The 136,769-nt window shown below is 35.2% G+C and overlaps 22 protein-coding genes and 1 long non-coding RNA gene across 27 annotated transcripts in view; 17 read left to right on the forward strand and 6 right to left on the reverse strand.

Annotated features, from left to right (window-relative positions):
* Window positions 1-2,221: 2,221 nt before the first annotated feature.
* LOC135138827 (chymotrypsin BI-like) lies at window positions 2,222-3,266 on the reverse strand. Its single transcript, XM_064068848.1, has 5 exons — window positions 3,181-3,266; window positions 2,926-3,131; window positions 2,627-2,874; window positions 2,438-2,574; window positions 2,222-2,384 (listed from the first exon to the last, which is right to left on the reverse strand). The coding sequence occupies exons 1-4, from the start codon at window positions 3,259-3,261 to the stop codon at window positions 2,486-2,488; spliced, it is 624 nt and encodes a 207-aa protein (XP_063924918.1). The 5' UTR covers window positions 3,262-3,266; the 3' UTR covers window positions 2,222-2,384; window positions 2,438-2,485.
* Window positions 3,267-7,168: 3,902 nt separating this feature from the next.
* Window positions 7,169-8,280, reverse strand: LOC135138048 (brachyurin-like). Its single transcript, XM_064067885.1, has 5 exons — window positions 8,142-8,280; window positions 7,887-8,092; window positions 7,588-7,835; window positions 7,399-7,535; window positions 7,169-7,345 (listed from the first exon to the last, which is right to left on the reverse strand). The coding sequence occupies exons 1-5, from the start codon at window positions 8,220-8,222 to the stop codon at window positions 7,184-7,186; spliced, it is 834 nt and encodes a 277-aa protein (XP_063923955.1). The 5' UTR covers window positions 8,223-8,280; the 3' UTR covers window positions 7,169-7,183.
* Window positions 8,281-24,118: 15,838 nt separating this feature from the next.
* Window positions 24,119-25,182, forward strand: LOC135138049 (brachyurin-like). Its single transcript, XM_064067886.1, has 5 exons — window positions 24,119-24,208; window positions 24,258-24,463; window positions 24,515-24,762; window positions 24,815-24,951; window positions 25,005-25,182. Exons 1-5 carry the CDS (start codon window positions 24,128-24,130, stop codon window positions 25,164-25,166), a joined length of 834 nt encoding a protein of 277 aa, XP_063923956.1. The 5' UTR covers window positions 24,119-24,127; the 3' UTR covers window positions 25,167-25,182.
* Window positions 25,183-27,384: 2,202 nt separating this feature from the next.
* On the reverse strand, window positions 27,385-29,151 carry LOC135138464 (chymotrypsin BI-like). The gene is made up of 3 exons (XM_064068438.1): window positions 29,037-29,151; window positions 27,704-27,821; window positions 27,385-27,652 (listed from the first exon to the last, which is right to left on the reverse strand). The coding sequence occupies exons 1-3, from the start codon at window positions 29,149-29,151 to the stop codon at window positions 27,385-27,387; spliced, it is 501 nt and encodes a 166-aa protein (XP_063924508.1).
* A 1,769-nt stretch (window positions 29,152-30,920) lies between these two features.
* LOC135138050 (brachyurin-like) lies at window positions 30,921-31,981 on the forward strand. Its single transcript, XM_064067887.1, has 5 exons — window positions 30,921-31,007; window positions 31,057-31,262; window positions 31,314-31,561; window positions 31,614-31,750; window positions 31,804-31,981. Exons 1-5 carry the CDS (start codon window positions 30,927-30,929, stop codon window positions 31,963-31,965), a joined length of 834 nt encoding a protein of 277 aa, XP_063923957.1. The 5' UTR covers window positions 30,921-30,926; the 3' UTR covers window positions 31,966-31,981.
* A 4,000-nt stretch (window positions 31,982-35,981) lies between these two features.
* LOC135138040 (brachyurin-like) lies at window positions 35,982-37,063 on the forward strand. The gene is made up of 5 exons (XM_064067871.1): window positions 35,982-36,067; window positions 36,117-36,322; window positions 36,374-36,621; window positions 36,674-36,810; window positions 36,864-37,063. The coding sequence occupies exons 1-5, from the start codon at window positions 35,987-35,989 to the stop codon at window positions 37,023-37,025; spliced, it is 834 nt and encodes a 277-aa protein (XP_063923941.1). The 5' UTR covers window positions 35,982-35,986; the 3' UTR covers window positions 37,026-37,063.
* Window positions 37,064-45,118: 8,055 nt separating this feature from the next.
* On the forward strand, window positions 45,119-46,288 carry LOC135138039 (brachyurin-like). Its single transcript, XM_064067869.1, has 5 exons — window positions 45,119-45,229; window positions 45,279-45,484; window positions 45,536-45,783; window positions 45,837-45,976; window positions 46,030-46,288. Exons 1-5 carry the CDS (start codon window positions 45,149-45,151, stop codon window positions 46,189-46,191), a joined length of 837 nt encoding a protein of 278 aa, XP_063923939.1. The 5' UTR covers window positions 45,119-45,148; the 3' UTR covers window positions 46,192-46,288.
* A 6,478-nt stretch (window positions 46,289-52,766) lies between these two features.
* On the reverse strand, window positions 52,767-53,930 carry LOC135138038 (brachyurin-like). Its single transcript, XM_064067868.1, has 5 exons — window positions 53,819-53,930; window positions 53,564-53,769; window positions 53,265-53,512; window positions 53,072-53,211; window positions 52,767-53,018 (listed from the first exon to the last, which is right to left on the reverse strand). The coding sequence occupies exons 1-5, from the start codon at window positions 53,897-53,899 to the stop codon at window positions 52,857-52,859; spliced, it is 837 nt and encodes a 278-aa protein (XP_063923938.1). The 5' UTR covers window positions 53,900-53,930; the 3' UTR covers window positions 52,767-52,856.
* Window positions 53,931-59,142: 5,212 nt separating this feature from the next.
* Window positions 59,143-60,294, forward strand: LOC135138041 (chymotrypsin BI-like). The gene is made up of 6 exons (XM_064067872.1): window positions 59,143-59,251; window positions 59,304-59,476; window positions 59,528-59,691; window positions 59,744-59,830; window positions 59,890-60,023; window positions 60,078-60,294. Exons 1-6 carry the CDS (start codon window positions 59,189-59,191, stop codon window positions 60,237-60,239), a joined length of 783 nt encoding a protein of 260 aa, XP_063923942.1. The 5' UTR covers window positions 59,143-59,188; the 3' UTR covers window positions 60,240-60,294.
* Window positions 60,295-65,506: 5,212 nt separating this feature from the next.
* On the reverse strand, window positions 65,507-66,585 carry LOC135137985 (chymotrypsin BI-like). Of its 2 annotated transcripts, none has more exons than XM_064067788.1 (5): window positions 66,309-66,585; window positions 66,094-66,260; window positions 65,964-66,044; window positions 65,765-65,910; window positions 65,507-65,716 (listed from the first exon to the last, which is right to left on the reverse strand). In XM_064067788.1, the coding sequence occupies exons 1-5, from the start codon at window positions 66,542-66,544 to the stop codon at window positions 65,555-65,557; spliced, it is 792 nt and encodes a 263-aa protein (XP_063923858.1). In that variant the 5' UTR covers window positions 66,545-66,585; the 3' UTR covers window positions 65,507-65,554. The 2 variants fall into 2 exon arrangements, with proteins under 2 accessions (XP_063923858.1, XP_063923857.1); XM_064067787.1 differs by having other exon boundaries at window positions 65,958-66,044; window positions 66,309-66,584.
* Window positions 66,586-72,066: 5,481 nt separating this feature from the next.
* On the reverse strand, window positions 72,067-73,325 carry LOC135137987 (chymotrypsin BI-like). Its single transcript, XM_064067789.1, has 7 exons — window positions 73,230-73,325; window positions 73,043-73,164; window positions 72,840-72,994; window positions 72,629-72,798; window positions 72,494-72,577; window positions 72,317-72,435; window positions 72,067-72,265 (listed from the first exon to the last, which is right to left on the reverse strand). The coding sequence occupies exons 2-7, from the start codon at window positions 73,103-73,105 to the stop codon at window positions 72,107-72,109; spliced, it is 750 nt and encodes a 249-aa protein (XP_063923859.1). The 5' UTR covers window positions 73,106-73,164; window positions 73,230-73,325; the 3' UTR covers window positions 72,067-72,106.
* Window positions 73,326-73,683: 358 nt separating this feature from the next.
* LOC135138891 (chymotrypsin-1-like) lies at window positions 73,684-74,740 on the forward strand. The gene is made up of 2 exons (XM_064068916.1): window positions 73,684-73,826; window positions 73,883-74,740. Exons 1-2 carry the CDS (start codon window positions 73,778-73,780, stop codon window positions 74,602-74,604), a joined length of 771 nt encoding a protein of 256 aa, XP_063924986.1. The 5' UTR covers window positions 73,684-73,777; the 3' UTR covers window positions 74,605-74,740.
* Window positions 74,741-75,211: 471 nt separating this feature from the next.
* On the forward strand, window positions 75,212-76,073 carry LOC135138352 (chymotrypsin-1-like). Its single transcript, XM_064068313.1, has 2 exons — window positions 75,212-75,284; window positions 75,334-76,073. The coding sequence occupies exons 1-2, from the start codon at window positions 75,233-75,235 to the stop codon at window positions 76,008-76,010; spliced, it is 729 nt and encodes a 242-aa protein (XP_063924383.1). The 5' UTR covers window positions 75,212-75,232; the 3' UTR covers window positions 76,011-76,073.
* Window positions 76,074-76,187: 114 nt separating this feature from the next.
* LOC135138362 (chymotrypsin-1-like) lies at window positions 76,188-77,067 on the forward strand. Its single transcript, XM_064068326.1, has 2 exons — window positions 76,188-76,278; window positions 76,332-77,067. Exons 1-2 carry the CDS (start codon window positions 76,227-76,229, stop codon window positions 77,018-77,020), a joined length of 741 nt encoding a protein of 246 aa, XP_063924396.1. The 5' UTR covers window positions 76,188-76,226; the 3' UTR covers window positions 77,021-77,067.
* A 10,307-nt stretch (window positions 77,068-87,374) lies between these two features.
* LOC135139043 (retinol-binding protein pinta-like) lies at window positions 87,375-88,813 on the forward strand. Of its 2 annotated transcripts, none has more exons than XM_064069122.1 (7): window positions 87,375-87,458; window positions 87,513-87,647; window positions 87,697-87,856; window positions 87,903-88,155; window positions 88,212-88,322; window positions 88,369-88,471; window positions 88,520-88,813. In XM_064069122.1, the coding sequence occupies exons 2-7, from the start codon at window positions 87,515-87,517 to the stop codon at window positions 88,666-88,668; spliced, it is 909 nt and encodes a 302-aa protein (XP_063925192.1). In that variant the 5' UTR covers window positions 87,375-87,458; window positions 87,513-87,514; the 3' UTR covers window positions 88,669-88,813. The 2 variants fall into 2 exon arrangements, with proteins under 2 accessions (XP_063925192.1, XP_063925194.1); XM_064069124.1 differs by having other exon boundaries at window positions 87,376-87,439; window positions 87,499-87,647.
* Window positions 88,814-90,895: 2,082 nt separating this feature from the next.
* On the forward strand, window positions 90,896-91,555 carry LOC135138465 (uncharacterized). Its single transcript, XM_064068439.1, has 4 exons — window positions 90,896-91,028; window positions 91,075-91,237; window positions 91,292-91,467; window positions 91,545-91,555. Exons 1-4 carry the CDS (start codon window positions 90,896-90,898, stop codon window positions 91,553-91,555), a joined length of 483 nt encoding a protein of 160 aa, XP_063924509.1.
* Window positions 91,556-96,075: 4,520 nt separating this feature from the next.
* Window positions 96,076-97,419, forward strand: LOC135138825 (uncharacterized). The gene is made up of 6 exons (XM_064068846.1): window positions 96,076-96,238; window positions 96,285-96,447; window positions 96,499-96,751; window positions 96,799-96,909; window positions 96,957-97,059; window positions 97,106-97,419. Exons 1-6 carry the CDS (start codon window positions 96,106-96,108, stop codon window positions 97,252-97,254), a joined length of 912 nt encoding a protein of 303 aa, XP_063924916.1. The 5' UTR covers window positions 96,076-96,105; the 3' UTR covers window positions 97,255-97,419.
* A 5,545-nt stretch (window positions 97,420-102,964) lies between these two features.
* Window positions 102,965-103,488, forward strand: LOC135137822 (uncharacterized). The gene is made up of 3 exons (XR_010281945.1): window positions 102,965-103,146; window positions 103,193-103,295; window positions 103,343-103,488. It is a non-coding gene; the product is annotated as an uncharacterized LOC135137822 (long non-coding RNA).
* Window positions 103,489-107,526: 4,038 nt separating this feature from the next.
* Window positions 107,527-108,303, forward strand: LOC135138466 (uncharacterized). Its single transcript, XM_064068440.1, has one exon. The coding sequence runs from the start codon at window positions 107,527-107,529 to the stop codon at window positions 108,301-108,303; it is 777 nt and encodes a 258-aa protein (XP_063924510.1).
* Window positions 108,304-109,758: 1,455 nt separating this feature from the next.
* On the forward strand, window positions 109,759-111,117 carry LOC135138759 (uncharacterized). Of its 3 annotated transcripts, none has more exons than XM_064068760.1 (6): window positions 109,759-109,896; window positions 109,943-110,105; window positions 110,157-110,392; window positions 110,440-110,550; window positions 110,597-110,699; window positions 110,746-111,117. In XM_064068760.1, exons 3-6 carry the CDS (start codon window positions 110,267-110,269, stop codon window positions 110,892-110,894), a joined length of 489 nt encoding a protein of 162 aa, XP_063924830.1. In that variant the 5' UTR covers window positions 109,759-109,896; window positions 109,943-110,105; window positions 110,157-110,266; the 3' UTR covers window positions 110,895-111,117. The 3 variants fall into 3 exon arrangements, with proteins under 3 accessions (XP_063924830.1, XP_063924832.1, XP_063924831.1); XM_064068762.1 differs by having other exon boundaries at window positions 109,970-110,105; XM_064068761.1 differs by having other exon boundaries at window positions 109,759-110,105.
* A 356-nt stretch (window positions 111,118-111,473) lies between these two features.
* LOC135138919 (retinaldehyde-binding protein 1-like) lies at window positions 111,474-112,765 on the forward strand. Its single transcript, XM_064068952.1, has 6 exons — window positions 111,474-111,660; window positions 111,707-111,869; window positions 111,926-112,178; window positions 112,226-112,336; window positions 112,383-112,485; window positions 112,538-112,765. The coding sequence occupies exons 1-6, from the start codon at window positions 111,474-111,476 to the stop codon at window positions 112,690-112,692; spliced, it is 972 nt and encodes a 323-aa protein (XP_063925022.1). The 3' UTR covers window positions 112,693-112,765.
* Window positions 112,766-120,492: 7,727 nt separating this feature from the next.
* On the forward strand, window positions 120,493-121,774 carry LOC135138921 (retinaldehyde-binding protein 1-like). The gene is made up of 6 exons (XM_064068954.1): window positions 120,493-120,667; window positions 120,714-120,876; window positions 120,930-121,182; window positions 121,230-121,340; window positions 121,387-121,489; window positions 121,537-121,774. The coding sequence occupies exons 1-6, from the start codon at window positions 120,535-120,537 to the stop codon at window positions 121,683-121,685; spliced, it is 912 nt and encodes a 303-aa protein (XP_063925024.1). The 5' UTR covers window positions 120,493-120,534; the 3' UTR covers window positions 121,686-121,774.
* A 13,680-nt stretch (window positions 121,775-135,454) lies between these two features.
* Window positions 135,455-136,769, forward strand: part of LOC135138688 (retinaldehyde-binding protein 1-like) — a 2,208-nt gene continuing 893 nt past the window's right edge. The window contains exons 1-5 of the mRNA XM_064068668.1: window positions 135,455-135,492; window positions 135,791-136,144; window positions 136,191-136,353; window positions 136,407-136,659; window positions 136,707-136,769. The exon at window positions 136,707-136,769 is cut by the window's right edge and continues 48 nt beyond it. Coding sequence (XP_063924738.1) covers window positions 135,958-136,144; window positions 136,191-136,353; window positions 136,407-136,659; window positions 136,707-136,769 — 666 coding nt within the window. The 5' untranslated portion in view covers window positions 135,455-135,492; window positions 135,791-135,957. The remainder of the gene's footprint in view (window positions 135,493-135,790; window positions 136,145-136,190; window positions 136,354-136,406; window positions 136,660-136,706) is intronic.

Below are 136,769 nucleotides of genomic sequence, written 5' to 3' on the forward strand. Positions count from 1 at the left end.
TAATTTTTATTAATATTTTGTAATGTATTGTGGTGTTGTTTTCATAAACTGAATTTGCGAGCTTACAGTAAATAGGTTCTTTTTTATTAATTTTGTCGTTTATTGTAACAAGTTTTTTTTCCTATTTTCACTTTTGTGATATTAGTTTTCAGCTAAGCATGGGTAATCTTTTTACTAAAACTCAAACATATGTGTAAAATTTTATTTTGTGGATAGGATTTTATGTGTTTTTGTTGGTAGGGTGACAGCGGCGGTCCATTGGTCACCGGTTCTGGTAGTAGCGCTGTCCATGTAGGTATCGACAGTTTTGGTCACATTGCCGGGTGCGCTAAAGGGTACCCATCGGCTTACACTAGGACCGCTGCCTACAGAAGCTGGATCAGCTCGAATGCTGGAGTTTAAGAACAAGAGAGTCAAACATTTTATTGGAGCAAAATGACAAGGCAACAAGGCTTATAGGTTATATTGGGTTAGTTAAAGTATTAAATAAAAATTTAATTATAGTTTGAATTTTACTAAAAAAAAAACCCAGACGTTTCACTTACACTTTGTTTTTGGTTTCTGAAAACGACACCAAAATACCTTACACAATATTACCTAATAAAAACTAAGGGTAACAATAATTAGAGATTTATTTGTAGAATCTTTTTATTACATCAAAGATTAATCTTCAGTTGTTTCGTCACTCTTTTTACACAATTTTGTCATATTTTCCCAACGGTGAAGAAAAACTTCAAATGGTTGCACGTAGGGAGAATTTCATATTTATGTCTGTGAAATGACATCATGGGCCTACAACCCAAAGGTTGAAAAAAATGTACTGGTCATGCAATCACGGTTTAATTTTAACAGTTTTAAATAATGTTCTTTATATCTGGCTGTTCTTCATTTATACTTTTAAACAAATATAACAACTGCATCTGGTTAAAAAATAAACATACAAAATAGTTATTTATAATATTATAACGAAGCCCAAGGTTTGGCACCGAGGTACGCCACCCCCACGCGCTATCGACGAAATTTCGGAGCTATCTTCGATTTGTCCCATACCAAAATTTTACTTTTAATGCCAGTGTTACAAGTAGCTTCACTTCTAACACCAGTGGCATGAAGTGACACAATTTTAAGGTTTCATGACAGACGTCAAAAAGTCTTCTTTTTGTAGTGTTTGTATAAAGATTTTTTCCAAGATTACCATGCGAAACGTAGTTTTTTGTCATTAATGAGAATAAGAAGTTGCTGCTAATAATCCGAATGTATTTGGGCTACTTTCAAAGAACTACGCACGATGGAAGCTACGAAGGCAATATTTTTAGCTGCGTACCTGTTTATTCGTTTGAGTTTCTACTACTGCGGATCTGACATTCGCGTATCATGACAGAATTCGCAAGCTCAGTACTAATAGTGATTAATTTTTGAGCAGTAAAAATTTTGACATAATCAGTACATTTGATTTGCTTAGTTTTTCAAGGTCGTTTTTTTTGTTATTTGTAACTAATTTTTTATTAAATATACCTAAAATAATCGGTCGTCTGATTGTTTCTAAGCAAATTATTAACTGGCTTTAGTTCGGTTGTGTATTTGTCGTCTAGAGTAATAAAAATCTGTGGAAAAAGACGTTGTACTAAAATTTTTTGTGGGTAACACTAACAAAGAAAGATTGGTCGAAAGCTATTTCGACACAACTTCCCTCGCTCTTTAAGTATAAGCGAACAAATCTAGCTCTTTAAAAAAATTATAAAATTTGATTTTACGATTTTTGTTTTATGATAACCTCTGTAAAGTAAAAATCAGCGGCATAAATAACGCCCCCTCAACTCCGGCACCGTCCGTACAATGTAAAATATATTTAAAGCACTTAACTAACGAGATAAAATGTTCTTCAGCACTAGGTAATAGAAATCTGAACCTCAAGTGTTTATTTATGTCTCTAATTCTTACCCTTAATTTTTATTAATATTTTGTAATGTATTGTGGTGTTGTTTTCATAAACTGAATTTGCGAGCTTACAGTAAAATAGGTTCTTGTTTATTAATTTTGTCGTTTATCCTAACAAGTTTTTTTTCCTATTTTCACTTTTGTGATATTAGTTTTCAGCTAAGCATGGGTAATCTTTTTAGTAAAACTCAAACATATATTTAAATTTTTATTTAATACATTAACTAATACAATACATTAAGCCTTGTCATTTTGCTCCAATGAAATGTTTGACTCTCCTGCCCTTAAACTCCAGCGTTCGAGCTGATCCAGCTCCTGTAGGCAGCGGTCCTGGTGTAAGCCGATGGGTATCCTTTAGCGCACCCGGCAATGTGACCAAAACTGACGATACCTACATGGACAGCGCTACTACCAGAACCAGTGATCAATGGGCCGCCGCTATCACCCTACCAACAAAAATACATAAAACCCTATCCACAAAAAGCTCTGTCAAACTCACATTGCAAGTACTTTGGATGGTGGTACCTGTGCAGCAGACAATTCCAGATTAAATATTACTGTAAGTTTGACCGCAGGCGGTGTTCGAAATCGTGGTCAATCCGACGTAGTTGAGGGTTTGACTGATGGACGAGGAACCTAGAAGAAGACGTTAGTACCACAAAGAAAAACTAAAGTACCGACGACTTACTGTCGCTGGTTCTTCCCCAACCGCTCACGGTGACAGAAACGCCGGTTCCAAGAGTACTGGTGGCCAGAGAGATCGTCGAGATGTACGAAGACGAAGACACAGACGTGGAGAGTTGCAGGAGAGCGATGTCGTTAGCCAGTGTGGTCGAAGAGTAGCTGGGATGTACCACGGCTCTGCTGGCTTGGGCGGTAACACGGGAGGTGTCGCTCAAAGAGGTCACGCCCAAATAGGCGGTGACTGCGGTAACACTGCAACACAATTGTAAGAGGAGGCGCTATGCAATAGTAACACCAACCAACCCTTGGACGCAATGGGCTGCTGTCAAAATCCAGGTGGAGCTGATCAAAGCACCACCACAGAAGGAGGTACCACCAGTTGTAAGTGTCAAGTAAAGGCCGGCTTGCCATGGGAATTGTCCTCTGGAAGCAGGAGATCCGCTGATAATACGTCCGTTGCTGATTTCTCTGAATGGAAGGTACTTAGAAGTGGAAGCGGCTGGCACGGCCTGAGAAAAAATGTTAAATGCAACTGGAACGGAAAGTGGAGGTACTTACTCCTGGAAGTAGAGGGAGCTCGGCTGGCATAGCCAAGGCAGCTGCAGCCACACAAAGGATAAGAAGAGCAAAACGAAGCATGTTGTTTGTTGGTTCTGGTCGAAGTGATGATTGGAGCAAAGCGAGCTCTTTTATATTCGTCTTGCAGACGATTTTATCAATATTAGGTGAGAATTGTTCTGTGACAGTTTAAGTGTGTAATATGTTAAGAGATTAATGTGTAATCAAAGAGGATTTTTATGGGTTATGATAGGGGGTTAGATTGTGAGCTACATTTCCGGAATAAGTTTTGAGAAAGTGAGTCGTAAATGTCTTAAAACTGGTTTTGAAACAATCGACAAATATGTATCTCTCCAATTCAAATGGTGTACATTTAAATGTGTTGTCTCAATAAAAACTATATTTAGTTTTGTAGAAACAATTTTTGCTTTGATGACATTTAGTTTCAAATGGTACACGTTAATATGATTTGTTAAATTACAGTTCATTTTAGTTTTATATGGGCATTTTTTAAATTCATATCATTTAATCAAATGCACATCTGCGAGTTTTCTTAAATTAGAAGCATGTTTACTTGTACCTATATATTTGGAGACTTTGTGCACTCATTTCATTTAGTATCATTCTCATCTAAATAGTACGCATGTAAGTACGTGTTCTATTAAAAAATGATGTCTTCAATGAGATTTTTACTTATGATTATTATTATTTTTACTTAACATGCAATGAAACCAATATTTTTACTGTTTCAAATTTCACTTATACTGGAAAACTTTGATACTTCATCTACTCCTCTTCTGAAACGACGTCTTCATTTTCCTTTTTAATGCGATCGAGTTGGCTGTGACATCGTGTAGAGTTTCTCACGAACCGCAAACTGCGTGGAGGCGGAGCTAAAAATGGCGCGAAATTAAAAAAAAAACATTTCATTGTGGGTTTCGAAAATATTTGCTCGCAAGACAAGCAAGTGCAGGATTTCTAAAACAATGTGTAAAAATTATGCCCAACATTAATCACGCAGAGCCTAGTTTTTTATTTGCGGACATAAGAAAGTTCACAAGATCTCGACAATTATATTACAGTGATTAATTTTTGAGGAAGATTTATGATTAAATAAATAAAATAACTAGAGGATTAAAACAGTAAAAGTATAGACAGAATCGGTACACGTGATTTGCAAATTAGCTTTTCAAGGTTGTTTCTTATTTTTGTAGTTAATATTTTTTTATATAGGTACATTAATCAGTCGCCGGATTGTTTCTGTGCAATTTATTGCTTAAATAACTAAGTCACTTTTACAACGAATTAAATTTGATTGGACAATTCTGAGAAAACTTGGCTTTACAAAAGTTGTGTATTTTTCTTTTAGAGTCATAAAAATCTGTAGAAAAAATCAAATAGTTATATAATTAAAATTTTGATCATTTAGGAAATTTTATTTTAGGTATTTTTTGCATGTACGTCTCGTTGCTGGAAACTCATTTCTGATGTTGCAACTTTGTTATTGCCCAAAAATGAATCTTTAATGTTCCGCAGTTATTACCACTCATATAATTACAAAACAACATAAAAATGATAAAACTAAAACTAAAAAAAAAAATAAAACGCTATTTTAATCTGTATAATTTACTGCACAATAACTTAAATTGATAATTCATCGACAGAGAATCAATGGGAATACCTCTTGAGTACTTACCTATTTTAATATAAGTGTCAATTACTGGTATTATTCCGGAAATGTCTCGTCATTTCATCTCTGTTATCTCTACAAGTGATACGGATTTAATACACTGGTTTAAGATATTACAAAAAAATTCCCTCGCTCTGAAGCAATTATAAATTACATGTTATATTACATTTTATAAAGTTTGATTTTGCTAACTTTATAAAATTTTAAGCATCATATGCCTAGGTATATGTTTCATTCAGAAGATTCATTCTTACTTTAGAGAATATTCTATGGATTTATCTTTGCAACTGAATATTGGGGATCCTTTGAAATACTCAACTGTGCCGAAATTTATCTATACGACAATCCACTTTGACGAAGGATGACAATTTTGGCTTTATTAAAATGCGATACTTTTATAATGGTTAACAAAATAAATTCAAAATGCCAATATTTCAAATTTATTTTCAAACATCGGTCAGAATGACAATAGCGGTGATTTACAATGATGGTTTTCAAAATGACACAAGCTTGTCGTTTGAGATTTTTTAAAATAGAGACGGATTCATAAAGCAACAATTTTTTAAACAAGCTTCTTCTAAATGAAATTCAAATAACATTTAGCTCGAATGCTGGAGTTTAAGGGCAGGAGAGTCAAACATTTGATTGGAGCAAAATGACAAGGCTTAATGTATTGTATTGTATAAGTTAATGTATTAAATAAAAATTTAAAAAAACTTGTTAGGATAAAGGACAAAATTAATAAAAAAGAACCTATCTTACTGTAAGCTCGCAAAATTCAGTTGATGAAAACAACACCACAATACATTACAAAATATTAATAAAAATTAAGGGTAAGAATTAGAGACATAAATTAACACTTAAGGTTCAGATTTCTATTACCCAGTGCTGAAGGAAGTTTTATCTCGTTAGTTAAGTGCTTTAAATATATTTGACATTGTCGCTGATTTTTATTTTACAGAGGTTATCATAAAACAAAAATCGTAAAATCAAATTTTATATATTTTTTAAAGACCTAGATTTGTTCGCTTATACTTCAAGAGCGAGGGAAGTTGTGTCGAAATAGCTTTCGACTAATCTTTCTTTGTTAGTGTTACCCACAAAAAAATTTAGCACAACGTCTTTTCCAAGGATTTTTATTACTCTAAATGACAAATACACAACCGAACTAAAGCCAGTTTTCTTCAAAATTATCCAGAAAACTCAACTTGCAACAATAATAAATTGCTTAGAAACAATCAATTGGTATATAAAAAATTAGTTACAAATAACATAAAAAACGACCTTGAAAAACTAAGCAAATCAAATGTACTGATTATGTCAATACTTTTACTGCTTTAAACCTCCAGTTATTTTATTTATTTAATCATAAATCTTTCTCAAAAATTAATCATTATTAGTACTGAGCTTGCGAATTTTGTCATGATCCGCGAATGTCAGATGCGCAGTAGTTCTAACTCAAACGAATAAATAGGTACGCAACTAAAAACATTGCCCTCGTAGCTTCCATCGTGCGTAGTTCTTTGAAAGTAGCCCAAATACATTCGGATTATTAGCAGCAACTTATTATTTTCATTAATGATAAAAAACTACGTTTCACATGGTAATCTTAGAAAAAATCGTTATACAAACACTACAAAAAGAAGACTTTTTGACGTCTGTCATGAAACCTTAAAATTGTGTCACTTCATGCCACTGGTGTTAAAAGTGAAGCTACTTGTAACACTGGCAATAAAAGTAAAATTTTGTTCTGGAGCAAATCGAAGGTAGCTCCGGAATTTCGTCGATAGCGCGTGGGGGTGGCGTGCCTCGGTGCCAAGCCTTGAGCTTCGTAATAATAATATAAGTAACTATTTTGTATGTTTATTTTTTAATTAGATACAGTTGCTATATTTGTTTAAAAGTATAAATGAAGAACAGCCAGATACAAAGAACATTATTTAAAACTGTTAAAATTGAACCGTGACTGTATGACCAGTACATTTTTTTCAACCATTGGGTTGTAGGCCCATTGATGTCATTTCACAGACATAAATATGAAATTCTCCCTACGTGCAACCACTTGAAGTTTTCCTTCTTCGTCTGGAAAATATGACAAAATTGTGTAAAAAGAGTGACGAAACAACTGTATATTAATCTTTGATGTAATAAAAAGATTCTACAAATAAATGTGTAAGTGAAACGTCTGGGGTGTTTTTTTTAGTAAAATTCAAACGTATAATTAAATTTTTGTTTAATACTTTAACTAATCCAATATAACAAGCCTTGTTGCCTTGTCATTTTGCTCCAATAAAATGTTTGACTCTCTTGTTCCTAAACTCCAGCATTCGAGCTGATCCAGCTTCTGTAGGCAGCGGTCCTAGTGTAAGCCGATGGGTATCCTTTAGCGCACCCGGCAATGTGACCAAAACTGACGATACCTACATGGACAGCGCTACTACCAGAACCAGTGATCAATGGGCCGCCGCTATCACCCTACCAACAAAAATACATAAAATCCTATCCACAAAAAGCTCTGTCAAACTCACATTGCAAGTACTTTGGATGGTGGTACCTGTGCAGCAGACAATTCCAGATTGAATATTACTGTAAGTTTGACCGCAGGCGGTGTTCGAAATGGTGGTCAATCCGACGTAGTTGAGGGTTTGACTGATGGACGAGGAACCTAGAAGAATACGTTAGTACCACAAAGAAAATCTAAAGTACCGAAGACTTACTGTCGCTGGTTCTTCCCCAACCGCTCACGGTGACAGAAACGCCGGTTCCAAGAGTACTGGTGGCCAGAGAGATTGTCGAGATGTACGAAGACGAAGACACAGACGTGGAGAGTTGCAAGAGAGCGATGTCGTTAGCCAAAGTGGTCGAAGAGTAGCTGGGATGTACCACGGCTCTGCTGGCTTGGGCGGTAACACGGGAGGTGTCGCTCAAAGAGGTCACGCCCAAATAGGCGGTGACTGCGGTAACTCTGCAACACAATTGTAAGAGGAGGCGCTATGCAATAGCAACACCAACCAACCCTTGGACGCAATGGGCTGCTGTCAAAATCCAGGTGGAGCTGATCAGAGCACCACCACAGAAGGAGGTACCACCAGTTGTAAGGGTCAAGTAAAGGCCGGCTTGCCATGGGAATTGTCCTCTGGAAGCAGGAGATCCGCTGATAATACGTCCGTTGCTGATTTCTCTGAATGGAAGGTACTTGGAAGTGGAAGCGGCTGGCACGGCCTAAGAAAAAATGTTAAATGCAAGTGGAACGGAAAGTCGAGGTACTTACTCCTGGAAGTAGAGGGAGCTCGGCTGGCATAGCCAAGGCAGCTGCAGCCACACAAAGGATAAGAAGAGCAAAACGAAGCATGTTGTTTGTTGGTTCTGGTCGAAGTGACGATTGGAGCGAAACGAGCTCTTTTATATTCGTCTTGAAGACGATTTTGTCAATATTAGAGAATTCTTCTGTGACAACTTAAGTGCGTAATATGTTAAAAGATTAAAGTGTAATCAAAGGGGATTTGTATGTTTTGATAGGGAGGTTAGATTAAGAGCTAGATTTTCGGAATGGGTTTTGGGGAAGAAAGTCGTAAATGTCTCAAAGTTGATTTTAAGCGACTAGACATATATACTGCTTTATTATTCTGATAACAGATAGCACAGGTTTTCAATGTTGTATAATTGGGTAACTTTGCTGCTAGATTTTTGATTTTTTGCAAGTCCTTTGCGTATTTTTCCTTTATTTGTTAATTAAATTTTGACTTTAAATCGTGAGTTCATTTTTTAATTTTTCTCGATGTTTTCCGTTTCCGTCTGTCTGTCGTCTGTGTCGATTTTTATTAGACAAATAATAATCTACGAATCTACCAAACTGATTGTTGTGAAATTTTATATGTATTTTAGGAATATCATGTAGATTGTAGTGGTAAAATAAATGTTATTTAAATTTCATAAAACAAGAAACTTCTTTAAAAAATTGTGCTTTATGAATCCGTCTCTATTTTATCCAACCAGATTTTGATAATCTTATGTTGTCAGTGTGGACAAACGCTGCACGTTATAAACGACGTAATTTTAATTTTATTATACATAAAAAGATTGTACTATATAAGACAAAAAATTTCAAACGACAAGCTTGTGCCTTTTTGAAAACCATTATTGTAAATCATTGATGTTGTCATTCTGACTGATGTTTGAAAATAGATTTGAAATATTGGTATTTTGAATTTATTTTGTCAACAATTCCAAAAGTATCGCATTTTAATAAAGTCAAAATTGTCATCCTTCGTCAAAGTGGCAAGGATCGCCCGCCAATATTCAGTTGCAGAGATAAGTCCATAGAGTATCCTCTAGAGTAAGAATGAATCTTCTGAATGAAACATATACCATCTAGGCACTAACTTTAACTCTACATACATATCTTTATTTTGGCTTATAGAGCTTACAAGAAAAAATAAAGTTGGCAAAATTAAACTTTATAAAATGTAATATACTTAACTTGTAATTTATGATTGGTTCAGGAGCGAGGGATTTTTTTTTTTGAATATCTTAAACCAATGTATTAACTCCGTATCACTTGTAGAGATAACATAGATGAAATGACGAGACATTTCCGGAATAATACCAGTAATTGCCTGTGGGTTGAGCTACCTATCAGGCGCGTCCCCAGGGTTGCGGATAGGGGGAGACCGGCATTGTCTGGGGAGGGGGGTCTGGGGAGGGCGGATATGCCCCTCGGAACTAAACACTCCTGGGGGTGGTGGAAGTCCGACCTGGATTTTTTCCCTTCTCCAGATATGTAGGTTAGGGCTGAGGCTCGTCTTGCCTGGACATGCCTTGGTGGTTGTCGGCTTAGACGGCCGCGAAGGCGGTTCAGTAGAGGAGGGCTGGAAATAAACGTGCCCCCCCGGGATTAAACCCCTGGTGTGGGGTCGTCAAAACAGCCCCGCGGACAAGCTCCCGCGTGTTTGTGCCGTGCGTGGAGACCCGTAAGGTGGGATGAAGGAATCCTGGAGGTTGAGCCCCCCTTGGTGCAGTGTGTCACCAAGGCTGGGCAACACGCCTCTTTGGCCTGGATTTCCACCAAAACGGGAGGTCGAGACTAACCCATCTCAGATCAATCGGCTGTGTCGTCGGGTCAGACCGCCGACAGGGTGAGTCCTTGGGGGAAGTGTAGTCTGAGCAGGAGTAACCTCACTAGTTGAGGCTGCGTACTGCAGGATGAGCTTCCCTGGGGGCTATATCCTTCTGCTAGCCCTGACGTCGAAGTTCGGCGTCCCCTTGTTGGACTCCGTGGTGGGTGGGGACGCAGGAGGACGAAATCAAAATCCAGATTATGGAAATCGAAAACAATAAAAAAACCACTGAGGAAGTGCCTTCGGGTGCACCTCAAACAGGAAACCCAGCCAATGTGGGGTCGCAGCCTCCTAGGAGGAAGCGAATCTGCGGGGCTGAGGTAAAAAGGCGGAGGAAGGCTCGTTTGCAGGCGGAGGCGGCGAATACCGACCCGCCGAAACCGGGTCCATCCTCCTCCGGGATAAACCCCAAGGGTAAATGGCAGGCTACGATAGCCAACCCTAAACAACCCGTGGGGAAAAAGACCTCAGGGTCAAAGAAAAGAGTGAGGTCTTCAACCTCCACACCTCCGGCAGCTGAAAAGCAAAAGAGGATGAGGAGGCAGGAGACTACCTCTAGAGAACAGAGCTACAGGGAGGCGGCTGCAAGTCATCTCCGTGTAGCTGTGATTGATGTGCAGCATCCACTTGGTAAGCTGACTGCTGACCAGGTGGAGATAGTACAAAAGGGCCTGATGGGAGCGCTGGACAGGCAACTTGACCAGTGCTTGGCATCGGGTAGACAAGCAGCCACTTTCAGGGGCATGAAGTACACAGGGGAAATCCTAAGGATAACCTGTGAAGACGAGTTGTCCCTGAAATGGCTACAACAAACAGTGCGCTCCCTAACACCCTTGTGGGAGGGCGCACAACTTAGCGTGGTCCCCTTGGCTGAGCTACCAAGGCTGGTGAGGGCGACCCTGTGGATACCGGGACCACCGGTGGATGCAGGAGTCGTACTTCGCCGCCTGGAGGGTCAGAACCAATGGGCCCACGTCAAAAAATGGCTTCTTTTCCATCGCGAGGCCAAACCCGAGGCTGCCTCTCCGGGCAACCTCTTTGTGTTTGGTCTTGGGATGGAAGAGGCCAAGATAATCAGGGAGAGGGAGGGCAGAATTAACTATATGCTGTCCTCTTTCAACCTGAAACTCAAGGAGAACGAGGCGTCGGCTCAGGAAGGGCGGACCCCTATGGAAGAGGTAGAAACCCCAGGGGGTGAAGCCTCTACCAGTGGGGGCGGGCCCGCCTGAGACATATGCCTCGTGTCTCCTAGGACAATTATGGGATTTTTTGGTTGCAGAGATGGCGCTGCAGCAGATAAATTTCATTCAGATTAACCTGCAGCATTGTCGCATGGCGACGACTGTTTTGTGTCGTCGTCTAGACAAGATGCAGAACACTATAGCAATAATCCAAGAACCATGGATTGTAAAATCCAGGATCGCAGGGTTGAGCAATTTAAATGGCACTGTTGTTTCAGGTACCACAATAGAATCTCCAAGGACATGCGTCTACATTCCGAGGAAAATTAAAGCCGTCCTCCTACCTCAGGTCAGCTCCAGGGATGTGACTGCGGTAAATGTTAAGTGTAACATAGGAAGAGGCGAAGAGCAACTGGTAATAGCATCCGTGTACTTACCACAGGGAGCACAGGAACCATGTCCAACATGGGAAATGGCGAACTTGGTGGAACACTGTGATACCGGAAATATAAACCTCATCATCGGTGCCGATGCGAATGCCCACTGTCTGTTGTGGGGGAGCAAAGACACTAATGATAGAGGAAGAACACTAGCTGAATATCTTTTATCAACAAATCTAGAGATTCTCAACCGAGGCTGCGAACTAACTTTCGTAACATCACGTAGTCAGTCAGTAATAGATATTACACTGGCTACATGGGATATCTCACAATATATAAGGGGATGGCACGTCTCTAAAGAGGCGTCAGTGTCAGACCATAGATGGATCATGTATACATCAAAATGTATAGACATGGAGATAAAGACGTACAGGAACCCTAGGCTGACGAACTGGGCTTCATACAACGAAGAACTGGACGACAGACTGGGGACCTCCGTGCAGTCTATACCAACAGAATACAGTTCGACAGAAGACATAGAGAAAACCTTGACCATTATCAACGACTCTCTAATGTCAGCGTATGAGAAAAGTTGCCCCCTAAAGAAGGAAGGTCTGGGCAAAGGTACACCATGGCGGAACCGAAGGCTCAGCCTACTTCAATCGGGGCTAAGAAAACTTTTCAATAGAGCAAAAAACACTAAGAAAACTGAAGACTGGGAAGCCTATAAAGAGCACCGGAAAGAGTTTAAGAAAGAATTAAGAAAGAGGAAACGGGAAACGTGGAGATCCTTCTGCAGCGACATAACGTCGACTGCTTCGGCCGCAAGGCTGAAGAGAGTTCTCTCGAAGGACCACACACATCAACTAGGTTTCCTAAAGAAAGAAGATGGCACCTTTACAGCCACCTTAGAAGAGTCCGCAGAACTTTTGCTGCAGACCATGTTTCCAGGCAGCACACGGACTACCTCCCATTCCAAAAGGGATGTAGTCGGTACTCAACCTTCCCCGAAGGACTGGGCGCTGGCTGCAAAGGTAGTCACGGAGGCAAGACTGGAGTGGGCAGTGGACAGCTTTTCCCCATACAAATCTCCAGGAGTTGACGGTATTTATCCCGCCCTCCTGCAGAGGGGAATGAGCAGACTACGCCCTATTTTGTTGCCAATGCTTCGGGCGTGTCTGGCTTTCAGCTACATACCGAATGCATGGCGAAAAGTAAAGGTTATCTTTATACCTAAGCCAGGACGACAAGATTACACTTTGGCTAAATCCTACAGACCAATTAGCTTAACATCATTCTTGCTGAAAACGCTAGAAAGACTAAGCGAAAAAGAGATTCGGGAGACTGCTTTGAGCAAGCAACCTCTACATCCGAACCAACATGCCTACATCCAAGGAAGATCCACCGATACGGCCCTACACACAGTTGTAAACCGTATAGAGTGGGCGATGGAGAACAAACTCTTCACCTTAGGAATGTTTTTGGATATTGAAGGAGCGTTTGATAAAACGACTTTCAAAAGCATAGAGCTAGCCCTACGAGAGCACGACGTGGACCCCACCCTGAGTAGGTGGGTGGCCGGTATGCTGAGGAACAGGGAAGTAATGATTAATGTAGGTGGCACTGAGATCGAGGCTGTTGTAGACAGGGGATGTCCTCAGGGAGGAGTTCTCTCTCCTGTACTGTGGGATACTGTCGTTGACAGCCTGATACGACGCCGCAATGATCTTGGCTACCACACAATTGGATACGCGGACGATCTAGTCATTCTGCTAACAGGAAAAAACGCAGATACATTATGTGAGATAATGCAAGCTGCAGTAAAAATAGTCGAGGAATGGTGCAGCAGACATACCCTCTCCGTTAATGGAGAAAAGACGAAACTAATCCTGTTCACCAGGAAAAGGAAAATTGGCACACTACAGATGCCAAAAATATTTAACACAACGCTTCAACTTTCGGACGAAGTCAAATACCTGGGAGTTGTATTGGACTGGCGACTGAATTGGAAGAAGCATGTAGATGATAAAGTAGAAAAGGCACGCTCGGCTCTTTGGCAATGTCGTAGGGTGGTGGGAAGGTCGTGGGGTTTAAATCCCAAGATCGCCCTCTGGATCTACACGGCAATAGTCAGACCGATGCTGTGCTATGGAGCTTTAGTTTGGTGGCCCAGAGCCAGACAAAAAACAACAGCCCTGCAACTTGAACACGTTCAGAGAATGGCGTGTCTCAGTGTTACAGGAGCAATGAGGACCACTCCCACAGCGGCTCTGGAGACTCTTCTTTGCTTAGCACCTCTTAACCTTTACATAGAGGAAGCGGCAATGACGACGTCTCTAAGACTTCACTCTCTGGGAGTATGGAACAAACAAGGCCGCACAACGAAGCACACTCGGATCTTAACGGAGGCGTTCAACAGAATACCCTTGTTAAGGATGGGCTGTGACCGAATGGGCACAAAATTAATATATGAGAAGACATATAGAATATCAATGAATGATAATTCAGAAGGACGAGCCGACATAGATATCTATGTCGATGGTGCCAAAACAGATAGTGGTTCAGGAGCCGGCATCTACTCCGAACAACTGAACGCACAAATTAGTGTACCTCTCGGCACCCACACGTCTGTCTTACAAACAGAACTGATGGGAATAATGCTGGGAGCTAGAATCATTGCTGAACGTGAAATCGGCAACAAATCAATACGCATACTTACTGACAGCAAGTCTGCACTACTAGCCCTGGACAGCTGTATGGTTCGATCCGGGCTGGTTTGGGAGTGCAGACAAACGCTAAAGTATGTAACGCAGAGGAATAGTGTGGAACTTTGTTGGATCAAAGGACACAGTGGCAACGAAGGAAACGAGAGGGTAGATGAGATGGCGAAGCGAGCCGCGCGCATGCCCTTCTGGGGACCCGAACCGGCAATCACGCCTTCGGTCGCCCTCTCGAACGAACTCGTAAAGCAATATACCCAGAGACGCCATGAGCAGATATGGGTGAAGTTGAGCAGCTGTCGGCATAGTAGAGCTTGTATGGCGACACCAGACCGTAAGTTGACGAAATTTTATCTCTCACTTTCAAGGGACAAACTGCGTAAACTGGTAGGATTCCTTACGGGACATTACCAGTTTAACAAACATCTATATACGATAGGGGTGGTAACAGACCCAATCTGTCGTGGATGCAATGAAGAAGAGGAAACAGCTGAGCACATTCTTCGTGAGTGTCCAGCCCTAGCCTCCTACAGGGAATCCATACTAGGGGACATCTGGCCTAGTATGGCAAATATCAGGGAGTTTCCACCCTCTGCATTACTCAAGTACATTCAAGCAGTTGGGTGGCTTGACGAGTAGAGGAGCGGAAAACACCCTGATATGGACTTGGGGAAGGTACAATGGGCCCAAAGGCGAGGCCTAAGTGCCGGCTGGCCACGGTCAGCCCCCATAAATTAAGAATCCAGAATCCAGAATACCAGTAATTGACACTTATATTAAAATAGGTATGTACTCAAGAGGTATTCCCATTGATTCTCTGTCGATGAATTACCAATTTAAGTTATTATGCAGTAAATTATACAGATTAAAATCGCGTTAATTTTTTTTTTCTAGTTTTATCATCATCAGAAATGAGTTTCCATCAACGATACGTACATACATACAAAAAATACCGAAAATAAAATTTCCTAAATGATCAAATTTTTAATTACATAAATATAACTATTTCAAAGTAATTTAATAACGAAGTTGAATCAGTTTAGTGTCACTTAAAAGAAATTTTTTAGGCGACTGCTACAAATTTAGTCGTTCCCACTTACATCCATGAATTGTCACTATTGGTACCAAAACATCAAAATTATTTTTTGGATTCACTTGTCACTTTTTTGTACTCCGATGTCGAAAACTTACTTTTACGTCCTTGGTACACAAATAACTATTAGGACAATGTTTTTTTCTGCAGATTTTTATGACTCTAAATGAAAAATACACAACTTTTGTAAAGCCAAGTTTTCTCAGAATTATCCAATCAGATTTAATTCGTTGCAAAAGTGACTCAGTTATTTAACGAATAAATAGTAATCCGGTAAACAAAAATAAGAAACGACCTTGAAAAACTAATTTGCAAATCACGTGTACCGATTGTGTCTATACTTTTACTGTTTTAATCCCCTAGTTATTTTATTTATTTAATCATAAATCTTTCTCAAAAATTAATCACTGTAATATAATTGTCGAGATCTTGTGAACTTTCTTATGTCCGCAAATAAAAAACTAGGCTCCGCGTGATTAATGTTGGGCATAATTTTTACACATGGTTTTAGAAATCCTGCAGTTGCTTGTTTTGCGAGCAAATATTTTCGAAACCCACAATGAAATGCTTTTTTTTAAATTTCGCGCCACTTTTTAGCTCCGCCTCCACGCAGTTCGCATTTCGTGAGAAACTCTGCATGATGTCACAGCCAACTCGATCGCATTAAAAAGGAAAATGAAGAGGAGCAGATGCAGTATCAAAGTTTTCCAGTATAAGTGTGATCAATGTGAGCACAAAAGTAAGAGAAAACGTTCTTTAAGAACACAAAAAATTTCAAAAAATTTGAAACAGTAGAAATATTGGTTTCATTGCATGGATATATAAGTAAAAGTAATAATACTCATATGTAAAAATCTCATTGAAGACATCATTTTTTAATAGATCACGTACATGTGTACTATTTGGATGAGAATGATATTAAATGAAATGAGTGCACAAAGTCTCCAAACATGTACAATTAAACATGCTTCTAATTTAAGAAGTTACAGTCTGCATTTGATTAAATGATATGAATTTAAAAAATGCCCATAAAAAACTAAAATTATTATTATTATTATTATTAAATAAATGCGTTCGGGCAGAGGTTAAACCTGTTATGCCCGCGCAGCCTATTATTAACAAAACTATAATAAAACTAACAATATAAAGTTATTCAGTACAGTAATGGTCGTAGTTAATTTTAAATGACAGTACAGAATTACTTAGAACTACATAGTCCGGTAGTGAGTTCCAAGGATCAAAAACTCTATTTGACAAAAAGTGTTGTCTACTCCGGGTTTTGAAATTCTCTTTTTGAAGCTTGAAAATATGTCCTCGAGTTCGTGTATCAGGATTGAGTGAAAATAGGTGCCTAATAGGTGAATTTGCAGTTGTTAAAGCCTGAAAAGTTGTAATAACATCTCCTCTTGTTCTTCTTACAGAGAGTGAAGTTAGGTTCATGGTGGCTAGTCTATCCAAGTATTGCGGACGATTTATACCATACGGCATTCGTGTTACTCTGCGTTGAGTAGATTCCAATAGTTTCTTATCTCTTTCCAGAACAGGAGTCCAAACGTTATTTGCAAATTCTAATATTGGGCGAATATAAGTTTTATAAATTTTTGCTGTCGTTTCAACACTAGGTTTGACAAAAGTTTTAGATACTAAATAAATGATCTTATTTGCCTTAGCAATAATACGAGTTAAATGCTCTGACCATGATAGACTTGATGTAATCAACACCCCTAGGTCCAGGTACTCATCACATGTCGAGAGTTCTACGTTATTAATAAAGTATCTATGCCTAGGATTATTTTTTCCAATATACAATAATTTGCACTTACTGGTATTGAGAGGAAGTAACCAATCTTCACATCATCGTTCAGTTATAGTCAAATCTCTTTTTATTTTCTGATGGTCAGATGAAATACCATATATTTTTAAATCATCTGCATAAAACGCATGAGGAGACTTTAATAGACCACTGAGATCGGCGACATATGTAATAAAAAGAAGAGGGCCTAAAATGGAGCCCTGAGGGACGCCACTTAAAACTGGAGCGGAAAGACTAAAACAGTTTCCGACCTTGACTTTGAAAATATGATCAGTGAGGAAAGATTCAATCCACCGGAGAAGAAGACCTCTAATACCGTAATGTTGAAGCTTGAATAAAAGCCGCCGTTTGGGCACCCGGTCAAAAGCTTTGGAGAAGTCAAGATATGCAACATCTACCGAGTTGCCACGATCCACCTCCAGTGACCAATCCGATAGACAGCACAGCAAGTTGGAGGAAACAGACTTCCCTGGTACGAACCCATGCTGCTGTGAAGGGATTATCTTATGTTTCTGCAAAATGTCTAGCGTTTTCTCGTAGATTATAGCTTCCTTTGTCTTCACCACCAATGAAGTTAAACTAATCGGGCGGTAGTTGGCCGGATCAAATTTGTCGCCTGATTTGTAAATCGGTTTAACTGTTGCAGTCCTCCAATCTAGTGGAAGAACTCCTGACTCCAAAGATTGGTTCATTAAGAAACTCAGGGGTTTACAAAGTGAGGTCGCGCAGTTATTTAAAACATTTGCGGATATATTATCCGGGCCAGGGGAGGTAGCTATATTTAATCTTTTTAGCCTTTCATAAACGGCAGTTTCAGTAACAACCACATTTGTAATTTGATCGGAGTTAGACGGTGAGTAAACGGTAGATGAGACTGTGGGAGGCTCAGACACAAATGCCTCAGAAAATGACTTGGCGAACATATCGGAAATGTGTTCGTGACGATCTATAAGAACCCCTTTAGAATCGCGCAATTGTGGAGTTCTGACAGGGCCTGATAGAGCACACCTGATATACTTGTAAAAACTTTTAGGATCTTTGTTTTCACCAATGGTTTTCTCATATTTACTTCTGGCATCTTTGATAACTTTTGACAGCCAATTTGAGAATACTCGATGTACATTATAATCCGCCTGACTACTTGTTCTTCTGAATCTACGCCATAAACATCTTTTCCTGTTAATAAGCTTAAGGATTCTATTATCTATCCATGGCTTTTTATATGACTTTTTCAGTGTTATCGTTTTAGACTTAGATTCAATTAAGTCGTTCAACTTTTGCTTAAAAGTGTCCCAATTGTCACATACAGAAGAGCCGGTGAATAATGATGATCAGTTTAGTTTATTTAGTTCATTGTCCAGTGCACCAAAGTCTTGCTATTCCATATAAAACACATCTGTAATTCCGCCTTCAAGACCGAATGATCTGATTTTCCAATAGGGTCTAAATATTCTAAATTGGCTAGTAAGTTTTCATCCGACGTTATAAGAAGATCTAATGTCGAGGGTTCTTGCTGCGATCTACATCGAGTAGGTTGATCTACTAACTGCGTTAAGTGACTATCGATGAGTAATTCACGCAACATTTGTGACGCATTACTTAAGCATTGAGAAATATTTATAGGCCATGTTACTTGAGGCATGTTAAAATCACCAAATAAAAATAGGTGATTATTATTTGAAGCTAGATCCGATAACACCGCAAATAAATTAAAATCGTCAGGTAATAATGAGTCTGGAGAACGATAAATGCAACCGATGACAAAATTGATGGACTTATTAGAAATTAAAAAAAAAAGAGAATCAATTTCTTTGGTATTAACATTTAAAGGATCTACAAAAAATTTGACCAATACAGCGTCTGATATGTAAATGCAAACACCACCTCCTCTTTTACCAACACGGTCACTCCTAAAAACTGTATACCCATTAATGGCAATTATACTGTCAGGCAAAGCAGATGAGAGGCAGGTTTCAGATAAAAAAATAAACGCTGGTTTTTCATAAGATACAGTTCATTAAATTTGGCATTCAGCGAAGCTATATTAGTGTAAACTACCGAGCTAGTAAAATACTCCGTATTAGGAGTATTATTATTCATTTGTTGGACATTGAATTTTGCGAAAGAGATGCTGTCGTTTGTGTCTTCCCAGTATTGCTTTCCGCAGTGTTGAGCATGTCCATTTGACGTGACAAGGCCTTTCGTAACTTCTGTTGAATATTTAAACATCTACTTTTGACATTTCTATATTCTAATGCCGAGTATATCTCATGCAACATAAATATTACAACTTCTATATTAGATGTAAAATCGAGGAGATATTCTATAGGATCCGGTTGCTGATTGATGTTGTCCATCACTTCGATTAGTTGATCAAAGTTTTCTGTTTTCTGCAAGTGACGTTAAGCTTTCTAAAGATTCACTAGGTTTAAGTTTCTTATGAGACGTTTCTTCCGTATCTAAATTTCCTAAAGAGTCGGGTGATTTAAGTGAAAAGTCCAAGGGACCTGCATCTTCAACTGGAGATGAATCTTTAATTCTTTTATTACTCGTCACAACTGCTGCATAGGCTGCAGATGATATCCGAGGGATATCGTTAGTAGGTGTATCCTGCTCGGGGAAAATAGGCTCAGTTTGCGCATTAGCCCTTTCAGCAGTTGCTTCATTATTTTGTGGGCAGTCATTTGCTATATGTCCCAATTGTCTACACTTATAACAAACGTTGTCATAACTTAAAAATATTCTATAATTTGTGCCCTCAAATTTTATAAGCAGAGATGATGGTAATTCAATGTTGTCGTCCGGCTGGACAAATATTTGTCTCCTAAAACTTAGTACATGGGCATATTCGTCTCCAGGAAGACCTGCTCTTAAGAAAGTCATAGGAGAGATAACCGTGAACCCTAGGGTCTTTATACTATTGACGAAAATATCGTGCGGGATTGAAGGGCAAACATTTGATAATATTATTCTCAGAGCTGTTCAAAGTACTCAAAAAAAGTACTTGAAGTACCAAGTACAAAGTACTACTTGAAATAGTGTTCAAGTAAAGTACCAAGTACTTACTTTCAGCAAGAGTATTTCAAGTATCAAGTACTTTTCAGATGTACTTGAAGTACAAGCCAAGTACATTACTTCAAGTACTTACGAGTACTTGAAGTACTGGAGGTATACTTCAAGTACTTACAAATACTTGAAGTACTGAAAATGCTTCAAGTACTTTCTAATTATTTGAAATATTGTAGAATTAAATAACTTTTCCTGTTTTTTTTAAAAAAGCTTAATATATTTTAGAACTGAATTTTTTAATACTCAGAATTTAAGTATACAATAATACATATTTCGCCACATAAAAAATTGCATAAGCATCAACTTAAATGCAGAATGGTAGCTCACTTATTAATAATACTATGTTATTTATAAACAATATTCTTTTGAAATACTTTTACATCTTTCTGTTGACACAATGCCTTCGACAAAATTAACGTCTATTTCTAATTTAAAATTTAAAATAAAATACATGACGGCGTTGTCTATGTATGTTTACTATTAATTTATAACAAAAACATCGGCACTGTATGGTATTTTCTCAGGCTTCTGTTGCCTTTTTTAATATTTTGAATTTTGGTTCACCACCAAAACGTTCTGATTTTTTAATAAAGTTGTGTTAAAAATATATGAATTTTATGAACCGGTTCCGTGTTTAAGTTTGTGGGTAGTTTATAGCACCCTTAATCATTACCCATTGTGAAAGTGCACAGGGCCGGATTTGTGAAACTGAAATTTTTCAGAAAAAAATTTTAAGAGCAGTGCGATACATATACATGCTCGTGACATAAAAATGTTTAAGACACTATGTTGCATTTTCAAAAAAAACGTATGAATTTTTTAAATAAAAAATAAAATGCCTAAAACGAGAGTCCATTTTCAGCGAAAACTATAACTCATATATCAAAGTGATCAAAGTAATTAGTCGTTTTTTACTTTTGCGGTTACCAAAAATGCTGAGAATTTTCTTGGAATGAATGCCCCATATTCCTGAATATATCTGTCTACCACTTACGTATTTACTATTCTAAAAATTATTAAATTAACCTAAATACTACAGTGACTAAATAGTAAACACTAATCACTACAATATTTGTCTATGTAACTTTACACTGACAAATCACAAATAATGGGTTCGGAGGGCTGTTTCGTCCATTTATACAAAATTTTGTTCCTCTAATGCCACAATATTTTCCCGAATTTTTCTTTACATTTTCGATTGGCTTATTTTTTATTTGTACCTGAGAACCCAAAGAAGATGACATTAGTAACTGAATACTACAATGACTTCAGGGAATGCCTAACAACGGCTTTTGCGAAAATTCAGGTAAATATGTACTAAATTCATTATTGTTAAAATATTTCGTAGGGGTGTATTTATCTAGGCAATTATACTAACTAATCGCGAATTTCATTAACTTTGTATTTTTTTATAATGTGAATATGTATTTTGTTCCATTTCCGGAAGCGCCACTGACCCTTTTGGGTCTCTTTACCTGATATTGTAAATACAAATGTAAATTCAGTACTTCTGTAACCGTCCTGTATTTAAACATCGAAGCCGAACGCTGTCTATTATTTCGTACACAACAAAACAAAGGTCCTTCGAGCAATATCAAAATACAATTCGGTACTCATCAAAACCATACAATCATGGTCGTATCAACTGGATTACAAAAAACATTGGTACTACGAGCCGAGTTTCACAAAACATATTTCATTTTGAACAATATTGGGTTTATGTAATAAGCGATGCAATGTAATACGTAAAGTTGTTGTACGGTAATAAATAAAATCCGCACAGGAAAGACAAATGACACTAATTAGTGTGACTTTTAAAATCATTGTTTTTCTGCATTACGTCTTTTTAAATTGTTGGTGTTCAAATAATTCATACAATTTAAAAGATTATTTGAAACTGTAATGTGAGAAAATATAAGTAGTAATAACCAACTAAGTTTATATGGCTGAACCATGTATAAACAAAAAAAGAAAATTTGGTAAAAAACGAGTGTCTAACATGATAAAGAAAATTAAACTGCAAAATATTTAACATAAAATTGTGTTTAAATTCTAGGAGGAAGAGGCGAATATGAAAGTCTGTACCTGCCATCAGCTATTGCTATTATAATAAAAGGGATAATCCCCTGCCGAGTTCTCCGCCCTGACCAGGCTTCTTACTGACAAATACATGGCGGGGTTAAGAAACTAATGAAAGAATAAATATCTTTTTGAACGAGTACTGAATCATTTCTCAAATATTTTCAAATCCGACCTTGCACTTTAGCAGGTACGTCAACAAACCCGATTCCCTTTGGGGTACCGGGAAGGTACTGAAAAACTACCCGCAAAGTTAAGTTCCAGACCAAAATACAAAAAAGACAAAATTCATATATTCACAACTTTACATCGCTGAAAATTTTACACAGATCTCCGACACTTCTGCTGTCGTCATCCACTCTCAAATGACATATTTATGACATTAATTTTCTTACCTACCTATCTATCGGCATTATGCAAGTACCTATGAAATGTACGTCATATTGTGGATAAGATATCCACAATCACAGATCAAAATATAACCTCACAGGAAAAAAACACGATTTTACTATAAAAATACATCTAATCAAATAATTGAATTAATAACTTCAAGTATTTAACAGACCCTATTTTGAGATGTGAAAACTTCGTAAAACAGAGACTAAAGTATTTGAAATTTCCACTTTCATACTTCAAGTAATTCAAGAGTATTTAAAATACTGAGTGAAGTACTTGGAGCAAAGTACTTGGCAAAATCAAGTACTAAACTCAAGTACATTTTAGAAATACTCCAAGTACCAAGTACCAAGTACCTAAATATAAAAGTACTTCAAGTAAAGTACTTGAAGTACTTAAAGTACTTCAAGTATTACTTCAAGTACTTTTACTTGAAGTACTGAACAGCTCTGATTATTCTTCTAGCAGGATTGATGAGACGCCTTACATTAATCAAATGATTTTGTATTGTTAACACAGGATGGTCAGTTACAACTTTGTCTACAAGGGATTTGCTGCTTAAATAAACACACATGCGGTTATTAGCAATCCGAGACGCGAAAACGACGTTTTTTGGTTGCACTAGGATACCTACTGCACTTACATAAGTATTCAGACAATTTGAGATCATCAACTCCGCCTAAAATAATTGCTTGGTCTTTGTCTGGGAATACGTTCATTGTGGACATCCTTATTCTGAGAGTAGAGTAGACAGCCCAACAAACTTCATTAAAAATGAAGCTGATAACCCACCTCACTACAAACAGTAGAAATAAAAACTGGTTGAAAAAAACCGTAAATTTGGTAAAAAGCGACTAGCTACCAAATTACTGTCGTTTCCAAATGTGGATTCAGCAGGGATTACTGTATCTAAAGTATGCTTACGTATCACAATAATAGTTTTGGCGATATTGTTGAGAAAAATCAGCACAGCGAAAGAACCGAACCTCTCTTGTACACTCTTAATGAACTGTAATTTAATAGATCATATTAACGTGTACCAGGAAACTAAATGTGATCAAAGCAAAAATTGTTTCTACAAAACTAAACATAGTTTTTATTAAGACAACACATTTAAATGTACACCATTTGGATTGGAAAGATACATATTTGTCGATTGCTTCAAAACCAGTTTTAAGGCATTTACGACTCACTTTCCCAAAATTAATTCCGGAAATCTAGCTCACAATCTAACCCCCTATCATAACCCATAAAAATCCCCTTTGATTACACACTAATCTCTCAACATATTACACACTTAAACTGTCACAGAACAATTCTCACCTAATATTGATAAAATCGTCTGCAAGACGAATATAAAAGAGCTCGTTTCGCTCCAATCGTCACTTCGACCAGAACCAACAAACAACATGCTTCGTTTTGCTCTTCTCATACTTTGTGTGGCTGCAGCTGCCTTGGCTATGCCAGCCGAGCTCCCTCTACTTCCAGGAGTAAGTACCTCGATTTTTCGTTCCACTTGCATTTAACATTTTTTCTCAGGCCGTGCCAGCCGCTTCCACTTCCAAGTATCTTCCATTCAGAGAGATCAGCAACGGACGTATTATCAGCGGATCTCCTGCTTCCAGAGGACAATTCCCATGGCAAGCCGGCCTTTACTTGACCCTTACAACTGGTGGTACCTCCTTCTGTGGTGGTGCTTTGATCAGCTCCACCTGGATTTTGACAGCAGCTCATTGCGTCCAAGGGTTGGTTGGTGCTGCTATTGCATAGCGCCTCCTCTTACAATTGTGTTGCAGAGTTACCGCAGTCACCGCCTATTTGGGCGTGACCTCTTTGAGCGACAGCTCCCGTGTTACCGCCCAAGCTAACAGAGCCGTGGTACATCCCAGCTACTCTTCGACCACACTGGCTAACGACATCGCTCTCCTGCAACTCTCCACGTCTGTGTCTTCATCTTCGTACATCTCGACGATCTCTCTGGGCACCAGTACTCTTGGAACTGGCGTTTCTGTCACCGTGAGCGGTTGGGGAAGAACCAGCGACAGTAAGTCGTCGGTACTTTAGTTTTTCTTTGTGGTACTAACGTCGTTTTCAAGGTTCCTCGTCTATCAGTCAAACACTCAACTATGTTGGATTGACCACGATTTCGAACACCGTCTGCGGTCAAACTTACAGTAATATTCAATCTGGAATTGTCTGCTGCACAGGTACCACCATCCAAAGTACTTGCAATGTGAGTTTGACAGAGCTTTTTGTGGATAGGGTTTTATGTATTTTTGTTGGTAGGGTGATAGCGGCGGCCCATTGATCACTGGTTCTGGTAGTAGCGCTGTCCATGTAGGTATCGTCAGTTTTGGTCACGTTGCCGGGTGCGCTAAAGGATACCCATCGGCTTACACTAGGACCGCTGCCTACAGGAGCTGGATCAGCTCAAATGCTGGAGTTTAAGGGCAGAAGAGTCAAACATTTCATTGGAGCAAAATGACAAGGCTTAATGTATTGAATTAGTTAATGTATTAAATAAACATTTAAATATATGTTTGAGTTTTACTTGCTAAAAAGTTTACCGATGCTTAGCTGAAAACTAATACCACAAAATTGGAAATAGGAAAAAAAAAACTTGTTAGGATAAACGACAAAATTAATAAAAAAGAACCTATTTTACCGTAGGCTCGCAAAATTCAGTTTATGAAAACAACACCAGAATACATTACAAAATATTAATAAAAATTAAAGGTAAGAATTAGAGACATAAATAAATACTTGAGGTTCAGATTTCTATTACCTAGTGCTGAAGGACATTTTATCTCGTTAGTTAAGTGCCTTAAATATATTTTACATTGTCCGGAAGGCGCCGGGGTTGAGAGGGCATTATTTATGCCGCTGATTTTTACTTTACAGAGGTCATCATAAAACAAAAATCGTAAAATCAAATTTTATAATATTTTTAAAGAGCTAGATTTGTTCGCTTATACTTCAAGAGCGAGGGAAGTTGTGTCGAAATAGCTTTCGACCAGTCTTTCTTTGTTAGTGTTACCCACAAAAAATTTTAGCACAACGTCTTTTTCCACAGATTTGTATTACTCTAGACGACAAATACACAACCGAACTAAAGCCAGTTAATAATTTGCTTAGAAACAATCAGACGACCGATTATTTTAGGTATATTTAATAAAAAATTAGTTACAAATAACAAAAAAAACGACCTTGAAAAACTAAGCAAATCAAATGTACTGATTATGTCAATACTTTTACTGCTTTAATCCTCCAGTTGTTTTATTTATTTAATCATAAATCTTCCTCAAAAATTAATCACTATTAGTACAGAGCTTGCGACTTTTGTCATGATCCGCGAATGTCAGATGCGCAGTAGTAGAAACTCAAACGCATAAATAGGTACGCAACTAAAAACATTGCCCTCGTAGCTTTCATCGTGCGTAGTTCTTTGAAAGTAGCCCAAATACATTCGGATTATTAGCAGCAACTTATTATTCTAATTAATGACAAAAAACTACGTTTCGCATGGTAATCTTGGAAAAAATCTTTATACAAACACTACAAAAAGAAGACTTTTTGACGTCTGTCATGAAACCTTAAAATTGTGTCACTTCATGCCACTGGTGTTAGAAGTGAAGCTACTTCTAACACTGGCATTAAAAGTAAAATTTTGGTATGGAGCAAATCGAAGGTAGCTCCGGAATTTCGTCGATAGCGCGTGGGGGTGGCGTGCCTCGGTGCCAAGCCTTGGGCTTCGTTGTAATATTATAAATAACTATTTTGTATGTTTATTTTTTAACCAGATGCAGTTGTTACATTTGTTTAAAAGTATAAATGAAGAATAGCCAGATATAAAGAACATTATTTAAAACTGTTAAAATTAAACCGACTACATGACCAGTACATTATTTTCAACCTTTGGGTTGTAGGCCCATGATGTCATTTCACAGACATAAATATGAAGTTCTCCCTACGTGCAACCATTTGAAGTTTTTCTTCACCGTTCGGAAAATATGACAAAATTGTGTGAAAAGAGTGACGAAACAACTGAAGGTTAATCTTTGATGTAATAAAAAGATTCTACAAATAAATCTCTAATTATTTTTACCCTTAGTTTTTATTAGGTAATATATTAGTGTAAGTGAAACGTCTGGGATTTTTTTTTTTAGTAAAATTCAAACTATAATTAAATTTTTATTTAATACTTTAACTAATCCAATATAACCTATAAGCCTTGTTGCCTTGTCATTTTGCTCCAATAAAATGTTTGACTCTCTTGCCCTTAAACTCCAGCATTCGAGTTGATCCAGCTCCTGTAGGCAGCGGTCCTAGTGTAAGCCGATGGGTATCCTTTAGCGCACCCGGCAACGTGACCAAAACTGACGATACCTACATGGACAGCGCTACTACCAGAACCAGTGATCAATGGGCCGCCGCTATCACCCTACCAACAAAAATACATAAAACCCTATCCAGAAAAAGCTCTGTCAAACTCACATTGCAAGTACTTTGGATGGTGGTACCTGTGCAGCAGACAATTCCAGATTGAATATTACTACTGTAAGTTTGACCGCAGACGGTGTTCGAAATCGTGGTCAATCCAACATAGTTGAGGGTTTGACTGACGGACGAGGAACCTTGAAGAAGACGTTAGTACCGCAAAGAAAAACTAAAGTACCCAGGACTTACTGTCGCTGGTTCTTTCCCAACCGCTCACGGTGACAGAAACGCCGGTTCCAAGAGTACTGGTGGCCAGAGAGATCGTCGAGATGTACGAAGACGAAGACACAGACGTGGAGAGTTGCAGGAGAGCGATGTCGTTAGCCAGTGTGGTCGAAGAGTAACTGGGATGTACCACGGCTCTGCTGGCTTGGGCGGTAACACGGGAGGTGTCGCTCAAAGAAACCACGCCCAAATAGGCAGTGACTGCGGTAACTCTGCAACACAATTGCAAGAGGAGGTGCTATGCAGTAGCAACACCAATTAACCCTTGGACGCAATGGGCTGCTGTCAAAATCCAGGTGGAGCTGATCAAAGCACCACCACAGAAGGAGGTACCACCAGTTGTAAGTGTCAAGTAAAGAGCGGCTTGCCATGGGAATTGTCCTCACAAAGAATGAGAAGAACAAAACGAAGCATGTTTGTTGGTTCTGGTCGAAGTGACGATTGGAGCGAAACGAGCTCTTTTTTTTTCTTGAAGACGATTTTGTCAATATTAGGTGAGAATTCTTCGGTGACAGTTTAAGTGCGTAATATGTTAAAAGATTAAAGTGTAATCAAAGGGGATTTGTATGTTTCGATAGGGAGGTTAGATTAAGAGCTAGATTTTCGGAATGGGTTTTGGGGAAGAGAGTTGTAAATGTCTCAAAGTTGATTTTGAATGACTAGACATATATACTGCTTTATTATTCTGATAACAGATAGCACAATTTTAATTAAGCAGATTTTAAAGCGTTGGTTTTCAATGTTGTTTAATTGGGTAACTTTGCTACTAGATTTTTGATTTTTTGCAAGTCCTTAGCGTATTTTTCCTTTATTTGTTAATTAAATTTTGCCTTTAAATCGTGAGTTCATTTCTTAATTTTTCTCGACGTGCCCCGTTTCCGTCTGTCTGTCGTCTGTGTCGATTTTTATTAGACAAATAATAATCTACGAATATACAGAACTGATTGTTGTGAAATTTTATATGTATTTTAGGAATATCATATAGACTGTAGTGGTAAAATATATGTTATTTAAATTTCATAAAACAAGAAACTACTTTAAAAAATTGTGCTTTGTGAATCCGTCTCTATTTTATACAACCACATTTTGATAATTTTATGTTGTTAGTGTGGACAAACGCTGCACGTTATAAACGACGTAATTTTAATTTCATTATACATCAAAAGATTGTAATGTATAAGACAAAAATTTCAAACGACAAGCTTGTGTCATTTTGAAAACCATCATTGTAAATCACAGCTATTGTCATTCTGACTAATGTTTGAAAATAAATTTGAAATGTTGGCATTTTGAATTTATTTTGTCAACAATACCAAAAGTATCGTATTTTAATAAAGTCAAAATTGTCATTCTTCGTCAAAGTGGATTGTCGTATAGATAAATTTCTTCACAGTTGAGTATTTCAAAGGATCCCCAATATTCAGTTGCAAAGATAAATCCATAGAATATCCTCTAGAGTAAGAATGAATCTTCTGAATGAAACATATACCATCTAGGCACTAACTTTAACTCTACATACATATCTTTATTTTGGCTTATAGCGCTTACAAGAAAAAATAAAGTTGGCAAAATTAAACTTGATAAAATGTAATATACTTAACATGTAATTGATAATTGGTTCAGGAGTGAGGGATTTTTTTTGTAATATCTTAAACCAGTGTATTAAATCCGTATCACTTGTAGAGATAACAGAGATGAAATGACGAGACATTTCCGGAATAATACCAGTAATTGACACTTATATTAAAATAGGTAAGTACTAAATACTTATTCCCATTGATTCTCTGTCGATGAATTATCAATTTAAGTTGTTGTGCAGTAAATTATACAGATTAAAATCGCGTTTAATTTTTTTTTTTTGGTTTTAGTTTTACCATTTTTATGTTGTTTTGTAATTATATGAGCGGTAATAACTGCGGAACATTAAAGATTCATTTTTTTTACATACAAAAAATACCTAACATAAAATTTCCTAAATGATCAAATTTTTAATTATATAACTCTTTCAAAGTAATTTAATAACGAAGTTGAATCAGTTTAGTGTTACTTAAAACAATTTTTTTAGGCGACTATTACAAATCTAGTCGTTCCCACTTACATCCATGAATTGTCACTATTGGTACCGAAACATCAAAATTATTTTTTGGATTTACTTGTAAGTTTTTGTACTCCAATGTCGAAAACTTACTTTTACGTCCTTGATACACAAATAACTATTAGGACAATGATTGTTTCTACATATTTTTATGACTCTAAATGAAAAATACACAACTTTTGTAAAGCCAAGTCTTCTCAGAATTATCCAATCAGATTTAATTCGTTGCAAAAGTGACTCAGTTATTTAACGAATAAATTAAAAACAAAAATAAGAAACAACCTTGAAAAGCTAATTTGCAAATCACGTGTACCGATTGTGTCTATACTTTTAGTGTTTTAATCTTCTAGTTATTTTATTTATTTAATCATAAATCTTCCTCAAAAATTAAACACTGTAATATAATTGTCGAGATCTTGTGAACTTTCTTATGTCCGCAAATAAAAAAGTAGGCTCCGCGTGATTAATGTTGGGCATAATTATTACACATTGTTTTAGAAATCCTGCACTTGCTTGTTTTGCGAGCAAATATTTTCGAAACCCACAATGAAATGCTTCTTTTTTAATTTCGCGCCATTTTTAGCTCCGCCTCCACGCAGTTTGCGGTTCGTGAGAAACTCTACACGATGTCACAGCCAACTCGATCGCATTAAAAAGGAAAATGAAGACGTCGTTTCAGAAGAGGAGTAGATGAAGTATCAAAGTTTTCCAGTATAAGTGAAATTTGAAACAGTAAAAATATTGGTTTCATTGCATGCTAAGTAAAAATAATAATAATCATAAGTAAAAATCTCATTGAAGACATCATTTTTTAATAGAACACGTACATGTGTACTATTTAGATGAGAATGATATTAAATGAAATGAGTGCACAAAGTCTCCAAATATGTATATACAAGTAAACATGCTTGTAATTTAAGAAAACTCACAGATGTGCATTTGATTAAATGATATGAATTTAAAAAATGCCCATATAAAACTAAAATGAACTGTAATTTAACAGATCATATTAACGTGCACCATTTGAAACTAAATGTCATCAAAGCAAAAATTGTTTCTACAAAACTAAACATAGTTTTTATTAAGACAACACATTTAAATGTACACCATTTGGATTGGAAAGATACTTATTTGTCAATTGTTTCAAAACCAGTTTTAAGACATTTACGACTCACTTTCCCAAAACTAATTCCGGAAATCTAGCTCACAATCTAACCCCCTATCATAACCCATAAAAATCCCCTTTGATTACACATTAATCTCTTAACATATAATACACTTAAACTGTCACAGAACAATTCTCACCTAATATTGATAAAATCGTCTGCAAGACGAATATAAAAGAGCTCGTTTCGCTCCAATCGTCACTTCGACCAGAACCAACAAACAACATGCTTCGTTTTGCTCTTCTCATACTTTGTGTGGCCGCAGCCGCCCTGGCTTTGCCAGCCGAGCTTCCTCTACTTCCAGGAGTAAGTACTTCGACTTTCCGTTCCACTTGCATTTAACATTTTTTCTTAGGCCGTGCCAGCCGCTTCCACTTCCAAGTATCTTCCATTCAGAGAGATCAGCAACGGACGTATTATCAGCGGATCTCCTGCTTCCAGAGGACAATTCCCATGGCAAGCCGGACTTTACTTGACCCTTACAACTGGTGGCACCTCCTTCTGTGGTGGTGCTTTAATCAGCTCCACCTGGATTTTGACGGCAGCCCATTGCGTCCAAGGGTTGGTTGGTGTTGCTATTACATAGCGCCTCCTCTTACAATTGTGTTGCAGAGTTACCGCAGTCACCGCCTATTTGGGCGTGACCTCTTTGAGCGACACCTCCCGTGTTACCGCTCAAGCCAGCAGAGCCGTGGTACATCCCAGCTACTCTTCCACCACACTAGCCAACGACATCGCTCTCCTGCAACTCTCCACGTCTGTGTCTTCGTCTTCGTACATCTCGACGATCCCTCTGGCCACCAGTACTCTTGGAACCGGAGTTTCTGTCACCGTGAGCGGTTGGGGAAGAACCAGCGACAGTAAGTCGTCGGTACTTTAGTTTTTCTTTGTGGTACTAACGTCGTTTTCAAGGTTCCTCGTCTATCAGTCAAACCCTCAACTATGTTGGATTGACCACGATTTCGAACACCGTCTGCGGTCAAACTTACAGTAATATTCAGTCTGGAATTGTCTGCTGCACAGGTACCACCATCCAAAGTACTTGCAATGTGAGTTTGACAGAGCTTTTTGTGGATAGGATTTTATGTATTTTTGTTGGTAGGGTGATAGCGGCGGCCCATTGATCACTGGTTCTGGTAGTAGCGCTGTCCATGTAGGTATCGTCAGTTTTGGTCACATTGCCGGGTGCGCTAAAGGATACCCATCGGCTTACACTAGGACCGCTGCCTACAGGAGCTGGATCAGCTCAAACGCTGGAGTTTAAGGGCAGGAGAGTCAAACATTTCATTGGAGCAAAATGACAAGGCTTAATGTATTGTATTGTATTAGTTAATGTATTAAATAAAAATTGAAATATATGTTTGAGTTTTACTAAAAAGATTACCCATGCTTAGCTGAAAACTAATATCACAAAAGTGAAAATAGGAAAAAAAAAACTTGTTAGGATAAAGGACAAAATTAATAGAAAAGAACCTATTTTACTGTAAGCTCGCAAAATTCATCTGATGAAAACAACACCACAATACATTACAAAATATTAATAAAAATTAAGGGTAAGAATTAGAGACATAAATAAACACTTGAGGTTCAGATTTCTATTACCTAGTGCTGAGGGACGTTTTATCTCGTTAGTTAAGTGCTTTAAATATATTTTACATTGTCCGCCGGCGCCGGGGTTGCGGGGGCTTTATTTATGCCGCTGATTTTTACTTTACAGAGGTTATCATAAAACAAAAATCGTAAAATCAAATTTTATAATTTTTTTAAAGAGCTAGATTTGTTCGCTTATACTTCAAGAGCGAGGGAAGTTGTGTCCAAATAGCTTTCGACCAATCTTTCTTTGTTAGTGTTACCCACAAAAAATTTTAGTACAACGTCTTTTTCCACAGATTTTTATTACTCTAGACGACAAATACACAACCGAACTAAAGCCAGTTAATAATTTGCTTAGAAACAATCAGACGACCGATTATTTTAGGTATATTTAATAAAAAATTAGTTACAAATAACAAAAAAAAACGACCTTGAAAAACGAAGCAAATCAAATGTACTGTTTATGTCAATACTTTTACTGCGGTAACTCTGCAACACAATTGTAAGAGGAGGTGCTATGCAGTAGCAACACCAATTAACCCTTGGACGCAATGGGCTGCTGTCAAAATCCAGGTGGAGCTGATCAAAGCACCACCACAGAAGGAGGTACCACCAGTTGTAAGGGTCAAGTAAAGAGCGGCTTACCATGGGAATTGTCCTCACAAAGAATGAGAAGAGCAAAACGAAGCATGTTTGTTGGTTCTGGTCGAAGTGACGATTGGAGCGAAACGAGCTTTTTTATATTCGTCTTGAAGACGATTTTGTCAATATTAGGTGAGAATTCTTCTGTGACAGTTTAAGTGCGTAATATGTTAAAAGATTAAAATGTAATCAAAGGGGATTTGTATGTTTCGATAGGGAGGTTAGATTAAGAGCTAGATTTTCGGAATGGGTTTTGGGGAAGAGAGTTGTAAATGTCTCAAAGTTGATTTTGAATGACTAGACATATATACTGCTTTATTATTCTGATAACAGATAGCACAATTTTAATTAAGCAGATTTTAAAGCGTTGGTTTTCAATGTTGTTTAATTGGGTAACTTTGCTACTAGATTTTTGATTTTTTGCAAGTCCTTAGCCTATTTTTCCTTTATTTGTTAATTAAATTTTGCCTTTAAATCGTGAGTTCATTTCTTAATTTTTCTCGACGTGCGCCGTTTCCGTCTGTCTGTCGTCTTTGTCGATTTTTATTAGACAAATAATAATCTACGAATATACAGAACTGATTATTGTGAAATTTTATATGTATTTTAGGAATATCATGTAGATTGTAGTGGTAAAATATATGTTATTTAAATTTCATAAAACAAGAAACTGCTTTAAAAAATTGTGCTTTGTGAATCCGTCTCTATTTTATACAACCACATTTTGATAATTTTATGTTGTTAGTGTGGACAAACGCTGCACGTTATAAACGACGTAATTTTAATTTTATTATACATCAAAAGATTGTACTGTATAAGACAAAAAATTTCAAACGACAAGCTTGTGTCATTTTGAAAACCATCATTGTAAATCACCGCTATTGTCATTCTGACTAATGTTTGAAAATAAATTTGAAATGTTGGCATTTTGAATTTATTTTGTCAACAATACCAAAAGTATCGTATTTTAATAAAGTCAAAATTGTCATTCTTCGTCAAAGTGGATTGTCGTATAGATAAATTTCTTCACAGTTGAATATTTCAAAGGATCCCCAATATTCAGTTGCAAAGATAAATCCATAGAATATCCTCTAGAGTAAGAATGAATCTTCTGAATGAAACATATACCATCTAGGCACTAACTTTAACTCTACATACATATCTTAATTTTGGCTTATAGAGCTTACAAGAAAAAATAAAATTGGCAAAATCAAACTTTATAAAATGTAATATACTTAACATTTAATTTATAATTGGTTCAGGAGTGAGGGAATTTCTTTGTAATATCTTAAACCAGTGTATTAAATCCGTATCACTTGTAGAGATAACAGAGATGAAATGACGAGACATTTCCGGAATAATACCAGTAATTGACACTTATATTAAAATAGGTAAGTACTCAAAAGGTATTCCCATTGATTCTCTGTCCATGAATTATCAATTTAAGTTATTGTGCAGTAAATTATACAGATTAAAATCGCGTTTAATTTTTTTTTTTAGTTTTATCATCATCAGAAATGAGTTTCCATCAACGATACGTACTTACATACAAAAAATACCTAAAATAAAATTTCCTAAATGATAAAATTTTTAATTATATAACTATTTCAAAGTAATTTAATAACGAAGTTGAATCAGTTTAGTGTCACTTAAAAGAAATTTTTTAGGCGACTATTACAAATCTAGTCGTTCCCACTCACATCCATGAATTACTATTGGTACCGAAACATCAAAATTATTTTTTGGATTCACCTGTCACTTTTTTTTACTCCGATGTCGAAAACTTACTTTTACGTCCTTAGGACAATGATGTTTTCTACAGATCTTTATGACTAAATGAAAAATACACAACTTTGCTAAAGCCAAGTTTTCTCAAAATTATCCAATCAAATTTAATTCGTTGTAAAAGTGACTCAGTTATTTAAGGAATAAATTAAAAACAAAAATAAGAAACAACCTTGAAAAGCTAATTTGCAAATCACGTGTACCGATGTGTTTTAATCTTCTAGTTATTTTATTTATTTAATCATAAATCTTCCTCAAAAATTAATCACTGTAATATAATTGTCGAGATCTTGTGAACTTTCTTATGTCCGCAAATAAAAAACTAGGCTCCGCGTGATTAATGTTGGGCATAATTATTACACATTGTTTTAGAAATCCTGCACTTGCTTGTTTTGCGAGCAAATATTTTCGAAACCCACAATGAAATGCTTCTTTTTTAATTTCGCGCCATTTTTAGCTCCGCCTCCACGCAGTTTGCGGTTCGTGAGAAACTCTACACGATGTCACAGCCAACTCGATCGCATTAAAAAGGAAAATGAAGACGTCGTTTCAGAAGAGGAGTAGATGAAGTATCAAAGTTTTTCAGTATAAGTGAAATTTGAAACAGTAAAAATATTGGTTTCATTGCATGCTAAGTAAAAATAATAATAATCATAAGTAAAAATCTCATTCAAGACATCATTTTTTAATAGAACACGTACATGTGTACTATTTAGATGAGAATGATATTAAATGAAATGAGTGCACAAAGTCTCCAAATATGTATATACAAGTAAACATGCTTGTAATTTAAGAAAACTCACAGATGTGCATTTGATTAAATGATATGAATTTAAAAAATGCCCATATAAAACTAAAATGAACTGTAATTTAACAGATCATATTAACGTGCACCATTTGAAACTAAATGTCATCAAAGCAAAAATTGTTTCTACAAAACTAAACATAGTTTTTATTAAGACAACACATTTAAATGTACACCATTTGGATTGGAAAGATACTTATTTGTCAATTGTTTCAAAACCAGTTTTAAGACATTTACGACTCACTTTCCCAAAACTAATTCCGGAAATCTAGCTCACAATCTAACCCCCTATCATAACCCATAAAAATCCCCTTTGATTACACATTAATCTCTTAACATATAATACACTTAAACTGTCACCGAAGAATTCTCACCTAATATTGATAAAATCGTCTGCAAGACGAATATAAAAGAGTTCGTTTCGCTCCAATCGTCACTTCGACCAGAACCAACAAACAACATGCTTCGTTTTGCTCTTCTCATGCTTTGTGTGGCCGCAGCCGCCCTGGCTTTGCCAGCCGAGCTTCCTCTACTTCCAGGAGTAAGTACTTCGACTTTCCGTTCCACTTGCATTTAACATTTTTTCTTAGGCCGTGCCAGCCGCTTCCACTTCCAAGTATCTTCCATTCAGAGAGATCAGCAACGGACGTATTATCAGCGGATCTCCTGCTTCCAGAGGACAATTCCCATGGCAAGCCGGACTTTACTTGACCCTTACAACTGGTGGCACCTCCTTCTGTGGTGGTGCTTTAATCAGCTCCACCTGGATTTTGACGGCAGCCCATTGCGTCCAAGGGTTGGTTGGTGTTGCTATTACATAGCGCCTCCTCTTACAATTGTGTTGCAGAGTTACCGCAGTCACCGCCTATTTGGGCGTGACCTCTTTGAGCGACAGCTCCCGTGTTACCGCCCAAGCCAGCAGAGCCGTGGTACATCCCAGCTACTCTTCGACCACACTGGCTAACGACATCGCTCTCCTGCAACTCTCCACGTCTGTGTCTTCGTCTTCGTACATCTCGACGATCCCTCTGGCCACCAGTACTCTTGGAACCGGCGTTTCTGTCACCGTAAGCGGTTGGGGAAGAACCAGCGACAGTAAGTCGTCGGTACTTTAGTTTTTCTTTGCGGTACTAACGTCTTCTTCAAGGTTCCTCGTCCATCAGTCAAACCCTCAACTATGTTGGATTGACCACGATTTCGAACACCGTCTGCGGTCAAACTTACAGTAATATTCAATCTGGAATTGTCTGCTGCACAGGTACCACCATCCAAAGTACTTGCAATGTGAGTTTGACAGAGCTTTTTGTGGATAGGGTTTTATGTATTTTTGTTGGTAGGGTGATAGCGGCGGCCCATTGATCACTGGTTCTGGTAGTAGCGCTGTCCATGTAGGTATCGTCAGTTTTGGTCACATTGCCGGGTGCGCTAAAGGATATCCATCGGCTTACACTAGGACCGCTGCCTACAGAAGCTGGATCAGCTCGAATGCTGGAGTTTAAGGGCAGGAGAGTCAAACATTTGATTGGAGCAAAATGACAAGGCTTAATGTATTGTATTGTATTAGTTAATGTATTAAATAAAAATTTAAACTGATGTTTGAGTTTTACTAAAAAGATTACCCATGCTTACCTGAAAACTAATATCATAAAAGTGAAAATAGGAAAAAAAAAACTTGTTAGGATAAAGGACAAAATTAATAAAAAAGAACCTATTTTACTGTAAGCTCGCAAAATTCAGTTGATGAAAACAACACCACAATACATTACAAAATATTAATAAAAATTAAGGGTAAGAATTAGAGACATAAATAAACACTTGAGGTTCAGATTTCTATTACCTAGTGCTGAAGGACGTTTTATCTCGTTAGTTAAGTGCTTTAAATATATTTTACATTGTCCGTACGGCGCCGGGGTTGCGGGGGCTTTATTTATGCCGCTGATTTTGACATTACAGAGGTTATCATGAAACAAAAATCGTAAAATCAAATTTTATATATTTTTTAAACAGCTAGATTTGTTCGCTTATACTTCAAGAGCGAGGGAAGTTGTGTCGAAATAGCTTTCGACCAATCTTTCTTTGTTAGTGTTACCCACAAAAAATTTTAGCACAACGTCTTTTCCACAGATTTTTATTACTCTAAACGACAAAATACACAACCGAACTAAAGCCAGTTTTCTTCAGAATTATCCAGAAAACTCAACTTGCAACAATAATAAATTGCTTAGAAACAATCAATTGGTATATAAAAAATTAGTTACAAATAATATAAAAAAACCACCTTGAAAAACTAAGCAAATCAAATGTACTGATTATGTCAATACTTTTACTGCTTTAATCCTCCAGTTATTTTATTTATTTAATCATAAATCTTCCTCAAAAATTAATCACTATTAGTACAGAGCTTGCGAATTTTGTCATGATCCGCGAATGTTAGATGCGCAGTAGTTCTAACTCAAACGGATAAATAGGTACGCAACTAAAAACATTGCCCTCGTAGCTTCCATCGTGCGTAGTAGAAGACTTTTTGACGTCTGTCATGAAACCTTAAAAGTGTCACTTCATGCCACTGGTGTTAAAAGTGAAGCTGCTTGTAGCACTGGTATTAAAAGTAAAATTTTGTTCTGGAGCAAATCGAAGATAGCTCTCTTGGCTGCTTCTTCGATTTTTTTGATACTGCATCGTTTTCTTCGTTTTTATCAGTATTCATGCTTGTAAACATTTATGGAACGTTTTGTTTGTAATTAACAACAAACTGACCACTTCTATGAATTTGTTCAATTCTAAATTTTGTTGTTGCTTTTTACAATGTTAGTATAAAAAATACTGTAGGATATCCATGTTAAAAGTGTTTTTATTTTGTTCTTAGAAAATAAAATCACTTTGATGAACGCTGACGGTCCGGAATTTCGTCGATATCACGTGGGGGTGCCGTGCCTCGGTGCCAAGCCTTAGGCTCCGTTATAATATTATAAATAACTATTTTGTATGTTTATTTTTTAATTAGATGCAGTTGTTATATTTGTTTAAAGGTATAAATGAAGAACAGCCGAATATAAAGAACATTACTTAAAACTGTTAAAATTAAACCATAACTGCATGACCAGTACATTTTTATGGGTTATGATAGTTGGTTAGATTGTGAGCTAGATTTCCGGAATAATTTTTGGAGATCATAAATGTCTCAAAACTGGTTTTGAAGGAGTAGACAAATATAGTGCGTTATTATTCTGATAAAAGATAGCACAGTTTTATTTCGTTTTTGAAGTGTTGGTTGTGTTTGCTGATTCTAATTTTTTAATTTTGGCAAGCTTTTTTATCACTACAGAATTGATTGTCAAATTTTAGATATATTTTAATTATATCGCGTAGATTGTAGTAGTAAGCAAAATTTGTCTGATCCTCCCCATCAACAATGTGATAATATCACCTCAACGTTTTGCATAGTAAATGTTATTTAAATTACATAAAAGTTTCTATGCCGTATTTTATTAATGTTGAACGCCGTACTTTATAAGCAGAAAATGCTGTGATTTTAATTTTATTATAAAAAGTTGTGCATTCTAAAGAGCTGTAGCTGGCTTTTTTATCTTTACTTTAACTTTACATAAACTGAATAAAGATATGTTATTTTGGCTTATAGGGCTTATCAGAAAAAGAAATAAATACAATTTTACAACATGTAATATAACATAATTTATAATTACTTCAGGCAAAAGGGAAGTTCTGCCTAATACCTTCGACACCAATCTATTAAATCCACATCACTCGTGTAGATAACACAGATAAAGTGACACATATTCCGAATAATACCAGTAATTGACAATTATATTAAAATGGGTACTTAAAAGTTATTCCCATTGATTCTCCGTCGATTAAATATCAATTTAAGCTAGTGTGCAGCAAATTAATATTAAAATAGCGTTTTTTTTTAGTTTTATCATTTAAGACTCATTATTCGTAAATAACAAAACTACCACATGAGAATAAGTCTCCATCAACTTTTTTTTAAATCTATATTCCAAAGTAATTTAATACTGTAGTGAATCAGTTTATTTTTTTTTTTTAATGTTACCATAAAAAAATTTAACACAATGACTTTTGCACAGATTTTCATGACTTTAAACAAAAAATACAGAAACTACCATAAACTATTTTTTTTTCAGGGTTATCCAGCCTAATTTAATTCTGGTTCAAATTGCTTAGAAACAACAGAACGACTGATCAATTTACTATAAAAATAAAAATTAACCTTGAAAAGTTAATCCTCAAAACAAATCAAATGTACTGATTGTGTCAATAATTTTACTGTTTTAATCCTCCATTTATTTTATTTATTTAATCATAAATCGTCCTGAAAATCTAATCAATACGTAGTAGAGCTTGTCGATTTTCTTACCAAAAACATTCCCTCGTGCGTTGTCGTTCCAAAGTACTGCAAATATATTCAAATTTTTAGCAGCAACTTTAGTTTATTACTCATTAAGGACATAGAAACTGAGATTCGTCAATATAGAATCTTGTTTATGTAAATACATCTATTCTCTTAAAGAATGTTTTCTTTTTTGTACATGCATGGAACCCTTATCTGGATGAAATGGAAGTCTTTGAATCGATCTGGTACTCCCATCTGAAGTCCAAAAGCATCATGTTGGAAGGTTTCAGCTTTTCTTAATTTTCTGAATGATTTTTGAAATTGAGAGATTGATTTTATATTTTGTTTGTAACAGTTGTTTTTTATTTTATTGTAAATTTTTTAATTGTATATATATATATTTTTTAATATTTATTAATGTACTTTGAATGTAAAATTTTATGATTCTAAGTTCTTTCCATTAATAAAGCAAATAATGAGTAAGTAAATCATGACTTTTTTACCAATCTATTTATATAGACCAACGAAGATACTATCAGTAGGTAAAAAAGTGCAGGCCATGAAAAAATGTTTACGTAGCTTTTTGCGTCCACTGATGAATCGGGACAAATTGTAAGTGGACAACAGTACCAAGTCCAAGTCCGTTAAATTTGTTATTTTGATACCCAATAAGAATCTTAACTTAATTAAAGTGGGCAAAGATTTTGTATTCTTTTTTTCCTAATAAATTATTTTATATTAGTAGAACAATAAATATTCAGTTTGTTAATTCTTGTATTATTAGTTATTCTTTTACAGACTATTTGGAAAATATTTCATTATCTCAGTTTAAAGTTTTGGTGACTCATGCTGATTGAATTTAAGTCTTCTAATAAATAAAATAATAGTCGATGCTGAGGTATACAACCAACAATACACGTATGCATTCACCGCATTTGACGGCGACTAGAAACAACACCACAGCATAGATAACAATTGTTATCTATGCTGTGACAACACATTTAAATTCCATCGCCATTCTAATGATGATTGTTGATGTACCTCTTTAGGTCAGAGTTCCATTTACAATTGTAGGGACACATTTTACATTTATACCATTTGATATCCTGTGCATGTAAATGATGTGATTTTATGTGTCCCTTTTACAAATGATGAAAAAAAGTATCAATATCAAACACTTCTCAACTTATACAACACAAAATACAACGATTGAAAATACCTAGTTATATAGTTATTTAGATAGACTTTCCTTCGATCCTGAAATATAATCAAACAAATTCAGTTTGTTTGAAATAATATAGAATTAGATTTTGGGTATTATTTTTAAGATAACTTATCTATAAAATAAAATAAAGATAGGTGTGATTTGTTAACTTCACTCGAGGCTGATTTGCCACATTTGATTTTGACTTAGTTTTTTTTTTATTTTAGTAAAAATTTTGCATCACATCTTTAAAAATTAAAATACCCAATGGAGTTGGCTTTTTTGACAACAGATAAGATGTGATAAGACCAGGACAAATCTTCTGTAATGGTGACGCCCAAGTCAATCTGCGACGATACACACTGCAAAACGTGGCCACCAAGATTATATTGCATTTTGGGATTGTTCCTGCCTAGATGAAGTACACAACATTTTTTCATATTGAAGGGCATAAGCCATTTTTGCGTCCACGCATAAAGTGTTATTAAATCCGCCTTTAAAACATTATCATTCTTCGAGGTATTGTACAATTTCAAGTCGTCAGCGAACAGAGCGAAAGGACTGGAAAGTTCTACGGTAAGATCGGCGATATACACTATGAATAGTATGGGGCCTAAAACTGCTCCTTGTGGAACCCCACTTAGGACCTTTTGTGAATTACTAAGGCATCCATCAATTTTAACTCTAAATGTTCGAAACGATAAAAAACCTTCTATCCACTTAAGTAATCCACCTCTAATTCCAAAATGTTCAAGTTTGTGCAACAAGCGACGCGTCGGGACTTTATCAAATGCTTTGATGTAGTCAAAATAAATTACATCGATAGGATTATCGTTGTCAAGTTCTCTGGACCAGTTGTTGAGGCAACTGAGAAGATTTGTAATTACCGATCGTTTGGGCACAAATCCGTGTTGCTCGGCCGGAATAATCTTGTGTTCAAGAAGGAACTTCATCATAGTATGACATATAATGGATTCCATCAATTTACTAATCAGAGATGTTAGGCTGATAGGGCGAAAATTTCCAGCATCAAGTTGGTCCCCTTTTTTGAAAATCGGTTTGACAGTTGCTGTTCTCCAATCGTTAGGCAATTCACCGGTGATAATATGAGTTGAGAATTCTTCAATGACAGTTTAAGTATGTAGTATGTTAAGAAATTAAAGTGTAATCAGAAGGGATTTATATGTTTGATAGGGAGGTTAGATTAAGAGCTAGATTTTCGGATCGGGTTTTGGATAGAGAGTCGTAAATGTCTCAAAATTGGTTCTGAATGATTAGACATATGTGCTGCTTTATTATTCTGATAATAAATACCACAGTTTTAATTAAGTAGTTTTGAAGCGTTGGTTTTTAATGCTGTTTAATTGGGTGAATTTACTGAATCCAGATTTTTGATTTTTTGCAAGTCGTTCGTGGTATTTTTTCTTTATCTGTTTAAATCTTGCGTTGTTATATAGGGTGCGTCTGGTAAATAACTAATTTAATGTTTTCTGGATGTTTCAAAATGAGGTCACTTCAAACTCATAATTTTGCATTATGAATGTTATTTATATTTTCTAAAATAAGGAATTTCTTTAAAAAAATGTGTTTTGCGTCCTTGGTCTTGTGTTTTTTTCCAATAGTGTTTTAAATAAAAACCAAAAGCGCCTTGATCTGAACTTCACCTTTACTGAATGCCTTTATGAAACATGTCGGTACCAATATTTTCTTAGTAGAAGAGCAAAGTAGGGCTTTGTTTTTTTTGTCAAAGCTCCTGGGCTTTTCGTCGAACAGTGAAAACCTATTTTGTAACCTCAAAACCACTTACATATCCAACCATTTTTCTGTATGGTCGCCTTAAAATATTGTGATTTGTAGGCATTAGCTACGCCTCGGTCTCAAACTTGATCGACCGAAAAAGTTCTTCTTTAACGCTTTGATATACAAATAACTATTAGGACAATGACTTTTTCTATAGATTTTTATGACGCTAAACGAAAAATGCGTGACCTACCTAAAGCCAATTTTTTTCCGGATTATTCAATCAAATTTAATTCCTTGCGAAAATGACTTAGTTATTAAAGAATAAATTACTTAGAAACAAGAAATAACCTTGAAAAGCAAATCACGTGTATCGATTGTGTCTATACTTTTACTGTTTTAATCCTCCAGTTATTTTATTTATTTAATCATAAATCTTCCTCAAAACTTAATCACTATATATAATTGTCGACATCTTGTGAAAAACGTTAAGACGTTTAAATACTCGTAAAAGTTTGATGGCAATGCAGAGAATCTTTAAACATTAGGTAAATATTGTCATACAACTCATAAAGTAAGCATGGTTTTGTTTCGCGCGGTATAAATTAGCATACATTATCAGAATGGGCTGTGACACCACTTGTGCAAGAACCGCGAGATGCGTGGGCGGAGCTAAAGAATGGCGGGAAATTAAAAAAATTATTTTATTGTGCGACGAGCTCTACTACATTGTGATTAGATTCTGAGGAAGATTTATGATTAAATAAATGAATAAAATAAATGGAGGATTAAAACAGTAAAAGTATTGACACAATCAGTACATTGATTTGTTTTGAGAATGAACTTTTCAAGGTTGTTTTTTATTTTTATAGTAAATTAATCAGTCGTCCTATTGTTTCTAAGCAATTTATTACTTAAAAAACTGAGTCGCTTTTGAAACGAAAATTGCAACTGCGATTAATCTGATTAACGGATTTTACATACAAAGTTGAACCAGCATTAAATTAGGCTGGGTAAATCTGAAAAAAGTTGGCTTTAGAGAGTTTCAGTGTTTTTGTTTAAAGTCGTGAAAATCTGTGCAAAATCTCATTTTTATAGATAACATTCAAAAAGAAAAAGGAAACAATTATCTGAACTGGTTCAATCGCATTACTAAATTATTCCGAAAAATGAGTCTTAAAATGTTTCGCAGTTACTACAGACATATCAATCATAAAAATGATAAAACTAGAAAAAAACCGCAAATTTAATTCGTGTAACTTACTGCACACTGATATTTTAATCGACGGAGAATCAATGGAAATAACTCTTAAGTACCCATTTTAATATAAGTGTCAATTACTGGTATTATTTGGAATATGTCTCGTCATTTTATCTGTGTTATCTTTACGAGTAATGTGGATTTAATAGATTGGTCTAGAAAGTATTAGACACAAGTTTCCTTTTCCCTGAAGTAATTATAATTTATATGTTATATTACATATTGTAAAATTGTATTTATTTCTTTTTCTGATAAGCCCTATAAGCCAAAATAACTAATAATCGTTATTTTATTTATGTAGAGTTAAAGTAAAGATAAAAACGTGGGTAAAATTCAACAATTTATTTCTAAGTAACTCAAATTTACACGACTATTTACACAGCTGGACTGAAATGGATTTGACTAGACTCTACTTCTCCCATTGTCTGGACTACACTGACTGCTCCCAACGGTGGTTCCCATTTAAACAGCCCCATACTAGAAAACCCATAGGCTTCGTATGAGTTTATTTCTTCAGAATGTATCTTTTTAAATAGGAGTAACATTTACTATGCAAAATTTTGAGAGGACCAAAAACATTTTGATTAGCGTTATATTATTAAAATCTACACGATATTCCCAAAATACATATAAAATTTGACAATCAGTTCTGTAGTAACAAAAAATGTCATGCAAGGCTTGCAAAAAATAAAAAATTAAAGTCAGCAAAATTATTCAACCAACGCCAACGCTTCAAAAACAAACTAAAACCTTGCTGTCTTTTATAAGAATAATAAAGCATTATATTTATCTATTCCTTCAAAACCAGTTTTCAGACATTTACAAATCAATCTCCCAAACATTATTCCGGAAATCTAGCTCATAATCTAACCCCCTATCATAACCCATAAAGATCCCTTTGATTGCACATTAATCTCCTAACATATTACACACTTAACCTGTCACAGAACAATTCTCACCTCATATTGATAAAATCGTCTCCAAAACGAATATAAAAGAGCTCGTTTTGCTCCAAGCGTCACTTCGACTAGAACCACCAAACAACATGCTTCGTTTTGCTCTTCTCATCCTTTGTGTGACCGCAACCGCTCTGGCTTTGCCAGCCGAGCTCCCTCTACTTCCAGGAGTAAGTACCTCGATTTTTCGTTCCATTTGCACTTAACACTTTTTCTCAGGCCGTGCCAGCCGCTTCCACTTCCAAGTACCTTCCATTCAGAGAGATCAGCAACGGACGTATCATTAGCGGATCCCCTGCTTCCAGAGGACAGTTCCCATGGCAAGCCGCCCTTTACTTGACCCTTTCATCCGGTGGTACCTCCTTCTGCGGTGGTGCTTTGATCAGCTCCACTTGGATTCTGACGGCAGCCCATTGCGTCCAAGGGTTGGTTGGCGTTGCTATTACATAGCACCTCCTCTTACAATTGTGTTACAGAGTTAGTGCAGTCACCGCCTATTTGGGTGTGACCTCTTTGAGCGACAGCTCCCGTGTTACCGCCCAAGCCAGCAGAGCCGTGGTACATCCCAGCTACTCTTCGTCCACTTTGGCTAACGACATCGCTCTCCTGCAACTCTCCTCGTCCGTTTCTTCGTCTTCGTACATCTCGACCGTCTCTCTGGGCACCAGTACCCTTGGAACCGGAGTTGCTGTCACCGTAAGCGGTTGGGGAAGAACCAGCGACAGTAAGTCCTCGGTACTTTAGCTTTAACTTTGTCGTACTATCGGTTTCTTCAAGGTTCATCGTCCATCAGTCAAACCCTCAACTACGTCGGATTGACCACCATCTCGAACACCGTCTGCGCTCAAACTTACGGTAGTATCATTCAATCTGGAATTGTTTGCTGCACAGGAAGCACCATCCAAAGTACCTGCAATGTGAGTTTGACAACGCTTGTTGTGGTTGGGATTTTATGTGTTTTTGTTGGTAGGGTGATAGCGGCGGCCCATTGGTCACCGGCTCTGGCAGTAACGCTGTCCATGTGGGTATCGTCAGTTTTGGTAGCTCTGCTGGGTGCGCTAAAGGGTACCCATCAGCTTACACTAGGACCGCTGCCTACAGAAGCTGGATCAGCTCGAATGCGGGAGTTTAAGGACAGGAGAGTCAAACTTTTTAGTTTGAGCAGAATGACAAGGTTTAATGTGTTGTATTGTATTATAGTTAAGATATTAAATAAAAAGTTAACTATATGTTTGAGTTTTATTAAAAAGAATACCCATGCTTAAGTGATATTAAAAGAACCTCTTTTACAGTAAGCTCGCAAAATCCAGTTTAAAATGAGGGGGAAATCAGCCCTAAATTTGAGTGCGAACAAATATTACCATGTTTTTCACTTCATTGATATACCACTGAATCGGTAGCTATCTTATAGTAATGCAAAAAGTATATTACCATCGCTGGCCAGGTATATACGATATACGTCAAAATCGTTGACAGCAAAATTTTAAAATTATAGTTTTGGTGTTGTTTTTATTTTCAACTACTTGAAGTAACATATAAAATTTAATTTTTATTCGATTCAATGTCATGAATCATGATTTTCTATGTTTTGAGTGCTTTATTTGTTTGATAAAAATGGCAGAACATTATATTCATATCAATGGCAACATAACACGAGATATTGCTTACAACTAGTCGTGGCCACAGGTTGTGACTTTCTTATTTTTTGTTTTGAGGAGTAATACAATGTTGATTGATTTATTTCTTGTATTGTATTTCGTGCAGTCTGGGAATAGTTGGCTGTTTTGCGAAGGCGGAGTAGAAGGTATAATATGCGACAGGTTTTTTTAGGGCACTTAAATGTGGTGTGTATATTATACTTGTTTATGGAATAAAATCACCATTAGGGAGTGGAGAGGGTTTTTCGGTGGAGAAAGAGTCCTCCTACTTAGCTAGATGTGCTTGTTTCACAGCTGCTTTTGAAGACATTTCGTCAAACAAAAAACACGTACATAATTTCAAAGATGTCATTTGATATCTTTGGTTATTGTTCAATTTCATTGTAGATACGCCACTTGCTTTCACAGGTGTATTGTGGGTTGCGGTTCGCCAACTCCAATATAGCGCCTTGTCAATCGCACAACTTCTTACTCCCCACACTACTATCTTTCCCTCATTTAGATATTTATGGGTATTTGCAACATACCACTGATTCATTTAGTGATCTTTGTGGTACCAACTAAAGTAGGTATTTTATGTACATAAATCAAGTAAGGAAACTTTAGTCTTCGCCCATTTTATTCTCCCTGAGTGTTTAGGGAATTATGGCAACTCGCAGAGAGAAGGCGGAGGAGCTTAATACCCCTCGCTGCTGGGTAGTGACAATACTTTTGCGTTCGAAATTACCACATACACATTTTTTTAAAGCACAAAAGGGTTTTCTTAAGACAGATTATTTTTAACAATGTTAGGCGTCTTTTTTCTTAGTTTAGAACATATGATAAAACTGTTGTAAAAAAAGAGTGACAATTACAGTTTAGATAATAAAAGGATTCCACAAATGAATCATTTTTTTTACCCTTAATTTTTATTAATAATCGTACTTAGATTATGAAAGTAATACTTTAAACAAAAAAAGACTATGGGTTGTACTAAAAAAGTTAAATATTCAAAAAAAAGTTAAAGGATGTGATCTATCTACATTCAGTGCTGATGAAATAAATGAATATTTTTTGTCAGTATTCACTCCTCCCCAAAACTGTGTTGAAGCTGCTAATAACATAAAAGGTATCAAATATAAACCAAATAGTAACTTTAAATTTTCATTGGCCACTGAGGAGGAAGTGTTTCAAATCATAAATAGCTTGAAATCTAATGCTATGGGTATTGATGGTATCTCTGCTTACATGATTAAATTATGTTGTCCTAATATAGTTCAGCCAATTACTCACATTATTAATTGCTGTCTGGAGACTGGGTACTTTCCAGAATTATGGAAAGTGGCTTTAATTCATCCTATTCCCAAAATCGACGAGGTAAACTATCCAGAAGACCTAAGACCAATAAGTATTCTTCCAACATTATCTAAAGTCTTAGAAAAATGTATCTGTAATCAAATTTTTAATTTTATAGTAAAAGAAGAGATATTATCAGAAGATCAATCTGGTTTTCGCAAGGGATATAGCACAACGACAGCTCTAGCTTCTGTTATCGATGATTGCCTGATTGAACTTGACAGAAACCACGCAAGTATTGTAACTCTTTTGGATTATTCAAAAGCTTTTGATGCTTTGAACCACCACCTCCTCTGCACAAAACTGGAATATTATGGGTTCGATCAAATTTCTGTTTCTTTTTTTAAATCATATTTACAAAATCGACATCAACAAGTTGTAACCGAGTCTGGTAAATCTAAAATTGGCTTAATAACATCAGGCGTACCGCAAGGCTCGGTCTTAGGCCCAATTCTTTTTACTATATATGCTTCCCAATTGTTGCAGATACCTTCAGTATCTAAAAAGAGAGCCTTTGCAGATGACACCCAAATGCAGTATCATTTCCTACCTAACGAAGTTGATGTAGCATCTAACCATATAAATAATGACTTACAAAATACAGCAAATGTTTCATCTGATATTAACCTCCAACTGAATATAAATAAATGCAAAGCTATTTGCTTCGCTCCCCGAAAATTTAAAAATGTTCTTTTTGACAATATTAATGTTAAATTTGATAACATAAAACTACCAGTTTTACATACTGTAAGAAATTTGGGATTGGTGATTGATGACGATTTTCGTTTTAAGACCCATATTTCTAACATTATTAAAAAATCGCATTGAAACTTCTTTATTCAAATTACCTTTTACTCAATTTTAAATTGAGGAAGAAATTATGTGAGTCTCAGTGGCGTGCCGTGACTTTACTGATAAGGCAGCAGCAAAATAAAATTGTAAATGTGTTGTAATATTTTTTTTTAAATATCTAAATTCTGCAAATAACGACATAATAAAAAAATATATAAAACGGATAAAACAATGTTTTATTTAAAGGTTAATTCAATTCGTCTGTTTTGTTTACAAAAGTTTTGTAAAACCTTATCATAAAAACTGACACTGCTTTTCAGAAATTTTAAATAATCTTGTTCAATTGATAAAACTGCCAGTGACGACAGTCGTTCTTGACCCATTGTGTTTCTCGCATAAGTTTTTATTCGCTTAAGTGTTGAAAAAGTACGTTCTACGGAAGCAGTACTATATGGTAGATCAATTATTAAACAACATAATTTGTACACTTTAGGCATTGCTTCCGAAAGTTCGTTGTCTTGCAGGTAAGAAAAAATTTCTAGCAATTCTTTATCTTTAAAATCAGAGGTACTATATAAAACAGTTAATTATTCGTTTATAAGTCTAACAAAGTCAAATAAATCGGAATAATGTACTCCCAGGGAAGTAATTAATGATTCAGGAAACTGTTTTTTAAAATCATTAAATTTCTTAGAGTTCAATAACTCAATAAAATCTAAGAATTTTAATTTTTCAAAACGAGTTGTTATTTGGCCAACTATAGTATCTATGATTTCATAAAACAATTTTTCTAACCATGAATTTTCTTCTTTGGTTTTTCGGTTCTTTTTTGGTTCACCGACTAATGCCACCACCTTTTCAAATATTTGTGTAAATTCTCCTCTAAAATTAGAGATTTGTAGTTTTGTTTCTTCTATTTTATTAATGCAGTACTTTATTTCGTAGCACTTCTTTTGCAAAACATTGTAGAGATGATCTGTATGGGCAAATATGTGATGAAAAATATGTAGTAGAAATACTGTTTTAAAATCCTTCAGAAAATTTAAGAATCCAGTACTTGAAACTATTGCATCTTTGTCCCAGTTTTGGGGATTTTCTTGCACTAAAATAAAAAATTCTACAAGATGTTGTCGGTGATTGTACACTGTATTAATCAATCGTGAATTGTAGTTCCATCTGGTTGGCGCCACTCCTGGTAATTTTGTATTAACAATATTTTCTAATGCATTTGTCCGTTTTGTCGAATGCGAAAAAAATGAAGCCATTCCACTAACTGTAGAAAAAAATATTTTACACTGTTTGATGTGGTTAAGGGATTGAGCAAGGACCAAGTTCAATACATGAGCGCAACAGTGTATAAAAAATGCTCTTGGGTATTTTTCTCTAACTTTTGCCTGAACTCCATTAAGTTCTCCCGCCATGACTGCAGCACCGTCATATGTTTGTGCAACAATTTTTTTTTCACACGATAAATTTTCGATAACTGCAATAACATGTGCAGCTATGGAATTTGCAGATCTATCGCCACTGACATCAGTAAATCCCAAAAATCTCTCGTTTAAAACACCAGACTTCGATACATATCGTATTACAGTTGACAACTGTGAATGATTTGAAACATCAGAAGTTTCGTCAATAAGAATTGATACAAACAAACTATCTGATATTTCCTTCTTAATTGAATCTAAAACCACCACAGAAATCGATTCGATCAAATCGTTCTGAATGTGATTTGAAGTACCAGAAAATACCGAAGCATCTTTTAAATGAGACGCCAACTTTTCGTCGTACTCTGCTAATAAATTTAAAAGTTCTATATAGTTCCCTCTATTGGTGCTAGCTTTTCGTTCATCATGGCCTCTAAATGCCAATTCTTGCATCGCTAAATAACATACAACGTCGATCAATCTTTTCATAACTTCTCTGTTATTTTGAACTTTTTTGTTGTGTTCCAATATATTCAGTTTCCTTTGTTCATCCAGCGCAACATCGATTCTTGTAGACCGGTCAAACATTTTGAAAACTACATTTGAAAAAATATGCGTTTGACTTTTTTCATGTTTAGCAGCTGCATTGAAAAAGTTGTTTAAATTGTTGTACCCAGTAGTGCGCCATACAGTTTTATCATTGCTAAAAAGTAAGCAAGGCCAGCAAAACATTTTGTTCATGGTAACACACGCACAAAGCCATTTATGATTGTCGTAGTAGGATTTTTGGAAATGTCTCACTGAGGTTTTTTGCTTTACTTTTATTTCACATGTTAATTTGGAAGATAAATCAGGCATCGGACGGTCGACTTTTTTTATAAGTGGGAAAAACGAGAGAACGGATTTTTTAATAAAACTTCTATAATGCAGCCCTCAGCGTCATCACATGTTAAATTTTTCCATTGACGAATATTGATTTGTACCGCTTGAGCAGGATTTGTCATGTTTGTTTCCATGCTATAGTAAAATTAAAAATATAGTACCTCCATTCTTAAATGGAAAAAGACAAAACTCACCTTGTTTTAGAAAAATATTCAATAACGACTTAAAAATTAACGAATTTTCCACGTAAACGAGACAGCAAAACACAGAACAACAGCAAACACTACAAACAACGGAGTGAGTGATCACCTGAATGCAAAATCGAACGCTACCGAGTTAAAACGGTCATTATCAGCATCCAAGAGTAGTTTTAAAGCAGAAATTTTGCTGCTTTTATTTCCCTCTTTGTCCGACACATGAATCATGTAGGTGTTCTCAGTTCAGCGCGTTGCTCGTTTCGTGTCGTCTCAGCTCGTAGGTACTAGAAATGAATCAACAGCGCACGGCCGCAGAGACCAACGCTGCTTTCGCTGCTTGCGCGGTACACACAAGCAGACTCAAACGCTGCATTTTCAAGCCATTCGAGATTGAAATAAAAGTAGCTGACCGTTCGGTGAATTATAATATTTCCTTGGATTACGTTCAGGATGTAAAAAGGGTAATATTTTTTTTGCAAAAATTTCTTGGGCAGCAGAGCTTACCTTGCTGCCCTCGACGGCTCGCCACTGGACGAGTCTCTTGTCTTGTCATATATAAATTATTGCCTAGTAATATATTACCCATGTCTTGACAGTATTGATAAATACCGTCTTCAAAAAATCCAAAATAATTGTTGTCGTTTCATTTTTGGTTTGAGGAAATTTGATCATGTGTCTCAGAAAATCTGTGAGCTTGGTTGGATGAAAATTGACAAATTGTTTCAGTATCACCTATTGATCTTTGCTTTCAAGTTATTTTCCTCTAACTCTCCGCCGTACTTGCGTTGTAAATTTCATACAAGAAAAAGTATGTTAAACTCAAGTCTTCCATTAAGGAATCTTAAAGAACTGTCAATGCCAAAGCATTATACATCTATCTTTCAGAGATCTTTCACGTACAATATTATCAAAATTTACAATAAATTTTTATTAGAGTTTAATTCAAGTTCTTCCATCAATTGTTTTAGGAAAAAAATTAAAAAATGCTTGATTAATACTCAGGTTTAAGTTTATTATTGTGGTTCTCTTGCTTGTTGTTAACTTTTTGTTATTATTATTATTATTATTATTATTATTTGTATAAATTTAGTTTCTAATTATGGATTATTTAATTTAATTTAGATTTAATTAGTTTAATTTGTTTAATTTGATCATTACCTAGCTGACTCCTGTCTAGATATTTAATCCGTTTTTCTGTACAAACTGTTTGGTTAGTTTTATTTTCTTGTAAATCTAAGGTTAAGTGTAATAGCCTATGGCTAGACTTCGCCTATTATTATTTAATAAAGTCCTATTATTATTATTATTATTATTATTAAGGTATTGTCGTAAGTTTTTAGGGTCGCTCGAGGTACCCAATGACGTCTACTTTAAACTAGGTACCTAAGCATGTTTTTTTTTAGTAAAACTCAAACATATCACTAACTTTTTATTTAACACCTTAATTAATACAATACAATATGCCTTGTCGTTTTCCTCCAACCGAAACGTTTAACCCTCCTACCCTTAAACTCCGGCATTCGAGCTGATCCAGCTTCTGTAGGCAGCGGTCCTAGTGTAAGCCGATGGGTATCCTCTAGCGCACCCAGCAGAGCTACCAAAACTGACGATACCAACATGGACAGCGCTACTGCCAGAGCCGGTGACCAATGGGCCGCCGCTATCACCCTACCAACAAAAACACATAAAATCCTATCCACAACAAGCGTTGTCAAACTCACATTGCAGGTACTTTGGATGGTGGTACCTGTGCAGCAAACAATTCCAGATTGAATGATACTACCGTAAGTTTGAGCGCAGACGGTGTTCGAGATGGTGGTCAATCCGACGTAGTTGAGGGTTTGACTGATGGACGATGAACCTTGAACAAACCGATAGTACCACAAAGTTAAAGCTAAAGTACCGAGGACTTACTGTCGCTGGTTCTTCCCCAACCGCTTACGGTGACAGAAACTCCGGTTCCAAGAGTACTGGTGCCCAGAGAGATGGTCGATATGTACGAAGACGAAGAAACGGACGAGGAGAGTTGCAGGAGAGCGATGTCGTTAGCCAAAGTGGACGAAGAGTAGCTGGGATGTACCACGGCTCTGCTGGCTTGGGCGGTAACACGGGAGCTGTCGCTCAAAGAGGTCACACCCAAATAAGCGGTGACTGCACTAACTCTGTAACACAATTGTAAGAGGAGGTGCTATGTAATAGCAACGCCAACCAACCCTTGGACGCAATGGGCTGCCGTCAGAATCCAGGTGGAGCTGATCAAAGCCCCACCGCAGAAGGAGGTACCACCGGATGAAAGGGTCAAGTAAAGGGCGGCTTGCCATGGGAACTGTCCTCTGGAAGCAGGGGATCCGCTAATGATACGTCCGTTGCTGATCTCTCTGAATGGAAGGTACTTGGAAGTGGAAGCGGCTGGCACGGCCTGAGAAAAAATGTTAAGTGCAAGTGGAACGAAAAATAGAGGTACTTACTCCTGGAAGTAGAGGGAGCTCGGCTGGTACAGCCAGAGCGGCTGCGGCCACACAAAGGATGAGAAGAGCAAAACGAAGCATGTTGTTTGTTGGTTCTGGTCGAAGTGACGATTGGAGCGAAACGAGCTCTTTTATATTCGTCTTGCAGACGATTTTATCAATATGAGGTGAGAATTGTTCTGTGACAGGTTAAGTGCGTAATATGTTAACAGATTAAAGTGTGATCAAAAGGGATTTTTATGGGTTTATGATAGGAGGGTTAGATTAAGAGCTAGATTTTCGGAATAGGTTTTGAGAAAGTGAGTCGTAAATGTCGCAAAATTGGTTTTGAAAGACTAGACGAATATACTGCTTTATTATTCTGATAAAAGATAGCACGGTTTTAATTTGTTTTTGAAGCGTTGTTTTGTATTGTTAATTGGGTAATTTGCTGATTATAGATTTTTGATTTTTGCAAGTCTTTCGTGGTATCTTTGTTATCTATTTAAATCGTTATCTGCATTAAAGGTATCAGTCGTAGAACTAATAGAGGTACAATGACAAGACAATTTTTCTCGTATAATACCAATTATTGACACTTATATTAAAATAGGTACTCAAGAGTTATTCCCATGGATTTTAAATATCAATTTAAGTTATTGTGCAGTAAATTATATAGATTAAAATAGCGTTTTTTATTTTTATATTTTTTTCTAGTTTTATCATTTTTATGTCGTTTTGTAATTGCATGAATGGTTATAACTGCGAAACATCAACGACACATTTTTGGGAAATGACAAAGTTGCAACAATGATACATTTCAAAGTAATTTAGCAATGCAGTTGAATCAGTTTTGATAATTTTTTTCTGTTATACTTAGTTCAAAAGGTTCAAAAAAATTTGCCAGCCTAAGCGTGCAACTCGTCCTAAGTAGTCTAGATTTTTTTAATATATGCATTTGTTGGGTGATTGATTAAATTCTCACAGTCATCGTTATAATCGATTTTCACAATAATTGATTAATTTTGATTTTTACTTCCCGAGCGTAAGCAAAAGAAGTATTGTAATCGAGTCCGTCGGCCGACTCTCTACTTTTACGTTTTCTCGATCTTTCATGACCCCTAGAAGACGAAGAAATAGGTCTCCCATTTCCGTCTGTCTGTCCGTCTGTCCGTCTGTCCGTCTGTCCGTCTGTCCGTCTGTCCGTCTGTCCGTCTGTCCGTCTGTCCGTCTGTCCGTCTGTCCGTCTGTCCGTCTGTCCGTCCGTCTGTCGGTCCGTCTGTCCGTCTGTCCGTCTGCCGTCCCGGATTTTTATTAGACAGATAATCTCCGAAAGTACTCGACCGATTGTTGTGAAATTTTGTACTTATATTAAGAATATCATGTAGATGTTAAAACGCTAACCAAAATTTGTCTAATCATCCCCACCACTAATGCGATGATGTCACTTCAAAATTGTACATAGTAAATGGGTTTTCAATTGTATAAAATAACATAGTCCTACACATGTAGTTTACAACTCTGAATCGACTTTTCACCCGATTTTTGAAAAAAAAATCAAAATTATAAAACAACATTTTGAAATTTAATTTTTAATCTGCTAACCAGAATGCTTTGAAATGTTGCAGATGTTTTAAGGCTATAAAGAGCATCATAAATCTTTAGTCAAAAAATATTTGCTTATCCCCTCCAAAAACTTGATGACGTCAGCTCAAAAGTTTGTGGAATAAATCATATCTAAAATGTACAAAATATGATGAGTCTGTACTTGTGATCTATCACTCCATTCATATTTTTTGGATTTGCATATACAGGGTGACTCAAAAAAAATAATGAATGCGTAAATTTATTTTACTGATTTACTCAGAAACTACAAAACCGAATGCTTTGAAATCTTGCAGATGTTTTAAGGTTATAAAGAGTATAATAAATGTTTAGTCAAAATATATTTGCTTATCCCCTCCAAAAAATTGATGACGTCAACTCGAAAGTTTGCCGAATAAATCCTATCCAAACTGTAAAAATATGATGAGTCTGTACTTGTAATTTATCACTCCGTTCATATTTTTTGGATTTGCATATACAGGGTGACTCAAAAAAATTAATGAATGCGTAAATATATTTTATTGATTTAATCAGGAACTACAAAACCGAATGCTCTGAAATCTTGCAGATGTTTTAAGGTTATAAAGAGCATAATAAATGTTTAGTCAAAATATATTTGGTTATCTTCTATAAAAAACTGATGACGTCAGCTCAAAAGTTTGCCGAATAAATCGTATCTAAAATGTACAAAATATGATGAGTCTGTACTTGTGATTTATCATTCCATTCATATTTTTGGATTTGCATATGCAGGGTGACTCAAAAAAATTAATGAAGGCGTGAATTTATTTTATCGATTTAATCAGGAATTACAAAACCGAATGCTTAGAAATCTTGGGAATATTTTAAAGTTATTATAAGCATGGTAAACTTTTGTTCAAAATGTATTTGTTCATCCCTCCTAAAAAAATTGGTGACGTCACCCTTAAATTTTGCTGAATAAATCCTATCTAAAATGCAAAAAATATGATGAGTTTGTACTTGTGATTTATCATTCCATTCATATTTTTTAGATTTTCTTAAGAGGTGGTTCAAAAAAATTAATGAAGTCAATTTATTTTATTGATTTAATTAAAGGCAACACTTATTATTAGTATTACACCCCAACCAACCCAATTTGGTAGACACAAAATTTGTTAAAGGAAAAACTCGGTTGAAACATAAGGGTAGCACGCTTATTTACATCGACTTTAACATTACAGACCTGCATTTGTTTTATGCGCTCACTTGGTTCCGCGAATGTGAAATAGACATGTTTATAATCAACCAATTGTGAATTTCACCGTCAAGAATTAAAATAAAACCCAATGTTTTATATAATAAGCGGAAGTCGAAGCAATAAAACCGATGGTCGTTTTGTTTACAGTTTCTCTGTTTGACTCTCACGTATGCTGTTACGCTTGTCATCTTAAATTAAGAATGTTTATACATAAACGATTTTCAGTTGCCGTATACGTGAGTAAATTGTTTCGTTATTTTATTGATTATAAAAAATCAATATTCAAAACGACCCGATTCATTTTCCCGAAAATTTGGGAATACAATAATTTTATTCTTAGTATTACACTACATCTATCCCAACTGATATACGTGTCCTTGCAAAAATGTTGATGACGTCATCGCAATTTTTTTTAAATTCCCACTACAAAAATGTAATGAGAAAGAAACACAATAGCCATGCAGTCGTCAAGTTTCCGACAGCGAGGGAAGTACTGTCTAAACTCTTTAGACCAATTTTTTAATAATTAAACCGATAAGTTCTAATACCGATGAACTATTTTAAATATTGACAATTTTAATTAATAGTACGTCTAATCCGTAGTTTGGGGTTAATCTCAAATCGATCATGATTAATAATCAATGATCTAGCGTATAAGTACAGTGATATTAAACTTGGCCAACTTACATTTAAGATAACATTAAGTTTAATGATATGAAATAATAGTTGCATAGTGTAGATTTATTATTATTATTTTTACTTCCCGAGCGTAAGCAAAGGAAGTATTGTAATCGAGTCCGTCGGTCGACTCTCTACTTTTACGTTTTCTCGATCTTTCATGACCCCTAGAAGACGAAGAAATAGGTCTCCCATTTCCGTCTGTCTGTCCGTCTGTCCGTCTGTCCGTCTGTCCGTCCGTCTGTCCGTCTGTCCGTCTGTCCGTCCGTCTGTCCGTCTGTCCGTCTGTTGTCCCGGATTTTTATTAGACAGATAATCTCCGAAAGTACTCGACCGATTCTTGTGAAATTTTGTACTTATATTAAGAATATCATGTAGATGGTAAAACGCTAACCAAAATTTGTCTAATCATCCCCACCACTAATGCGATGACGTCACTTCAAAATTGTACATAGTAAATGGATTTTCAATTGTATAAAATAACATAGTCCTACACATGTAGTTTACAACTCTGAATCGACTTTTCACCCGAAACGTCCAGATTTTTGGAAAAAAAATCAAAATTATAAAACAATATTTTGAAATTTAATTTTTAATCTGCTAACCAGAATGCTTTGAAATGTTGCAGATGTTTTAAGGCTATAAAGAGCATCATAAATCTTTAGTCAAAAAATATTTACTTATCCCCTCCAAAAACTTGATGACGTCAGCTTAAAAGTTCGTGGAATAAATCATATCTAAAATGTACAAAATATGATGAGTCTGTACTTGTGATCTATCACTCCATTCATATTTTTTGGATTTGCATATACAGGGTGACTCAAAAAAATTAATGAATGCGTAAATATATTTTATTGATTTAATCAGGAACTACAAAACCGAATGCTCTGAAATCTTGCAGATGTTTTAAGGCTATAAAGAGCATCATAAATCTTTACTCAAAAAATATTTGCTTATCCCCTCCAAAAACTTGATGACGTCAGCTCAAAAGTTTGTGGAATAAATCGTATCTAAAATGTACAAAATATGATGAGTCCGTACTTGTGATCTATCACTCCATTCATATTTTTTGGATTTCTATATACAGGGTGACTCCAAAAAATTAATGAATGCGTGAATATATTTTATTGAGTTAATCAAGAACTACAAAACCGAATGCTTTGAAATCTTGCAGATATTTTAAGGTTATAAAGAGCATCATAAATCTTTAGTCAGAATATAGATGGTTATCCCCTCCAAAAACTTGTTGACGTCAGCTCAAAAGTTTGCCGAATAAATCCTATCTAGAATATACAAAATATGAAGAGTCTGTACTTGTAATTTATCATTCCATTCATATTTTTTGAATTTGCATATACCGGGTAACTCAAAAAAAAATATATGAAATCTACTGCGAAAAAAAACACAATAGGCATGCAGTCGTCACGTTTCCAACAGCGAGGGAAGTACTGGCTAAACTCTTTAGACCAATTTTTTTTTTGTAGTTTTGTTGAAGAAAAATCTAAATCTTTAGACATTATGTAACACATTGTAAATGAATTTTTATGTCAAATGTATGCAAAATCAGTTATTTAAACAAAACTGGTTTACTTGATATCAAATAAAAAATAACCTTGAAACCTAATCCCCAAAACAAATCAAATGTACCGATTATGTCTACACTTTTACTGCTTTAATCCCTCAGTTATTTTATTTGTTTAATCATAAATCTCCCACAAAAACTAATGATTATAATCAAGGACAAGACAAAAAAATTACAACTACTAACTAAAAATGATCGATTGACAATAAACCACCAAATCCCCTTTTAAAAATAGATAATGATAGCATCCCAAGACGAGATATTAAAAGCAAAATCCAAACAATAGCCACTACTCGTCTTAGCCAAGATGCAGCTTCTAGCTTTTCTGATTCTCTGCGTGACAGCACTGTGGGCTTCGCCCCTTAACGAAGTACTTTGCCACTTCATTTTGACAACGGTAGTACTAATTTCAAATTTTTCAGAAAGTTGAACTACAGAAGGCCGGTGGTCGCATAATAAATGGCACGCCGGCAAGTAGAGGTCAGTTCCCGTGGCAAGCGGCTGTTTACTTCACCACGTCTTCAGGAACGTCGTTCTGTGGTGGTTCCATTATCAGCAACATTTGGATTCTGACGGCAGCTCACTGTGCTGTTAAGTAAGAACTTGATTTCGTTTGAACTGTCATTAAATTGGTGTAACTTTTCAGTGCCCGTACTTTTACCATCTATCTAGGTACCATCACTCTTAATCCAGACTCTGGTTCCACCGTCGTTACTACCACGAATAAGATCGTCCACCCTAACTACAACCCGTCAACGTTGGCCAATGATGTAGCTTTGATTAGACTGGATTCAGCAATCACATTCTCCAGTAATCACTCTTTTCTTGTTGTTGTTGTAAACTAATAAGTCGTTGTTTTCAGCTAACATCCAAGCAATCACTCTGGCGTCTAGCAGTTTGGGGTCTGGAGTTTCGGTTACAGTGAGCGGGTGGGGGAAAACAAGCGACGGTACTAACCAATCAAATTTAACCTATTTTTTTGTGTTTAATACTTCTACATTTTTGCAGCTTCGTCGGGAGTTACTAACAACCTCAATTACGTCACTCTGTCGTCCATTACTAACGCCCAGTGTTCACAGTACTATGGAAGCTTGAATTCTGGGGTTGTTTGTGCCACTGGTTCAGGCAAGAGTACTTGCAATGTGAGATTTTTCGTTGTTATTTATTTTGTTTTGTAATTTCATTTTTGTCTTTAGGGTGATAGTGGTGGTCCTTTAATCACAGGTTCTGGAAGCAGCGCCATTCAAGTTGGTATTGTCAGTTTTGTCAGCACTAGAGGGTGCGAGAGCGGTTATCCTTCAGGATATGCCAGGACTCATTATTATAGGGAATGGATTAGGCAGCAAACTGGTGTTTGATTATTTATGATGTGAATGATTTTGTATACTTATCTTAATATATTTTTTATTAGCAGCTTTGTGTCTTTGAGTGTTGGACTAAAATTAAAATGTTGGTATTAAAAAACTGAAACCTTAAAAAGATAAAATTCTGAAAAGTCTTTAACAAAAAAGTTACGATTCCTTTGACTACCTTCGAAAACTCCTGTCATTTTTTTCAAAATTCCCAATAGAATTTTTTGGATTTTTAAAAAATTTGGTTTTCAAATTGAATACTTTGAAAATCTTGCTTTGGAACTATCAACACACTTTATTTTTCGTAGTAGGACGTCGAGATATATTCGGGATTTTTTTGTGAATTTTTAGATCACTTTTTCAAAAGTTCATTTTTCAGTACTCAGGTCAGGGGAAAATTTTCGATTATTTTTCGACCCCCTTCGAAAATTATCTCAAGAATTTTATGTGGTTTTTGAATTTTTAGTCCATTTTCCCAAAACTCATAGTTTCGTTTATTGTTTTCGACCAATTTTGGAATTAAGACAAAGGGATTTTTTGTAGATTCTGGCTTTGTTTGGTTTTATTTCTTGAAAAATATGCAACAATTTTTCGATGACCTTCGAAAATTACCTAAACGGGTATTTTTGTTGATTTCGATCTCCAGAAACTGTTTTTGGTTTCATTTTTTCGATAATTCTGTTTTTTTCAGAATCACCATTCTGAAATATATCAATTGTTCAGTATTTCCCCACTTGTGAAAATTTCGACCCTTTTCCAACCACTTTCGAAAATTATCCAAAGAGATTTTTTTTGAGGATTGAGACTATTGGAAGTTATTTCCGGGTTTATTTCTCATAAAATTGCTTCCATTTTCCAGATTCGTCAGTTTGAAATACAACAATTTTTAGAATAAAAAAAATCGACTTTCAAACTGACTATTCCAAAAATCATTGCCCGGGATCACAAACGTTTTTTCTGGATATTATGACCTCAAGAGTCTATTTTCAGTTTCATTTCTTCAAAAATGTCTACTCTTTTTCCAAAATCACCAGTAAGAAATATGACAATTTTTGGATTTTTTTTTAAATTTGGCTTTCAAATTGAATCTGTCTAAGATCTTTGTTAGGGATCTTTAATCCACTATATTTTTCGAATGAGCTCGTCTAAATCTACATTCTAGAATTTTTTACAAATTTTTAGACAATTTTTCCAAGCACTTAATTTTTCAATACCCTTTTGAATTTTTTTGTTTTTTGTCTTTGTTTATTATTTTTTTTACAGATTTAGATCTCCAAAGACCATTTTCGGTTTCATTTCTTAGAAAATTCCTCCCATTTTTGGAGAATCGCCAATTAGAAATATGGCAAATGTTAAGATTTAAAAAAAATTGAGTTTCAGCCCGAAAATTTCGAAAATCTTGCTCTGGAACCATCAGTACAATATATTTTTCAAATTAGCTCGTGGAAATCTATTTCTGGAAATTTTTATGAAATTTTCGATTATTTTTCGACCACCTTCGAACATTACCTAAAGGGATTTTTTTTGTGAGTTTGACCTCCAGAGACTATTTTCAGTTTCATTTTTTCGAAAATTACGCAGTTTTTTTTCCAAAAGTTCACTTTTTCAATATTTAACGAAATTTTCAACCTATTTCGTTCAAATTCCAAAATTATCTAAATAGATTTTTTTAATAATTTTTAACATTTTAAAAACCTCTGGAACTACGAACACCACTTTCTGAAGTTATTTTTTGCCCCACTTCTTGGAAAATTTCTAACATTTTTCGTCATCGCCAATATAATATATTATAGCAATTTTTAGAATTTTGAAAAAAAATATTTTCAAGCTGAATTTTTCGAAAATCTTGCTATGGAACTATCAACACGCTATATTTTTTGATTTAGCTCTTGGAAAATTGCCTAAAGGGAGTGTTTTGTAGATTTTCATTTCCTGAAGTTATTTCCGTCTTAATTTCTTCTAAAATTCTTGTTATTTTTCCAAAATCAACCTAAAATTCTTACTATTTTTTCAGAATCGACCTTATGAAACATGTCAATTTGAAGATTAAAAAAAAACTTTCAAACCAAATCTTTTCAAAGCCACCATATGTTTTGAATTAACAGTTGAGATCTGTGTCCCAGATTTTTTTGTGAAATTTTAGATATCTTTTCCAAAATCTCAATTTTTTCGACCACCTTATCTAAAGGGCTTTTTTTGTAGAATTGGACCTCTCAAAACTTCCCCACTTGTGAAAATTTCGATCCTGTTTAGACCACTTTCAAAAATTACCCAAAGAGATTTTTTATGAATTTAAACTAATAGAAGTTATTTTCGGTTTCTTTTCTTCGAAAATTCCTACTATTTTCCAGAACTGTCAATATGAAACTCGTCGGAATCTAAGTATCTCCCTGAATTTTCTGTGCATTTTAGGCAACTTTTCAAAAACTCGATTTTCAATACTTATATTTTCGACATATTTTTCACCACTTTCAAAAATTACCTAAATTTTTTTTATAGAATTAGATCTCCAGAGACTATTTTCAGTGTCATTTCTTTGAAAATTGCTCCTATTTAGAGAATCGCCAATTAGAAATATGGCAAATTTTAGGATTTCAAAAATAATTTGAGTTGCAGACCGAATATTTCGAAAATCTTGTTGTTTAACCATCAACACGATGTATTTTTCGAATCAGCTTTTCGAAATCTACATCCTAGAATTTTTTGGAAATTTTTAGGCAACTTTTCCAAGATTCCGTTTTTCTATAATTCCTCGTTATAGAATTTTCGATCACATTCGAAAATTACCGAAAGGGATTTTTTTTGTAGATTTTGACCTCCAAAACGGTCAAGGTAAGGATTTTTCAAACGTCAATATTTACATCCCAAAATTGTTTTGTGGATTTTTAGTAAATTCTCAAAAAATGTTTCTACTCTTTTCTATTAAGAGATTTTTGAGTGTCCGAAAATTTGGTAAAGGTTTTTTTTTGTAGAATTAGACTTCCAGAACTTACCTTCGAGTTCATTTCTACGAAAATTTCTACCATTTTTTCAAAATGAAAAATGGTAAATTTTAGATTTTTTTTAAATTTTATTGTAAAACCGAATATTTTATATTTTTAAAATCACCACAAGTATTTTTGAATTTTTAGCCAGTTTTTCCAAAAGCTTAATTTTATCAAACTCCCCTTTTATAAAATTTTCGACAAATTTTCGACCAATTTCGAAAATTACCTAAAGAGATTTTTTTGTAAATTCTTACTTCCTGAAGTTGTTTTCGTTCAAATTTGAAAATCATTTAAACACATTTTTTTGTAGATTTTGAACTTCAGAGACTATTTTGGGTTTCATTTCTTCGCATGTTCCCAGGATTTTTTCAGAATAGAATGGCACATTTTTAACACCGACCAACGGGAAAATTGTCTAAATTTTTTTTTATAGATTTTCATTTCCTGAAGTTATTTTCGGCTCAATTTCTTAGAAAATTTCTATAATTTTTTCAGAATCCCCAATATTTAGGGTTTCACACTGCATATTCAGAAATTCTTATTCTAGGAGCATCAATATGCTATAATTTTGGAATCAGCACCTCGAGATCTATATCCCAGAATTTTTTAATGAATTTTAGGGAACTTTTCCAAAACTTAGTTTTCCAATACATAGGTACTCGTCGATGAAATTTTTGACTTATTTAGATTTCGACCTCTAGAGACAATTTTCGGCTTCATTTCTTCGAAAGCTCCCATGATCCTACTTTCAATCCGGACATTTCCAAAATCTTGCTCTGGGGCCATTTTTTTTTTATAGATTTAAATCTCCAAAGACTATTTTCGCTTTCATTTCTTCGAAAATCCTTCCATTTTTGGAAAATCGATTAGATATATGACAAATTTCAGAATTGATCTATTTCTCAAAATTGTTTGGAAAGTTTTAGTCAACTTTTCCAAAATTCAGTTTTTCTATAATTCCTCCTTATGAAATTTTTGACCATTTTTCGACCATCTTCGAAAATTACCTAAAGGAATTTTGAGGTTTGACCACCAGGAACTAGTTTCGGTTTTTTGTAAATTTTCATTTTCTGAAGTTATTTTCGGCTTAATTTCTCAGAAAATTTCTACAATTTTTCCAGAATCGCCAATATTAATTATTGTAATTTTTAGGATTAAAAAAAAATTTTTCACACTGAATATTCAGAAAATCTTGTTCTGGGATCATCAACATGCTATAATTTTAGAATCAAGACGTCGAGATCTATATTACGGAATTTTTTCATGAATTTTAGGGAACTTTTCTGAAGCTCAATTTTTTAGTAGATTTCGACCTACAGAGAGCTTCATTTGCTCAGAAGATATAGATGAAATCTATATCCCAGATTCGTTTGTGAATTTTTAGACAATTTTTCAAAAGTTCTCTACTCCCCTCCCCTTATGAAATGTCAACCACTTTCGAAAATCACTTAAAGAGGTTTTTGGCTTCATTTTTCCGAAAATTTCTAGCATTTTTCCAAAATCACTAATATGAAATCTGGTAATTTTTAGGATTAAAAATTTTATATTTTTCAAATTGGCGCGTCAAGATCTATATTCCAGATTTTTTTTGTGAATTTTTAGGCAGATTTTCCGAAGTCTCAATTTTTCAAAACTGTGTGAAATTTTGACTTTTCCCAGAGTTATTATTAGACCATGCTCTGGAAAAAATTACCAAAACAGTCTCTTTTGTTAATTTTAACCTATAGAAGTTTTTTAGGGTTTCAAAACTCCTACAATTATTTCAAAATCTCTAAAATGCTACATGTATAATAAATTTTGAGATAATTTTAAATTTTGACTTTGAACCAAAATATTTCGAAAACCATTCACGGTACCGACTTTGGATTATTTTTTCTGGTAGATTAACTTTAAACAACCAACAGATTTTTTTTTAATTATAACATTTTGTTAGAGAATTTATTTTTTCGTGATACGTCGAGTAATAAATATTAAAAACTGATCTGTACTTATTTTGATGAACTTTCCTCAACCCTGAAGTACAATCAATGTATGTATATTAGAGCATATTTTTCAAAAAAGATTGGTTTTTTATTTTTTGCCAAATGAGATTTTTTTCTGAAAGCCTTGTTAGTATCTAAGCTTGTTTTGTAGTAGTTGTCTGTAGTACTATCGACAATTGTCATTGTCATTATCATAAAAAATTGTAGGTATTAACGGATGACTTGACTACCGAATTAAAATCTCATTTTGACAAGACCGAACCACTTTCAGACAATGGCGCCATATCTTAACTGATAAACAAACTCTATCAAATTAGTTTATTATCGTGCAACAAATCAAGTACTTCACAATTTAAACACCAGTTGTATCTCTAATCCAATCTCTATAAAAGTAAGTTCTAGCAAATCCAGCAGGTTTACCACTCTCGCACCCATCACTGTGTCCAAAACTGACAATACCTACATGAACTGGATTAGATCCAGCATCAATAACCAACGGACCTCCACTATCACCCTAAAAACAACCTTAGTAGACAAAATCTTAAATTAATATAAATCCAACCTCGCAAGTACTGTGGACCTCCGCCCCGTCACCCTGGGCACAAATAACCCCATCACCGATACTAGAACCATACGCAGCACTACAATCGTTAGTCGAAATAGTCACCAGATCCACGTAGTTCAAATCATTACTGGCACCATCACCACCTAAAACGTCAAAATAAGTACCGAGACAAAAGTTCCTTGTTGAGTACCATCACTAGTGAGTCCCCAGCCGCTGACTGTTACTACGGTATCTGCATCCAGCGCACTCTCAGCCAAAGCAATCGGTTGAATGTTGTCTACAAGCTCAAATCGTTACAAGTACAACAACACAAGTGGTACTCTCACCATTAAAACTAACAGGCGATGGTAGCGGAATCACAGCTACATCGTTATCCAAAGTAAACTGGTTGTAGTCTTCGTGTTGAACGAATTGCTCTGTGGATTGCACCACCCTATTAGAATCGTCACCACTGAGTTGGTTGGACCCCAAAGCTAGCCGGAAGTTGGTAGCACTGCAAAATTGACATCACTAGACGAGACTACATAAGTGGAAATCTTACTCTTGGACACAGTGTCCAGCTGTCAGAACCCAAGTGTCACTAATTAAGGCACCACCACACAAGTTCGTAGCACCAGGTACTGTCACATAGATGGCCACTTGCCATGGAAACTGGCCTAGAGATGCCGGCTGGCCGTTAATAATGCGGGGACCTAAATCTTTGATGGGCACGAATTTGCTGAAAGGGTGTGCCCAGACAGAGGTAATCCAAAGGAGAATTATGCTCACTCGCTGCATTTTGCTATCACCGGAATTGGAACAATGGATGCTCTTTTATACTGAGTGTCTTATTTGTCTTGTCGTGTCTGGTTTCTTGATAACATTATCTGGAGTGTCTTGTTACTGAGCGATTTTTACGGTGATTTCCTGCGATGAGTGGGTAGAGAAGTACATAGGTTTTGGGTTTTTTACTGGGATATTGTTGTACATGGTCAGTTGAAGGACGCGATGTAGAAACAGTTTTGAAGTTGAATTGAACTTTTTTTTAATATTTGTGTGTCGTTAATAAAGGAAGTAAATAGTAAGGGACCTAAATTTGACCACTGAATCTCATACGACTAAATAAATGAAATAAATTAACTTGCCAAGATATGCTAAATTTAAACGTATTTTTTTGTGACGATATTTATTTCAAAATCAGGTTATTTATAGAACGTCTACGTTTAATTTCAGTATTTTATGAGTTAGTAGTATCAAGATAAGTGTTATGTTGTAACCAAATATTTTTATCTGTGACAAATTCGACCTTTGCAACATATTCAATGCAGTTGAAGTTTATCCTCTGTAGTCAGAAATGACGTCATTACAAAATTTATTAAATAAATATATGTTTAAAAATTGATCTAAAATTATTTAGAATGAACTTCCCCTGGTCCTGAAGTTTAATCAAACACATCCATTCTTAAATAGGTTTAAAGTTTGATTTTACAAATTTAATTTTTCTGGTAGATAATTTTTGGCTATTCAGTTTTTCCGAAGTTACTGACCATATGTACGAGGAACTTTCCTCAGCCCTGATGTACAATCAATGTATGTATATTAGATTATATTTTTCAATAAATTAAAACAAAAAGAAAAAGTAAAATGCAGATAAAGAAGTTGCTATGTTTATGTTTCAGGTGAATTTTTCATGAGAGTTTGTAATAATGGAGTCAACTTTTTAGAAAGGACCAGAAAAACGACAAAAAAAGCGACAAGAAAAATAAGTAAAAAAAGGCATGAAAAAAGGGTACAAAAAGGCACCAAAAAGTAAAAAAAAACAATAAAAAAAAGAGACGAGAAAAAAGTACCAAAACGATGGGGATGGGAAAAGGTAACAAACAAAAAAGTCCACAAAAATGCGACTAAAAAAGCTACAAAAAACTGAGATAAAAAAAGCGACAAAACACGACAAAAAATGCCACAAAAAAAAGACAAAAGAGAGCGTCAAAAAAGAATGACAAATACTATAGAAAAAGGAAAAAAAGGCTACAAAAAAGGGCCATAAAAAGTCTCAAATAAAAAGGGGATAAAAAGATCACAAAAACTGCTTTCAAAAAGTGCAAGTAGAAAAATGGGGCTGGCAGATAGACGGACAAATGGACAGACAGATGGACAGACAGATCGACAGACAGACAGAGGGACAGACAGACAGACAGACGGAAACGGGAGATCTATTTCTTCGTATCGACGAACTCGTGTCAACTAAAAAGCCTCTAAATAACACCAACAAAAATGAAAAAAAAATTAAGACAAAGGCGGTCAACAAATGTGGTCAACGAATGCCACAAAAAATAGAATAAAAAAGTAAAAAAACAGGCGAAAAAAGCGACAGAAAAGATAAATAAACTACAAAAACTGTACGAAATAGGTCGTAAAAAATGTTACAAAAAAAGGACTTAAAAGAGACAACAAGACGCCACAAAAAGCGATAATGGAGAAACAAAAAACAAATGTAGCAAAAGAATGTCACAGAAAAAATGCAATAAAAAACGTAAAAAACAACGAAAAAATAGACAAAAAACGACAAAAAAGACATCAAAGACGACTAGACAAAGTGCCGAAATGGATCACAAAAGAATGTTACAAAAAAAAAGGAGTCAAAAAATGTGGAGAAAAAGATCACAGGTAAAATGCAATGAAGAAACGCCAAAAAAAAGGAAGCCAAAAAAGTGTAAAAAGAAGAGTGCACAAAAGGGGATGATTAAAATAGAGACAAAGGATGCAACAGAAAAAAGCAGCACAAAGATCCAAAAAAAAAACAAGGAAAAGGCCACCATTGAAAAAAGTAACACAAAAAATTACAAAAAACGGCCGAAAAACGACGAAAAAAAAATGTAATAAAAAAACGCAGTTAGCAAAAGAATGTCACAGAAAAAATGTAATAAAAAAACCGTCAAAAATGACTCAATAAAAAGAAGTTATCAAAAAAATACTATAAAAAACCGTAAAAAAAGGTGGCAAGTGAAGGGACAAAAAAAAAACTAAAAAGCGAGATAGAAAAAAGGACAAAAAAGTCGTATAAAAAAGGGGGACACAAGTAAGAAATAAAAGCGGGACAAAAAAGACTAGAAATAAATTATTTAAAAAATGCAATTAAAAGAAAAGGGAGTCAAAAAAGAAGCAAAGAAAGATAACAAATAAAATACGATATAAAACAGCAATAAAAATGGGATAAAAATAAAAGAAACTAATAAAGGAGAGTATAAGATGCCACAAGAAAGCGACAATAGAGAACCAAAAAAAACGAAAGAAAAAGGCGACAAAAAAGCGAACTAAAAATGTGTCAATCAAAAAGCCGATATTAAATAAGACGCAAAAAAAAGAAAAAAAAAATTAATTTAATGCAAAAGAGTGCCACAGAACAAATACAATAACAAACGTGAAAAAGCAACTAAAAACAGGCGAAAAAGCGACACATGAGATGCCAAAAAAGACAACAAAGAAGACTACGAAAAGTGGACGAAATGGACCACAAACAACATGTTACAAAAAAAAGGGTGTCGAAAAATGTGGGGGAAAAAGGTCACCACAGGTAAAATGCAAAGATGAAACGCGACAAAGAAAGGAAAGTCAAAAAAGTAAAAAAGAAGAACGCAAAAATGGGGGTGATAAAAATGTAGGAAAAGAATATTACAAAAAAAATATAATAAAAAAGCAACTAAAAAAAAAGAAGTTAACAAAAAATGCGACAAAAAAGTCGTCAAAAAAGTTATGACAAATAAAGGAACAAAAGAAGGCGACAAAATAAGGCTACATAAGCATGACTAAAAAACCGAGATAAAAAAAGGAACAAAAAAGTCATACATAACGGGGATAAAAAAGTGCAAAAAAGACGCGGCAAAAAATTACAAAAAAAATATACAAAAAAATGGCGAGAACAAAAGCAAAAAAAGGTAACAAAAAAAAGTTCACAAAAAATGTGACTAAAAAAGCTACAAAAAATGGTGATAAAAAAGCGACACAAGACGATAAAAACGAAAAATAGGATGAAAAATGTGGGAGAAAAAGACAAAAATTCGACAAAAAACACCAACAAAAGAATGATAAAAAAATATCACAAAAAAGTGCTTCAAAAAATTCAACTAGAAAAAAAAGTCAACAAATGTGGCAAAAGGATGTCAGAAAACAATTAAAGAGGTTACAAAAACCAGACCAAAAAAAAAAAAACAAAAGGAGCAACCAAAAACCAAAAAAAATTGCAACAAAAAAGACGACAAATGTTACAAGAAGGCGACAAAAAGATGAGAAAAATTATGCAACAAAAGACAATATAGTTAAAAAAGGTGACGAGAAACCAACGAAAGAAAAAGGAGACAAAAAGTTCATATAAAAAAAGCGACAAAAAAGTGTCAAATGAAAAGGCGACAAAAAAAAACACAAAGGGATATTAAAAAAATGGGATTAAAAGTAAAGGGAGTCAAAAAAGGGGCAAAAATGGATCACAGATAAAATACAACTTAAGAAAGCAAAAAAAAAATTAATAAGAAAGGAGACAACAAGACGCTACAATAAAAAAACGATAATAGAGAACCACATAATATGGCAAAAGAATGTAATAAAAACGTAAAAAACAACAAAAAATAGTCGAAAGAAAAACGATAAAAAAAGATAACAAAGAAGATTACAAAAAGTGCACGAAATAAATCAGAAAAAAATGTTAAAAAAAAGGAGTAAAAAGGTGTGTGGAGAAAGACCATAAGTAAAATGCAATGAAGAAAGACGACCAAAGTGTAAAAAGAAGCGCGTAAAAAAAATGGATGATAAAAATAGAGACAAAAGATGCGACACAAAAATGGCAACACAAAAAACCAAAAAAAGACAAAAAAGCCACAAAACGAACCCTGAAAAAATAATAAGAAACGGCCGAAAAATGACGAAAAGATAAAAAATGTAATTGAAAAGGGAGTTACTAAATGTAGCAAAAAAATGTCGCAGAAAAAATTAAATAAAAAAGCCAGCAAAATTGCCTAAAAAAGTGATAAATAAAGGAACAAAAGAGGATGACAGAAAAGGTTACAAAGAAGCGACAAAGATAGCGACAAATAAGGTGACATAAAGATGACTAAAAAACCGATATAGAAAAAGGGACAAAACAGGTCTAATAAAAAAAGAGGACAAATGATTTATTAATGACATGGAATTAAAAGAAAAAGGAGTCAAAAAAGAGGCAAAAAAGATCACAAATAAAATACAATTTAAAACGCAATAAATAAATGGCAAAAAAGAAACTAAAGGAAACAACAAAACGCAAAAAAAAGAAAAACATGTACCTACTTAAGACAATGGGGGCCAACAAATGTGGCAAAAAATGCCACAGAAAAACATTTAAAAACTTAAAAAAAAACAAAAAACAGACTACAAAAAGTGTACATTACAAAAAAGGGTGTAGTCAAAAATTGCCCAAAAAAAGAAGTTAACAAGTCAAAAAAATATAAAAAGAGCGCAAAAAGGCGTGATAAAAATAGAAACCAAACATGCGACAGAAAAAAGGCACAAAACGAGCAGTTAGAAAAGTAACTACAGCAAATAGCAAAAAACGGGCGAAAAATGATGAAATGATAAAAAAATGTAATAAAAAAGCGCCAAAAATTGCACAAAAAAAGAAGCGACAAAGAAAGCGACAAATAAGGCGTCAAAAAGGATGACTAAAAAATCAAAATAAAAAAAGTGCCGAACAAGAAAGGCGACGAAAAAGCCATAAAAATGTTACAAAAAAATGCGACTAAAAAAGGCGTCAATAAAAACGACAAACAGGGTAACACAAAAATGGAATTAAAATAATCTACAATCGGTAATAAAAAAGGCGACGAAAAGGGACGAAAAAAAATGAGATAAAAGATGCTACAAAAAGGGCGTCAAAAAACAAAGAAAGAAGACTACAAAATATCGATAAAAAAAACGTCCAAAAGGTTAAAAAAGATGCCAAAAAAACAAAAAAAGTGATAGGGTCATAAAAAAGCGACAACAATTGACCAAAAATAAGACAAAAAAGAACGACTAGAAAACAAAGAAGTTGACAAAAAGACTGAACAAAAAATGCTACAAAGAAGCCGTCAAAAGAAGTGTCAAAATAAGCTGAAAAAGATGAAATGAAGGTATTTACGTTTGTGGAGAACCAAAACGAAAAAATTTAAAATCGACTTATCCTTTTTTCGAGAACTTAAAACATTTGCAAGATTTTAGGTAATATTCACAAATTGTTGTAGGTGTACAATTCCTCCAGGAGATTTCTACGTACACTTGCGGAAAACGGGTCAAAAGGGTTTAAAATGAATATAAACACTTAGTAAATTTATTAGGAACATTTAATTGTACATTTTAGATACCAGTATTAGTTTTGATCCACTCTCTTACGTACGCTGTACTTGTAAATCCCCCATAGCCGCCTCTCTCACATGCACCACTGTAAAAGCTAGTAATACCAATATGGACGGGATACGTGAAAGCATTGAGAACTAGAGGCCCACCACTGTCACCCTACCAAAATCTACGTCAGCACTAAAATAATAAATAAGTTCCAAAACTTACCCCACATATATTTTGAGCATCGCTGTCTGGATCAGAGTCAGTACAAACAGTACCAATATCTTTACAAGTTTCCGCGACTGTTACATTGGAGTAAGTAAGAACAGATGACCTTACACCATCTAGAATCAACCAAAAATTCATACATCTGCTTAGTAAGTCTAAACAAAACGAAAGTACCTCCGGTATCACCCCAACCAATAATTGTAACACCAGTACCGGCATCAACTTCTTCAGAAGCTAAAAGTATGGGTTGAATATAGTCTAAAACACCAAAACATCAACCAGAAACCCTTTTTAAACACAATAAAGTACCAGTAAAAACCACAGGTTCTGGCAATTTTATCAAAGCCACGTCATTCTCGTAACTCCAGGGATCAAAATCATAATTATACAAGTACTCTTGAGAGTGAAGCTCGATTTGATCGGGGTCATCTCCTGTCGACTTAAGAGTACCCAGTAGTATTCTTATACTAAAAAAAGCACTAAAAGCAAGTGTGTTGTGTAAATCCTGTTTGAACTCTACTCTGCCAGACAGTGCGCTGCTGTCAAAACCCAAGTGTCACTAATAAGACTTCCACCACAAAAAGTCAGTCCAGTATTTCTAGGGATGTATAGACCCACTTGCCATGGAAATTGGCCTTTGGTTGCCGGTTCCCCGTTGAAAATACGCGGGTTTAACTAAAATTTGAAAGTAAAGGGTCTAGAGATGGGACATGCGGAACTTACTTTTTGTTGAGGCAAGGAGTAGACGGTGGTGATGGTTAAAAGAAGGAGATGTTTTGGTAACATTGTGTCGTTCGAGGAAACTTGAATGTGCTTATCAGGTACTATTGTACCAGATTTGATATCTGTTTTGTGTTTTGCAATGTTTTTGACTCATTTTTGAGGTCACTGATTTTGTTTTTTAACTTACTTGAAACCTAACAAAATCCGGTAGTTTTCGTATGATGATAGACGACGAAAAAGGTCGAAGGATAAAAGAGAAAACGGAACCAATACTTTAAAAACAATATAAGTGTCAAAATTTAAAATGCACTGTTGTGAAATTATCTAATCAACAATTTCAAAGATCAAAAAATAAACCTCAGCTGGGTTGTTCGAAGATTACTGGATGAAATAAGATAAAATATATATGGGATGATAAGTGGAAGGAAATACGGTCAAATACTAGGTACTACCTAGAAAAAACGAAGAAGAGGAATAAGAAAAAGTTTAACTATGGTGTGAAGACATGGAGTTTTACTTAAAATAATTATACCAAAATAGATAACTAGAACTACAAAAGTACCGACTTTTTTTATTTACCGATATCGCAAATGTGACGTGTTATCTCAAAAAGGCACTTTATTATTGTTATGTCATTTCAGTTGACGCACTAAGACAGATATATACACACATTTTCTGCTACTTGTTCAAACTATCATTTAATATAAATAAAACACGTAAAAAATTTCCACCAAAATGCATTACACTCCGATATTGGTACTGATCATAGCTAGTACCATTCAAGGTAAACCGTACTATAATATGTTCCTCATTATAGGCGACTTAATCGTCTTTTTACAGGCGTACCATCCAATAAGAGAGATTTTTATGACACTATAGCCTCACCCGGTCAATTTCCTTTCGTGGTCTCTATCGACGACCCAGTGGACGCCTCTTCCGACATCCCTCAACCCGCACACGACTGTCCCGGCGTCATCATCAACAACAACTGGGTACTAACAGCAGCTCGTTGCTTCTCATACTTAAAATTCAACCGAACAGTCAACGTTGGCACCAATGTACTTCACTCCGGTGGTACTAGATACAACATGATCGATTATTTCCAACACGATAACTATACTATCACTAGTACCAAAAACAACATAGCACAAATACGAATCGATGGCCAATTCGAATTCAACGAGTTGGTACAACCCATAGAATATGGAGATTTTGAGGAAAATTCGGCGTGCGTTGAAATTGGATGGGAATATCTTGGCAGCTTCGAATTTCTTGAAGATTTAAGGTTCATAAATCTAACTGCTATTGGTTACGAGAAGTGTAAGGACATTGCGGGAGAGGTACTAGGAGATGAGGACCTGGGACCTGAACAGATGTGTAGTTTGAGACCCGAAGGAGGTGAATCTTGTCGTGGAAATGCCGGTGGACCTCTGGTTTGTGACGGGAAGTTGGTAGGAATCGGGTCTTTCGCGCTTCCTCCGTGTGAAGAGGGGTCTGCGAATGTGTATGAGAGACCGATGGCTTATATTGACTGGATTGAGAGAATCATCCGAGAAAATTAGTGTTGTTTGTAATAGTTAAAGTGTCCGAGATGTTCTATCTTAAGTACGTTTAGATGATTAGGCAACCAACATTACTTGCGCTGGCCATCGATTGTTTAAATGACCCTCAACTTATTTATTTTAAAACAAAGCAAAAGCCTTCAAAATAAAAATTAATTTAACAAAAATAATTTAATGTTCTCATTACAATTGCTAAAAAATTTTGACAATGAAAAAGTCGTCAACATAGAAAAAATATTCATGGACTGTGAATTCAGTTGAAATTATTTCATTGGAAAGAATTATTTTGGTCAAGGTCCTACTCTCCTGCAGCTTCTTTTAGAATATGTACCATACAGGACAATGTCCTGAGAAAGAGTTGTATGTACCTACGTTTAAAGTGTCACGTAATCACTTAAGCCAACTGGAACTATGTACTACAAATGTAAAAGTACTTCCTTCATGCAGGTATCACAACCGTTTTATCGGATATCACGCACATTGTAATTGTCCTTAAGACACATATCTGCTCTACTTTTCACATAGAACACAGGAAATGTGATATCTCAAAGGTTTCTATTGTCTCTAGCGTGATAAAATCACCGATTGTTGTATAAAATACGAAAAAAAGTACCTCATTATAGTCAAAATGTTGCATCTCTTGACGATAATTCTAACCGTTGGCGCTAGTACTACTCTAGGTAAACAAACTCTTCATTCCTGTGTAGAAAAACTAATATAGTCCTTCAGGTGCGCCACCAAATGGTCGAATTTTTGGAGGAGAACTCGCCTCTCCTGGCCAATTCCCATTCATCGTCCACCTAAGTACAAGCTGCGGCGGTACCATCATCAACAAGAACTGGGTACTCACAGCAGCCCATTGCTTAATGTACGTCGATAATCTCACAGTCGTCGCCGGTACCAACAGCCTGCTTTCTGGAGGTGTCACCTACAACGTCACCCAATATTTCTCACACGAAGACTTTGATATCACGACAATCAAAAACGACATAGCTTTGATCCAAATCGACGGCGAATTTGAATTCAATGAGTTGATACAACCCGCTGAATATTTTGATCTAGAGGAAAATTCCACGTGTATTGTGACCGGATGGGGACGTACTGAAGACAACGACAATCCTGATGACTTGCTCTTTGTTGAATTAACAGGTTTGAATTATGAAGTTTGTGGAGATGTTGCTGGAGGTACTGCTGCCGGTGCGTACTTGGGACCGGAGCAAGTGTGTGCTGTGGGACCGGTGGGACAAGGAGCGTGTTCGGGAGATTCGGGCGGGCCTTTGGTTTGTGATGGAAAGCTGGCTGGGGTGGTGTCGTACGCGATGGTACCGTGTGCTGAAGGGTACCCAGACGTGTACTCAAAACCGACGGCTTATGTTGACTGGATCAATGAAAAGATCCAGTCGTAAAATAGGATACCTACCTTGTTGTTTAAGTGAAATTAAACTCAAATAAATACAATCCCACCTTTCTTTGATCTTTTTTATCTACAAGATAAAATGTATAATGAATATGTTGGTTCAAACAGGAAACGAGATATCCAAAAGTTTTCTATTGTGTCTGGTAGATAAAATCACCAGTTTCTATATAAAATGAAAAAAAATAAGTAAATCACTGTAGTCAAAATGTTGCACCTCTTGACGATAATTTTAACCATTGGCACCAGTATTACTCTAGGTAAACGAACTTTCGTAGTAATTTTTCGTCAGAAAACTAATACATTCTTTCAGGTGCACCACCAAATGGTCGTATTTTTGGTGGACAACTCGCGTCTCCTGGTCAGTTCCCTTTCATCGTCCATCTAAGTGGTGACTGCGGTGGTACCATCATCAACAACAACTGGGTGCTTACAGCAGCCCACTGCTTAAACTACGTGTCCGATACAGCCACAGTACTCGCCGGTACCACCAACCTGAATTCAGGCGGTCTTAAGTACAACATTACCCAGTACATTGTACACGAAGATTACGACCCTTGGACTGGATGGGGTGCCAAAAACGACATCGGTTTGGTTCAAATCGACGGTGAATTTGATTTCAACGACTTGGTACAATCCGCTGAGTTTACTGACCCTGAGGAGAATTCTAGGTGCATTGCGGCAGGGTGGGGGTCCACTGCAGATGATGTGGACCCTAAAGACTTGCGGTTTGTTGAACTAACGGCTTTCAATTTTGAGTTATGTAGAGATGTGGCTGGAGATGAGCTTGGACAGTCGTACTTGGGACCTGAACAAGTGTGTGCTGAGGGACCGGTGGGAAAAGGGGCGTGTTTTGGAGATTCGGGAGGCCCTTTGGTTTGTGATGGAAAGTTGGCAGGGGTGGTGTCGTATGCGATTTTGGCGTGTGCTCAAGGGTATCCAGATGTGTATACTAAACCGACGGCTTATGTTGACTGGATTAATGAAAAGGTCCAGTCGTGAGACAATATAGGCGAAATTTGTATTAAATAAATGTAATTTCTTGCTTTTCTTTGATTTTTTGTCAACAGTTTTCCTGTTTAAGGATCAATCAAATTTTACACAGTTGTAGAAAATTTGGTGGTGACATTCGTGCCTGGATTTTTTCGAGAGCTAAAGTGTGGGTTTGAGCAGGAGGGGCCCCCACAATGCTTGCATATTCCACTTCGACCTCACGAAAGCAAAGTATAAGACTTTGAGAGTGTCTATATGTTCTTGAAACAACCACTCGATCGAATAATAAAACCGAAGGGTAAACCGCCGACCATCAAGTGTACAATTGATTTCCTTTTGACAATGATTTCCTGTTGATTTCCCCCGATTTCTTTTGATTTCCTCTGATTTCCTTTGATTTCCTGTGATTTCCTTTGATTTTCTGTGATTTCCTCAAAATTTGTTTACATAATGTACTACAGGGTGATTGTTAACTTTTTTTAACTTGACTTTTTTGTTTTGCCGATAATGATCTTAAATTAAACCTTTTTTTACCAAGTGTTTACTAACGTACGGTGACTAGGTAAGCTGAAGTGCTTTCCCTTTAGACGAAAAAAATAAATAAATAAAATGTATTGTGCTGCTAAGCAACAAACTGAAAAGTTTAAGAAAAAAATCTGATTTTACTTACAAAAAGAACGCTACTCTAAAATCGAGGTTTTAGATGTCTAAATCAATAGAGTAAGTATACGTTCGAATTTTACACTTTCTTGGGTCAAATGTTTGTTCTAAAAGTGGACATATGCATTAGGTTCATCTCTGTATTGTGCATACAAGATCATGTAAAAGTTTGACCTATTAAATCAAACTTATAATAATAACTTAAGTCATCACTTTTTAAAAATTGGGTTTATTTATTTATTATGGTAGCATAAACAGAAAAAAACAAGTGGTTTCATTTATTTTATTAAATGTTAAAAAAAAACGGTAACTCTAAACATAAAAGTAAAGCATTTCTGTTGGATCATAACAAAATATCGCAAAATAAAATAACTTCTTAAAAAATACTTACCCTATAACCTGGGTCGAGATTTGTGTATATATTGTAGATAATGTTGAAGTAAAAAACTATGCTAAATTCTATCTACCCATAAATACAGATGATAACACTTTTAATTTTTTCTTCACAACTTTCAAATTAAGCATATTAGAAAAAAACTTTTGAAATGCAAAATTTAACACGTAAGATTTTTTTTTTGCACAATAAAGGAGTGGATAACGCCACTTGATAAATTTTCAGAGGTAATTTTCCCCTTTAAAAGTGTTCATGGCCACCTAGAATTTTGCACAGTTTCTTACTTTAGTATTCTCTACGATATATACTTGTACAAATCTCGACCCAGGTTTCACATTTCTCATTTCGCATTCATCAATTTTTAATTCGCATTTTACACTTCGCTTTTCCACACTTTATCATTTCTTGTTTCACATTTTTGTTTTCTCATTTGGTATTTCAAGTTTCTCATTTCGCATCTGTCATTTCTCATAACCCATTTCGTATTTATGATTTCTTACATCGGGTTTTTTATTTTACATTCGTCTTTTGTCATATCGCATTTATCAATTCTTATTTCACATTTCTCATTTTTCCTCTTTCCCATTTCTTGTTTTGTATCTTTCATTTCTCAGTTGGCATTTCTAATTTTCCTTTTCGCATTTCTTATTTCTTATTCCCAATTTCGCATTTCTTTCCAACTTCGCATTTATCATTTCTTATTTCGGGTTTCCCATACACATTTCTAATTTTTCATTTCGTAATTTTCATTTCACAGTTGTCTTTTGTCATTTCGCATTTTGTTTTTCGTTTCACATTTCTCATTTCGCATTTTGATTTTTGTTTCACATTTCTCATTTCGCATTTATCAATTTTTAATTCCCATTTTTCACTTCTCTTTTCCACACATTGTCATTTCTTGTTTCACATTTTTGTTTTCTCATTTGGTATTTCAAGTTTCTCATTTTGCATTTGTCATTTCTCATAACCCATTTCGCATTTATGGTTTTTTATATCGGGTTTTTCATTTTACATTCGTCTTTTGTCATTTCGGATTTATCAATTCTTATTTCACATTTCTCATTTTTCCTCTTTCCCATTTCTTGTTTTGTATCATTCATTTCTCAGTTGGCATTTCTAATTTTCCTTTTTGCATTTCCTATTTCTTATTCCCAATTTCGAATTTCTTTCCAACTTCGCATTTATCATTTCTTATTTCGGGTTTCCCATTACACATTTCTAATTTTTCATTTCATAATTTTCATTTCACAGTTGTCTTTTATCTTTTCGCATTTTGATTTTCGTTTCACATTCCTCATTTCGCATTTATCAGTTATTAATTCACATTTTTCACTTCGCTTTTCCACACTTTATCATTTGTTGTTTCACATTTTTGTTTTCTCATTTGGTATTTCAAATTTCTCATTTCGCATTTGTCATTTCTCATAACCCATTTCGCATTTATGATTTCGTACATCGGGTTTTTTAATTTATATTTGTCTTTTGTCATTTCGCATTTATCAATTCTTATTTCACATTTCTCATTTTTCCTCTTTCCCATTTCTTATTTTGTATCTTTCATTTCTCAGTAGGCATTTCTAATTGTCCTTTTCGCATTTTTTATTTCTTATTCCCACTTTCGCATTTCTTTCCAACTTCGCATTTATTATTTCTTATTTCGGGTTTCCCATTACACATTTCTAATTTTTCATTTCGTAATTTTCATTTCACAGTTGTCTTTTGTCATTTCGCATTTTGATTTTCGTTTCACATTTCCCATTTCGCATTTTGATTTTCGTTTCACATTTCTCATTTCGCATTTATCAATTTTTAATTCACATTTTTCACTTCGTTTTCCACACTTTATCATTTCTTGTTTCACATTTTTGTTTTCTTATTTGGTATTTCAAGTTTCTCATTTCGCATTTGTCATTTCTCATAACCCATTTCGCATTTATGATTTCTTACATTGGGCTTTTTATTTTACATTCGTCTTTTGTCATTTCGCGTTTATCAATTCTTATTTCACATTTCTCATTTTTCCTCTTTCCCATTTCTTGTTTTGTATCTTTCATTTCTCAGTTGGCATTTCTAATTTTCCTTTTCGCATATCTTATTTCTTATTCCCAATTTCGCATTTCTTTCCAAATTCGCATTTATCATTTCTTATTTCGGGTTTCCCATTACACATTTCTAATTTTTCATTTCATAATTTTCATTTCACAGTTGTCTTTTATCTTTTCGCATTTTGATTTTCGTTTCACATTCCTCATTTCGCATTTATCAGTTATTAATTCACATTTTTCACTTCGCTTTTCCACACTTTATCATTTTCACATTTTTGTTTTCTCATTTGGTATTTCAAGTTTCTCATTTCGCATTTGTCATTTCTCATAACCCATTTCGCATTTATGATTTCGTACATCGGGTTTTTTATTTTATATTCGTCTTTTGTCATTTCGCATTTATCAATTCTTATTTCACATTTCTCATTTTTCCTCTTTCCCATTTCTTGTTTTGTATCTTTCATTTCTCAGTTGGCATTTCTAATTTTCCTTTTCGCATTTCTTATTTCTTATTCCCAATTTCGCATTTCTTTCCAACTTCGCATTTATTATTTCTTATTTCGGGTTTCCCATTACACATTTCTAATTTTTCATTTCGTAATTTTCATTTCACAGTTGTCTTTGTCATTTCGCATTTTGTTTTTCGTTTCACATTTCTCATTTCGCATTTTGATTTTTGTTTCACATTTCTCATTTCGCATTTATCAATTTTTAATTCACATTTTTCACTTCGTTTTCCACACTTTATCATTTCTTGTTTCACATTTTTGTTTTCTTATTTGGTATTTCAAGTTTCTCATTTCGCATTTGTCATTTCTCATAACCCATTTCGCATTTATGATTTCTTACATTGGGCTTTTTATTTTACATTCGTCTTTTGTCATTTCGCGTTTATCAATTCTTATTTCACATTTCTCATTTTTCCTCTTTCCCATTTCTTGTTTTGTATCTTTCATTTCTCAGTTGGCATTTCTAATTTTCCTTTTCGCATTTCTTATTTCTTATTCCCAATTTCGCATTTCTTTCCAACTTCGCATTTATTATTTCTTATTTCGGGTTTCCCATTACACATTTCTAATTTTTCATTTCGTAATTTTCATTTCACAGTTGTCTTTTGTCATTTCGCATTTTGTTTTTCGTTTCACATTTCTCATTTCGCATTTTGATTTTTGTTTCACATTTCTCATTTCGCATTTATCAATTTTTAATTCACATTTTTCACTTCGTTTTCCACACTTTATCATTTCTTGTTTCACATTTTTGTTTTCTTATTTGGTATTTCAAGTTTCTCATTTCGCATTTGTCATTTCTCATAACCCATTTCGCATTTATGATTTCTTACATTGGGCTTTTTATTTTACATTCGTCTTTTGTCATTTCGCGTTTATCAATTCTTATTTCACATTTCTCATTTTTCCTCTTTCCCATTTCTTGTTTTGTATCTTTCATTTCTCAGTTGGCATTTCTAATTTTCCTTTTCGCATTTCTTATTTCTTATTCCCAATTTCGCATTTCTTTCCAACTTCGCATTTATTATTTCTTATTTCGGGTTTCCCATTACACATTTCTAATTTTTCATTTCGTAATTTTCATTTCACAGTTGTCTTTTGTCATTTCGCATTTTGTTTTTCGTTTCACATTTCTCATTTCGCATTTATCAGTTATTAATTCACATTTTTCACTTCGCTTTTCCACACTTTATCATTTGTTGTTTCACATTTTTATTTTCTCATTTGGTATTTCAAGTTTCTCATTTCGCATTTGTCATTTCTCATAACCCATTTCGCATTTATGATTTCGTACATCGGGTTTTTTAATTTATATTCGTCTTTTGTCATTTCGCATTTATCAATTCTTAATTCACATTTCTCATTTTTCCTCTTTCCCATTTCTTGTTTTGTATCTTTCATTTCACAACTGGCATTTCTAATTTTCCTTTTCGCATTTCTTATTCCCAATTTCGCATTTCTTTCCAACTTCGCATTTATCATTTCTTATTTCGGGTTTTCCATTACACATTTCTAATTTTTCATTTCATAATTTTCATTTCACAGTTGTCTTTTGTCATTTCGCATTTTGATTTTTGTTTCACATTTCTCATTTCGCATTTATCAATTTTTAATTCCCATTTTTCACTTCTCTTTTCCACACTTTGTCATTTCTTGTTTCACATTTTTGTTTTCTCATTTGGTATTTCAAGTTTCTCATTTCGCATTTGTCATTTCTCATAACCCATTTCGCATTTATGATTTCTTACATTGGGCTTTTTATTTTACATTCGTCTTTTGTCATTTCGCGTTTATCAATTCTTATTTCACATTTCTCATTTTTCCTCTTTCCCATTTCTTGTTTTGTATCTTTCATTTCTCAGTTGGCATTTCTAATTTTCCTTTTCGCATTTCTTATTTCTTATTCCCAATTTCGCATTTCTTTCCAACTTCGCATTTATTATTTCTTATTTCGGGTTTCCCATTACACATTTCTAATTTTTCATTTCGTAATTTTCATTTCACAGTTGTCTTTTGTCATTTCGCATTTTGTTTTTCGTTTCACATTTCTCATTTCGCATTTTGATTTTTGTTTCACATTTCTCATTTCGCATTTATCAATTTTTAATTCCCATTTTTCACTTCTCTTTTCCACACTTTGTCATTTCTTGTTTCACGTTTTTGTTTTCTTATTTGGTATTTCAAGTTTCTCATTTTGCATTTGTCATTTCTCATAACCCACTTCGCATTTATGATTTCTTATATCGGGTTTTTTATTTTACATTCGTCTTTTGTCATTTCGGATTTATCAATTCTTATTTCACATTGCTCATTTTTCCTCTTTCCCATTTCTTGTTTTGTATCTTTCATTTCACAATTGGCATTTCTAATTTTCCTTTTCGCATTTCTTATTTCTTATTCCCAATTTCGCATTTCTTTCCAAATTCGCATTTATCATTTCTTATTTCGGGTTTTCCATTACACATTTCTAATTTTTCATTTCATAATTTTCATTTCACAGTTGTCTTTTGTCATTTCGCATTTTGTTTTTCGTTTCACATTTCTCATTTCGCATTTTGATTTTTGTTTCACATTTCTCATTTCGCATTTATCAATTTTTAATTCACATTTTTCACTTCGTTTTCCACATTTTATCACTTCTTGTTTCACATTTTTGTTTTCTTATTTGGTATTTCAAGTTTCTCATTTCGCATTTGTCATTTCTCATAACCCATTTCGCATTTATGATTTCTTACATTGGGCTTTTTATTTTACATTTGTCTTTTGTCATTTCGCGTTTATCAATTCTTATTTCACATTTCTCATTTTTCCTCTTTCCCATTTCTTGTTTTGTATCTTTCATTTCTCAGTTGGCATTTCTAATTTTCCTTTTTGCATTTCTTATTTCTTATTCCCAATTTCGCATTTCTTTCCAACTTCGCATTTATCATTTCTTATTTCGGGTTTCCCATTACACATTTCTAATTTTTCATTTCATAATTTTCATTTCACAGTTGTCTTTTATCTTTTCGCCTTTTGATTTTCGTTTCACATTCCTCATTTCGCATTTATTAGTTATTAATTCACATTTTTCACTTCGCTTTTCCACACTTTATCATTTCTTGTTTCACATTTTTGTTTTCTCATTTGGTATTTCAAGTTTCTCATTTTGCATTTGTCATTTCTCATAACCCATTTCCCATTTATGATTTCTTATATAGGGTTTTTCATTTTACATTCGTCTTTTGTCATTTCGGATTTATCAATTCTTATTTCACATTTCTCATTTTTTCTCTTTCCCATTTCTTGTTTTGTATCTTTCATTTCACAATTGGCATTTCTAATTTTCCTTTTCGCATTTCTTATTTCTTATTCCCAATTTCGCATTTCTTTCCAAATTCGCATTTATCATTTCTTATTTCGGGTTTTCCATTACACATTTCTAATTTTTCATTTTGCAATTTTCATTTCACAGTTGTCTTTTGTCATTTCGCATTTTGATTTTCGTTTCACATTTCTCAGTTCGCATTTATCAATTTTTAATTCCCATTTTTCACTTCTCTTTTCCACACTTTGTCATTTCTTGTTTCACATTTTTGTTTTCTCATTTGGTATTTCAAGTTTCTCATTTTGCATTTGTCATTTCTCATAACCCATTTCGCATTTATGATTTCATATATCGGGTTTTTCATTTTACATTCGTCTTTTGTCATTTCGGATTTATCAATTCTTATTTCACATTTCTCATTTTTCCTCTTTCCCATTTCTTGTTTTGTATCATTCATTTCTCAGTTGGCATTTCTAATTTTCCTTTTTGCATTTCCTATTTCTTATTCACAATTTCGCATTTCTTTCCAACTTCGCATTTATCATTTCTTATTTCGGGTTTCCCATTACACATTTCTAATTTTTCATTTCGTAATTTTCATTTCACAGTTGTCTTTTGTCATTTCGCATTTTGATTTTCGTTTCACATTTCCCATTTCGCATTTTGATTTTCGTTTCACATTTCTCATTTCGCATTTATCAATTTTTAATTCACATTTTTCACTTCGCTTTTCCACACTTTATCATTTCTTGTTTCACATTTTTGTTTTCTCATTTAGTATTTCATGTTTCTCATTTCGCATTTGTCATTTCTCATAACCCATTTCGCATTTATGATTTCGTACATCGGGTTTTTTATTTTACATTCGTCTTTTGTCATTTTGGATTTATCAATTCTTATTTCACATTTCTCATTTTTCCTCTTTCCCATTTCTTGTTTTGTATCTTTCATTTCACAATTGGCATTTCTAATTTTCCTTTTTGCATTTCCTATTTCTTATTCCCAATTTCGCATTTCTTTCCAACTTCGCATTTATCATTTCTTATTTCGGGTTTCCCATTACACATTTCTAATTTTTCATTTCGTAATTTTCATTTCACAGTTGTCTTTTGTCATTTCGCATTTTGTTTTTCGTTTCACATTTCTCATTTCGCATTTTGATGTTTGTTTCACATTTCTCATTTCGCATTTATCAGTTTTTAATTCGCATTTTTCACTTTGCTTTTCCACACTTTATCATTTCTTGTTTCACATTTTTGTTTTCTCATTTGGTATTTCAAGTTTCTCATTTCGCATTTGTCATTTCTCATAACCCATTTCGCATTTATGATTTCTTATATCGGGTTTTTCATTTTACATTCGTCTTTTGTCATTTTGGATTTATCAATTCTTATTTCACATTTCTCATTTTTCCTCTTTCCCATTTCTTGTTTTGTATCTTTCATTTCACAATTGGCATTTCTAATTTTCCTTTTTGCATTTCCTATTTCTTATTCCCAATTTCGCATTTCTTTCCAACTTCGCATTTATCATTTCTTATTTCGGGTTTCCCATTACACATTTCTAATTTTTCATTTCATAATTTTCATTTCACAGTTGTCTTTTATCTTTTCGCATTTTGATTTTCGTTTCACATTCCTCATTTCGCATTTATCAGTTATTAATTCACATTTTTCACTTCGCTTTTCCACACTTTATCATTTGTTGTTTCACATTTTTGTTTTCTCATTTGGTATTTCAAGTTTCTCATTTCGCATTTGTCATTTCTCATAACCCATTTCGCATTTATGATTTCTTATATCGGGTTTTTCATTTTACATTCGTCTTTTGTCATTTCGGATTTATCAATTCTTATTTCACATTTCTCATTTTTCCTCTTTCCCATTTCTTGTTTTGTATCTTTCATTTCTCAGTTGGCATTTCTAATTTTCCTTTTCGCATTTCTTATTTCTTATTCCCAATTTCGCATTTCTTCTCTGTATTGTGCATACAAGATCATGTATAATTCTAGATTTAGTGAATAATTGTTATATGCCCTCTTAATAACACCCTTTAACTTCCTACGTGCAGATCTAAAGTTTAGGAGGTTAGTCTCGGTCTTATTCGATTTATATTTAGTCTAAAGTGTCCATTTGAGATTAACCATTTTAATAACGTCCATCGTAAACCAAGCAGGGTAAGAAGAATTACGACGACGGTGAGTTTTCGAGACATAACTATCAAGGATTGAATTAAGCTTGTTATAGAAAAGTGAGCAGATGGTATTGACATCAGTGACATCCTTCAAAAAGCCCCAGTTTACTAGACCAAGCTGGTCATAAAGATTATGAAAATCGGCTTTGAGAAAATTCCACTGTGCATTTGAAGACTCACATGTCCCTATGAAGCTACTGAAATTTTTGCTGAAACTCAGTTGGACCTACGATTATGGGAGTTCACGATACTTGACCCCACTTACGAAGAAAAGCACATGTCTTTTGTACTGGGAATGATCTGGAATAGAGATGATGGCACTCTACACCTCTGTCTAGAAAATTTGAAACAAGTTGTATAACCAAGAAGCTAATTTTGTCCAACAAAATTTTCGACCGACTTGGATTTGGACTGGAGTTAAGTATAGACGAAATCTGATATTCTGATAATGATAACAAATCAAATACTTGCTTCGCACCGCTGAAGAATTGATTTCACTGACTTCGAAATTAGTATAGTAGGTAGTAGACAGACAGATGGCTGAATAGTACTGGTGTAACATTTATAAATCGTTATCGTTATTATCAAGTAAAATCAAAAAGTTTCTCTTTTCTAAGCGATGTACTTCAAAATCCTAAATCATCAGAGGAACGACTATTAAAAGTACTTCATATGTATGAATATGAAGTGCTTTATCGCTTATCACATACTTATGCTTTAATTTTCTGTTTGTCTTCGAGCTGATAGAAAAACACAGGAAGTGAGATATCCAAACTTGCCTGATAAAATCACCATTTTTTGTATAAAATGGAAGAAAAAATCTTGACCACCATAGTCAAAATGTTGCACCTCTTGCCGATAATTCTAGCCATTGTCACTAGTACCATTCTGGGTAACCAAACTTTTGGCATCATTCGGTGTAGAAAAACTAACCCAGTTTTTCAGGTGCCCCCCCAAATGGTCGAATCTTCGGTGGAGAACCCTTTCATCGTCCATCTAACCGTTAACTGCGGCGGTACCATCATCAACAAGAACTGGGTACTTTTCTATATATTTGGTAAATGTCGTATTCGAACTGGGGAAAATTTTAATTGTTCGATGATAGTTTATCTTTTGTTTGTTAATGCTTTCTTAAGTCAACGTAGGATTGATATTTTCTTGCGTCACGCACAAAGGTTTCTGGTAAGCATTAGTAATCATCGTAATGGATTTGTCGTGTTTTAAATAACTCCATTTGTTGTCTGATGTTATGAACAACCATGGGTTCTAGTTGTTTCAACACAGTAAATTTGTTCACTGGAAGGTTTCTTCTGGACATTTGTGAATTTTTAATTAATTGGTGAGTTATGTTATATTAGTTAAACTCTTGTCATGTGTAGGACGATTTTGGCAGAAATGTTCAAAGTAGACGACTCAGTGCTAGAAAAAGTGACCGAAATCTTCGGTAGAGACAAACCTGGGGCAGACGAAGACATCGCCACAATTGAAAAATGGATAAACGAACAACCACATTTTTTGGAAACTTTAGGTGTGGTAAATTTGACTTTCAATTTTACATCATTGTGGTTTTTTTGTAGATCGAAGGAGCATTCTCAATTTTCTAATTCTCAATAAGTTCAGCGTCGAAAAAGCGAAACAAAAAATCGACAATTATTACACAACCAGGACTAAACTGGAAGAAATTTATAAAGAGATGGATCCGAAATATCCACATATGAAAGAAGTTAACGAAATCCTGTAATGCGATTATTATGTGTGACAATTGTTATGTCATTATTTTCAGATACTATGTTCCACACCCTCAACTACTCGACTATCACCGAGTATTTTTCATGAAGATCCGTAACGCAGACTTAGTGAACAAGTTAGATGTTCACAACCTTCTACGTTATATAGTGAGTATACACGAAATGAGAATGAGGGAAGATGTCATGTATAAAGATATAAGTATTGTGGATTTTCAAAATGTTCCTTTGACGTTTTTTTTTACGTTGACACCGACTTTTATGATAAAAGCTCTACAAATGATTTATCAGGTAGGGACTTAAGTGTTATCTATGCATACAAAAATTTAATAGGGGTTAAATTACAGCAAATTTATTCTTTCCGACTGAAAGCCTTTTATATTGTTAACTTTCCTTCGTTTGGAGAAATGTTGGTGCGAATTGTACAAAAGGTCGTAAAACCTAAGATTTTTGAAAGGGTGAGTACAAAAATTGGTAAAAACACAGGACCTTATCTTTTTTCAGATGCACATTTTTGCTGACACCAGTTTGCTTCGGGAAGAGTTTTCTGAAGAATTTTTGCCTGAGGATTTTGGTGGGAAAGGAATATCGCTTGAGAAACTACAAGGTATAGATAAATCTCCATTTTATGTGTATTTAAAGTTTTCAATTTTAGAAATGTTGAATGATGAATACGACAAACACAGTGACTTTTTTCAATACTTGAAAAAATTTAAGGTTGATGAAAGTCGTCGGCCAGAAAAACTAGAAAATGATGATGTTTTGGGGTTCTATGGGAATTTTAAACAACTGGACGTGGATTAATCGGCAATAATTGTATTCGTATTTAGACTTATTTTGTTTTCGTACAGGATTTACAGGGTGATTTAGAATTTAAGAACATATATAACCTAAATCAGGTGAAAAGGTTCCAAAAATAGTCAGGACGTTACAAATTGGAATTGTTTTTGTATAAACCTGAAAAACTTAACAATTTTTGACACACAAAATTAAACTACTTGTAAAGTATTACTTGCGTTGATTTATTTTAACATCCTACGCAGCAAAATTTAGGTTTGTAATAAAAACGCTATATAAAAGCGCGTAAATTTGTTATTCCATGAAGCCATCTCATCCTGGACGTTCTACCTTTCCATCTACTTTTAATAAAACCTTCAACTTTCGTAGAACTAATCTAAGTTTTTAGTTTTTCGTTTTTCTCTTTTTCTTTTGTCACATTTTTCCTGTAATTGTCTCTTGCTTTTAAGTACTCTTCTTTCCTTCCCCTGTTATTCTTCCATTTTCTTAATTTTTCCCTTGATTTTCTTTTCAACTTACTACATTCTCCGTTCCATCCATTATTCCTCCCTTGCCATATGTATATCTTTCTTTTTTCCGTAGCTTCTACAATTAGGTTGATCAGTTCTGCTATCATAGCTTCTATATCTTCTTTCACTTCGAATTAATTTTTTTCTAGTCTGCTTTTGTATCTTTCAATTCCCTCTTCACCCCATATTCTTTTTTCTATTTCTTTTCTTTCGTTTCTTCTCTCTTGTTTTTCGTACTCTTGCTCTTTTCCTTTGATTTTTATTTCTAGTGGCATGTGGTTTGATTCTACCCTTTCCCCCAGTTTGAAACTTTCTATTTCTTCCCACGCCTCTTCGTTGACAATCCCATAGTCTATAATTGATTCTGCCCTAGCCCCTAAGTACGTCCATTCTCCTTCTTCATCTCTTTCCTTGTTTCCATTCAAAATTTCCCATTCCATTTCTTCTATTATTTTCCACAATATTTTCCTTTCTTTGTATTAGCTTTGTCTTTTGATCCTCTTTTCTCTCCTTTTTCTTTATCTATTATTCTTGTCCCCTTATCGCCCAGTCTTGCGTTAAAATCCCCTCCTATTAGTATTTTTTCATCTCCTTTTTCTTTTGATTCCTTTTCTATGTTTATATTGGTTTCCTCCATTTTCTAGCTATAAACGATTATTATTTCCCATCGACTGTTATCCAACTGTGTTACTTTCTTCATTAGTCCGTTTTTATTGTTATTTCCCTTTTCCAATTCTTGCATTTCATTTCAAATTCCCATTACTAAGTATTCTCCCGCTTGCTTTCCCCTTTTTCTTTTCCTTTGTCGTCCCTTGACACTCCCAAACATATTCTTGTGGTAGTGTTTCTACAAATTTCTCCCAGTTTTCTCTTTGTACCCATATCCCACGTAGTCCCAGAACTCCTTTTCCTTTTTTCGCAACCCTTGGACATTCCAAAATAGTACATTCACCCCTTTTTCTCCTAATTTTATAGCAGCTTCCTTTTTCTGATTTCCCTATCTGCATCCTTTATTCCTTTTCCTTTGCCTTGTTTCCTTCCATTTTTCCTCCTTTTCTTCCTTTTCTTTTCTGAGCCACCAAACACACTTAAAGCATGCAGAATCGACTCAGAATAGGAAAAGGAGACGTTTAGGTCAATTTTATGCATTCTGGCGTTCGTAGATACAAGAAAACTGTTAAAATTCTTCAGAAACGTCACTTTGTACTAAAAATTTTCTACCTCTTCCTCACTCCATTCAAAATTTCTGCCGTCTACAGTTAACTTTGTATATCCCATTCTAACCATTTTTCCTCTATTTCTCTCTTTTGTTGCCTCTTCTTTTATTTTGATTTGAATTTTTCTTTCCGTTTTCGTCAGATCATCATTTACTTATGTAAATTGACGACCCATTTAAGATCTTCTTGCTTTTCATTACATTTATTTTTTCTTCTCTATTTTCGAATTGCACTACATAAACTTCCTATGTAATTTTGTACGCGCCTTTAACTTTACTCTCTACTTTGGCTTTCTCTTCTAAAAATTTTGAGTCGGTTGTTTGGTGAAGTGTATTTCTTAATTTTTGGGTTGAGTTTTTTAACATTCTACTTAATGAAATTAGGTTTGTCGTAAAAACGCTATACAAAGGCTCTTAAATTTGTTATTCAATGAAGCGATATGGGTTAATTTTAATGACATTCAACTTGTACATTCAACTTTACATAGTCAACGAACTCTTGTCAAACATGTTTAAGGTAGAAGAACCTATATTAGAGAAAGTATTGAAAACTTTCAATAAAGACAAAGAAAGTGCAGAGGATGATATCCGAACCATTCAAAAGTGGGTCCGTGAACAGCCGCATTTCTTGCAACCTTTAGGTAAGTCAAAATTTGACGTTCCATTTCATGGCGGTAAAAATTTTAGAACGGAGAAGTGTGGCGAACTTTCTAATTCTTAATAAATTTAGTATCGAGAAAACTAAACAGAAAATTGACAATTATTATACAAACAGGACCAAGTTGCACGAAATTTATAAGGAATTAATGAATCCTAAATTTTCATACGTGAAGGAAGTCAATCGAATAGCGTACATGCGATCAACATCAACAAAAAGTATTTTATTCATTTATGTTATTTTCAGTTACTGCACTGCACATCCGCAACTACTGAATTACAATAGAGTATTTTTCTTTAAAATTCGTAACCCAGATTTAGTAGAAAAATTAGACCATTACGTTGTATTGCGCTATATGATGGCTTGTCAGGAAATAAGAGTCAGAGAAGATATCATGTACGGAGATATACACGTTTTTGACTGTAAACATATACCTTCATCCTTCTTCTTAAAGTTAACCCCGACGTTCATATATAAATGTCTGATCATGATTTATCAGGTTACAAGTAAAATTTTGTGTTTCCAACAATAAGTACTAAATTGTAGCAAGTTTCGAATGACGGCTGTCTACGTCATTAACTTTCCTTTATTTGGGGGAACACTAATAAGAATGTTGAAGAAGGTCACGAAGCCCAAAATTTTTGAAAGAGTGAGTTTGTAAAATTCACAAAAACACCAACATTTTGTTTGGTTTTAGATGCATTTCTTCTCAGAAGATACTATAATCAAAGACAAGTTTCCTGAAGACTTTTTGCCGATGGAGTTTGGTGGAAAGGGGCTATCGCTTGAGAAACTACAAGGTATAGATGTTGCTCTACGTGCGTTAATTTAATTTTTCTCAATTCAGAAATGATGGTTTCTGAACACGAACAACGTCTTAGTTTCTTCGATTATCTGGAAAAAGTTAAGGTTGATGAAAATCGTCGACCAGCGAAATTGGAAAATGACGAAATGCTGGGATTCTATGGCAATTTCAAAAAACTGAATGTGAATTAGTCGAGCAAGTGGGTTTTTAATGTTTATTTTGGTATTGTAAGTGTGCATTTTATTAGTGATAGACTTTTACAATGTATGTATTTGTAAGTTTTCACGGTATTGAGGGTTTATTATGTGATTAACCATTATAATAAATATTAAAAGACCCTGCTTATTTATTAAATTTTGGTTTAATTGGTGCGTCACAAACAGAGGCGGATCTAGACTGTTGGGGGCCTGATGCTATTATTTAATTGGGGCCCCTTTTATGAATAGAAGTTTGTTAGAAGCATTTAATTTACACATTTTCAATACTTCAATATAAAAAAAAAAACAATAACAAAAAATACAAAAATAAAATATAATAAACAAACAGAAACAAATTATGTAACAATTTTCTTTCTGCATTTGACGTCAGCATACGTTCGTATGGCGCGGTCATACGTAATTGACCTTGTGATGTCATTCTCAATTGCAAGAATCGACAAAGAACTTAGTCTTTCGTTTTTCATTGTCGATCTATATTTATTTTTAATAAAATTCGATTTAGAAAAAGCTCTTTCAGCTTCACAACTGGTCACTGGCAGTGTCAAGAAGATCTTAACTACTGTGTACAGATTCGGGAAAATGTCAATGAGATTTTTACTTCCCGAGCGTAAGCAAAGGAAGTATTGTAATCGAGTCCGTCGGCCGACTCTCTACTTTGACGTTTTCTCGATCTTTCATGACCCCTAGAAGACGAAGAAATAGGTCTCCCATTTCCGTCTGTCTGTCCGTCTGTCCGTCTGTCTGTCCGTCCGTCTGTCCGTCCGTCTGTCCGTCCGTCTGTCCGTCCGTCTGTCCGTCTGTCCGTCTGCCGTCCCGGATTTTTATTAGACAGATAATCTCCGAAAGTACTCGACCGATTGTTGTGAAATTTTGTACTTATATTAAGAATATCATGTAGATGGTAAAACGCTAACCAAAATTTGTCTAATCATCCCCACCACTAATGCGATGACGTCACTTCAAAATTGTACATAGTAAATGGGTTTTCAATTGTGTAAAATAACATAGTCCTACACATGTAGTTTACAACTCTGAATCGACTTTTCACCCGAAACGTCCAGATTTTTGGAAAAAAAATCAAAATTATAAAACAACATTTTGAAATTTAATTTTTAATCTGCTAACCAGAATGCTTTGAAATGTTGCAGATGTTTTAAGGCTATAAAGAGCATCATAAATCTTTAGTCAAAAAATATTTGTTTATCCCCTCCAAAAACTTGATGACGTCAGCTCAAAAGTTTGTGGAATAAATCATATCTTAAATGTACAAAATATGATGAGTCTGTACTTGTGATCTATCACTCCATTCATATTTATTGGATTTGCATATACAGGGTGACTCAAAAAAATTAATGAATGCGTAAATATATTTTATTGATTTAATCAGGAACTACAAAACCGAATGCTCTGAAATCTTGCAGATGTTTTAAGGTCATAAAGAGCATAATAAATGTTTAGTCAAAATATATTTGCTTATCCCCTCCAAAAACTTGATGACGTCAGCTCGAAAGTTTGCCGAATAAATCATATCTAAAATGTTCAAAATATGATGAGCCTGTACTTGTCATTTATCACTCCTTTCATATTTTTTGGATTTGCATATACAGAGTGACTCAAAAAAATTAATGAATGCGTAAATATATTTTATTGATTTAATCAGGAACTACAAAACGGAATGCTCTGACATCTTGCAGATGTTTTAAGATTATAAAGAGCATAATAAATGTTTAGTCAAAATTTATTTGCTTATCCCCTCCAAAAACTTGATGACGTCAGCTCGAAAATTTGCCGAATAAATCATATCTAAAATGTACAAAATATGATCAGTCTGTACTTGTGATCTATCACTCCATTCATATTTTTTGGATTTGCATATACAGGGTGATTCAAGAAAATAAATGAAAGCGTAAATTTATTTTACTGATTTACTCAGGAACTACAAAACCGAATGCTTCGAAATCTTCAAGATATTTTAAAATTATCATAAGCATGGTAAATTTTTGATCAAAACGTATTTGGTCGTCCCCCTTAAAAAATTTATGATGTCACCACAAAATTTTGCTGAATAAATCCTATCTAAAATGTACAAAATATGGTGAGTCTCTTCTTGTGATTTATCATTCCATTCAAATTTTTTCGATTTGCATATACAGGGTGACTCAAAAAAATTAATGGATGCGTAAATTTATTTTATTGATTTAATCAGGAACTACAGAACCGAATGCTTTGAAATCTTGCATATGTTTTAAGGTTATAAAGAGCATAATAAATTTTTAGTCAAAATATATTTGGTTATCCCCTCCAAAAAACTGATGAAGTCAGCTCAAAAGTTTGCCGAATAAATCGTATCTAAAATGTACAAAATATGATGAGTCTGTAGTTGTGATTTATCATTCCATTCATATTTTTGGATTTGCATATGCAGGGTGACTCAAAAAACTTAATAAAGGCGTGAATTTATTTTATCGATTTAATCAGGAATTACAAAACCGAATGCTTTGAAATATTGGGAATATTTTAAAGTTATTATAAGCATGGTAAACTGATGTTCAAAATGTATTTGTTCATCCCTCCTAAAAAAATTGATGACGTCACCCTTAAATTTTGCTGAATAAATCCTATCTAAAATGCAAAAAATATGATGAGTTTGTACTTGTGATTTATCATTCCATTCATATTTTTTAGATTTTCTTAAGAGGTGGTTCAAAAAAATTAATGAAGTCAATTTATTTTATTGATTAAATTAAAGGCAACACTTATTACTAGTATTACACCCCAACCAACCCAATTTGGTAGACACAAAATTTGTTAAAGGAAAAACTCGGTTGAAACATAAGGGTAGCACGCTTATTTACATCGACTTTAACATTACAGACCTGCATTTCTTTTATGCGCTCACTTGGTTCCGCGAATGTGAAATAGACATGTTTATAATCAACCAATTGTGAATTTCACCGTCAAGAATTAAAATAAAACCCAATGTTTTATATAATAAGCGGAAGTCGAAGCAATAAAACCGATGGTCGTTTTGTTTACAGTTTCTCTGTTTGACTCTTAAGTATGCTGTTACGCCTGTCATCTTAAATTAAGAATGTTTATACATACACGATTTTCAGCTGCCTGGGATACGTATACGTGAGTAAATTGTTTCGTTATTTTATTGATTATTACAAATCAATATTCAAAACGACCCAATTCATTTTCCCGAAAATTTGAGAATATAATAATTTTATTCTTAGTATTACACTACATCTATCCCAAACTGATATACGTGTCCTTGCAAAAATGTTGATGACTTCATCGCAATTTTTTTTTAAATTCCCACTACAAAAATGTAATGAGAAAAAACACAATAGGCATGCAGTCGTCAAGTTTCCGACAGCGAGGGAAGTACTGTCTAAACTCTTTAGACCAATTTTTTATTTTCTATTAGAAGGTAAATGATGGGATACATATTTTGTTTGTTTTTCTATTGTACTATCTCTATAATTGATAGTTTATTTATTGAATGTAATTTACTTTACTTTACTTTTCTTTTTATTTGGTATGCTAAACGTGATTTTTATTTTTATTTTTTGGTATATATTACTATTTTTGTTTTCTTTTATTTTTATTTTGTTTTATTGGAAATTGTCCAGTAAGTGGAATATTTGTTCTGTTGGACAATAAATTATATTATTATTATTATTAAAGTAGTTTCTAATGTATACGTTCGTTTTTGCGTCAATAATGTTTTATACACACCTGCAACAACCAAATAAATCTAGACCATTATTAAAATTGTGTTGCTATTGAAAGAACAGAACTGAAACTCAAAACTGATCACCATAGACAAAATACAAAATTCAACAACCTATGAAATCACAAGTCGGTTGTTTGGTGACGTCTATTCCTTAATTTTAGCATTAATTTATTTTGTCATAAAAACGCTATACAAAAGCGCTTAAATTTGTTATTCAATGAAGTGATATGGGTTAATTCTAATGATAAACAAGTTGTACGTTTAACTGAACACAGTCAAGAAACACGTGTCAGATATGTTTAAAGTAGAAGAAACTATATTAGAGAATGTATTTAAAATTTTTAATAAAGACAAAGAAAATGCAGAGGATGATATCCAAACGATTCAAAAGTGGGTCAGTGAACAGCCGCATTTCTTGCAACCTTTAGGTAAGTGATAATTTGACGTTCCATTTTATGGCGGTAAACCTTTTAGAACGAAGAAGTGTCGCGAATTTTCTAATTCTTAATAAATTTAGTATCGAGAAAACTAAACAAAAAATTGACAATTATTATACAATCAGGACCAAGTTGGAAGAAGTTTATAAGGAAATGAATCCTAAATTTTCATCATACGTGAAAGAAGTTAACCAGATAGCGTACGTGCTCAATATCAACAAACAATATTTTATCCAGATTGTTATTTTCAGTTATTGCACTCTCCATCCGCAATTACTGGATTACAACAGAGTACTTTTCTTTAGGATTCGTAACCCAAATTTAGTCGAAAAGTTAAATCCTTACGCTGTATTGCGCTATATCGCGGCTTATCAAGAAATGAGAATCAGAGAAGATGTCATGCACGGAGATATACTCGTTTATGACTGTAAACATATACCTGCATCCTTCTTTTTAAAGTTAACACCGACGTTCATGTATAAATCTCTGATGATGATTTATCAGGTATCCAGTAAAACGTTGTGTCTTCAACAATAAGTATTAAATTGTAGCAAATTTATTCCTTTCGAATGAAAGCGCTCTACGTCATTAACCTTCCTTCATTTGGGGAAACAGTGATAACAATTTTGAAGATGGTCTCAAAACCTAAAATTTTTGAAAGAGTGAGTTTCGAAAATTTCACAGGAGCACAAACATTTTGTTTTTTTAGATGCATTTCTCCTCAGAAGATACTATAATCAAAGAAAAGTTTCCTGAAGATTTTTTGCCGGTGGACTTTGGTGGAAAGGGGATGTCGCTTGAGAAACTACAAGGTATAGACGTCACTCTACGTGCGTTAATTAATTTTTCTCACTTTAGAAATTATGGTTTCTGAATATGAACAACATGCTAGTTTCTTCGAGCATCTGGAAAAATTTAAGGTTGATGAAAGTCGTCGACCAGCGAAATTAGAAAATGACGAAATGCTGGGGTTCTATGGGAATTTCAAAAAACTGAATGTGGATTAGTCGAGAAAATGGGTTTTTTGGTTAATTTTGTTATTGTAAGTGTGTAGTTTAGTTAGTGATAAACTTCTACAATATATTTATGTACTTGTAAATTTTCGCGATATTGGGCTTTACTATGTGATTAAATACCAATGTCAAATGCAAGGTTAACCATTATAATAAATATTAAAACTACCTTGTTATTATTAAATTTTGTTTTAATTGGTGTGTCATAAACAACAAGTTTAGCTAACACCGCATGTTTAACCGCAATAAATTTGTTTAATATTAGTTTTATTTTTTTAATTAGGTTAAGCATGTAGGCAACCAGTTATACAGATACGTGTGGTATTTATCGTGAGTTTTTGGGCATTCAGTAAAGTCCAAACCTGAGAATCGGCTCGTTTCCATGACCCACTTCGATCCTATGATCAGTTATAAAAATTCTGTATTGCGTAAATTTGGTTCTTCTGAATTTAGAAATAGTGAATTCCGAATACGAACATCTTAGTTTCTTCGATTATCTGGAAAAATTTAAGGTAGATGAAAATCTGCGACAAACCATTTTCAAATTTATAGCGTCTCTTTCAAAAAATCATTGATGACGTCATAATATTTACAAACATGTCAAAAACAAATGCTGCGTTTTTTGTGAAAATTATGTATACCCTGTATACAATTCAATACTGTGGTCAACATTATGCTTTAAATTCTCTATTAAATAGTAAGTAAGGGTTTATTTGTTACCCTACGGGCTTCAAAGTTCTTGACACCACAATTTTTCCTAATTAACAAAAACCAAATAAATACATTTTATGGCCAAATAACTCATTTTTTTCCTTTATCCCATCCCCCCTTGCCCTAGCCTTACTCTTGTCCTCTCCACTTCTTTCATCCATTCCACCCCTCTTCCGTCTTCATTCAATACCTCTTGTCACACTCTCCTCTCTTTCTTTGCTCTCCTCACAGTCATGCAGCATGTGCTCTATCGTCTCCCGCCCTTCTCCACACATCCTACACATTCTCTCACCTTCGCTTACCCAAAACTTATTATTCCTTTCTTCATTTCCACACCTAAACCTCGCAATTATTTTTTTTCTTTCGCGGTTTCTCTGTCTAGGTACTTTGGTATTGTTTCTGTTATTATCTTTCTATAGTCTGCATTGTACCCAGATTTACTTACAGTCGCTCTTCTCTCTTGTTTATCTATGTCTCTGTCACACATACACAACTCTTCTCTCATACTCACCCCCATTTCTCTCTTTCTCTATATTTCCATTCATGCGTATCCTAGTCTTTCATAATATCCTTGTCTACCCTTGTGATGTTCTTTCCCTGCTTCCTTTTTTTTTTCCTTCCAGCATTCATAGAATATCCTACATTCCTCTCTTTCTTTCAACCTTTCATCATACTTTACAGCTCTCTTCCCAGTGTATACACTTAATTTCTCTCGTTTACATTCTTCTCTTACTATATAGCCTGGCGTCTCTTTCCGTAGCCCTAACATCCACCTCAAATATTTTTCTTGTACTGCTTCCATCGCTGCATACTCCTTCCATCCCCATATCTCCACTCCATACATTAATACACTCCTAACCAAACTATCAAACATTTTCATTTCTTCTTACGTCATGTCCAAATATTCTCTCACCTATACTCCACACCATTCCCATTATCTGCATTGCTTTGACCCTTCTTTCTCTTATGTGTGCTTTTACCGTGTTAGTTGTTGTTGTAAACTTAAATCCTAAATATTTAAACTCCTTTACTGTGTCTATGATTCGATCTTCCCAACGCCACACTTTTTCCTCCCCTTTTCTCCCCTTTTTTCTAAACATCATCATTTTTGTTTTTTCTCCATTTACCTCCAGTTTCTATCTTTTAAAGTATCTTTGCAGATTTTTTTTCATTTCATTCATTCCACATTCATCCTTCGCCAATATTACCAAATCATCTCCAAATGCCAAACACCATACCTTTTCTCTCCCCACCACAATTCCTCCCGCTTGTACTCCTCTAAACATTTCCTCGATATCGCTTATGTAACAAGCAAACAGACTGGGACTTAATGGGCATCCCTGTCTTCATCCTTTCATCGTCCAAAACATTTCACTTTCTATTCCTCCCACTCTCTCAATCTCTCTTGCTGCTACAATTAACTTTGCACTCAGTCCTCTTCTCTCCATGCATTCCCACAAACATTCTCTGTCCACCATATCAAACGCGGCTTTTAGGTTTACAAATAGTGCATATACCCGACCTCCTTCCTTTAGCAACTCTTTTTCTATTAGATGATGCAGGATATATACATTGTCCATAGCCCCTCTACCTCTTCTAAATCCCGCTTGACTTTCCGGTAATTACTCTTTTCGTTCATCTCTGTCACCAACCTTTCATTTAACACCATTGCGTACAGTTTATATGCCGTATTTGGGAGAGTTATTCCCCGATAATTCTCTACTTTTTCTTTACTACCCTTTTTATCAATTGGGCATATTTGCCCTACTCTTCATTCCTTGGGACAACCTTTATCCGTCCACACATCATTCATTAACTCGCTCAATCTTTCAATCATCCCATCCGTCCCAAATATCCACACTTCGTTTACCAACCCATCCCTCCCCGGTGCTTTTCCTCTTTTCAGTCTTCCTACTTGTTTTCCTACTTCCTCTACTCGAATCTCAGAGTCCGTTTCTCTACCACCAATCCCGGTTTTACTCTCTTGCACTACAATTCTCTCTTCCTTTCCATTCAACAGTTCCACTGTATTATAGGTATGTCTTCACTAATCGTGATTTTGTTCTTCCGTTCTTTATTTATGTACTGCCATGCCTCTTGCTCAATTCTTATGGCTTTAATTTTTTCTTCTTCTTCTTGCTGTATCTCTTCTTTCTTTTCTTTGCATCGTTTTCTATAATTATTTTTTCACTAGCAGCCTGGACGCATGCAAATGTCAACTCATTTAGTGGTAGCAAATTCAACTTTTGCTACCACGGGTTCAAAAAGAAAAATTGAGGTTATGTACGCAATGTTTGATGTGATTATTTCTTAAAAAATGAACAAATGTGTGCTACAAACATTACTTGAGTATACGCATGGTAGTTGGTAGACGGTAGAAGATAAAATGATTAACTCAGCGACAAGTATAAACGATTTTCTTTGTGTTGAAGATTTAGATCAAGTTTGATTAGAAATCAAAACAAAATCACGTTGCGTCAAAAAATTTAACGTTTATTTTTCAGTTTATTGTCTTATGGTTTCTACTAGTGAAAAAAATAGTATATTAACCACGGTTGCAAAGCCACTTCTAGACCTCGCACTTAGAGCCCTCGACGCTGCGCGTCTCGGGTTCTAATTTGCGCTCGGTCTAGAATGCTTGGCTCTGCAACCTTGGCTAATAATATACTATTTTTGCTTGCCAGTACTCTTCTTTTATACCTTTCCCCCTTTTCCACCTACGTAAACATTTCCATGCTTCTGTTTTTAAATCTCTGCATCTGCTATCCCACCATCTGTTTCTCTTTTCTAAATTTCTCGTTACAATTTCTTTTCTTATGGCTGCTTTTTCAATTTCTCTTTTTAATTCTTACATTTTCTTTTCAGTTCCTTTTTCTTTAAATTCCACTTCCAACATTTATTTTTTATAACGCTCAATTCCCTTTTCATTTCATACCCATATCTTCTTCTCTTTTCCTACTTCATTCCTTAAGCATCCGCTCCCTCTACTTATGCCCCTCACTTTTACTTCTAGTGGCATGTGATCGGAGTCCACTCTTTCTCCTATCTTGAATGTTTCTACCTCTTCTTCTGCTAATCCGTTTACTATTACGTAGCTTTCCCTCTTTTACCTATCCAGGTAAATTCCCGCTCCTCGTCCCCTTCCTTCACCCCATTCAAGACTTCCCAATCTCTTTCTTCAATTAATTCCCATAGCAATTTTCCGTCTTTGTTTTCTACTTTATCTTTGGATTTTCGTGTGTTTTCCCCGTCTTCTTCCCTGCTTTTGTTCCCTATTCTGGCATTAAAGTCCTCTCCTAACAGTAGAAATTCTTCCTCGGACTCTTCGATTTTTTCTTGTATTTCTTGTTTCGTGTTTCTCATTCCTCTACTATATATTGTGCAGATTCTCCATCTTGTTTTATTTACAATCAGTTTTCTTTCAACGAAGCCTTCCATTTCTATTGCCCCCTCTCCTATTTCTTTTATATCTTTCTTCACTCCTGTTATGATTCCACCTTTTGCTCTACCCTTGCGTTTTTCTTTTTTTGCCCCTTGCAATTTCCACTGAAATTCCTTTGGCAACACGTCTTTCAGTTTGTTCCAGTCTCTCTCTAGTATCAATGTTTCTGTTAGTCCCACAAAATCAAAATTTTTCACGTAGTCCCAAAATAAATTATCTTTCTTTTTCAAACCCGCAATATTCCAAAAAAGCAATTTTAAACCACGTTTATCTCCCCCATTCTTCTTTCCCATTCCCCTATTATGTACAAAATCTACATTCTTACACCTAAAGTCTTTATTTGTCCCATCATTACTACTCCTCCTCTTTGTGTTCCTTTCTTCGGTTAGTGCTGACTTGATTTGAAAAATTTGTCTTCCAATTTTGCTTTATTTTCATTCCATGTATACATTTTGTCCCCAACTTCCAGCTCCTTATATCCCACCCTTGTTGTGTATCCTTTTTTTATTTCCTCTTTAGCTATCTCCCTAATTCCTTTTTGAATTTTTTGCTCTTGTACTGTCCAATCATTATCAATATATATTCTCTTTCCTCTCAATTTATTTTTATTCTTCATCACCTGTTGTTTTTCCTCCCAAAGCGTCTTGGCCAGTATTTTCTTGCTTTCCTCTTTCCTTATAATTATTGTTTCCAATACTTTTACTTCTACCTCAATTTCTTTTTTCAAAAATTCCTCTATTTCTTTTGCATCTGTTTTTTCCCTTATTTCCATACCCGTAAATATGAAATTGTTTCTTCTTTCTTGAATCTCTTTTTTTTCCAACTTCTTCTCTAAATTATTGATTTTTTCTTCGAAGCTTCTCTCCTTTTCATTCCATTCTTCTCTTTCTCTTTCCAATATTCCATTTATTGTCTGTAATTCTTTTTTTACCCCCTCTATATTCTTCTCTCAGTTGTTTCATTTCTTCTATTAGTTGCTTCATCATTTCCATCAACGGTTCTTGTCCTTGCTTTATTTGTTCCCTTTCTTCCATTTTCAATGTTTTTGCTGGCTCTTTGCGCGGCGAATCGTCTTCTCTCGCCTCTGCCCACTTCTCCTTCGAAAAAACGAAGAAGTATTACGAACTTTCTAGTTCTTAATAAATTTAGTATCGAGAGAACTAAAGAAAAAATTGACAATTATTATACAATCAGGACCAAGCTGGAAGAAGTTTACAAGGAAATGAATCCTAGATTTTCATCCTACGTGGAAGAAGTTAGTCAGATAGTGTACACGTGATTGGTATTTGCAAAAAATATTCTATTGACGTCGGTATTTTCAGTTACTTTGTTGCTCATCCGGAATTAATCGATTACAACAGAATATTTTTCTTTAAGATTCGCAATCCAGATTTAGCGGAAAAGTTAGACAATTACGTTTTGCTGCGTTATGTTATGGCTTGTCAGGAAATAAGAATGAGAGAAGATGTCATGTATGGAGAAATATTCGTTGTTGACTGTGAACATCTACCTTCATCCTTCTTTTTAAAGTTAACACCGACTTTTGTATATAAATGTTTAATTACAATTTACCAGGTATCAAGTTAAACGTTACGTGTTCAACAATGAATGTTAAATTGTAGCAAATTTATTCCTTTCGATTGAATGCTCTCTACGTAATTAACCTTCCTGTATTTGGACAAACACTGATAAAAATTATAAAGATGGTCATAAGGCCAAAAATTTTTGAAAGAGTGAGTTTGAAAAATTCACAAAAACACAAAACATTTTGTGTTTTAGATGCATTTCCTCTCAGATGATACTATGATCAAAGAAAAATTGCCTGAAGATCTTTTACCGGTGGATTTTGGTGGAAAAAGAATTTCGCTTGAGAAATTACAAGGTATAAACGTCACTGTGCGTGCGTAAATTTAATTTTTCTCAATTTAGAAATGATGGTTGCTGAATATCAACAACATCTTGGTTTCTTCGACGATCTGGAAAAATTTAAGGTCGATGAAAATCTTCGACCAGCGAAATTGGAAAATGATGAAATGTTGGGGTTCTATGGCAATTTCAAAAAATTGAATGTCGATTAGTTGTGACACTGGGTTTTTATAAGTATTTATTTTGCAAATGAATATGCACATTTTTATCAGCGATAAACTTTTACAATATGTATATTTGTAAATTTTCACGGTGTTGGGTGTTCACTATGTGACTTTGACGTTCATACCAAATCGACGTTTAACAATTATAATACATATTGACGCTATTCGGTTTAATTAACACATTTTGTTTTAATTCTGCGAAGTGTGAGTATCAACATTAACAATAATAATTGGTACAAAATTGATTTAAGATTCTGAATATAATATTTAAAAAAAAAAATTAGTCAGAAGCATTTTAAACGAGCCTGTCGACCAACTTTATATTTTTACATTTTCTTGACGTTTCATAACCCCTAGTGTACCAAGAAATAGATCTTTCCGTCTGTCTGTCTGTCCGTCCATTCCGGTTTTTATTAAACAGATAATCTCCAAAGTACTGGGCCGATTGTTGTAAAATTTTTTATTTATATTGGTAATGTCACGGAGATGGTAAAATTCTAACCAAAATTTGTCTAGTCAACCCCATCAATAATGTGATGACGTCAATTGAAAAGTATACATAGTAAATGGGTTTTAAATTAGTTTATGATGCTTTATTGAGTTTTTACTCGAAACGTTCAGATTTTTTGAAAAAATCAATCAAAAGCAACCTTATCTTAACAAGTACTAGGCCCGCCCACCCGCCTTCTTAGAGGGTATGTCGTTTGCCACAATCAGTCTTACCTTAGCAAGTACTAACTCCTCCCGCTCACCCATTATTTTCTTAGAGGGTGTCATTTACCAAAATTAATTTTAATTTAGCAGATACTATCCCCACCCAAATGGAGTACGGTCCTGACTACGATAAGCAGAACACGCTCCGAAATCCAAACTCGAAAATCGAGAGATATCGAGCGTCAAAAGCGAAAGAGAAGTAGTAGAAAACAAAGAAGTGAAGTGGAATAAGAGTAAGAAGCACCAAGAAGTGTAAGGGCAGCAATTATTCGGGAAAGTGTGGAATCAAAAGAACCTAACCTCCGAATAGATAGTCTGGGTGACAGTTCTTATCGCGGCACGAAGTAAACAACACAGGAACGTACTAGATACACAGGAAGCAAGAAAGTCGGCCAGGGAATGCTAAACGGGAATCCTGGACCGGAAAAAGGACACAAACTAGCAATAGAAGAACAAGACAACCAGAAACGAAAAAGAGAAACCTCCTTTTCACCATCACCGGAAGGTCAAAGAGTACAGAGGAAGCAGAAGAGGGTACAAGCAGGAGACATGGACGAAGTAAAGAATATGTTCAAAACGTTAATGAAGGAAATCGCAGAAATGAAAAGAGACCAAAGAGCATACCAAACAGAAGTAACAACACTAAGAGAAGAAAACCAAAGACTGACCCAAAGATTAGAAAGAGTGGAGCAACACTTAGAAAAATTGGAAAAACAGAAAGGAGAAACAACATCGTAATCAAAGGAGGGAAACTACAAGGAAGCGAAATAACAGCAGAGGTTGAAGAACTCCTAAAAAATAAGGTAGGAATCCAAACTAAGATACAAGACGCAAGATTAGTCAGCGAAAAATACGACATAGTAGTAGCAAAGATAGAGAACTGGGACACAAAAAGAGCAATCATGAAACAGAAGAACAAATTAAAAGGATCAAAAACGTTTATTGAAGACGATTACACCAAACAAGAGAGCGAGATACAGAAGAAAATAAGAGGAATAGCAGCAGCAGAAAAAGGGAAAGGAGTCGAGGCAAAAGTAGGGTACAAAAAGATGATATGGGCAGGAGAAGTCTGGCATTGGGACACTAAATTAGACAAATTAGTGAAAGCACCGTCGCACCCCAAAGAAAATCCAAAAAACTAACAGAGGAAGAAACCACACACCGGAAAACAATGACGACGTATGCAAAGCTCATGGATGACCCGATAGGAATTACGAAGAGAAAGAAAAACCCGAAAATTAGAATAGGAACATGGAATGTTCGAGGAACATATAGCGAAGGAAAACTCAAACAGATAGTTCAAGAATTTCAAAGGTATAATATAGATGTAGCAGCTATACAAGAGACGAAACAAAAAGGCAAATTCATCACTGAAATAGACAACTACATATTATTTAATAGCGGAATTGACAACAGAGAACTAGGAACAGGATTCATGGTGAAGAAGAGCCTGAAAGGAGCAGTAATTACCGTCAAACCAATCTCAGAAAGAATGAGCTACATAAGATTGAGAAGTAAGTACAGGAAAATAAGCCTACTGAATATACATGCACCGACTGAAGAGAAAGATCTAGAAGTAAAAACAGAATATTACGAAGAACTAGAAAGAGAATATGTGAAAATACCAAAGCATGACATTAAAATGGTTATAGGAGACGCCAACGCAATGATAGGTAAAGAGAATTGCTACAGGCCAACAATCGGGAAAGAAAGCAAACACCAAAAAACGAATCAAAATGGAGAAAAACTGATAGAGTTTGCAGAAGAAAATAAAATGGTAGTCAAAAGCACCTTCTTTGCGCAGAAACAGATCTACAAAGGCACATGGATGTCGCCTGACGGAAAAACGGTCAACCAAATAGACCACATACTGGTAGAAAGGAGAGATGCCCAACTAATAACCAGATTAAGAAGCTACAGGGGAGCAGAAGCGAATTCAGACCACTTTCTAGTAAGAGCAGACCTCAAACAAGAAATACCGAAGAAAAAAGAAGTACAACAGGAATACGAACAAAACATGAATGAGAGAATAAGAGCAACAGAGCAAGACATACCTATAGAAGAGAGGTGGGAAGAACTACAAGAGAACATATGGAAGACCTCGGAAGAAGTACTAGGGTTCGTCAAAAAAGACAACAAAAATAGAAACGAATGGTTTGACGAGGAATGTAGAAAAGCAATAGAAGCGGGGAGGTCAGCCAGACAGAAATATTTAAAATCAAAAAATGAGAAGAACCAAAAAGATTACCAAGAAAAAACGAAAGAGTACAAGAAGATATGCAGAAATAAGAAACGAGCAAAGATGGAAGAACAAATACGACAAATAGAAGAAAATTTCAACAGGAATGAAATAAGGAACTTCTACCAGGACGTGAAAAAAGAGAAAAGAGGCTATCAACCACGAGTAATATATTGTAAAGACAAGGACGGCAACCTGATAGGAGACGAACAAGCAAGAATAAAACGATGGGCAGAATACTTTGAAGAGCTGCTAAACGAACAGGATACACAGGAAGATACGAACGAAAGAGTGAACGACTCGGATGACCCAGATGAAACAATAGAAATTGACGAAGGAGAGATCAGAGAAACACTAAGACGGATGAAAAACAACAAAAGTCCTGGTAGAAACGTAATAAAGGGCAAGATGCTAAAGTACGGAGGAGAAGCAGTAGCATCAGAGATACATCGACTAGTGCTAGAATGTTGGAAGGAAGGAAAAATGCCAGAACAATGGAGTGAAGCAGTACTTTGCCCGATATTTAAAAAAGAAGATATTACGAAATGCGAAAATTATCGCGGAATAGCGCTGCTAGACGTAACGTATAAGGTAATGGCCACTTGCATCAAACGAAGACTAAAGCAGCATATGGAAAAAATATTAGGAGAATATCAAGCAGGGTTTAGGAAAAATAGATCTACTGTAGGCCAGATATTTATATTGAAGCAACTACAAGAAGTACATTACGAACAGGGAATCAACTTATATCTGTTGTTCATAGATTTAAAAAAAGCCTATGACACGGTTAACAGGAAAGAACTGCTAGAGGCCATGCAAGAACTGGGAGTCTCAAGAATACTAATAAAACTGACAAAGATGACCCTGCAGAGCACCAGAAACAGAGTCAGGATAAATGGTCTGTTGTCAGAACCATTCCAAGTAAGAACAGGACTCCGGCAAGGAGATCCAATATCAACTACCCTGTTCAATCTAGTACTCGAAACAATAATAAGGAGAAGTGGCATCCACAGAACGAGCACGATATAAGAAAAAAGACACCAAAATGTAGCCTTTGCAGATGACGTGACATGTATAACGAGAACAGAAGCAGAAATGAAGAAAATGACAAAAAATCTAATCAGAGAAGCGAAACGAATGGGTTTAGAGATCAACCAAGAGAAAACGAAGTTTATGAAGATGGAAACAAAACAAACCCCAGCAAAACCACTGAAAGTAACTACAGAAGAAGGAACAACATACGAATTCGAAGAAGTAATAGGTTCAAATATCTAGGAGTAGTAATTACAAACAAAAACGAAATGAACGAAGAGATAGAAAAACGGATCGCGAAAGCAAACAAGAGTGTAGGAAGATTAAACAGATTTCTGAGGAGTAAGAATGTAACACGACGAACAAAGAAACAAGTATATAAGACAATAGTAAGACCTACAGTCCTGTACGCTAGTGAAACATGGACGCTAACGAACGAAAAGGAACAGAAGTTGGAAGTATGGGAACGCAAGATACTACGAAAGATATATGGAGGTATAAAAGAACTAGACCAATGGAGAAGAAGAACAAACCGAGAGATCGAGGAAATATACGGAGAACCAACAATCACGAAGATAATCAGAGCACAGAGACTAAGATGGCTAGGCCACGTCGGAAGAGCACCAGAAGAAAGGACAATTGGGACAGTATTAGACCGCCTAAAAGGAGGAAAGAAAAAGAGAGGAAGGCCAAAACTGAAGTGGATAGACGATGTTCGAAAAGATCTTCAAAACTTAGGCATTGAAGATTGGAGATCCAAAGCAGTCGACAGGAACAAATGGAAAATTATTGTTAAAAAAACCCAGGGCCTTTAAGGCCTGCAGAGCTGAATTATATATATATATATATATATATATATCCCCACCCAAATATGCTATTCTCGTTATAACGATTTTATCTCTCTTCAGTTGAGATCCACCTTAGATTCGGACTAGATAAAATCAATGACTGAAATGTAGGCGGGGTGGGTGGGTAGGGTGAATTATATGTTCTTTTGTAAAGTGAGACTATTAAATAAGCGTTAATCGTTATTTTTTTGTTATCGTACTTATTAGTTATAACATTTATTTCTCTTTTTTGAAAAAAAAAAAAATGAGAGAACGGGTGGGTGGGCAGGGCTAAGTTTGTCTTTTTTATACAGAATCTTTTGTAAGCAAGCAATAGCCTCGTCCACCCACCCCTCCTTCATTTCAGTGATTACTCGTAATATTATTCATTTTGGCAAAACAACTGTATATCGACGAATTTTTTAATTTCACAATGTGGCCATTTTTACAATTTGAGTCGAAAAGTTGAAAAATTGAAAAATTAAAAATTCAAAAAATTATAAAATCAGAACTTTGTAAAACCGAAATTGGAAAAAGTAAAAAAAAACCGAAATGAAAAATTGAAAACTCATGAAATTGCAAATCGAAAAATGGCAAAATCTAAAAGTTGGAAAATCGGAAAACTGAAAAATAAAAAAAATGAAAATTAAATAATACGAACATATATGTTGTATTATTTGGAACAGGTTGCATAGACTATACAGAGGAGCCAACTTTGGAACAAGCATAGCCATTATTAAAGTTAGCAAACTGAAATCACGGATTAGTAAAACGGATTTATTACAAAGGAAACCCTTAAATATACTTACTGTTACGATGGACGGGTTTTTAAAATCGGCGTGGGTTAAACTCAACAATTTATTTCTTAGTAACTCGGATTTACACGACTAATTACAGAGCGATTACATATGTACAAAAATTTCCGGCGAAACTTGACTGGATTTTCTCGACACTCGTCGGACTCGACTCGACTGAATGACTTGGCCGAATGATCATAATCCCCAAGGTGGCCTCGATTTAAAGCCGTGCTTCCATTCTAGAAGTTCCTCTGGATTACCCATCGCGACTTCCGTTTCCAGGCTTTTCTTTGGCGAACGACGTCCGACCGCCGTCATTGACGATGAGTCATCATCGCCGTACATACTACAACAATATATATAACTCTAATATAATAAATATAATTTCTATAAAAAAAATACTCTTGAAATAATTGAATAGAAATTGAGTCTGCCGCCTTTAAATTTGTAGATTGTGAATCGTTTGTTTAGTGGAGATTCTTGTTAATTTTTGCCGTTAAGTAAACGAAATTTGTGTTTCATTGTCAGCTTTTATTATCAGCTCATGAAAATGCAATGCGAAAACAGTTTACATTTGTTATTCAATTGCATGCAAATTCTACTAACACTCGACGTGCAAGTTTCCCTGCAGTCAACAAATTCGTGTCGAACATGTTTAAAGTAGAAGAAACGATAATATAAAATGTAGTAAAAACTTTTGATAAGGACAAAGAAAGTACAGAGGACGTTATTAGAACCATTCAGAAATGGATAAGTGAGCAGCCGCACTTTTTGCAACCTTTAGGTAAGTTCAAACTTGACGTCCCATTTCTCTTTGGTAAAAGTTTTAGAACGAAGAAGTATTACGAACTTTCTAGTTCTTAATAAATTTAGTATCGAGAAAACTAAACAAAAAATTGACAATTATTATACAATCAGGACCAAGCTGGAAGAAGTTTACAAGGAAATGAATCCTAGATTTTCATCCTACGTGAAAGAAGTTAATCAGATAGCGTACGTGATCAATATCAACAAAACATATTTTATTCAGGTTGTTATTTTCAGTTATTACACTGCCCATCCGCAATTACTGGATTACAACAGAGTATTTTTCTTTAAGATCCGTAACCCAAATTTAGTCGAAAAGTTAGATACTTACGCTCTATTGCCAAGAAATGAGAATCAGAGAAGATATCATGTACGGAGATATATTCATTTATGACTGTAAACATCTACCTGCATCGTTCTTTTTAAAGTTAACACCGACGTTCCTGTATAAATGTCTGATCATGATCTTTCAGGTATCAAGTAAAACGTTGTGTCTCTAACAATAAGTATTAAATTGTAGCAAATTTATTCCTTTCGAATAAAAACGATCTACATCATTAACTTTCCTTCATTTGGGGAAACACTAATAACAATTTTGAAAATGGTCTCAAAACCTAAAATTTTTGAAAGAGTGAGTTTGAAAAATTCACAAAAAGACACACACTTTGTTTTTTTAGATGCATTTCTTCTCAGAAGATACTATAATCAAAGAAAGGTTTCCTGAAGATTTTTTGCCGGTGGAGTTTGGTGGAAAGGGGATATCGCTTGAGACACTACAAGGTATAGACGTCACTCTACGTGCGTTAATTAATTTTTCAAAATTTAGAAATGATGGTTTCTGAATATGAACAACATGTTAGTTTCTTCGAGCATCTGGAAAAATTTAAGGTTGATGAAAGTCGTCGACCAGCGAAATTGGAAAATGACGAAATGCTGGGGTTCTATGGAAATTTCAAAAAACTGAATGTGGATTAGTCGAGAAAATGGGTTTTTAGTTATGTTAATTTTGTTATTGTTAGTGTTCAGTTTAATTAGTGATAAACTTCTACAACATATGTATTTGTAAATTTTCGCGGTATTGGGGTTAACTATGTGATTAAATACCAATGTCAAATTCACGATTAACCATGCATATAATAAATATTAAAATTACCCTGTAAAGAGTGGGCCAAAGCTCGGACATCACCCCTTTATGTTAAGTGTAAATTACGTACTATATAAATTATTATTTAAGTAATTAGATTTTGGATTTTTATTTCTTTATGTAAAGACAAAGCCGTCACTAAACATATATACATATAGTCTTCCAAATTCTCTAAGGTTATATGATTTGTCGTTGAAAACGATGATTCTTCATTCTTCGTGGTACTTTTTATTCTAGTTCAAGGTTTAAAAACATGTGACATGGTGAGTTGGTTGGTGAGTGGAATTTTTAATTTTTGGGTTGATTTGTTTTAATGTTCTGTATAAGTGATATACGTTCGTATAACTATATACCATAAAAAAAATAGATTAAATTTGGTAGTCAATGCACAGATATGGGTGAGTATTCTAATGACAATCGACGTGTACGTCCACCAAAACTTAGTCAAAAGTTTCATATCCAAAATGCTTAAAGTAGAAGAAATGGTAGTAGAAAATGTAGTAAAAACCTTTGATAAAGACAAAGAAAGTACAGAGGATGATATCAGAACCATTCAGAAGTGGATAAATGAACAGCCGCACTTTTTGCAACCTTTAGGTAACTTCGAACTTGACATTCCACATTTCATAGCTAAAAATTTTAGAACGAAGAAGTATTACGAACTTTCTAATTCTTAATAAATTTAGTATCGAAAAAACGAAACAGAAAATTGACAACTATTACACAACCAGGACCAAGTTGGAAGAGATTTACAAGGAAATCACTCCTAAATTTTCATCATTCGTGCAAGAATTTACTCAGATAGCGTAGACGTGATTGATACCAGCAAAAACTACTTTATTCACATCGTTATTTATTTCAGTTACTTTCTTGCACATCCGCAATTACTCGATTACAACAGAGTATACTTCTTTAAGATTCGCAATCCAGATTTAACGGAACAGTTAGACAATTACGTGATGGCACGTTATCTTGTGGCTTGTCAAGAAATAAGATTGAGACATGATGTCATGAATGGTGATATATTCGTTGTCGACTGTAAACATCTACCTTCATCCTTCTTTTTAAAGTTAACACCGACGTTTCTATACAAATTTGTATTTATGATTTATCAGGTATCAAGTTAAACGTTGTGTATCTAGTAATAAATTTTCAATTGTAGCAAATTTATTCCATTCGAATGAAAGCTGTCTACGTAATCAACTTTCCTTCATTTGGGGAAACACTAGTAAAAATTGTAAAGACGGTCATAAAGAGAAAAATTTTTGAAAGAGTAAGTTAAAAGAATTCACGAAATGCAAACTTTGTGTAATTTTTAGATACATTTCCTCTCGGAAGGGAGTCTAATCAATGAAAAGTTTCCTGAAGATTTTTTACCAGTGGATTTTGGTGGAAAAGGAATATCGCTTGAGAAACTACAAGGTACAATAAAAGTTCCTGTACGTGCGTAAATTTAACTTTTCTTTCAATTTAGAAATAGCGGATCTCGAATTTGAGCAATATCTTAATTTGTTCGATTATAATTATCTTGGAAAATTCAAGGTTGATGAAAATCTCCGACCGGCGAAATTGGAAAATGACGAAATGCTGGGGTTCCACGGCAATTTCAAAAAGCTGAATATTGATTAGTTGAGGAAGGAAGTTGTTATGTTTATTTTTATGGTATCAAAGGTTTAATTATGTGACTAAATGGCAATCTGAAATCGACTTTTAACCATTGTAATATACAGGGTATTTTTGAAATAGATGGAAACTTTTTTTAAGGTAATTGGTCATGATGTAGAGAATTTATGCATCAAATATTGATCTAATAAAAATCCTTTAGTTTTTGAGATAAAATTGATTGAAAATCTGTTAAAATTTGCGTGTGCGCTACTGATTCCAAAAATGTTAAAGGTAAATTTGATCACTATAGTAATTTAAAGTAGGTAAAATTGTTGCTTGTTAACATGACAATACATTCATTAGCCCATCATTTTTTGACGTTTTTGCAATTTTTTGGAAGAACAAAATTATTTTTTCTAATTCTGAAATGACTGACATGGTTCTGATGTATGTACAAGCCTTAGGAAACTCCTTGGAAGCTCGACGTTTATACCAAGAAGCATTTCCCGAACGAAGATTGCCAAATCATAAAACATTTGCTAACGTTGTTCAGCGTCTACGAGAAAATGGGAAATTTTAACCTCGTTTTAGTGATCGTGGTCGTGAAAGGACAGAACGGACACTTGATGCCGAAGAAGAAATTTTGAATGTCGTTGAAAACGATCCAGGTATAAGCATTAGACGATTGTCTTACCGAGTGGGAGTTTCACCTTTTGTGGTGTGGAGAACTCTACATGAACAAGGCCTACACCCCTATCATGTACAACGAGTTCAGCACTTGAAACCAGAAGATCTGCCACGTAGAGTTCGCTTTTGTGAATGGCTATGCCAAAAAAATAGAGAGGACCCTCAACAGAATAACAAATGCAGCTGCTGAAATTAGAGCACATCCCGAAATGATAACCAGAACCCAACAATCATTGATTAGACGTGCGGAAGCGTGTATACGAAATGGTGGTGGACATTTTGAAAACTTGCTCTAGTTGCATACGTTACGTTTTGTTTCATTTTATGGTTGATTAAATTATGATTTTGAAGTTTTAATTGTCAGTTCATTAATTATTGTCAGTGTTTATTTGTTGTTAGCAATAAATTAATAGCAACAGTAGTTACACCTCGGCAGTTTTCGGTTACTAGGTTTCACATTTTTTATCAGTGGAGGGTGGAGGAATGAATGTTTGGATAGGGGTTAAATTTTCCTTTCAAAATTTTACTAAAACAACAAACGTTCATTTGACTTCTTAGGCTCCCTACATTCACCAGATTTTTTGTTTCCATCTATTTCAAGAACACCCTGTATATTAAAAGTATTCTGATTAATATATTGTTACGTTTGACGGGCGAATTATTAATCGGGCGTAGGTAAAAACTCAACAATTTATTTCTTTAACTCGAATTACACTACGAACTTGTGACTTTTCCGGCCTTAAATGTTCTTTGTTTGTTTGCAGGGCGTGGGTTTGTGTAGGCAATGAGTGAAATAATTTCCCAAAAACTATATTAACATAATGATATGCATATGCAACACACAATACATAAAGGGCGCCAGTCGTTTTTTTTTTCTATTTTTGAAAAACGACAAAAACAAACATTGAATAGGTGTTTTGAGCTTTTCTTTTCTTTTCATACACTTTGAAATTATTTGTGGCTCAGCACACTAGTCTTTACAACACTATAAACTTAGACAAGGTAAGATTGATATCTAGACAAAATGAGCTTACAATTACAATTACTCGACCACCAGAAGCTATACTGATAAGATTTATTATACTGATCTTTGACTGATATACTTTTATTGCTATAACATTGAAATTCAAAGAAATATCTATTATGGAGCTTGGAACTTTCTTTTTTTTCCCTTCGCGGAAAGTGAGCATTCGTGTACTTGAGCGTAATGACAAGTACCACCTAGAGCTGCCGCAAGACAACAAAAACTCTCCCCAAATAGGTGAGACTGGCCGCTAGACCCCCAAAGAACCACTCATAATATCACTAGACATAGGGTTAGCCCCTTTACAATACGTTAATAACAAGATCTAAATTATTAACTCTCTCGGATCTAACCTGTTTCTAACCTAAAAATACCTATGTTTACAAGGAATTTTCCTTATGATATTGTGCGGGCAACAAGCAACCTAGAAGGTGTTCACCATGGGGTTGTGGCCTCCAGTTTTAAGATATTGAGTTACTGGAACCCTGCTACTTGCGCTGGTGGTCGGCTACTTCCTCAGATAAGGTGCTACCCCGTGGTGATGGTTCCCTGGGTGTCATCAATCGGTTCCATTCAGATAAGTCTCCAGTACTACTAATGTTTCAATGACAGGTCTCTGGTTGTAGGTAGTACCGAATTGTTACTCCCAGCACAACTTTCCACGGAGTTGAAGATGATACCAATTACAAGCTCAATCCAAGTAGCGAATGACTCCAGTGATCAAAATTGACGAATATTTCATGTTCCAAACTCGATAGTTACAACCTAGGAAGTGGTGTTTTATTGACACGTTTATTTTAAGAGATCTCATGTGACTTTTATTTAAATATGAAATTTTGACTAACCTAGGTCTCATAGGTTTATTAAAATCTTCTTTAGTTGTTTAAAATGGCTTGAAATCTTGATTTTTATTTTACGTTTCTGACAACCACCATTTTGTCCAAAATCTTATCAGCAAAACCCCTTTTTTGTTCGCCCGACGTTGTATCGCTATAAAAACTCCCATGCCGAGGCGGACAATTTGAAACGCTCAAATCACCTACTCGTCCTTACTAAAGGAAGTTTAAATTATAGTAACAGGACCGTTACAAACTATAACAGCGATAACTTCGCAACTTAAACGCATTCGCTCTTTCGACTCTTGACTGAATTATGAATGAATCATTCCCGACGGTGGCTGCTATTTAATCCATATTTCGACGATCCAGCTCTTTCTCGAAATGGGTATTCGCGACTTCCGCTTCCAGGCTTTTCGAGCGTCGCTTCGAGACTTCTTCTGGGCTCATCGCGACTTCCGCTTGTGTTCGCGCGACCGATGAGATACATACATACGAGAAACAACGCGTACATACTAGAAGTCTGGTGATAATTTCGGGCAACGACCTTTCCTTCTTCGGGGATTATAAAGCCATACTAAATCCCCTTCCTGGAATCCGGCTGAGTTACCCTTAAGGTAGTACCGTGTTTTCATTATGTCACTCGCCACCCGGATCTTGTGGCGCACCCTTTCGTGAACGCTCAGCAGCTACTCCTTCAAGCCCTCGACGTAATCCATGGGCTCCTTTGGTTCTTCACTCGGAGAGCCGAACAAGATGTCACAAGGCAGACGAAGTTCTCTTCCGAAAACTATCTGCGCCGGTGTCTGAGCTGTCGTGTCATGGACAGCTGATCGATAAGCCAGTAGGAACAGTGAAAGATGTCGATCCCAATCTTTCTGATGTTCTTTCATGGTACGATTGAACCGTTCTACCATTCCATCCGACTGCGGGTGCAACGGAGTAGTCCGTGTCTTCCGTATCCCTAGTACTTCAGTAACCCTTTGGAATAGGTTTGACTCGAAGTTTCTGCCTTGGTCCGAATGGAGTTCCACTGGAACCCCAAACCTGCTGATCCAGTCGTCAATCAGCGTTGTTGCAACCGTCGTGGCTTCTCGGAAAGGACTTGCTATGTCGACTGCAATTCTTTTGAAAGGTGAACCGACGTTATATTGTTGCATCGGCCCTCTCGCTCTAGTCCGCGGTCCCTTGACTCCCGCACAGGTCGTACATCTTTTCGACAATGGACCCAATAAAATCTCTCCCTAACCTTAGCATGCGTCTTGTTGATTCCAAAATGAGCACCAGAACCACCGTTGTGCATTTCTCGAAGTACTTCCTTGGTTCTAATGGCCGAAACAACCAACTGTATGGTGGTATGTTTCCCATCCGGACTCTCCCAAGCTCGTTTAAGCAATCCATTATCAACACGCAGGGAGTCCCACTGAGCCCATAACGCCTTGAAAGAGGGTGACTCGTCTGATATCTCCAACCAAGCTGGTTGTTCTATCCCATTTTCTTTCCATTTGAGCAACGGCCCGATATCCACGCCTTCCTCATGGTCTTTTCTAAGCCGGGCGGTAGTCCATTTTTCGTCTTCGATCACTGATGTCCTCCCACAATTGAACGACGTTTCACACTGCTCGATCTTGTCGCAGTGTTTGCAGTTTTTACACGGTCTTCTCGACAAAGAGTCCGCATTATTGTGGAGCTTACCAGCCCTGTGTCGAATTTTGAAGTGATACTGTTGGAGTCGGTCAAGCCATCTAGCCACTTGTCCTTCGGGATTCTTCATCTGAAGAAGCCATGTGAGGGCTGCGTGATCGGTTCTAATAAGGAATTCGCGTCCATAGAGATACTTATGGAAATGTTCAACAGCCCTGACAATCGCCAGTACAGTAGTTCTTCTTGGGTTTCGAAAGTACGCTGCTGAAGTACTCGATGATTTTTTCTTCCTCGTCCTGCACCTGTGATAATACAGCACCTATTCCGATATTGCTCGCGTCCGTGTCCAAGATGAACATTCTCGATGATCGAGGGTAGGACAGAATAGGACTAGAGCATAGTGCGTTCTTCAGTCTTTTAAAGGCTGCTTCACATTCAGCAGTCCAATTAAACTGAGACTTCAAATCCGTCAGCCTGTGCAGAGGAGCAGCAATATCAGCAAACCCGTTGACAAACCTTCTGTAGTAGGTACGTGCACAGTCCCAGGAAACTCCGGACTTCGTGTTTATCTCTTGGTCTTGGCCAATAGCGAATCGCATTGATTTTTGTTCCCGTAGTCTTGATCCCGTTTGCTGAAACAGTATGCCCCAGAAATTCTACTTCTTTTTGGAAGAGGAGGCACTTCTTCGGATTCAACTTCAAATTTGCCTCCTTCATTCGCCTGAATACTTCTTCTAAGTTGGTCAAGTGTTCCTCAAATGTCTTTTCCATTACCATGATGTCGTCTAAATAAACCAAACATGTTTTCCATGATAGCCCTCGCAATACCATCTCCATTAGTCTCTCAAACGTAGCCGGAGCATTACACAGTCCAAAAGGCATGATTGTAAATTGATACAAGCCGCTTCCGGCCAAAAAAGCGGTATTTTCCTTATCTTCTGGATGAATACCAACTTGCCAGTAGCCGCTTTTTAGGTTTAATGTGGAAAACCAAGCGGATCCTGATAGGGTTGTGAGCGTTTCATCAATTCGCGGAAGCGGGTAACTGTCCTTCTTGGTTACATCGTTTAATTTCCTGTAGTCTACGCAGAATCTCGTCGATCCGTCATCTTTGGTGACTAGCACTACGGGCGAAGACCATGGACTGTTTGACTCCTCTATGACGCCTTCGTCTAGGATTTTTCGTACCAGTTCCTCTTGTTTCGCCAAAGGTAGTCTTCGCGGAGCTTGACGGATCGGTTGCGCGTCTCCAGTGTTTGTTGTACTATGTCCGCCCAGAGGACTGTCCATATGCAAACATTCCACTGTGTTTCTGTAGAAACTCTCTTGCTGCTTTCCGCTGATGTTCGGTTAGATGACCAAGCTCTAGGGCAAGAATTTCTAACTTTCTTTTTATTCCTTCATGACTGTTACCAGAAAGATCTTCGTTGTGATGGATTATCTTCGTGACTGGTTCACAGACGGCAAGAACCTTGCCACTCTTCATTGCTTTGGGGAAAACATTTGCGACGCGCACAGGTATGTCACAATCGGTATTAATTAAAGCACTCGCAATCATGAGATTCTTCTTGGGGGTGTACGGTGGTTGAATAATACCGAGGGTTTGGTTTCTGCTCTAACTGGAACAATCGTCTCTGCATTCCCTCAGACTTTCACATTCTGGCAGGTGATCAATCTTACAGGCTTGGATTCAATACTGCCTTGATTCAGGATAAACGTAGGACTTTCTCCATTGGATCGACCGTCAATCCATGGCGGCTAATCAAATCCATTCCCAGAATGAAATCATCTGCGATGCCAGCCACGAGAGCGCGATGTCTTATCCTCAGATGACTAATGTAGATTTCTACGTCTGCCTGGCCCATGTTTGGCGCCAACTCTCCAGTCACTGTCTTCAATCTGATTGTTTCGGATGAAGTCGCTAGGCCTGTCGCTCTCACGAGTCCTCGACGTATAATTGATACCTCAGCGCCAGTATCGATCGTGATTGCTGCGGGAGTTCCATTAATTTTCCCCGGTATAGTTGGACTAAGTACTGCCTCGGGTGAAACTTCCTATCTTCACTTCCTTGGGGGCATTATTCACACCAGCCAGCACATCCCCCAAAATACTGGCTGTTTTTAGTTTTCCTGCACACTTTGGTGAGATCTTTGTTGTGAGCTTCTCCTTGGAGCTGGTGATCGGACACGACAATCGCGTTTGAGATGCTTTTCTTAGGTGGTGCACCGTTCTCTCGTCCTTGTACCAGGCCATTTATTATTTGCTGTGAGAACTTTTCCAACAGCTTTTCTAACTTGTCGTTTCCTTCCGTCTCTAATTCTGCCACTCTGACCTTGTGCTAGGTTCTTGAAGAGTTGTACGCCGCCTCCACTTCCAGCGCACGAATCAAGGCCTCCGATGATGTCTGGTACCTTGATAGTTGTAGGACCTTCTTAACTTCACCGTCGCGAATGCCATTTACGAAGGTTTCTATTGTAAGCGTCTCCTGAAAAGTTGGTGGTGCGTTGGTGTATGCTAGACGTACCAGTCTCTTGACATCTGCTTCGAATTCCTAAGGGACTCTCCAACTTTCTGGGTTCTTGTCTTCACTTGAGCTGCAAAAACCTGTCCCAGATGTTCATCCCCAAATCGAAATTCTAGGGCAGCAGTTCGGGCACTGTATCTGTTTCTATCTTCTTGGGACAGAGTTTGCAGTATCTCCAGCGCTGTACCCCGCAACGCTATTACCAAGGCTGTAGCTTTCTGTTCTTCCCACAGATTCGCTGTCGCTGCTGCCTCAAACTGCTGTTTGTACGATGACCAAAGTGTCTGACCATCATAGGTGGGTGGTTGAACGATTCTGGGGGTCGACACCACATTATATGGACTGGTTGTTGCTGCAGTTCTCATCATCTTTTCGAATTTCTTCATTTTGTGCTCCATCCTATCTTCTATACATTCCACAGATTTTTCTAACTCACTCTTTAACTGATGCTCCATTGCCATCATATTTCGTCCGACAATATTTTCCAGATTTGTTTTTACGTCCTTCATTTCTTCTCTGATTTCTTCTATTTTGTTCTTGTTTGCTTCCACTTCCTTTTGGAATTTTTCACTTAGGCTGGTGATCATGTCATCTTTTTGCTTATCTATTTTTTCGGCCATCTTTTCCATTCTTGCATCCATTTTTTCGTTCATCTCTTCTATTGTTATATTCATTCTTTGGTTCATTTCTTCCATGTTTGCGCCAATTCTTTCCATTCTTGCGTCTATTTTCTCGTCCATTTTTTACATTTTCGCGTTCATTTGTTCGCCTCTTGCATCCATTTTTTCCAATCTTGCGCCCATTTCTTCCCTCATTTCGGAGATTGTATGTCTAATAAAAATCGGGATGGCAGACAGACGGACAAAGAACACGTAAAAGCTGACGCTCGGGAAGTAAAAATACTCTTGAAATTACTGACTACAAATTGAGTCTTCCGTCTTTAGATTTGTAGATTGTGAATCGTTTGTTAGGTGGACTTTCTTGATGATTTATGTTTTTAAATAAACAAAATTTGGCTATAATTGTCCGCTTTTATTATCAGCTCATAAAAAAGGTATGCAAAACAGTTCGCATTTGATATTCAATTGAACGCAAACTGCACTAAAACTCGATGTGGAAGCTTCACTACAGTCCACAAATTCGTGTCAGACATGTTTAAAATAGAAGAAACGATAATAGAAAACGTAGCAAAAACTTTTGTTAAGGGCAAAGAAAGTACAGAGGATGATATTAGAACCATTCAAAAGTGGATAAGTGAACAGCCGCACTTTTTGCAACCTTTAGGTAAGTTCAAATTTGACGTCCCACTTCTCCTTGGTAAACATTTTAGAACGAAGAAGTATTACTAACTTTCTAGTTCTTAATAAATTTACTATCGAGAGAACTAAAGAAAAAATTGACAATTATTATACAATCAGGACCAAGCTGGATGAAGTTTACAAGGAAATGAATCCTAGATTTTCATCCTACGTGGAAGAAGTTAATCAGATAGCGTACAAGTGATTGATATTTGCAAAAAATACTGTATTGACGTCGTTATTTTCAGTTACTTTGTTGCTCATCCGGAATTAATCGATTTCAACAGAGTATTTTTCTTTAAGATTCGCAATCCAGATTTAGCGGAAAAGTTAGACAATTACGTTTTGCTGCGTTATGTTATGGCTTGTCAGGAAATAAGAATGAGAGAAGATGTCATGTATGGAGAAATATACGTTGTTGACTGTGAACATGTACCTTCATCCTTCTTTTTAAAGTTAACACCGACTTTTGTATATAAATGTTTGATTACAATTTACCAGGTATCAAGTTAAACGTTACGTGTCCAATAATGAATGTTAAATTGTAGCAAATTTATTCCTTTCGATTGAACGCTCTGTACGTAATTAACCTTCCTGTATTTGGACAAACACTGATAAAAATTATAAAGATGGTCATAAGGCCAAAACTTTTTGAAAGAGTGAGTTTGAAAAATTCACAAAAACACAAAACATTTTGTGTTTTAGATGCATATCCTCCCAGATGATACTACGATCAAAGAAAAATTTCCTGAAGATCTTTTACCGGTGGATTTTGGTGGAAAAGGAATTTCGCTTGAGAAATTACAAGGTATAAACGTCACTGTGCGTACGTAAATTTAATTTTTCTCAATTTAGAAATGATGGTTGCTGAATATCAACAACATCTTAGTTTCTTCGACGATCTGGAAAAATTTAAGGTCGATGAAAATCTTCGACCAGCGAAATTGGAAAATGATGAAATGTTGGGGTTCTATGGCAATTTCAAAAAAATGAATGTCGTTTAGTTGTGACACTGGGTTTTTATATTTATTTTGCTAATGAATATGTACATTTTCATCAGCGATAAACTTTTACAATATGTATATTTGCAAATTTTCACGGTGTTGGGAGTTCACTATGTGACTTTGACGTTCATATCAAATTGACGTTTAACAATTATAATAAATATTGGCGCTATTCTGTTTAATTAATACATATTAATTCACATTAACAATAATTGGTACAAAATTTATTTAAGATTCTAAATATGATATTTTAAAAAAATTTAGTTAGAAGAATTTTACTAGCCTCTCGACCAACTCTCTGTTTTTACTTTTTCTTGACGTTTCATGACCCCTAGTGTACGAAGAAATTGGTCTTTCCGTCTGTCTGTCTCTTTGTCCGTCCCGGTTTTTATTAGACAGATAATCTCCAAAGTACTGGGCGGATTGTAGTAAAATTTTGTATTTATGTTAGTAATGTCACATAGATGGTAAAATCCTAACCAAAATTTGTCTAGTCAGCCCCATCAATAATGTGATGACGTCAATTGAAAAGTATACATAGTAAATGGGTTTTAAATTAGTTTATGATGCTTTATTGAGGTTTTACCCGAAACGTTCAGATTTTTTGAAAAAATCAATCAAAAGCAACCTTATCTTAACAAGTAGTACTAGGCCCGCCCACCCGTCTTCTTAGAGGGTATGTCGTTTGCCACAATCAGTCTTATCTTAGCAAGTACTAACTCCTCCCACTCACCCATTATTTTCTTAGAGGGTATGTCATTTACCAAAATTAATTTTAACTTAGCAGATACTATCCCCACCCATATACGCTATTCTCGTTATAACGATTTTATCTCTCTTCAGTTGAGATCCACCTTTGGTTCGGACCAGATAAAATGAATCACTGAAATGTAGGCGGGGTGGATGGGCGGGGTCAATTATATGTTTTTTGTAAAGTGAGACTTAAATAAGCGTTAATCGTTATTTTTTTTGTTATAGTGGCAAGAGCTCCGCCCACCCACCCCCTCTTCATTTCAGTATTTACTCTTAATATTGTTCATTTTATGAAAACAACTTTCGACGAATTTTTTAATTTTACAATGTGGCAATTTTTACAATTTTAGTCGAAAATTCAAAAAATTGAAAAATTTTTCTTTGTTCAGTGTCAAGAACAAAGAAAAATTATAAAATCAGAACTTTGTAAAACCGAACTTGGAAAAAGTAAAAAACAAAAAACGCAACGAAAAATTGAAAACTCATGAAATTGCAAATCAAAAAATTGCAAAATCTAAATGTTGGAAAATCGGAAAACTGAAAAACTAAAAAATGAAGACTCCAAGAAAAATCACAAATCGAAAAGCTCAAGAAACGAAAAATTGACCAAATTAAAATTGAAAAAACAAAAATTTGTAAAAATAAAAAAAATGAAAAACCGAAATGAAAAACGGCGAATCGAAAATTTGAGGGAATGAAAAATTGAAAAGTCGAATAAGTGCGAAAATTATAAAATCCATTAATTAAAAAATGAAAAAATTGTAAAATCGAAAATTTGAAAAAGTTAAATATTGAAAAAGAGATTAATTACGTATTATTACATCGAAATTTGGGTTTCATTGTCAGCTTTTATAATAATAATAGTTTATTGTCTAACAGAACAATGTTCCAATAGAGACAACAAATAAAATAAGAAAAGTGATGGCTTACATTTGTCTTAAATATAAATTAAATGTACTTTCCTTACAATTAAAAATATCTAAATTAACTGGTAAACTGTGAATAGCAGTCGCAATTTTATTGACAACAGAGCTATTTAAACCAAGATTAGTTTTTCTAAAGGGACAAACAAGTAGATCCCGATTTCTGGTACTAAATAAAGGGGTTTTGAAATTTAAAAGCAACAAAAGCTGTACACAATCTATTTGATTGTTCAAGAGTTTAAACTCGAATCGTAGCTTAAATTTCAAAACACGATTCAACAGTGCTTCTGATTCAGTTAGATTAAGTCTCTGATCGTAGTTATAGTGAGATTTATTAAGCCCCATCTTAAAAATTAAAAAATTACACATTTTTCTTTGTACTCTTTCGAGTCTTGTTACGTGGACTTCATAAAAGGAAACCATATAATTATGCCGTACTCTAACATAAGTCTAACTAGTGTAATAAAAAGCTTAAGAACAATTGTTAACTGGTGAATAATAATGTTGATTAGTGCGAGCCATATCACACAGGAAAGTTCTCGGATTCCTAGATCCTGAACGAGGGACATAAAAACAAATTTGTTCGAGCAAGACATTGTCATTAATTATACAGGGTGTTATTGAAAGGTAGAAAAATAACAGAGGAAAATTCACGCCTACTTTGGAGATGAACAAGATGGAACTCATTTAACAGCTCATGCTGCGAAAATCCTTGGATAGAGTAAACACATTGATGAAATCCTTTGTGTTACGTATTATAAAACCTAGTATTCTCATCGCCTTTTCACTAATATGTGTAATATGTGGTGTAAATGATAAAGACTGATCCATCACAACTCCCAGGTCTTTAAACTCAGTACACCTAATTAGTGACTGATCATTTATCTTGTAATTGAACAAAATAGTATTAACTTTACGACTATATGACATAATTCTACATTTATTAACATTCACATCTAATTTATTCTCAAGACACCACTTAAAAAACTTATTCATAATACTCTGTAAGACAAAGCAATCGTACTCATCACATATGACCTTTAAAATTTTGACATCGTCAGCATACATATAGACATCACATTGATTATTTATCACAGAAATTACATCGTTAACAAAAATTGTAAACAACAACGGTCCCATATTTAAGCCCTGGCAGACACCTGTGTTACATTCATAAATATAAGATTTACAGTTCTGATATTGCACATACTGTTTTTGACCTACAAGTATTAATTGTTTTACATGACTGTGTACATACTTAACTAAAATGCTTTGAAAAATCTTAGCAAAATTTGGTATAATTGCCACTCATAAAAGATCCAACCCCTCCGACGATTCACCTGTAAATGAACCTTCACTTCAAGAGGTGGTACATGACTCTTTTAATCGAGCCTTAAAGAAAGTTAGGCCCAATGATTCGACTGAAAGTCTTACTGGCACTCTGGAATTACTGGAACCGGTGCAAGTTTTATGTAGCGAAGCTGACCCTCCCTTCCCTCTTCCTTTTCCGGAACTGGTAAAGTTTATGGAGGACGTACTAGGCGAATCAGACATTTTACCCATTGCATGGAAATATACAGATGATATAACCGGTCTCCAGAATCAACTATATAAAATTTATCCCTTACTTTCCCGCGACAGCATCCGTAATAGGTGTTTAAAAACACAACGTAAACTTAACAAAGCCTATACTTTATATTTATCCTTGTCTTCCCTGGATCGAAATGATCCAGAAACTTATTAATTATTATATTCACCCCAATTACTCATCTAACTTCTTCTTTATTCGTATGTCCACTAATGTACACCAATACTGCTTCCTTGTGCTCTAAGTTTTTGGAGTTTACAGCTATTGTGGCAGTAAATACTCCTTCTTTTGTGATGGTTACTGAAACGTGGCTTACTTCAGATATACCGGATTCACTAGTCTCATTGTCAGGATACAGTCTTTTTAGGAGAGACCGTCAATCTATAAGAGGAGGAGGAGTTTGCATATATGTATCCAATTTTGTAATGTCTAATTTCATAGTCTCTGTTGTTGATAGTGATACTTCGAAAGTCGAATCCTTGTTCCTGAAAGTAACTGAAAAATCATTATCAATTGTTCTTGGTTGTGTATATCGAACCCCATCTAGTGATTTTGATAGTGATTTGGAGTTATTTAATGCGTTGACCGTCTTAGCTAATAACTACAACAATCTTCTTATTTGTGGAGATTTTAATATGCCTGAGTTGAATTGGCCGTTAGTGTGTTCTGGATCGTTAAACCGATCTTCGCAGTTGCTGGTAGATTTGATTAGCGGCTCCCATTTGTATCAAATGGTATCGGAGCCAACCAGATATAGAAAAAACCAATGCCCTTCTGTGCTAGATCTAGTTCTTTCTTCTAACCCTGACCTCATTGCTAATCTAGAATATTCTAGCCCAATCGGTAAATCTGACCATGTGACAATTCTGGTGAATCTTCAGATCAATATGCAGCCTACAAATAAAATAACCATTACCACAAAGTCAATTATTAATTATCAGATGTTAGAGAAAGATCTGCTTGAAGTTGACTGGGCATCAACCCTTGAGTACAATACTATATCCGAAAACTGGGAAGCGTTTAAATCCCAGCTTCAAGAACTAACCCTCCTTAATTCCATTCGTAGAGTATTTATGAAGTCCACCAAAAAACCTTGGATTAATGATCAATTGGTTAAAATGATTCGGATCAAAAGAAATTTGTGGCGCTCCTTCAAACGTACTGGTAACGTGGTAGATTATGCTGCTTATCGAACTTTTTCAAATCAGTTAGCTTCGAAAATTAAAAGCGCTAAATCCTCATATGCAGCTCAACTTGTTCGAAATAAAAACCCTAAGTCATTTTACAAATACATTCGTGATACTCTTGGAGGATCAGTTCGGAAACCACAGTTGAGGGACTCCACTGGTGCATTAATTTCAGATAATGACAAAATTGCAAATATTTTTGCAGATACCTTTGCTAAGGCATACACTGCCGAACCTTCTTCAAATCCTCCTGTAGTTTTTACACCTCGATGTACTGCCTCACTAACTAATGTTGAGTTCCTTGAACAAGAAGTATACACTAGGCTCCGAAAGTTGAAGAAAACTAATTCTCCCGGACCTGACGACTTGAGTGCTGCCATTTTGAATGAATGTGCGCTTTCTTTATGTAAGCCCTTGAATCTCCTCTTGCAGCGATCATTTATCACCGGTGAATTGTCTAACGATTGGAGATCAGCAACTGTCAAACCGATTTTCAAAAAAGGGGACCAACTTGATGCTGGAAATTTTCGCCCTATCAGCCTAACAGCTCTGATTAGTAAATTGATGGAATCCATTATATGTCACACTATGATGAAGTACCTTCTTGAACATAAGATTATTCCGGCCGAGCAACACGGATTTGTGCCCAAACGATCGGTAATTACCAATCTTCTCAGTTGCCTCAACGACTGGTCCAGAGAACTTGACAACGATAATCCTGTCGATGTAATTTATTTTGACTACATCAAAGCATTTGATAAAGTCCCGACGCGTCGCTTGTTGCACAAACTTGAGCATTTTGGAATTAGAGGTGGATTACTTAAGTGGATAGAAGGCTTTTTATCGTTTCGAACATTTAGAGTTAAAATTGATGGATGCCTTAGTAATTCACAAAAGGTCCTAAGTGGGGTTCCACAAGGAACAGTTTTTGGCCCCATACTATTCATAGTGTATATCGCTGATCTTACTGTAGAACTTTCCAGTCCTTTCGCTCTGTTCGCTGACGACTTGAAATTGTATAATACCTCGAAGAATAATAATGTTTTAAAGGCGGATTTAATAACACTTTATGCATGGACGCAAAAATGGCTTATGCCCTTCAATATGAAAAAATGTTGTGTACTTCATCTAGGCAGCAACAATCCCAAAATGCAATATAATCTTGGTGGCCACGTTTTGCAGTGTGTATCTTCGCAGATTGACTTGGGCATCACCATTACAGAAGATTTGTCCTGGTCTTCTCACATCTTATCTGTTGTCAAAAAAGCTAACTCTATTGGGTATTTGATAAGAAAAGCTTTCCCCTGTGCCCCCAAAGAAATCATCGCAAAACTGCACAAGACATATGTACGCCCAATACTAGAATATGCCAATTCAGTTTGGCATCCAATTCTTGTTAGGGACAAACAGCTGCTGGAGTCCGTTCAACGTCGCATCACCCGTATTCCTTTTGGTTTTCATCGTCCTAGCTATGAAGATCGTCTTAAGATAATGAAATTACCGACAATTGAACACCGTAAAGTTAGAGGAGATGTTATCACGACCTTCAAAATATTATCGCAACTCGATTCACCTAGTACCCATCTTTTTTCAACATCTGCTGATCCAAGAACATGAGGGCATCGACTAAAGCTACGTAAATATGCTTTCAAAACAAGAATGAGGCAATTCTTCCTCCCGGAGCGGGTTTTCGGTATTTGGAACTCTCTATCTCCAAATATAATCGAAAGTTCTTCTTTAATCAGTTTCAAGATAGCACTAGATACCTGGTTCGTCGATCATCATAACTGATAATACATAGGATGTAAATAAATTTAATTTGTAACAACTGTCCCTTGGGCATAACAGGCTCCGGCCTCTGCCCTATTTCATTTTTAAATAAAAATAAAAAATAAATAAAATAATTGCAATGGGCCTATAGTTAATTACATTATCTTTAGCATCAGATTTATATACTGGAGTGACTCTAACAATCTTCCAACATTCTGGGAACGTGGAGGTAGAAATTATGGCATTATAAAAAAAAAGCGGTGTTAGTAGAGAGCCTATACAATCTCGGACGAGAAATGCAGGAATTTCATCATGTCCACTGGTTAGATTCGGCTTCAATTTTTAGCAGTCAGTTATATTAAAACAATGTAGAACATTTACGTAACAATACGGAAAAAGATCACAGCATTTATCACAGTTATCGTTGCAGGCTTTATCACAGGATTTATCAGCACGGGAAGGTTGAGTGACAACATGGTCGACATCATTTGTAGAATTATTTAATGGAATAAATACACTACTAAAATGCTCAGCAAAAGCATTCACGATGTCACGGGACGTTGACAGGAGACGATCATTATATGTCATTCTTCCTGGTATACGCGTACTTCCTGTTCATGAAGTAATATAGGACCAGAATTTTTTAGGATCCGATTTAACATTGTCCTCTCTGGACTTAATAAAATTATGAAAATCAGTCTTAATTTGTGACTTGATCTCTTTCTCCAATTTCCGAGCAGCATCCTTTTTCGATAAGTGGTGACATTTCTTATATGATTTCCATAAGCGGTCTTTCTTTTCAGTCATTTTAACAGTACTTGGTAAAATCCAACAGGGAAAGTTATGCCGAGCAGAAGTGGTTTTAGGAACATTGGTATCACAAAGCACATGCAGTTTCGTATGCAGGGTCATTTTAAAATATTGTAGTCAAGGAAGGCCATGACTTTGGTGACATTTTCTACCGCCTTTTTCAGTTTTGTGGAAAGGATTACACTAATATTCGAATTTTTATTTTTAACGCCACATTAGTATGACATTAGCGGCTGCACTGTTTCAACGCTTCATCAAATTCTGTCAGATTATTATTATTATTATTATTATTACAATATAAATACAGATTGAGACTGTTGCAGTCTATAGATCTGTAGAGTTAACAAATATAATATAAATGGTCTTCTATACAAAAATTGAAATTAAATTCTATTATACAAAATTAAAATAATAAAAGAAAAAAAAAAAAAAGTTGATTGTGTTAGTTATTTGCCACGTTGAGATCGTCATATGCGTTTTTAAAGCTGTTTGTAGTTCGCGCTTCTACAATTTCCTGGGGGAGGTTGTTCCAAGTATCAAATATTCTATTTGGGAGAAAATTCTGGCGGATGGAAGTTTTGAATTTTTCTTTTTTGAGCTTCAGGGGGTGGCCTCGAAGACGTGCATCTTCATTAATTGTAAACAATGTTCGGAGATCAACTGGGAAGTGACCATGAAGAATTCTAAAAGTAATTATCATATCGCCTCTTTTTTTTCTTTGTTCAAATGTGGGTAGGTTCCATAGCCTAAGTCTCTCTTCGTATGAGGGTCTATTCGGTCCAAAGGACAACCTGGTGGCTCGACGTTGCGTAAGTTCGAGTCGGTTCTTATCGCTCACACGACTGCAGTACCATACTGGACCTCCAAATTCCAACACGGGTCTTACGTAGGTGGTATAAAGTTTCTTCGCAGATCTCGAAGAAATGTGTTGGAATGTCTTGCCGATTAGATATAACATCTTGTTGGCTTTGTGACATATTTTGTTGATGTGCGATGACCACGATAAATCGCTGGTTACTGTGATTCCAAGATCGACTTGTTCTGCCACAACTTTTATGGTGGTGTCATTTATTTGGTAGTTGACACAGGGGTTGTTTTTGCCAAGACGAAGTATGGTGCATTTGTCTTGGTTTAACGGCAGCAGCCAAGCATCGGACCAGTGTTTGATAGTGGTAAGATCTGACTGTAATTGACCAGGGTCTTTGAGTGGATTGGAATAAAGCTTAATGTCGTCAGCAAACATGGCTATGTTGGAATGGATTAACTTGGGAATGTCCGATGTAAAAACTAAGAAGAGGAGAGGACCCAGAATTGAGCCTTGGGGGACTGCACTTTGGACAGGCCTTATTTGAGAGAAATCTGATCCCACTCTTACTTTAAATGTACGGTTGGAAAGGAATGCCCGAATCCAATTTAAAAGTTTACCTCTTATACCTGCAGATTGAAGTTTGAAGAGAAGACGCTCTTTGGGGACCCGATCAAATGCCTTAGAGAAATCTAAATATGCGATATCCCGTGGTTGTTCAGAATCTAAAGCTAGTGTCCAGTCATTGACACACACTAGCATGTTAGTAATCGTTGAACGTCCAGGTAGAAATCCGTGTTGGCAGTCGGGAATAATCTTTTCGTGTAGTAAAAATGTCAACATTTGTTTATATATAATCGTTTCCAGTACTTTGCATATAATCGATGTTAAACTTATTTGCCGGTAATTTGTGGGGGAAAATTTGTCTCCTTTTTTGTAGATTGGAGTTACGTTGGCTGTTAACCACTGGCAGGGAAGTGTTGCTTCTTCAATTGAAGATTTGGTGATGCAAAATATGGGGGTGGTAATTTCCTCGATACAGGCGTTGATAACCTGGCAAGTGATGTTGTCGGGACCTGGGGCGCTTTGTCTTTTAGCTATTTCTTTGAGAGTTTCTTTTATCGCTGCCTCTGTAATAATTATGTTCGACAAGGAATTTCTGTTTGAAACGATTGTCTTTAAAAATGGTCCATAAGTTTCCAGGCTGTAGTTGGAGTGGAATTCATCTGCAAGGAGATCCGCTGTTTCTTTGTTAGATAGGCAAAGGTTGCCGTCGGGTTTTCTTAGTAATGGAATACCAACTTTGGTTGAGAGGGATGACCTTATGTATTTGTAAAATTTCTTAGAAGATTCTGATTTTGCTAAATTGTCTTCGAAAATTTTTCTTGCTTTTTTCAGCTCTGAAACGACGTGGTTAGAAAATCTTCTGTGATCGAGATATTTGTTTTCCGATGGACTTCTTTTATATGCTTCCCAAATACGCTTTTTTTGTTTGATTAACTTGAGTAAATGGTGATTTATCCAAGGTTTCTGAGGGAGGACTTTAATTTTTATAGTAGAAGTATGTTTTTTTACGGAACTGGATAATTTTGTTTCAAATAACTTCCACATTTGAGAAGTGTTGAGTGAATTGAATGCTGAGTTCCAGCTGATAAGGGCAAGGTCATTTCGAACTTTGTCGTAATTTGTGCGATTAATTCTTTTAATGATCCCATTTTTTGCTTGCGTGACATGGATTTGGAGCTTGGATGCAATTGTGAGGTGATCTGATTTTCCTAATGGTGGTAAGTATTCTATGTTTGTCAGTAAATGTAAATCGTTTGTAAAAATTAAATCCGTTTGAGAAGGGGCTTGATTTTGTCGAATTCTCGTTGGCTTCGTGATTAATTGGTTTAAGTTTCCTTCCAGAATAGAGTCCAAAATGCTTTCGTTGTATGGCGAATTTGGTATTATTGGCCAAGATAGGTGTGTCATGTTAAAGTCGCCTGCGATGATCACATTTTTGTTGGAAAGGGAAAAATTTTTAATGCTGTGGAATAAAGAAAAATCAATTTCCGGAATGGAAATTGATGTCAATAATTTTTTCGTTTGTACTGATTACTGGTACGTTTTCCCACACTTTGTGCGTTAATTGACTTGTCTTGTTTTCATTTTTGCTGTGTTCCCATTTATTCGAACTTTAAGTGTCTCAAAAAACAGTTTTTATCAAAACTACAGATCATTGTGGAATAATCTCAGGTAATGAATACAGAGGAATAACTATAGTTAGAGACCCCAAAAGTTGCCAAGATAAGACTGATTTTGGGAAATGATATACCTTCTACCCTTCATTTTCTTAGAGGGTATGTCATTTGGCAAAATCAGTCTTATCTTAGTAAGTACCAGCTCCGTCCCCTCGCCCTTCAATTCCTTAGAGAGTTTGCCAATATCAGTCTTATCTTAGCAGGTACTAGCCCCGCCCACCCACCCACTCTTTTCTTAGAGGATATGTCATCTGCCAAAATCAGTCTTATCTTGGTAGCTACTAGCCCCGCCCACCCACCCTCTCTTCTCTTAGAGGCTATTTCATTTGCCAAAATTGATCTTAGAGTAGCAAGATAGTAACCCCGCCCACTCGCCCTCTATTTTCTTAGAGATATTTCATTTGTGATTTGACTTATTGTTCAGTCAATTTCGATCAATTTTGGAAAAAGTTTTGACGTTTCGCCTACTTGTAAACTATACTAATATCTAAATATTCAAAAAACTTTAAAATTACAAATAAACGAAAAACTTGTTTTGAAATTTTGAAAACAAACATCCCTCTCAAAAATGTTTTAAATCACAAAAAATTAAAATTTCAGAAATTGTAAAATTTTTTAGAGACACTTGTTGGAATCATGTGATATATCGGATGAAAACCGAAATCAATTTTGAATAACGTTTTGACCACTTTTCGTTCTTTTTGACTTGAAAACGTGTTTCTATTTTTAACTCTTCGATTCTAGTTCATTTTTCCAAAGTTCTTAAAAACATTTCAAATGGTGGAATTTTCGTTCAAGAATTTGTTTCCTCTACAAGCAGTAAGTAGTTTTGAAGCACTTTTCAAGGCTTAGTTCAAATGAAATATCTGTACATAAACATTTTAGTTAAGAAATAATTTAAAAAAATAATTCAAATTCTAGAATTCAAAATTTCTCGGTATTTTTAGTACACTTTATGCAATTTTATTACATTATTTATTACATCGTAGACTTTTCAATTTTAAAACCTATTCAAACGATTTAGAAAAACGATTTTTTTCTACCATTTGTAATAGTATATCTAGGGTCTCTAACTATAGTCAGTGTTACAAATGACTTTTTTAGTTCTTTGGAGCAATCATCATGTCCTGTTACCGTAATGGGGTGTTAAATGAGGATGGGGATGGAGTGTACTCTGCGGATCTGGTGAAATGTCCTGTTGTCATTGAGGAAGAATCTTTGAAGACGCTTTAGCGGCGAATTGTGGCCAGATTTAACAATACTGGTAGCGTTTCTAAGTGAAAACCGACGAGTTAGTGTTGTTGAAGATTTAAGGATGAGAATGGAACAAAGTCTGAATAAAGCTTTGTCAAAACTCTTTACAGTCCGGAGTACCATACAGCACGTGCCAGAAAATCGTAAAAGAGAAGTTACATATGCATCCATATAAGATCTCGTTGGTTCAGGAGCTGCAACCAGCTGATTTTCCTCCACGCGTTGGGTATTGTCGTTGGTTTCAAGCTAATATGGACCATAACAGGATTCTCGATTTGTCGTTCTTTTCTGATGAAGCCTGGTTTCATCTGTCAGGCTATGTCAACTCACAGAACTTCAGAATTTGGTGTATAAAAAATACTCACCCTTTTGAAGAAACATCATTACACGCAGTGAAGGTTGGTGTGTGGTTAGCTGTTTCTAGACGACGATTCATAGGCCCGATACTTTTTCAAGTAAATGAATGTGACCAATAAACAAAATTGGATGTAGAAAGTGTATGTAGGTACTGCAATAAAGTTTTTTATTTTCAGTAACTTTCATTTTTCTTTCTGTGTTAGTTGCATTCTCTTAATTTAAAACTTACTTCAACTTACTGTTTAGTAATAATTGTAACTTTACTATTAGGAAGGTTAAAAATCTTTATTAAACATTCTGTTGTTTCAAGAGGTCTCGTAATCATCTACAGAACTCTAAACACTATGCTCCTGAAATTTTATTGTTTTTTTCATATTTTTTATTATAGAAATTTTGAAAAATCTTGATATTAGAATGGCCATGTGGGCGTGTTTTAGGTAGAACTTCTTTGACATTCCTGTTATGCAGATCTGGTGTTTCAGATATCTAGAAACTGCAAAGCTGAAGGTAGTGTTTGGACATAGCAGTTTTCACGTATTGTAGGGATATATAAAATATTTAACCATTTAATTTTGATGTAGATCCTCTGAAGAACAAACGCTTTAATAACTTCTTCGGGCAAATCACTTCTTTTTTTAATAGAATTCACGATGCGTTTTGTGATGTAAGGATCTTTATTTATTTGTGTTTTGTGAAACCTACTAAAAATTCTTTCACATTCTTTCGCTTGCAAAAACCATTTATCGCTTGGTTGCGTGAGACCTCCAAATGACAGGTGTTGAATCCAACCTGGCATTCTATAGCTGTGATCTGCTGTATTATTTTTTGTATAATCACCCATATACGAATATTTATCGCGAAATTTTCTTGCTATCCACCCACAAAGATATGCAAAACCATCTTTTTCATTGGCTTTCTCTTCTATGTCGGAATTCGAAGAATTTGTGGTTGACAAGGATGAGCTAAGATCTGCAGTGTCTTCGCCTACTTCTGAAGATGTAAGAGAAATACACACACCAGCTTGAGTAATAACATTTACCACAATATACTCATCTCTTAGCTGTTGTTCTGCTTGTGTATTAGTTTTCTCTTGAATCAGACCAGAATTTTCCCTAACACAATTAATCTGATTCTGTGAATGGCATTTAGAGGCGATGGATGATCGTGAAGACCTCCTTTATTTCTGACTTGTGAGAAAAAATTCTCCAAAGCATCTTGGTTCAAGCGATGTGTAAATAAATAGGTGATGCTATATTTTTCTTTAAGATCTTGGTATAATCCTTTTAAAGAAGCAATTGATAAAAGAATTCCTTTCTGAAAAACTTGCATTGCACTTTTATTACGACATCTCACATGTTGAATTAAAGTGGCGGTTTCTTCGTCTTGTTCTTCTAGTAATAAGCCATAAGTTTTTTTAATATGTAGATTTTCTTGTGTCCCTAACAATAAGTATTAAATTGTAGCAAATTTATTCCTTTCGAATAAAAACGATCTACGTCATTAACCTTCCTTCATTTGGGGAAACACTGCTAACAATTTTGAAGATGGTCTCAAAACCAAAAATTTTTGAAAGAGTGAGTTTGAAAAATTCACAAAAAGACACACATTTATTTTTTTTAGATGCATTTCTTCTCAGAGGATACTATAATCAAAGAAAAGTTTCGTGAAGATTTTTTGCCGGTGGAGTTTGGTGGAAAGGGGATATCGCTTGAGAGAAGGTATAGACGTCACTCTACGTACGTTAATTAATTTTTCTCAATTTAGAAATGATGGTGTCTGAATATGAACAACATGTTAGATTCTTCGAGGATCTGGAAAAATTTAAGGTTGATCAAAGTCGTCGACCAGCGAAATTGGAAAATGACGAATTGCTGGGGTTCTATAGGGATTTCAAAAAACTGAATGTGGATTAGGCGAGAAATGATTATTATGTTAATTTTGTTATTGTAAGTGTGCAGTGTAATTATTAGTGATAAGCTTCTACTACATATTTATTACACATATTTACTATGCTATTAAACCCCAATGTCAAATGCACGGTTAACCATTACAATAAATATTAAAAGTACCCTGTAAAGTGTGGGCCAAAGCTCGGACATCACCCCTTCATGTTAAGTGTAAATTACGTTCTATATAAATTATTATTATTTAAGTAATTAGATTTAGTATTTGTAATTCTTTATGTAAAGGCAAAGCCGTCGATAAACATATATACATATAGTCTTCCAAATTCTCTAAGGTTATATGATTTGTCGTTGAAAACGATGATTCTTCCTTCTTCGCGGTATTTTTTAATCTACCGCAAAAAACGAGTTCATTTCGCTGCTTTTCCATCAAATTTGATTCGTTGTGTTTTGCTATAGCCATATATATAGTTGCACATCACAATAATCCCGCCGTTGTTCGTATTTCAAGGTTTAAAAACATGTGACATGTCGAGTCGGTTGGCAAGTGGAATTTTTAATTTTTGGGTTGATTTGTTTTAATGTTCTGTATAAGTAATATACGTTCGTATAACTATATACCCTGAAAAAAATAGATTAAATTTGGTAGTCAATGCAGAGATATAGGTGAGTATTTTAATGACAATCGACGTGTACGTCCACCAAAACTTCGTCAAAAGTTTCATATCAAAAATGTTTAAAGTAGAAGAAACGGTAATAGAAAATGTAGTAAAAACCTTTGATAAAGACAAAGAAAGTACAGAGGATGATATCAGAACCATTCAGAAGTGGATAAGTGAACAGCCGCACTTTTTGCAACCTTTAGGTAAGTTCGAACTTGACATTCCACATTTTATCGCTAAAAATTTTAGAACGAAGAAGTATTACGAACTTTCTAATTCTTAATAAATTTAGTATCGAGAAAACAAAACAGAAAATTGACAATTATTACACAACCAGGACCAAGTTGGAAGAGATTTACAAGGAAATCACTCCTAAATTTTCATCAAACGTGCAAGAATTTATTCAGATAGCGTAGGCGTGATTGATACCAGTAAAAACAACTTTATTCACATCGTTATTTTCAGTTACTTGCTTCCACATCCGCAATTACTCGATTACAACAGAGTATTTTTCTTTAAGATTCGCAATCCAGATTTAGCGGAACAGTTAGATAATTACGTTATGGCACGTTATGTTGTGGCTTGTCAAGAAATAAGAATGAGAGAAGATGTCATGTATGGAGATATATTCGTTATTGACTGTAAACATCTACCTTTATCCTTCTTTTTAAAGTTAACACCGACGTTTCTATACAAATTTTTTTTTATGATTTATCAGGTATAGAGTTAAACGTTGTGTGTCTAGTAATAAATTTTCATTTGTAGCAAATTTATTCCATTCGCTTGAAAGGTATGTACATGATCAACTTTCCTTCATTTGGAGAAACA

This window comes from Zophobas morio, unplaced genomic scaffold (genome assembly GCF_036711695.1).
Source record: "Zophobas morio isolate AGI-343-1 ecotype UQ-CSIRO unplaced genomic scaffold, CSIRO_AGI_Zmor_V1 ptg000030l, whole genome shotgun sequence".
Classification (NCBI taxonomy): domain Eukaryota; kingdom Metazoa; phylum Arthropoda; class Insecta; order Coleoptera; family Tenebrionidae; genus Zophobas; species Zophobas morio.

Coding starts and splice junctions, on each gene's coding strand:
- LOC135138352 (XM_064068313.1), top strand. CDS start 75,233: ATGTTGCATCTCTTGACGATAATTCTAACCGTTGGCGCTAGTACTACT. Junction 75,285..75,333: donor TGGCGCTAGTACTACTCTAG/GTAAACAAACTC, acceptor ATAGTCCTTCAG/GTGCGCCACCAAATGGTCGA.
- LOC135138040 (XM_064067871.1), top strand. CDS start 35,987: ATGCTTCGTTTTGCTCTTCTCATGCTTTGTGTGGCCGCAGCCGCCCTG. Junction 36,323..36,373: donor GCAGCCCATTGCGTCCAAGG/GTTGGTTGGTGT, acceptor ATTGTGTTGCAG/AGTTACCGCAGTCACCGCCT. Junction 36,811..36,863: donor CCATCCAAAGTACTTGCAAT/GTGAGTTTGACA, acceptor TTTTGTTGGTAG/GGTGATAGCGGCGGCCCATT.
- LOC135138891 (XM_064068916.1), top strand. CDS start 73,778: ATGCATTACACTCCGATATTGGTACTGATCATAGCTAGTACCATTCAA. Junction 73,827..73,882: donor CATAGCTAGTACCATTCAAG/GTAAACCGTACT, acceptor GTCTTTTTACAG/GCGTACCATCCAATAAGAGA.
- LOC135139043 (XM_064069122.1), top strand. CDS start 87,515: ATGTTCAAAGTAGACGACTCAGTGCTAGAAAAAGTGACCGAAATCTTC. Junction 87,648..87,696: donor ACATTTTTTGGAAACTTTAG/GTGTGGTAAATT, acceptor GTTTTTTTGTAG/ATCGAAGGAGCATTCTCAAT. Junction 88,156..88,211: donor CTCTACAAATGATTTATCAG/GTAGGGACTTAA, acceptor GTTAAATTACAG/CAAATTTATTCTTTCCGACT.
- LOC135138049 (XM_064067886.1), top strand. CDS start 24,128: ATGCTTCGTTTTGCTCTTCTCATACTTTGTGTGGCTGCAGCTGCCTTG. Junction 24,464..24,514: donor GCAGCTCATTGCGTCCAAGG/GTTGGTTGGTGC, acceptor ATTGTGTTGCAG/AGTTACCGCAGTCACCGCCT. Junction 24,952..25,004: donor CCATCCAAAGTACTTGCAAT/GTGAGTTTGACA, acceptor TTTTGTTGGTAG/GGTGATAGCGGCGGCCCATT.
- LOC135138919 (XM_064068952.1), top strand. CDS start 111,474: ATGACAATCGACGTGTACGTCCACCAAAACTTAGTCAAAAGTTTCATA. Junction 111,870..111,925: donor CAAGAATTTACTCAGATAGC/GTAGACGTGATT, acceptor TATTTATTTCAG/TTACTTTCTTGCACATCCGC. Junction 112,486..112,537: donor ATCGCTTGAGAAACTACAAG/GTACAATAAAAG, acceptor CTTTCAATTTAG/AAATAGCGGATCTCGAATTT.
- LOC135138038 (XM_064067868.1), bottom strand. CDS start 53,899: ATGCTTCGTTTTGCTCTTCTCATCCTTTGTGTGGCCGCAGCCGCTCTG. Junction 53,513..53,563: donor GCAGCCCATTGCGTCCAAGG/GTTGGTTGGCGT, acceptor ATTGTGTTACAG/AGTTAGTGCAGTCACCGCTT. Junction 53,019..53,071: donor CCATCCAAAGTACCTGCAAT/GTGAGTTTGACA, acceptor TTTTGTTGGTAG/GGTGATAGCGGCGGCCCATT.
- LOC135138827 (XM_064068848.1), bottom strand. CDS start 3,261: ATGCTTCGTTTTGCTCTTCTTATCCTTTGTGTGGCTGCAGCTGCCTTG. Junction 3,132..3,180: donor AGCTCCCTCTACTTCCAGGA/GTAAGTACCTCC, acceptor ATTTTTTCTCAG/GCCGTGCCAGCCGCTTCCAC. Junction 2,575..2,626: donor TTGGGGAAGAACCAGCGACA/GTAAGTCGTCGG, acceptor GTCTTCTTCTAG/GTTCCTCGTCCATCAGTCAA.
- LOC135137985 (XM_064067787.1), bottom strand. CDS start 66,544: ATGCAGCGAGTGAGCATAATTCTCCTTTGGATTACCTCTGTCTGGGCA. Junction 66,045..66,093: donor ATCGCCTGTTAGTTTTAATG/GTGAGAGTACCA, acceptor TTGAGCTTGTAG/ACAACATTCAACCGATTGCT. Junction 65,717..65,764: donor AGGTCCACAGTACTTGCGAG/GTTGGATTTATA, acceptor GGTTGTTTTTAG/GGTGATAGTGGAGGTCCGTT.
- LOC135138759 (XM_064068761.1), top strand. CDS start 110,267: ATGAGAATCAGAGAAGATATCATGTACGGAGATATATTCATTTATGAC. Junction 110,393..110,439: donor GTCTGATCATGATCTTTCAG/GTATCAAGTAAA, acceptor ATTAAATTGTAG/CAAATTTATTCCTTTCGAAT. Junction 110,551..110,596: donor AACCTAAAATTTTTGAAAGA/GTGAGTTTGAAA, acceptor TTGTTTTTTTAG/ATGCATTTCTTCTCAGAAGA.
- LOC135138039 (XM_064067869.1), top strand. CDS start 45,149: ATGCTTCGTTTTGCTCTTCTCATCCTTTGTGTGACCGCAACCGCTCTG. Junction 45,485..45,535: donor GCAGCCCATTGCGTCCAAGG/GTTGGTTGGCGT, acceptor ATTGTGTTACAG/AGTTAGTGCAGTCACCGCCT. Junction 45,977..46,029: donor CCATCCAAAGTACCTGCAAT/GTGAGTTTGACA, acceptor TTTTGTTGGTAG/GGTGATAGCGGCGGCCCATT.
- LOC135138041 (XM_064067872.1), top strand. CDS start 59,189: ATGCAGCTTCTAGCTTTTCTGATTCTCTGCGTGACAGCACTGTGGGCT. Junction 59,692..59,743: donor TTCAGCAATCACATTCTCCA/GTAATCACTCTT, acceptor CGTTGTTTTCAG/CTAACATCCAAGCAATCACT. Junction 60,024..60,077: donor CAGGCAAGAGTACTTGCAAT/GTGAGATTTTTC, acceptor TTTTGTCTTTAG/GGTGATAGTGGTGGTCCTTT.
- LOC135138466 (XM_064068440.1), top strand. CDS start 107,527: ATGTATAACGAGAACAGAAGCAGAAATGAAGAAAATGACAAAAAATCT.
- LOC135138921 (XM_064068954.1), top strand. CDS start 120,535: ATGTTTAAAATAGAAGAAACGATAATAGAAAACGTAGCAAAAACTTTT. Junction 121,183..121,229: donor GTTTGATTACAATTTACCAG/GTATCAAGTTAA, acceptor GTTAAATTGTAG/CAAATTTATTCCTTTCGATT. Junction 121,490..121,536: donor TTCGCTTGAGAAATTACAAG/GTATAAACGTCA, acceptor TTCTCAATTTAG/AAATGATGGTTGCTGAATAT.
- LOC135138362 (XM_064068326.1), top strand. CDS start 76,227: ATGTTGCACCTCTTGACGATAATTTTAACCATTGGCACCAGTATTACT. Junction 76,279..76,331: donor TGGCACCAGTATTACTCTAG/GTAAACGAACTT, acceptor ACATTCTTTCAG/GTGCACCACCAAATGGTCGT.
- LOC135138464 (XM_064068438.1), bottom strand. CDS start 29,151: ATGTCTCGTCATTTCATCTCTGTTATCTCTACAAGTGATACGGATTTA. Junction 27,822..29,036: donor AATTATCAATTACATGTTAA/GTATATTACATT, acceptor ATTCTTTGTGAG/GACAATTCCCATGGCAAGCC. Junction 27,653..27,703: donor GCAGCCCATTGCGTCCAAGG/GTTAATTGGTGT, acceptor ATTGTGTTGCAG/AGTTACCGCAGTCACTGCCT.
- LOC135137987 (XM_064067789.1), bottom strand. CDS start 73,105: ATGTTACCAAAACATCTCCTTCTTTTAACCATCACCACCGTCTACTCC. Junction 72,799..72,839: donor GCAGCGCACTGTCTGGCAGA/GTAGAGTTCAAA, acceptor ACTTGCTTTTAG/TGCTTTTTTTAGTATAAGAA. Junction 72,578..72,628: donor AGAACCTGTGGTTTTTACTG/GTACTTTATTGT, acceptor TTGGTGTTTTAG/ACTATATTCAACCCATACTT.
- LOC135138465 (XM_064068439.1), top strand. CDS start 90,896: ATGTTTAAGGTAGAAGAACCTATATTAGAGAAAGTATTGAAAACTTTC. Junction 91,029..91,074: donor GCATTTCTTGCAACCTTTAG/GTAAGTCAAAAT, acceptor TAAAAATTTTAG/AACGGAGAAGTGTGGCGAAC. Junction 91,238..91,291: donor AAGGAAGTCAATCGAATAGC/GTACATGCGATC, acceptor TGTTATTTTCAG/TTACTGCACTGCACATCCGC.
- LOC135138050 (XM_064067887.1), top strand. CDS start 30,927: ATGCTTCGTTTTGCTCTTCTCATACTTTGTGTGGCCGCAGCCGCCCTG. Junction 31,562..31,613: donor TTGGGGAAGAACCAGCGACA/GTAAGTCGTCGG, acceptor GTCGTTTTCAAG/GTTCCTCGTCTATCAGTCAA. Junction 31,751..31,803: donor CCATCCAAAGTACTTGCAAT/GTGAGTTTGACA, acceptor TTTTGTTGGTAG/GGTGATAGCGGCGGCCCATT.
- LOC135138048 (XM_064067885.1), bottom strand. CDS start 8,222: ATGCTTCGTTTTGCTCTTCTTATCCTTTGTGTGGCTGCAGCTGCCTTG. Junction 8,093..8,141: donor AGCTCCCTCTACTTCCAGGA/GTAAGTACCTCG, acceptor ATTTTTTCTTAG/GCCGTGCCAGCCGCTTCCAC. Junction 7,836..7,886: donor GCAGCCCATTGCGTCCAAGG/GTTGGTTGGTGT, acceptor ATTGTGTTGCAG/AGTTACCGCAGTCACCGCCT.
- LOC135138825 (XM_064068846.1), top strand. CDS start 96,106: ATGTTTAAAGTAGAAGAAACTATATTAGAGAATGTATTTAAAATTTTT. Junction 96,752..96,798: donor CTCTGATGATGATTTATCAG/GTATCCAGTAAA, acceptor ATTAAATTGTAG/CAAATTTATTCCTTTCGAAT. Junction 96,910..96,956: donor AACCTAAAATTTTTGAAAGA/GTGAGTTTCGAA, acceptor TTGTTTTTTTAG/ATGCATTTCTCCTCAGAAGA.